This window comes from Orbicella faveolata, unplaced genomic scaffold (assembly GCF_042242905.1).
Source record: "Orbicella faveolata isolate gen_17 unplaced genomic scaffold, um_ofav_v1 contig_47, whole genome shotgun sequence".
Taxonomy (NCBI): Eukaryota; Metazoa; Cnidaria; class Anthozoa; order Scleractinia; family Merulinidae; genus Orbicella; species Orbicella faveolata.
Window position 1 is genome coordinate 2,484,922 of NW_028301577.1, and position 120,971 is coordinate 2,605,892.

The 120,971-nt window shown below is 40.6% G+C and overlaps 10 protein-coding genes and 2 non-coding genes across 15 annotated transcripts in view; 10 read left to right on the top strand and 2 right to left on the bottom strand.

Moving 5' to 3' along the window:
* Positions 1-2,174, top strand: part of LOC110059946 (uncharacterized) — a 9,238-nt gene extending 7,064 nt beyond the window's left edge. For all 3 annotated transcript variants that reach the window (XM_089279748.1, XM_020766662.2, XM_020766661.2), the window contains 2 exons: positions 591-756; positions 1,528-2,174. In XM_089279748.1, coding sequence (XP_089135874.1) covers positions 591-756; positions 1,528-1,928 — 567 coding nt within the window. In that variant the 3' untranslated portion in view covers positions 1,929-2,174. The remainder of the gene's footprint in view (positions 1-590; positions 757-1,527) is intronic.
* A 2,109-nt stretch (positions 2,175-4,283) lies between these two features.
* On the bottom strand, positions 4,284-16,574 carry LOC110059945 (DEP domain-containing mTOR-interacting protein-like). Its single transcript, XM_020766660.2, has 8 exons — positions 16,200-16,574; positions 14,854-14,974; positions 7,769-7,947; positions 7,186-7,407; positions 6,790-6,864; positions 6,599-6,669; positions 5,493-5,597; positions 4,284-4,745 (listed from the first exon to the last, which is right to left on the bottom strand). Exons 1-8 carry the CDS (start codon positions 16,444-16,446, stop codon positions 4,608-4,610), a joined length of 1,158 nt encoding a protein of 385 aa, XP_020622319.2. The 5' UTR covers positions 16,447-16,574; the 3' UTR covers positions 4,284-4,607.
* A 1,198-nt stretch (positions 16,575-17,772) lies between these two features.
* Positions 17,773-26,049, bottom strand: LOC110059944 (sphingomyelin phosphodiesterase-like). The gene is made up of 13 exons (XM_020766659.2): positions 25,496-26,049; positions 24,347-24,470; positions 24,142-24,242; positions 23,751-23,822; positions 22,581-22,681; positions 21,829-21,939; positions 21,087-21,167; positions 20,725-20,812; positions 20,121-20,299; positions 19,933-20,029; positions 19,532-19,618; positions 19,171-19,265; positions 17,773-18,773 (listed from the first exon to the last, which is right to left on the bottom strand). Exons 1-13 carry the CDS (start codon positions 25,958-25,960, stop codon positions 18,602-18,604), a joined length of 1,773 nt encoding a protein of 590 aa, XP_020622318.2. The 5' UTR covers positions 25,961-26,049; the 3' UTR covers positions 17,773-18,601.
* A 62-nt stretch (positions 26,050-26,111) lies between these two features.
* On the top strand, positions 26,112-34,378 carry LOC110059947 (uncharacterized). The gene is made up of 4 exons (XM_020766663.2): positions 26,112-27,356; positions 31,295-31,696; positions 32,100-32,231; positions 33,607-34,378. The coding sequence occupies exons 1-4, from the start codon at positions 27,281-27,283 to the stop codon at positions 33,897-33,899; spliced, it is 903 nt and encodes a 300-aa protein (XP_020622322.2). The 5' UTR covers positions 26,112-27,280; the 3' UTR covers positions 33,900-34,378.
* A 562-nt stretch (positions 34,379-34,940) lies between these two features.
* LOC110060055 (organic cation transporter protein-like) lies at positions 34,941-41,479 on the top strand. The gene is made up of 9 exons (XM_020766803.2): positions 34,941-35,413; positions 36,105-36,251; positions 38,196-38,476; positions 39,011-39,250; positions 39,365-39,499; positions 39,854-39,939; positions 40,190-40,298; positions 40,569-40,641; positions 40,902-41,479. The coding sequence occupies exons 1-9, from the start codon at positions 35,084-35,086 to the stop codon at positions 41,157-41,159; spliced, it is 1,659 nt and encodes a 552-aa protein (XP_020622462.2). The 5' UTR covers positions 34,941-35,083; the 3' UTR covers positions 41,160-41,479.
* A 3,083-nt stretch (positions 41,480-44,562) lies between these two features.
* On the top strand, positions 44,563-89,412 carry LOC110060046 (uncharacterized). Its single transcript, XM_089279870.1, has 60 exons — positions 44,563-45,769; positions 46,116-46,187; positions 46,407-47,159; positions 47,559-47,579; positions 47,837-48,032; positions 48,440-48,804; positions 49,183-49,263; positions 49,352-49,513; positions 49,619-49,879; positions 50,316-50,993; positions 51,955-52,317; positions 54,053-54,415; positions 54,961-55,302; positions 55,751-56,485; positions 57,569-58,213; positions 58,376-58,474; positions 59,326-59,856; positions 60,466-60,513; positions 60,766-61,395; positions 61,779-61,820; positions 62,379-63,008; positions 63,391-63,441; positions 63,615-64,253; positions 64,825-64,851; positions 64,931-65,406; positions 65,675-65,840; positions 67,970-68,002; positions 68,158-68,787; positions 69,391-69,453; positions 70,014-70,652; positions 70,970-71,026; positions 71,203-71,853; positions 72,416-72,460; positions 72,881-73,519; positions 73,865-73,924; positions 74,127-74,759; positions 75,159-75,200; positions 75,596-75,767; positions 76,442-76,797; positions 77,074-77,106; positions 77,262-77,291; positions 77,562-78,089; positions 78,603-78,647; positions 78,790-79,053; positions 79,317-79,433; positions 79,630-79,671; positions 79,766-80,020; positions 80,332-80,415; positions 81,056-81,316; positions 81,741-81,923; positions 81,998-82,258; positions 82,802-83,128; positions 83,221-83,520; positions 84,126-84,437; positions 84,750-84,776; positions 85,248-86,276; positions 86,584-86,667; positions 87,324-87,515; positions 87,734-88,213; positions 88,611-89,412. The coding sequence occupies exons 1-60, from the start codon at positions 44,563-44,565 to the stop codon at positions 88,649-88,651; spliced, it is 18,498 nt and encodes a 6,165-aa protein (XP_089135996.1). The 3' UTR covers positions 88,652-89,412.
* On the top strand, positions 69,812-69,884 carry Trnak-cuu (transfer RNA lysine (anticodon CUU)). The gene has a single exon. It is a non-coding gene; the product is annotated as a tRNA-Lys (tRNA).
* Positions 70,751-70,823, top strand: Trnak-cuu (transfer RNA lysine (anticodon CUU)). Its single transcript has one exon. It is a non-coding gene; the product is annotated as a tRNA-Lys (tRNA).
* A 774-nt stretch (positions 89,413-90,186) lies between the features above and the next one.
* LOC110059909 (protein eva-1 homolog C-like) lies at positions 90,187-92,818 on the top strand. The gene is made up of 4 exons (XM_020766624.2): positions 90,187-90,344; positions 90,488-90,574; positions 90,925-90,987; positions 91,514-92,818. The coding sequence occupies exons 2-4, from the start codon at positions 90,517-90,519 to the stop codon at positions 92,251-92,253; spliced, it is 861 nt and encodes a 286-aa protein (XP_020622283.2). The 5' UTR covers positions 90,187-90,344; positions 90,488-90,516; the 3' UTR covers positions 92,254-92,818.
* Positions 92,819-93,938: 1,120 nt separating this feature from the next.
* LOC149096766 (uncharacterized) lies at positions 93,939-98,386 on the top strand. Of its 2 annotated transcripts, none has more exons than XM_089280191.1 (5): positions 93,939-94,024; positions 94,675-94,760; positions 95,589-95,645; positions 95,734-96,342; positions 96,905-98,386. In XM_089280191.1, exons 2-5 carry the CDS (start codon positions 94,682-94,684, stop codon positions 97,684-97,686), a joined length of 1,527 nt encoding a protein of 508 aa, XP_089136317.1. In that variant the 5' UTR covers positions 93,939-94,024; positions 94,675-94,681; the 3' UTR covers positions 97,687-98,386. The 2 variants fall into 2 exon arrangements, with proteins under 2 accessions (XP_089136317.1, XP_089136318.1); XM_089280192.1 differs by having other exon boundaries at positions 93,940-94,024; positions 94,680-94,760.
* Positions 98,387-99,913: 1,527 nt separating this feature from the next.
* LOC110059899 (uncharacterized) lies at positions 99,914-107,841 on the top strand. Its single transcript, XM_020766615.2, has 4 exons — positions 99,914-100,308; positions 101,107-101,166; positions 101,268-101,882; positions 102,418-107,841. The coding sequence occupies exons 1-4, from the start codon at positions 100,218-100,220 to the stop codon at positions 107,232-107,234; spliced, it is 5,583 nt and encodes a 1,860-aa protein (XP_020622274.2). The 5' UTR covers positions 99,914-100,217; the 3' UTR covers positions 107,235-107,841.
* Positions 107,842-110,132: 2,291 nt separating this feature from the next.
* LOC110059958 (carboxypeptidase D-like) lies at positions 110,133-119,199 on the top strand. The gene is made up of 6 exons (XM_020766673.2): positions 110,133-112,932; positions 113,626-114,092; positions 115,139-115,251; positions 115,670-116,676; positions 116,824-117,284; positions 117,823-119,199. Exons 1-6 carry the CDS (start codon positions 110,172-110,174, stop codon positions 118,330-118,332), a joined length of 5,319 nt encoding a protein of 1,772 aa, XP_020622332.2. The 5' UTR covers positions 110,133-110,171; the 3' UTR covers positions 118,333-119,199.
* Positions 119,200-120,971: the final 1,772 nt, after the last annotated feature.

The window sequence follows — 120,971 nt, forward strand, 5'->3', positions numbered from 1 at the left end:
TCAAAGCAGGAGGTCTGAATGGGAGAATCTTGACCTCTTGACGAGGTCCTGAGTACAAACCAAGCGCAGTGAGGTCTGCACACATGCTTGGGGTCAAAAACAAAAATTTGATTTGTTTAATTTAACTGGTTTGTACTAGCTGACATTTTGCCAGCTTGTGAACGGCAAAAAGCTTGCACCTTAGGTGCTTGTTGTTTCGTAAATCAGTCACCATTTATCTGCTAGGGTGCATGCATTTGCATCCCATAACAGAAATATTCACAACAGTTCTAAGCCAAGAGCTGTAATCTGAACCAATTCCCACTGGTTTGTTTTGCCGCCTGACTGACTTGAATCCTTGAACTGCCAATTATTGAAGGATGTCAGTCTCAGAAGGTTGAATAAGTTAACATATCAAACTAAGTTGTGCAACAGCTTACACCAAACATCAGTGATTAGAATGTCACCAAGAAGGATCTTACCAGTGTGCCAACCAATGCAGTAGTTGAAATAGAATTTTGCAAGTTCACTTGTCCTAATTTGGTTAACTGACGCTAGTGGAATATATTAATTTGCCATAGTACTATTTTTTTTAATGTATTTTTCTCCAGCATCTTGCTCAGTTTATTCCTCCTGGTCATCAAGTAACTGGATCTACTATTGGCATTGTTGGTTTGGGAAACATTGGAAGAGCTGTTGCTGAACGGGCTAATGGTTTTAAAATGAACATCTTGTATCACAGTCAGACTCGAAAAGAAGAACAGGAAAAATATTTAGGTAGGAAATAACCAGCTGTTGCTTTCTCTTGTCTTTATGACCCCACTCCATTCATCCTCATCATCATGACGTAAAGATTGTTAATCATCATCATCAACCATAATCATCGTTAGTAACATCATAGCTGCTCAGAAGCCGAAGAATAAATGAAACAAGCACCATAACATAAGCCCTGCATGGTCAAGTGTAAAGGGCATTGAGCAGCATATCAAACGGAATAAAATATAGTCCCCTTTGACCCTTAATCATGTCTATAACAAAATTCTCGATCGTGATTGGTTCTCCGCATGCCTAATCGTCACGTAATTGGCACGCAATTACATGGGTGTCCAATTACAGGTATCCAATTTGAACTTTTTGTAATTGGATACCTGTAATTGGACACCCACAGGATTTGCACATCAATTATGCACGCTCTCATGGCTTCCTTCGCTCTGTTTCCTACAGTTTTCAAAGCTAATGAAAAGCGCTACAGACATTTTCGCTCAAATGAAGTTCTCAAAAGCCATTTATAATTCAGAAAATTTGTTACAGATACGATTAATTAGTAATTGGACCTCATGTCATACAATTCAAGGAGTAATCGTGCTCGTAATTTCAAGTCGGCCTTGCACTTCATGCTTGTCTGATTTTGAAACTACTTGCAGGATTACTCCCAGAATTGTACTCCACTCAGTCCAATTACTATTACTAATCAGAAGGTATTATAATTTTCCTTTTGAAATCCCACCCTTCAAGAATTTAGAATGGTGAATTTTGATTTTTTTGCAGGGGTTAAATTCTGTGCAGAACTGAAGGCGCTCTTGACAGAATCAGACTTTGTAGTCTTGTGTGTACCACTCACAGCACAAACCAAGAACTTAATTTCATCTAAGGAGTTCAGTTATATGAAGCCCACAGCAACCCTGATCAATGTAGGCCGTGGGGGAACTGTCAATCATGATGATCTCACTACAGCATTACAGAACGGAGTTATCAAAGCAGCTGCCCTGGATGTGACGGAACCAACATCACTTCCAAGGGATCACCCACTGTTAACCATGCCAAATGTGATTCTTAGTCCACATATTGCAATGTATACAGCAAGCGCTCTAGAAAAATCGTGGTTTACTGTACTCGAACATGTGAAGGCCGGAATCAAAGGCGAAGAACTACTTTACCCAGTGAACTGAGTCAGTCTACTGATAAAGCTTGGCAAATATATTTAATACCAATTAAGTTAAGAGAATATTCTTTTCAAAAAGGTAGTGGTTTGGAAGGTTATAGAACACATGCTTCTTGTAACATAATTTCTGTCAAGGGACCACTTAATATTTTTAAAAACAAAAACATTTTCAGTTCTTTGTCATGTTTTAAATGCTACTAGTGTCCCTGTTAAACTTTTTTACTGAAAAATAAACGCTGCCTATGAAGAAGAATCAGAAGATTTGTTCTCTCAAGACCCTTTGATGACTGCATTGTCCTATAAACCACACACCCTGAAGGTAATATTTTCACACCAGCATAATATCATAAATTCATAATAATAACACAAATTATAATCCATCTAATATTTTAATTCGCACATGATTGGTCTAAAAGTGCCACATGACTGAATATTCCCCAACTACAACTGGGGAATATCTGAGTAATATTCCCCAATTTTCAAAACTGCGCCATGTTGCAAAAAATATATGAAGGATAGTAAACACAAGCCTCCACTTGGTGCGAAAATATGCTCACATATTTGTCCTTGGACATTATCTGTTGCTCAAAGCTCACGATATTTTCCACAAGCTACGTTCTCGAAAAAATGTTTGCTTCTTGGAACAGATAATGTCCGCAGAAAAATATCTGAACATATTTCCGTGCCAAGAGACCATGATCTAAGAGAACACATCCCCCATACACGGGCCTCTTCCAATGATAATCTTTTTCAATCTAATTTTAGTGCTTGGTCAAACTGTGAGGCTATTTTAGTAAAGACACCCAGTTGGCCTATTTAATTGATGTAATAACACTGAAAGTTTAATTTTGACAGTTAATCAAATATGCAAAAACTTGCACCTGGATCTTTGGAGTGCAGTTCATAAAGACAGAGGGAGAAAAATTCTAACTGTCTGGCACTTTAAAAGAGCTTTCCAAAGATATCTTATTCACTTTAGGCCATTCAGTACTTTTTGAGAACGACTTTAGAGTGGGTTAGAATGGAATTCTTGTCAGCAACTATAGCGCCTAATGAGAATCAGTCATGGAGAGAAAGGACAAGATTAATAATTTTTGAAGTAAACTGAGGATAAACACATAGAAGATAATTTTCCTGCCCAGCACTTTGAAAATGCTTTTCAAAGAGGCCTCTTTCGATCCAAACAATGTGGTAGTTCCAGGGAAACTGTTTTTTCGCTTTGGACATCCAAACTCTGGTAAATATTACACAGCACTTTCGAAATTAATTATGTAAAAATTTGCATCCGTATTTTTGGAGCGAAAGTTCTAACAAACTGAAAACAAGTATTTTAGCTGTCCTGCGTTTTGAAAAACCTTTCAAAAGAGATGTTTTTCAATTTAATCCGTTCAGTACTTTTCGAGAAACGACTTTCAAACGTGTTTATTGGAATGCAATTCTTGTCAGCAGCCATGGCATGGTGCCTCATGTGAATCAGTCATGCAGAGAAATGACAAGACTTATTTTTGAAGTAGACTTAGGATAAACACATTGAAGATAATTTTCCTGCCCGGCACTTTGAAAAGGCTTTCTAAGGAGAACTCTCTTGATCCAAACGTTGAGGTAAGTCTGGAGAAGCAGCTTTTCTCGCTGGGGACATGCAAACCTGGTAAATATTACACAGCACTTCCGAAATCAAATATGCAAACATTTGCACCAGTTGTTTCAAAGCAAAAGTTCTAACAAATGCGAAACAAATATTTTAGCTGTCTGACTTTCGAAAGAGGTACTTTTCGCATCAATCCGTTAGGTACTTTCCAAGAAATGACTTTCAAGCAGGTTAGAAATTAGAGTCTTGGCGCTTTGTGTTAATCATTCATACAGGGGAATTAATTTTTTAACTTTGGAGAAGCATGTATAATTTTCCTGCCCTGTGAGCACTTTGAAAATATTTCCAATGCTAACAGTGTGGTATACATGTAGTTCAAAACAAACTTATTTTTTCTCTTAACCCGCCAGATTTTCAATTTGGTATTTACTATAGTAGTCGCGACCCGATGACACTTGGCCATTGCCTGCACGATCTTGGGACCGAGACTAAAAATAACTTTGACAACGTGATGTGAAGCTTAAAATAGATTGAAAAAGATTATCATAGGGCACGGGGATGTGTTCTCTCACCTCGTTTTCTCTTGTCCGCACCAAATGGAGGCTATTGTTTATATAATCTTAAAGACTGGTTTTTGACATGTTAAGGCTCAGACTGAAAAACACCAAGGTAAGGGATTTGAGAAGAAAGTTAACAAATTAGTGCACCAAAGAGTAGGATTAAAACCTGTCTAATAATACATTGTAACATTGTTATACACACAGTACACATACACTGGATTGTTATGATTTATTGATAATATATGTTCATTCATACATAAATACTTTGATATCAAGTCTCTAAAAATTGCTTTCCAAATAAAATAAAGGATCTCTTTCCTTCTTCAAAAAACATCTCATTCGTCTATCATAAATGAATTTAATCATCTATTCTGTTTATACAGACATACAATATAGTCATCATTTTTACAAAATTCTTGGTAAGATGAAACTCATTAATTTTACTTTGTTGTTTAATTTGAGCAGTTCAAATAAGGAAGCACTAAGTTAGTGTGAGTGGTGATTTCCCTACAATTTTTTCCAACAAAAGAGAGAAGAGCTACTGAGCGGCACCCTTGAAGTGAGTCATAACTACCAGGTGCACAATATTCTGCCCCCTCAAAATCTCCTGAGAGACCTGTCTGTGGTTCCAATAGAGCACATCTTTACCATTCACACTCTTTAGAAACATCCGTACCTGCATGGAAAGAATTCAAATATCCTAGTCAATCGTTGCACAGTGTATATCTCATGTTAGTATCACCCAAATAGTGGACTAATGCAAATCCTACATTTTTATTGGCTACGCTACCATAGGGCTATTAGTAATAGTCCTCGAGTAGTGAAATTGGCGCAATCAAGCATGACGCTTTCTTTCATTTTATTCCCAAATAAATATTTCTTCAACTTGCATTTACTAACTTTATTATTGCCCTTTCTGTCTGACTAGTTGGGTGATACTGAAACAAGTAGACCCTTCGCCCTCAAGGGCCATGGGTCTTATTGTTAATTATACATTCAGATTATGGGAAGAAAAGAAAAATGGTATTGCTAAGCAAAGGAAGGTGTGGTAAAGTCTGCATACGGGCAAAGCGGCCCATCTTATCTCTGGTTTTTATCTAGCATGAAGTGACTAACAGTATTTCTACTCCCCCCTGGATGAGATGGTATTTCATTGCAGGGTTACCCACTGCATTATATCCACTGATCTGGGTGGAGTCGAGAGGCACTGAGAGTAAAATGTCTTGCCTGGGAACACAACACTGTCCCTGGCCAGGCCTGGAGCTGGGACCACTTGATCTGGAGTCAAGCATGCTAATTGTGAGGCCACAGTGCCTCCCAAGCAAAAGGTAGTAGAAAAGAACAAAGTGAAGAGAGAGGGAGGGAGGGAGGCAGAATAACCTTACCAGCAGCTGCAAAGGACTGAGATGATCGCTCCACCCACCTTTAAACCAGCAGCAGCTGCTGGTCCTTTAGGATCTATTGTTTGTACGTAGACAGGACTGGAGCCCCGAACAACAAAACCAAAGCCTACTGCATCACTCTTTACCTACACAGAGACAGAACCAGAGTTAATAGCTTTAACAAATTGACGTCAGTTTTTTATGTGTCTGTCCTTGTACTGATGATGAATTGCGTCATAACATTGTTAAAGTGGCTGTGGAACCACGGGCCATCGGGAATAAATGAGGGGAGAAGATGCCATACAACTTGCCGTAAACAAAGATAAGTGAATTTTATTCAAAATGACATGAACATTGTCAATAGCTTTTCTCGCTTTTTGATTGACTATTTAGAAAGTCCATAAAATCTCTTTGGTTAAAAAGTTGACAGCTGAAAGTTGAACTTGAAAGTTTGCATAAATTAAAATTTTATCCATCTGCACTCTTACTGATAAAAAAGAGCCAATCAGCACACAAGAAATAGGACAGTTACTGTAAAAATGTTTGACTTTTATAGCACTCATTTGAAGCATGTAGATACAGCTGCCTTTTATCATTTGCCCTCAGCCTGATGGTAGCACGTTTGTTGTTGTTTATGATTAGAGACAATATAATAATTATTGTTCCTATAAAGAAAGAGAACTGGACATCTCCCTATAATATTTAGAAAATAGCTTAAAGAAAATATGTGTACTGACTGGTTAAAAATTGTGTTTATAACTTGATAGAAACACAGAACTAGCACAAACTGTTGATGTAATGATGGGGCAAGCAGAGAGAATTTATCTTTAAATGATCAAAGTAAACAAGTTGTTTACCTTTTTTGTCATGGAATTTTCTATAAAAAATGGAAAGCATGTTCTCTGTGTTTCTATCAAGTTATAGAAACACTCGCGAAAGTTGGGGAGAACTCAAAAGAGCTGTGGAAGCACCTGTATGTTGGCTCATGTTCCCACCACATTTCTCGTTCTCCCAAACTTCCACTTGTGTTTTGCAGTACAATTTTCTATTTCTTAAATGTATCTTATAATGCTTAAAATGTTCCAAAAAACAGCCATGGCAATAATAAATACAGAAGACAAATACAAGGAGGAAAATGACAACTTACAATGACATTCTTTGTGATATAAGGTCCATCTGGATCCAACAGTTCTGCTGTAGTGATTTCTCTTAAAATAACTTCAAACAACCAAATACAAAATTAAGTCACACTTACATATGTTATGGGTGAACAAAAGTTTCAGAATAGAACTATGAACAATGAGCATGAGATCAAATTATTCCATGCAATATTGATACCTGGTCTGGGTGACTGGTTGTTTGGGCTGCCACTTGATGGGAAGAAATCTGGACTATCAGGCGATCTTTGGTAATCTAAACAGTTACAAATTTACAATCACTTATATGCACCATAGTACAAGGAAATAATACATGGAACCAAGACTTGATTGGATTTGGTTTTGCTCAATTCTGATTGGTCACGCCAGGTGGTGAAAGTTCTTTAAACCAATCTCAGTTTGGTTCTACTGACTGTCAGCCAGTGAGGGTATTAGTTAATAAAATGTCTAATTCTTTAAGAACACATAATGACATTCATTTGATAATAGCTGGTCTCTGAACCCAATCTCAATTCATTTAGACATGCTTGAGAAAAAAAAGATAGTAATACTGTAAGCATTTTTTTTTTATCCTTACCAAATGGCTCTTCCAACTGAGGCCTTTCTTTTGCAAAAGGGACTGGACTGGATTTTTGTGTGTTCAGAGGCGCAGGGATATTCCTTCGTCTCAAACTCCTTGGGGAGCCTGGAAGCTTGTCATCAACAATCCCCAGTGCATCGATCATCTTTTTATTTACTTCCTTGTCAATCATAAATTGATAAAAGACATTTTCATCTCTGAAGTGAAACTCATCTGTAACTGCGTGATAAAAGAAAGTTCAGAAAACTTTAACAAATAATTTATAAGGAATCTGGCAATGATCCAAAGTCTTGGAAGGACCTCTTTAATGATCTATCAAAGTCCCTTGGCAGTTATTAGTAAGCATACTGACAAGTAATAGTAATAATAAAGATGACTTGCAATAAGATAGGTTATACCCATTTCTTCAGGCAGGAGTGCTCATTGCAATCTTCATACCATCAATTTTGTTAGTCTAGTACATGAGTTTATTCATTCAAATTGCACTTGAAATAATATTAAATAATTAACATATGATTAACCCAGCCTAAACTATGCATGTTTATACACTCTTAACTGTCAACTTCCCATCCCTGCTTACCATGCTTAATGATTCCCTGGTCTAGAAGTTCTCTTCCAAGTATCACCCCCTGCCCTCTGTCAGAAACTTCACCATTTTGTATTAGCCAGTCTACCAGCTCACGGCCTGTAAAACAGTTCCTGTACACAAAGTCATGACAAGGACGTGACTTAATCAGCTGACAATCCTCATTCTTTGCCCTGCACAAAAACAAATAATTACCAAATTATTATTCTTTGAAATCGAGAACTACTGGTTTTACCAGTAATTATGTTATCCAGCCAATAAAGTCATTATTATTATTATTATTATTATTATTATTATTATTATTACTAGTAGTAGCAGTAGCAGTGGCAGTAGCAGTAGCAGTAGTAGTAGTAGTAGTAGTAGTATCATTATTATTATTATAAATATTCTGCTGCACTGAAATTAAAAAGAATTATTGTTTTAGTATATACATACGAAGTGATGTCAAAAACAGACGAAAAGGAAACCATTAAAAGTCAATGTAATTGACCTCTCAATGTAATTGACCTATGCATGGAAAACATGCAAACAGCACTGAGCATGCGTGAAACTATTTACAGAATTTTCGAACATGGCAAATCTTGTTAACCTTTGATAAAATCCTCATCATACATACTCTAGTGAAATGGTCTTTTTACACCATTCAAATCAGCAATCTTACCAGTAATCAAAAGAACAAATTCACCATTCAATCAAAGTTATCTTTTTCACTTGAGATAAACATTGAAAGAGCAGTAGGGGAAGAATCGATCTGATTATATTTCGTATTTGCTGAAAACTGATTGTTTTCTTGCGCAACGATGTGAAGGTGCTTCATTAAAATATAGCACTTGATGCTTCTGCCGATGAACCCTGCCAGGGCTTGAAATTAACCTTTTCGTTTGGGAGCCAGCCGGCGAGTAACGGAAAAATTTTGGTCGCCAGATCGTAAATTTTGGTCGCCAACTTATCTTATATATTTTTTTTTTTTTTTTTTTTAATTTTTATTATTATTAATTATCTATTTTTTACAGCACGCATACTTACATTATTAATTACAAAAAATTACGTATAAAACTACAACAATACAGCTACTTACGCTAATTACAACTTGCTCTAATTACAATGCTTGACGAAACAACAGTATTATTTAAACCGCTTACGTTACACTACTTTTTAATCGCGGACAATTACTACAAACTTTTACTACGGTTACTAGAACTAGAGAAAACTGAAAAAAAAAAAAAAAAAAAAAAAGACAAAAAAGCGACAATTTACGGTATATTTAGCTATATTTACAGTTTAACTTGCACCTTTGCTCTGCTAGTTTCTATTTCTATTTTGTTTTTAAGGATAGCCAAGAAAGCGTCTAAGAAATAATCTTCCTCATTTTTTGAAGCGGTGTAAATATAATATTTTGCAATTATTGTACAGAGGTTTAAACCGAGACACAGAGGCACGGTGTCTGTGATGCCGTAAAGTATTTGTGCTTCAGAGAGCGTGATTACAGTATTGTTTTTTCTGTACCACCAATCAGTAAACTCTGTCCAAAACAGCTGGACGTTGGGGCAAGTTACGAAGAGATGTGTAATTGTTTGCTTTTCAGCACATAAATGACAGCGGTCGTGCTCTTTAATACCGAATTTATGTAATGCAGCATTGGTGGGTAAAATATGGTGTACAATCTTGAACTGAAACATTGAGAGTTGAATATCTTTAGTGGCCTTGAAAGGCATCATGTACGTTTGATAAATTTGCTGGTCGTTCAAATTAGCTCTTTTCAGTCTTTTTTCGGCGGTGGCAGAAACGAACTTCTTTTCAACAAGGTAGTTAGTAGCAAGTTTGCAAGAGAGCTTCTCAAGGGGAATTCTATCCATGTTTGTAGGTTCCTTCGAATGCGGCTGTAATTTGCCTTTCAAAGTTTTAATCCAGTTAGATGGAATTGCTTGGCATAAACCGTAATAGGTTAGAAAGTTAGTTTTAAGGGCAAAGTGAGAGCAGAAATCTTGGTAAGATGTAAATGTGTCACCGTTGAAGATATTTCTAATTTTTTCTACACCCGCTTCATGCCATTCTTTGTAGTACACTGAGTAGTTACCAATCCTGATGAATCTATTGTTCCAAAGAATTTCATCAAGTATTTCCTCTTCTGAGGACGGAGTAAACAAATTGATTGACTGCCAAGCCAACAAGGCTTTCTCGTAAAATTTGAGAGGAATTCTTACATTGAGATTTTTGAGATCAAAATTGCACTTAAGGAGAAATTTGCCACCACATTTTTCTAACATGGTAACAGGGATATGCGTCCAGCTCGCGGAAGGGTAACCGTTATCAAGTCTTCGGATCCAGGTCGCTTTGAGAGCGTTGTTTATTGCATCAAAATCAGGCATTCCAAGACCTCCTTTTGCTCTCGGTCCAATCATTGTGGTTTGCTTTATCTTTGGGGTTTTCTTGCGCCATACGAATTGGGATATAACTTTATTAACATTTTGAATGAAATTAGATGTAACAGGGAGGACAGCGGTGTTATAAGTAAGTTTGGAAAGGGCTAGTGCTTTTAGGATGACAATACGGCCATGTAGAGTTAAGTTCCTAGGGTACCACAGGTTAAGTAGGGAAGTCATTGAAGACAATTTCTGTTCAAAGTTCTTTTGAAAGGCAGCCTCTTCATCATAGGAGAAGTGTATACCGAGCGCAAGTATGGGATCTTTTGGCCATGTTATGTCTAGAGGTTCCTCCAAGTTGTTTTTGTTTGCGCCCAGCCACATGCCCTCTGTTTTACTTTTGTTTACTTCAAGACCTGAGCAGTTTTGAAAGGCATTGAGCAGTTGGAATAAATTTTGGGCAGATATACTATCGGAAACAAAAACAGTGGTATCGTCTGCGTATTGTGAAATTTTGAATTCTTTTCCGTAAATATTGATTCCTTGGATACCTGCATTAGACCTTATTGCGTTAGCAAGAATTTCGGCGCAGAGCACAAACAGGGAGCCAGAAAGTGGGCACCCTTGGCGAACACCTCTTTGTAGATTAAAGAAAGCGGAGGCGTAACCATTATTTGTTACACAGCTTGTACAGTCAGCGTAAAAGGTTCGAATCCACTGTTGTAACTGAGGGCCGAAATTTAAAGCCTCCAAGGTCTTAAAAAGGAAGTTCCAGTCAACGGTGTCGAAGGCTTTTTTAAAGTGAATAAAAATCGCCATGCCGGGAATGTTTTCCAGCTCAGTTATCTTCATGATGTCATTGATGAGTCTAATATTCTGTCCTATGTAGCGGCCCTTGACATAGCCAGTTTGGTCTTCATTTATTAATTTGGGAAGGACTTTAGCGATTCTGTGAGCTATTGATTTTGTTGCTATTTTATAATCAACATTAAGTAACGTTAATGATCTCCAATTTTCTAAATACAGCCGGTTCTTTCGTTTTTTTGGTATGACCTTTATTATACCTTGTCTTTGAGTGATATTTAGTTTTCCTAATTTATGGGCGTAATTAAAACTTTCTACCATTTCTTCGCCGAGTAGATGCCAGAAGTGCAAATAAAACTCAACCGAGAGGCCATCACTGCCTGGGCATTTGTTTTTGGCACACTGTTTGAGGACATTGAAACACTCGCTTTTTCGCTTATCTTATATATAACTCACACAAGAACATGATTTTATAGTTTACTTTGCATGCAAGAAAAGTCACAATTGAAGAGCGAAAACAATTAGAAACAACACCTGTAACACTTAGTTATAAAGCTACCGTTGTTCTCAAGTGATATGTCGATGACACAACACTTATATTAGACGGGTCACGTGAATCTCTCCTTTCATCCCTTGGAATGCTTGACGATTTCAGCAAAGTCTCTGGCCTCAGACTCAATGATAAGAAAACGGAAGCTCTATGGATTGGCGCAAGTATTGGAAGTGATAAAATTCTGTTATCAGGAAAAGAGCTTAAATGGCCAAAAGACAAAGTAAAATCCCTAGGTCTATGGATTTCAACAGATCCCGAACTATCTGCCTCTTTAAACTACAATGAGAAACTTGAAAAAGTGAAAGAAATCCTGAGATGCTGGAAATACCGCCGACTCACATTGTCAGGGAAAATCACTGTTATCAAATCACTAGTGGTCTCCCAATTGGTTTATCTACTCTCACCTCTTCGCTCAAACTACAGGGTTTTAAAAGAAATAAATGATTTACTCTACACTTTTTTATGGAATGGTAAAGGCGACAAGATAAAACGGAAGGTAATGATCAATGATTTCGGTGGTGGTGGCCTAAAAATGATTGATATTAGTTCCTTCAATAAATCCCTCAAAACCACATGGATTAAAAAATATTTAGATAACAACAATAAGGGAAAATGGAAAATCTTTTTTGATATAACCCTAAAAAAATATGGCTGTCAAAACTTTTTTTCCTACAACCTCAACGTTAGAGACACCTTATCGACAATAACAACTTCGGATGCCTTTTTAAAAGAACTATTAGGAATCTGGGCGGAAGTTAACTTTGAACCTGAAATAACATCGAAAGATCACTTTCTGGATCAACAACTTTGGCATAACTCCCTAATAAAGATAGCCAACAAAATTAGTTCACCAAGGGAATAACTCGGGTGAAACATCTTTTAGGACCGGACAACAACTTTCTCTCGTTAAATGATTTCCGCTGTAAGTATGAAATAGACCCTCGCCCTCTCAGCTTCTACGGATTAATATCGGCTGTAAAGTCTCTTCGGACTGATTCTAATTTTCAAGATTTACAGAACACTGACCACGAATATGAGCCACTTACAACAAGAATTTTGCAGGTCAAAAAAGCAACTACAATAATATATAAAAAACTGATTAGTAACAAGAGTTTAATCCCAGAGTCAAGTCAAAAGAAGTGGCTAGAGGATTGTGGCCTACCAATAAATGACAACATAAATTGGAATGCTGCCTATCTTTTAGCTAAAAAATGCACAAAGAGCACTAAGCTGATAGAGTTTCAGTTTAAATTCTTACATAGACGTGTACCAACCAATAACTTTTTATTTAGAATAGGTCTACAGGGCGATGAAAAGTGCAGTTTTTGTCACACCTCCTCTGAGTCAATAATTCATCTTTTTTGGTCATGCCGCCAAACATCTCACTTTTGGAATAAACTTACCGAATGGCTGAAAAACTTAAATTTACTTCCTAGAGATTATGCTTTGACAAATATTACTGCTTTGGGTCTGAGGCCAGATATCTCTCAATTTGCGCTTCTTATAAATTACTGCTTTCTCTTAGCACGATATCACATATGGCTCGCTAAAACAAAAAATGATCATCCAAATCTTACGTTTTTCATATGCACACTAAAATTACAATATGAGATAGAAACAAAAAGTGGAGACACGAAGAAATGGAAACCTCTTACAGGATATATGAGGATTTAATTAATATTTTAGATTATATTTTCTGTAGGGTTATCTATCTCCTACCCATTAATCTATTTCTAATCTCCTGTCAGATGCATAACCTACCCATTAATCTATTTCTAATCTCCTGTCAGATGCATAACTCATTTTACTTTTAATGTACCACATGTCTTTGGTCTGTTTTTTTATGTTTCTGTACTACAACCTCAAGCTGTAATGATAACTAGCTATTTTTCTTCTCAGTTTTTTTTTTTCTTTGCCCCTTGTCGTCACTGTATTTCTTAATTGTGTAAGTCGTGTAACTGTATTTGTTAGTAATGTAAGTCGTTTAGTTATTGTAATTTAAATAGTGTAAATAATTAGAGCAATATAATGTAAATAGAGTTAGTGTTGTAAGTAAAAAAAAAAAAAAAAAAACTTATCTTATATATAACTCACACAAGAACATGATTTTATAGTTTACTTTGCATGCAAGAAAAGTCACAATTGAAGAGCGAAAACAATTAGAAACAACACCTGTAACACTTAGTTATAAAGCTACCGTTGTTCTCAAGTGATATGTCTCTGGTCCGAAGGTGATGGTTGTCTCCATAGTCATTTTAAATGAAGCGAAGAATAAAATGTTTTAAGTCCGTGGTTTTCATTATGAGACAAACGTGGGTCCTTGCATATTTTCGTATTTTATTCAACAACTGATGAAGGATTTGAAGTTTGGATTAACATTTTGGCTGAATCTTCATTCCCCACGTAAAAACTCACGTAATTCCTTCAACTGATTGGTATCTGCCGCCATTTTCACGGCAAATGAAAAGCACATGGTGTTGAAGTGCGCCTGCGATCCCAGTTTCGGAAGAAGCCGCTGAAACAATATGGCGCGCCATGAACGCAGTGTCGTGAGGTAATACGTTCAAGTTTTTCGATTATCTTGTATTATTATATGGCTAGCTCCGTGAGTGGACAAGATGAATCAAATCCTGCGCTGTGATTGGCTACCTGAGCGGGCAAGATGGAGCAATCTTGCCCGCTCGGGACTACCAGCCGTGTCCCGCAAGAAAAACTTCCCAGTCTCGGTCCATAAACATGCAAAAAAAGAACTTGGTCAATATCCAGCCATCTTGACCTCACACTTGGTCAATAACCCATACATATTCAGACATTACTTTACTGGGGACGGAAAGGTGAATTGTATACCAGCTACCATATCCGCTTGATTTCCCAATATAAAGATTTAAAAACAAAAGTGGTGTCGTGGTTTTCTTTAGTTATCGGACAAAATGCGAGTCACCAACTGGCGACCAGTTCTGAAAATTTAGGATTTTGCCAAACTGTAGACTGTTTTCATGGAAACGGTCATATCCCGTGTAGTTTTTGTTTTTGAAAGCTGACAAATTCAATCAACAGGCACGGTCCAAGCACAATTTACTAACTAGCCTGCTCAAGCTGTACTGTTCCGGAATATTGTACAAAACAAATAAGGTAGCTCGTCTTGGGCCAACTGCACAAAGTTAACTCAGTCTGAAGTCAAAACCATTTGGTCGAATATTTACCGCTATTTACACAAGTAAGAGATAATAAAATACATGTATAGTTTTGAGTCCTAAATTCAGCTGTTAACTGATTACATCACTATTTAAATCAAATACACAACACTGTACTATTTGATTTAATATCATATTAAAAAAAATAACGATTAATATCATCACCTGTAGTAGATATCACAACCCCTATATATTATGGCAAGGTCAGGATTAGACACAACTGTATCATCATCTCTGCGGAACCTGTAAAACAGCATCTCATCTTTAAACTGATGATCATCACAGACTGGTAAAAAAAGGAGGAGAACAGAGGAGTCAACACCTTGGAGGAATTATGGTTTATCAGAGCAGTCAGTGTAAAATGCAGACTACAGACTGCAAACCAGGGGTAAAATGCAGAGTGAGGGTAGAATGCAGACTGCAGACTATTTGTTAATAATATTTTGTATATCATGTTGTTTCCAATATGAAGTGCGAACCATAAACAGACTAACCTAGGTATATATTCAGTCTAATCGGAGTGAAAGTCTGCACTCTGGTTAGCCTGAATAGCATTCTGGTTAGCATGAAAATCAGTGAAGTTTGCCTGAGTAATGCTCAGATTAGCCTGTTTATGGTTGCTCTTAATAATGGAAATGGTAACTTGATTCAAGTCAGCGTTGTACACTGACCGTTTATCAGACCTGGTTTTCATACAATAAAAAACTACAGGTTAACTTCAGCCTCATCATTGTTGTGAGATAAAATGACATAACAATATACTGGTTGCCTAGCCTGTAGCATCATGAAAATCAGAGGGATATCAGAAAGAAAAGATATGTCGAAGATGACGAAGATGTAAATTTTTGGAATTAGAAACCATGTTTGCCTCCATTGACTTAATTGAAACGGGAGTGGCTGTTTGGGGAAACGAAAGTTAAGCCATCAAAAACATGAGTCACATAACTGCACACAGTGCTCCCACAAATACGCTAGATAGTTTTGTGCTACCGTTGGATAGAAGCTATGTTTCTATGAATGTTTCGGTTTTCTTTTTTTCTCTAAAGTGAAAATCTTCCTAAGCTCAACAATAGCCTGACTGATCAAAGGCTAGTAAACAGAAATTAGGTTGGTAAATGTACCAGGCATAGAAATGAGGTTGTGGCACAACACTTCAAAATTTATTTTCCTCACCCGATAGCTATCGATTCACTTTATAATAATCAAGGAGCTATGTTTACCAGCACGCGTCTTTGTACCCATTCACGAACATGTACAGGTTGTAGATTGTAAAATATTTTAAAAGACCTCCTACAAGCTCCCACAATAAACTAATTAATTAACCAATTAAGAAATACTACCGTGACAAAAGAAATTATCTCAGAAGTCGATAGAATAAATTAGAGATTGTGTTTTGTAAACTAATATCAGCTCGGACTCTCAACCTGCAAGATATTACCAATTTGACACGGACTGATGCATTTGAACGGTGTAGAAGATAAGCAAAATGTCTCTGTCTTTTTTGTATTTACCGTGATGGAATATGCTGTTCTCCAAAAGAATATTCATGCACTGAATTGCTCCTCCACGGCTGTTGGCGTCGCCATTCTTAATCAACCAGTCCACAAGGTCACGGCCCACAAAACAGCAAGAGTACATACGGAGGTGATAGCGCCGGTCGCGGATCATGGCAGGATCTTGTTCAGCACGCAGTCGGTTTCTTAGGTGCTCTCCAACCAAGACAACTTGTAGCGCTTTTAAAGAGAGTTGATCTGTCATTCTCAACGAAGAAAAACCATCACTATGCGTTTCATAGCCAACCCGGCTGCGAACTGACGCGCTGTGCGCTACATTATCTAGTGTGGAGATCGGAAACCCTGCAAGTCGAAGATCTGAAAAGACAAGAGGACTGGGGAGTAGTTTGTTCATTATGTGTTCGTTTTCCCGCCAGCCGCGTGATTGATCAGATTGATTGATTGATTGATCGATCGATCGATCGATTGCTTAATTGATTGCTTGCTTAATGATTGATTATCTTATTTTGTGGAACAAAAACTATATTCCTTCGGTAGGTTCATATATCACTGAAACTGATCCAGAGTATTTCAGGCCGTGCCGAACAAATCTGGCACATGGAAACGAACTCTGTAAGGCCAAGGGAAAAGAAACACTTCCTTAAAATGTTTCGCCAAAGTTCCCGTTAATAGTAGTGAGTTCCATCGAAACAAGTGATTTTCCCTTGAATTTTCCTAGAAATAAGCTAAAAGTTATCTCGGCTAGGCTATCTTGGAGGGAGGGTTGTCTCGAGTAACCAAGACCATATAAATGGGGCCCTAACATCCTCGCAAAGCGCGAAAATACACTGGGTACGATGTGAGAAGGATCAAAGGGCGTGGCCGAGGTGCGAAAAGGTAAGGACCGGTAAGAAAAGGACCAAATTGTAATAATATAACAGTAAGAACAGATCAGCCAAATCAGCTAACAATAGCCGAACAAAACGTTCAGGAAGGTTGAGTTGCTCATATTTCCCGATTTTCGGTTTGAAAAACAAATCTATAGATACTGGATTTATCTCGCTGGAGAGAGAAAGATGAGAAGTAAATCTCCGTTTCCAAGGATATGCAAGGGTATGGCGTAAACTTCCTAGTCCAGCCTCTCGACTGGTCAGCGCTACCTCCATGTTTTTCCTGGTCAAAATGTGCCGACACCTGGGGTGGGGGGATGAGGCCGATAAAAAAACAAACTAAAATACATATCTTGTAATCATCTCTCTTTTTTTCTGACAACTGTAACAGAGTAACCATCCAAGACGACCCAACACCTCAGCGGATTTAGTTTCAGACCTGGCACGTGCACGCACACTACTGACAAACATCAGTTTTCACGGCGTTAAAGTTGAAATTGCTAAATTTGAGAGACGCTGATGGCCTAAGGTCCTCATAAACGGACCTTTTACATTTAATCTGTATGTTTTCTCGTCCGTTTTTGTATGTTATTTTGTTTATTTTTTTCGTAAGTGAAAGATTATCACACAACAAACCTCAGTTTCTCTATCTATGAAATTGGCTGTCTTACTCCAATAGCCCCTACGACTATCACAGCAGCCAGCACTCTGATTAATTTTATTCTTTTCTACATAAAATGAATGTTTTTATTGCAAGACTTAACTCTGTACACAGTAAGTAACTGGCATTTCACCTTTTATTAGCTATAAACTATTCCACTATTCTACAGGTATATACAAAGGTTTACAAAACCCGTCCACTGGCATACGTAGGGACAATAATGCCTTTTGGGAATTACAAAAAAATGATTGAAATTTTTTATCTGGATTTTGCTACAATTTCAGTCACATGCAAGAAATAGCGATGTCCATAGATATAACACTCGCTCCAAAGATCATCTTAGACTTCCAACAGTAAAACGGAACTGGGGTAAACAGAGAACTTGTTATCATGCCTTTAAAGACTGGAATGCCTTGGACAGTGACTTGAAGAACTCTGACACCATATGTCAGTTTAAAAGTAATTTTTTTAAATCTATTAGTCTATAATTTACTTTTGTATTTTTAATATATTTTTTAATTTGTGTATTTATTTTTTAATAATTTAATGTTATTTTGGATTGGGACCTTTCTGTAGATCACCTACGGGTGAGAAAGCTTCCCGTTAAAATATCATTATTATAAACAGACATTCTAGAAGAAATCCAGTGCACTAATTTCTCAATAAGTTACTAACTTAAGTAAATAATTCAAACACTTGGCAAAATAGATATTTCTAGCAATTTTTTATGCTGGACTTTGATAATGGGCACCGCATACTATTGCAAATTATTTTTTCAACATTCTACAGTACCCTCAAGTCAGTAACTCTTTTTCAATTTCAATGGGATTATTTGCATACAATTAAATATAAGTTAAACGAGATTGCTGCTAACAGACATCTAAAGACTGCTCAAACAATTGCCTCTTTTCTTCTGAAAACGTTTCTTGAACAAGGGTGCAGGCACTGTTGTCATGGGAGCGCCCAGTCATCACTCGACACAGCATATTCTCACGGCAGCTGGCATCACATGAATGATTAGGTGCAGATTTCCAGAAATATCTGCCACAGAGAAGATGGATATGAATAAATAAATAGTTATGTCATCTTTCACTAATTAATACCAATTATAATTCCCACACTGCAAATGTTGAAAAAAATAACTCAAGTTACACATTAGAACTTTAAAATTTGAAGTACAAATAAGAACATCAGTTTTCATGGCTTTAAAGTTGAAATTGCTAAATTTGAGAAAGAAAATGCACAGCAAAGTTCCAATCAACAGAAAGCACCCTCATTCCCTTCAGATTTTGTGTGTTTAGCTCACAGGTACTAATGCTGTGTGTTATGTTCAAAAGTACATAGATCTGGATCTCGTTTTAGTACTAATTATTGCTGCAGGACCTCATTTGTAGTCAAATGCACAAACATGACATGTTGTCTTTCCTGTCCAACTTACTTGTAGAATGTATTGAAGAGGGTGGTATTAGTTGCCATGCGATGAACCAAGTCATTCCAATCTTTAGGTAAAAGTGATGGCATATCATAAGCCTCCTACAGGTGACACAGAAAAACGTTAACTATTAACATATGAATAGAAATCTGGGCCTAAATAGTTAACAGGTGTAAATTAAGTGTACTAAGATATAGTTCAGGCAAGTTCAACCAGCAGTCAAGTTATTGCAGGTCCTATTTTTCGAAACTGTGTACATTAAAATATTTGGTTGTCCACAAGAGAAAAATAAAATTCTATCCACCTGTATCAACATCTGCTACTTGTACATGTATAGCCAAATCTAAGCGCACTGTTTATAAATTACCTTAGCTGAATACTCCAGTTTCCACTGTAAATTCCCCTTGTTTGCTTCATCAAGGTCCAGAATGTACGTTTCATGGTTCAATACAACCTTAACAAAAATACAAATTCTTTTAGAGAGGAAACAACTTTAAACCAAAGTTACAGATTATATGCATGTAAGCTACTACATGTAGTTTTAAAATCCATGTAATGCAACTTCAGAAAATCACTAACATTTTTAAGAGAAAGGTTACATTGTGGGAGCATCAGACTATTGCATATTTTGCAAAAGATCTACACCTGTAATAGGAGCTTTAAAGAGAGGAGGAAGACCTAATATACTTTTTACATTTTATCGCTGCTGATTTGCACACATTGTGATAACATCAATAGCATATTACTAATTGAAAAGACTCTCTATACCCTGGAGCTGTTTGCATAATCTCCATCAATGTCATAAATCCTGTAGCCTGGGTTGTGGCCTTGATAGGTTGTAACACTTGGTCCAATGAAGGCAATACTGTCAAGAAAACCCAGAGATTTATATAAATGTCATCATTAGTAATGAACAGATACAACAATTATTCAAAGGAATATTGTTGTATTCTTACTTTGTGGGTGTTTTCCTTGTCTTCTCATCATAAAAGATTTCAAACTCATCAGCATGAGTGTGAGCAAAAAACTGTGCTGTTACAGTGCTCTGGTAGCGGTTCACGATCTTGTAATAATTCCAACTCCAGGGTTTGAGGCAATCTGAGTTTCCCGGAAGAATATGACCGATAATATGAACCTGTAAATACATAATACAAAAATCTGTAGAAATATTTATTCATGCATGATTTGTAACTTCTTACTCAATGTACATAAATAATTATGATGCAACCTCAATTTTTTTAAAGTGTTTAACATGTTTTAATATTAATATAATTCACTTACGAGCAGAAGATAATACAATGTTTATTTATTTGGTTTTTTACTTAATCTCTTGGTCTTAACATTATATGACACTTCTAAGTACTAGTATAGTTGAACCTCCTGTAAGTGAACACCCTTGGGACCTGAAAATCTTGTTCAAAAGAACACATTTGTTGCACAAGTCATCTGACTAGGAGATGTGGCTGCTTTCAGTTGACTTACTGAGGTTAAAAATGCAGTGTTTACATGTTAATTAACACCTCTGCGGTGTTGACTTAGGACTCAACAGAAAACACAGACCTTTTCGCCATTATCTTCAGCTTCCTGTAATAAGTCTATCAACCACTGGAGTTCTTGAGCAGGGTCGACATTGTTGATTAAGAGCCACCTGGAAAACACTAACACATTACTACATACATCTACAAATAATTTTGAGATCCAAGCACTAATTACTTATATTCAAATGCATGGTTTTTAATACATGCACACATAACCCTTAAATGAAGAATTGTACCACTGAGTTTCTCAACTGTACAGAGGTACATACAAATTAATACATGTAGTATTAATAGTTATATTTGGATGTTGAAATAACCAAACATTTCATACAAATATTAATCCTATGAGTTACAATAACAACAACAACAACAAAATTAACAGACCAGTTCAAATTGTTACAGTAGTTCATGTTGAGTGACACTAATCTCAATCCTTTTGATAAATACACTGTATAGTAACCTCCCCTATAATGAAAAAATAAAAAAAAATACTTAGAAACATAGTGACTACATGTACATGTATAAACGTGCATTAAAGTTCACATACAGGCCAACATTACCCACACCACGGAAGCTTACATTATTTAATGTATTCTAGTTCCCAAGAAGCACAAAGTGATAAGAAGTAAAGCACTGTGTACTCATATTGTTACCCACAAGGGAGGCTGGCCCTTTGCAGCTCAACCCACCCCCACCCCCCCACCCCCCCCCCCCCCCCAGCATTTTAACTGATATCTGTAATAGTTGGCAGGCACCGTTGTATACCTCAGGGTGGAAACATAATACCGGGGTTCTGACCCTGAGCAAAAAATGAAATTTCCAAAATATAAATTACAATGGTGTCGAGTTGTAACTGTAAAAAGTATTAAAAAATGTAATTACCTAATTCCTGTTAAGACTTGTTGGAAAATTTGATAATTCATTTTAAGGAAAGCAAGTAAACTTTTTGAATAGCCAGGTCTGTAACCCTTAATTTGATAGCAGATTTGAGGGTTCTGTCAAAGTCAATGTAACTGCAAAGTGTTGCAGTGGACTAGAGATCCCCTGAAAGTACAATTAAAGGTAACCTTGAGATGTCAGTTACATAAGGCTGAAACATCTGCAATGATTACTGATATCAACTTACTTTTTCACTGTTTGTAAAGCATCATCTGGTAACCAGGTCTTCCAGTGGTCAACTAAAGAGTCCCTCAGCCACTGGTTTGAATTGGCACCAGTGATGAATGGAGGGGGAAAGCTGTGCATCAATTAATGGACAACACAAACAATTAGTAGTTTGTATAGTGTGATCGTCTGGGTGAGCATAGTGACAAAAAGAACTGTTGTTGGTGACTGACGTTTCAACAACCTGAACAGATCGAATTCAATCATCTTCAGAGGAAACTGAATCGTTAGCAACAATAGACAGATCGACACCAACCAATGACTAATGACAAACTTTACAAAAGTCTTTCAACCAATACCATCATGGCTAACCTGACCAATCACTTACAACGGACCAGACTTACATGTATAACACCATCGACTGACAAACACTATTCACTTGACTCTGAAGATGACTTCCGCTCAGGTTGTCGAAACATCAGTCACCAATGACAGTTCTTTTCATCCGGACGATCACACTATACGAACTACTGATACTCCTGGGTTCAAACCATGTACTATAAACAATTAGTTTTACTACCTACCCTGGGTCAAACATGTAAGTTAAAAAATAGTCTTTTCAAACAAGTGCATAATTAACTTCATTACAACACAACTAACTCAACACTGTAGAGATCGGACATTAAACTCCACTATAGCTGGGACATTTAAACTTGACAGGTGTTTTTGTTTCGGCTATTGTCACAGCAACAAAACTTGTTTCAAAACATGTACCTATTCACTGGAGCACTTTCATGATTGCCAACTGCAGGAAACACTTTCAGTCCAGGCAAATATTTTTCCAAAAGTTTGGTGGCATAGTCTAAGGCCTTTAACTGTAGGAGGAAAAATATAATACAATTTTAACAATTTTATTAACCCTCAGACATACAAGGGGGAGGGGGGGGGATGAATGCAACCCTCCCCTCCCCAATAAGGTTTTTTCAAAGTTTTGAAAAGATGATTTACTCTAAGGGGTTGAAACTTTCAGTAGCTGTTCCCCATTCTCTACGGAAATTTTGACATGTCAATTGTCTATCCATCATTTTTGACATTGCCATGGCAACCACCAAATTCCATGTACATCTGACCAAAAATCAGCTTTTTTGACATAATTCTGTAGTTTTTTCCAGTTTTCTTCATGAAATAGCAGAAATTCACGAATTTGTACATTTCGTAAGCATTCTGGCTTGAATTTGTCTTAATTTCCTTTATTTCTTGACTTTTTTTGAAAAAAGTGAAATCCAAGATGGCAGTCCAAGATGATGGGTCAAATGATGTCATTACCAACAAAAATGGTATCATCTTGTAGAGCAAGCTCGGGGCTATCTAATCAATGTAAATTTATTTCGCTCTGCCTTAACAGAATGAAAACCAAGAGGGGGGATTCTATCCACCCCTCCATCCCCCTTGTACCATGCTGGGGGTATGAGTTAGCTTGCACACCCAAAGGTTAATGTGTTGATTTAAAAATCTAGCAGAGGGGAATCGTCTTTGCTAATAGGGGACACTTGAGATAACTAAAAAAAAAAATCAACTTTCACACTAAATAATTGCCTAACAAAATTGATCACAAAACTTTACACAAGGTACATATACATGTAGAGGGATAAATTATATCTCTCTACCAGGCTTTCACATTATGGTTTTCACCATAAATGGTGACTACATGTAAACCAGTATTTTTGGTCGCTAAGAATGAAATGTTAGTCACATTGACAACAATACCACTGGTCGCAATCTCAAGCCCTGTTTCAGGAATACACCTGATGTTTTGGTTTTTTTAAAATTTATTCTATAAATCCACCAGATGAAGATTAAATTTATCTGGAGTGGTGGATAGCATTACCCATCATAATGTATATAATTTATATGACAATATTTATGACATGCTGTAAACTGCACCTGGTCTGAACGTGACTGGTTCCAAATATTATGTGCTGGAATATCTCCTGTCCATAGAGCATAATCAATATCCTGTAAACCAGCAGTCAAATTATCATTTCAATGTGGCCAAAGGATATACGAAATAAAAAAAATAAGATGAAGGAGAAAGCTTGTAATGAAGTCTGCACACTATGATGATCAATAGCTGAAATGTCTCCAATAAATACAATGCACATTGCTACCAGGACACTCACAGCACATTATCAACACAACACATCTATACAAGTTCAGTGTACTTGAACAGATGATGCACATGCACTCTCAAATTAAACTTTCTACCAAATGAGAATTATATTTGACCAAAATACTATACACTGTAAAAATAAGAGAGAGATATATTGATTATTACCTGATGAGTGTTGTTGATGTGCTGGAGCATATTCTCAAATGTTATTGGTGGAATATCACATGAATAGTCCCCATACTTGCCTGCTTTTCGTTTTCCAGGTGCTAAAGCAAAACAACATCACAATATTAAACAATGAGTTAATAAATGTTCCAATGAAATGGCCTGAAATTTTTAAGACTGATTTGGAAAATGGAAACATACATACCAGGGGGGCTATCATTACTGCGGCAACACAGTGGCTCACCACAGTCTGGGTTGCTTCCCTCTTTATACAGATGATCAAGATGGATGTCAGAGAACTGCAGGACACGGGAAACTGGTGAACCAGGCTGAAATGGGAAATAATTAAAGGTGTAAATGCATATGTGGATCTAGTGTTATTAAGACAAAATAACTGAAATAAAGTTGAACCTCGACTGAAAGTCACCTCTCCACAATGGCCACTTTTTATGTCCCTGTGGACAGTCCAGACATTCACTCTTATTTTAATTTTAACAATGGTCACCTCTCCACAGCAGCAATGACCACTAAAGCACCTCCCTTCTGATAAAATAACCTCTTACATATTTATATGCTGCAACAAGTATAAAAAAAAAAATGCTGCATCCCCCAAAACAAACAGGTGTCACATCCCTACCTCCCCATTATAACCACCTCTCTACAACAACCACTTTTCTCTGTCCCCAAGATGCTCGTTGTCAAGAGGTTCAACTGTATAGATATCATAACCACAAAGAGCATGAAGTTTATGTTTAAATTCTTCGCATATTGCATTCAAAAGTTGAAAAATAATTTGTACCAAATGTTTGTGTAGCTGGGTGGCAAGAGCTGCTTGTTTGTACAAGTGTGATGGTTTTCGACAGGAAATATGTTGTTTAGTATCCAATGTATTTCTCTCATGTATCTCTAAATTTGCTATTTAAATAATTTATGGCACTTTACCGGACAAAAAGTGTTTCAGTTGCCAGGAAGTGGAAAATTGTGGAATGGACTACACAATGAAATTAAAAAACTCTCCATATTTACATTTTTAAGACTTCCTTAGGCAGCTATTGTTAACTTTCATGTTGCTTTTCTTTCGTTTTTATTTTGATCTTTGATCTTTGATCACAGCAGTTGAAAGCAGCCTTTATTTGTAGAGTTGTATGACTGCGGTTCAATAAAGATGAGATTACATTTTGGAATGAACCACGCCAAGTCACCAGTCACCTGATTTGGATATCTCATGATCTATGTAACAAGAGCACAGCTAACTTTCAATGCAAACAGTGAGCTCTAATGTACCAAGGAAATCTTTCAGTATCATTACGTAACTGTTAAATATTGCATAAAAACTTAAATGCTTGATCCTTACCTTTGGGGGCGGGACAGGCTTCACAGGCGGCTTTTTACCAGGCACTGTTATATTCCAAAATTCGTCAGGATCCCTTCTGTGAGCGCAAGTTGGTCCAAACAAGCTGCCACAAACCTCTGAAGGGTTCAGGAAAACTTTGTCGGTAACTGTCAACACTTCAGTTCGAAATTCTAATATGACCTGGGTACATACTCGATCGTCCTCTATCTTCAACTCTTTACAGATCTTCTGTGACACAGAAACCACTTCATCCTCTATTTTGTTTGCCAGGAAAGTGGCTTGAGCCAGAAGAGATAGCAACTTACAAACTTCGCAACTGTCACTTGACAAGACTTTCGTCTTTATTTCGCTATCCAAACGCTTGAGCCAAGCTGTAAAAGCATTGGTTTCCTCTAATGGCTTCGAAAATGAACTCAGAGAGAAGGAAAGCACGACGAAACACACTAAAAAAGGTTTGGAAGCCATGCTGAGTCCAATGAGCGGCTCGAAAATGAGAGAGGACAGAAAACCGAAACTACCATAAAAGCCAAACTATGGATGCCATTGTGGGAGTTGTGGAGGTGTGTTGATCATACGATTTTCACGTGACTAAACAAAAGTGTGCCCGCACTCCTTATGGACTGAAGATCATATTTCACTGAGCACGGACATGGTGTAACATTCATATAGTGTTGCTGCATTATAACGTCATTGTGCAAATGATGTCTTTTGACTACTACCTGCTGACATTAAAACGACTTGTGAAACTTAAGCATCTCTGTAAATATCCAGTTCTGTGGGTGTACTTTGTATTGAAAGAGAAATTGACTTTTCGTGGTTTTCTTGAGTTTTTATAAACTTGCCTCACACAAAAAGTATTTTATCATCGGAAACTGCACCGCTTAGTGACAGATATTATAGACAAAGATTCCTCTATTGGCGGCGTAACACTACATATGGCTGCCATATGACTCGTGTGGCTACGGGATCTATTGCATCCGCAAACCATTCAGGATGTACCTACTGCAGCCAAACCTCATAACATGCCCGTGGAACAATGGGCAGAGGCGACCGCTCCCCACCCCTCCACCCACCCCCAAAAACATAATTAACGGTAATCAGAAGAAAATCAGAATAAATCTAGATTATTGAGAGATTCGTACGTTAATATTACAATCCCCGCTGTCGCCGTTATGGTCGCCAGGTCACCAAACGCAACTCGCTATCAGTGACGTCACCTATTGTCATTTATATGCAAGCCAGAGAACTATTGGCTGGTGAGACAACGAGTTCTATTGTTTAACCTTTTGTACATTTAAATAACAAAAACAAAGTTTGTAAACAGATATGTTCCCTGTAGGTAAACCAAATCAGGGTGTCCCTAAGGACTCTTTCCCAACTGACTAAGCAAAAGCCTAGCCTAATCGTAGTGATTTGTCGTTAAGTGTAATTGCAATTTTGAAATAATTGCAATATCTAAAGAGAAAAACAGCATCAAATTTATCGAGTTTTCTTATTCAACGACACCAACAACGCCCCACTACTAGTTTGAGGTGCGTCAGCTTCTGTGACACTACTCACGCTAAATAACCTGTCTTCATTTTAATTAGGTATTCAAAAGTTGCCAACACCTGCAATATCTTTTGTCAATATGCTCCAGTAAACTAGGAATTTATAATAAGCCCTGGGCATAATTTCAACCTTCTCATTGTGCCTCGGCTTCACCAAGAGCCCTAACTTTTGGGAAAATACAATAACGTGTCATCCCTCATTAGCTGTAATTCAAAGCTGAGGCGATAAAACGATATGGATCTTACTAAACTGGGAGGATTCATGATTCTTCTGAAGTCAGTTGGAACTTTATGGATAAACGAAAAGCTGGGTGAGTAAAAATAATTTAGACTACTGTGAGGTGAAACTCCTCAGCTCCAAGTCGGTGTGAGGACCCTGTAGGGTGCGAGATAATTGCATTACAATATGTAGGCAAAATTTGCTTTTATTTTAGATGAGGCTCAACAAATTACATGACTGTATCTCTTAACGAAAACACGATACGACAATAATGTTTGCCGGTCATGCTTTTCGCTCTTGAATAAATTTATTTATTTTATCACGTGATCTTAAAACTGAAGGCAACGTTTACTAGTTAAATATTAACTACCGCTGCATCCTTGGTATTTAAATTTCAGAGCCGTTATTTTCTTTACATTATGGTAATCGCCCTGAGGAGGACTAGTGTTGCTAGTTTTTGACCTTCTTCTTTAGTACCAGTCTTGCAATCAATTTCGTTTTATTCACCGTACAGTTGGTGCCTTCGTCTTCATTTTGGTGCATACGGCCAAGGATCATTACAGTAGTTTGGATAAACGATGTTTGTTTGCGTCCTTAGTTTGAAAGTTGAACTTGCGTTCAGCGTATACGGTGTTCTGAACATCTTAACACTGGACCCAACCTGTAAATCTACGTTTCCCCTTGTAAAACTGGAAGGGACTGGAAAACGAAACTCTGGCATCTGCGGCAAAAACCAAACAAACCTGACTGCGTTCTAGAAATACCTGGCTACACGCTCTTCAGGAAAGACCGGCAAGGAACCAAGAAGGGCGGCGGAATTCTCGCCTACGTCGCTGACAATCTAGAAGTCGAAAGAATTACAAGCCTGGAAGAAATGGATCTAGAAACCGTCTGGTTACAAGTCTATCCCTATAAATCAAATCGCCCGATACTCACAGGAGCTGTTTATCGCCCGCCTTCTTCAACGGCGGACACGGATGCCAAACTGGAGCTTAACATTGAAACAGCTTATTTAAGAAACCAAGAAATGTATGTGTTTGGAGACTTTAATATAAACTTCTTGGATACATATGTCTACAAACATCATCGATTAGCGAAGACACTAAAAAGCCTAAATTTAAGCCAACTCGTGCACAAAGTTACACGTCCCGTGAGCTCAACTTGTCTCGACCATGTCTACACAACGCATCCTGGTTTTGTTACTGAAATCAAGAAACCAAGAAATGTATGTGTTTCAGCTTGTAATTCTTTCGACTTTTAGATTGTCAGCAACGTAGGCGAGAATTCCGCCGCCCTTCTTGGTTCCTTGCTGGTCTTTCCTGAAGAGCGTGTAGCCAGGTATTTCTAGAACGCAGTCAGGTTTGTTTGGTTTTTGCCGCAGATGCCAGAGTTTCGTTTTCCAGTCCCTTCCAGTTTTACAAGGGGAAACGTAGATTTACAGGTTGGGTCCAGTGTTAAGATGTTCCTTTGTTTTTGATGATTTAAACGATGTTTTGATTACAATGGAAACAATGCTAAATGACGTTTTGGACAGGCACATTCCACTAAAATCTAAACGCGTCAAGAAACCGAACCAGCCAGCTTGGATGACTAAAGAGATCTTGTCGTCTATGAAAACAAGAGACAAGCTGTTGAAAACGGCGCGAATTTCAAATCTGCCTGCAGACTGGGAACGCTATACGCATGCAAAGGGTAAAACTACAAGTCTCATCAAAAAAACAAAGAGAAGTTTCTTCCGCTAGAAAATCGACGAAAACAAAGGAAATCCAAAAGGAGTTTGGCAAGCACTCAAAACATTAAGTGGGACTAGTAAACCTCGAGTTCGCATCGATGAATTAAACACAGGAAACAACATCATTAGTGACGAAGCTTCCATTGCAAATGAGCTTAATCAGTACTTCGTAAACATCCTAGATCAAATTGGCAAGGAAAACGACGCTGGCGTAGAGTTTGATGACACCAAGCTGAAAAATTTTGTCTCTTCGCGATTGAATGATAATGTGGCTTTCAACATCCCTCCAATAACGCCTAAGCAGATCATTGACACCATAGGGAAAATCGCTTGTAACAAGGCCTCTGAGCACGATGGCATAAGTATTCGTGTACTCAAAATTATTGCACCAGCGTTTGCAAGTCCATTATGCAAATTGCTGAACCTTTCAATATCGACAAACAGTTTTCCAGACCGTTGGAAAGTAGCAAAAGTTACACCATTGCACAAGGGTGGCGCACGAAACGATATCAACAATTACCGCCCGATATCAGTTTTACCTGTCTTTTCGAAGATTATCGAAAAACACGTAGCCAGCTGTCTTCTTAAGTTTTTACATGACAACATGTTATATGAGTATCAATCAGCCTTCAGGTCAGGTCACTCTACAGAAACAGCTCTAATCAGACTTACGGATCACATCCTGAAAAACATGGACAATGACGAAGTGACCGGTCTGGTATTTATAGATTTTCGTAAAGCTTTTGATGTTATAAATCACGAACTTCTTCTAAAAAAGCTGTCTATTTACGGTGCAAGCCCTCCGTCTGTTGCCTGGTTTCAATCGTACCTGTCTCAGAGAAAGCAATTTATTACATTAGGGAAAACCACATCTGAACAGCTGACTATCAGACAGGGCGTTCCCCAAGGATCAATATTGGGACCAGTGCTCTTCCTCCTGTGTGTCAATGATATGCCTCTAAACGTTCACAAGTCAACTATGGATATCTATGCAGACGATACCACCTTGTCTTTAAGCTCAGACTGGAAAGCTATTCCTGCACTAAACAAATCATTAACAAAGGACTTGACAGAAGTTGAGAAATGGGCTAGTGAAAACAAAATGTTTATAAATACCAAGAAAACCAAAGCGTTGTTGGCTACGGGAAAGCGTCTGCGCAGACGTATAACCCATGACGCAGGAAAATTTGAAGCTAGGATGCAAAATGCAGAAATTGAACAAGTTGGTAGCCATAAACTTCTTGGAGTGATAATCGACGAGAACCTAACTTACGAAGCACATGTTGACGAACTATGTAACAAACTTTCAAAACGAATTGGTCTTCTACGCCATATAAGCTGCTACTTGAAAAAGAATCAAAAATTGATCTACTATAACGCAGTAATCAAACCACTCTTCATGTATGCAAGCACAGTATGGACATCGTGTAACAAAGAGGCACTCGAGAGAGTTCTCCGTATGCAAAAACGGGCTGCGCGTATTATTCTTGCAGCACAACGTACTAGTCGAACTGTCACTTCATTTAATAAGCTAAACTGGATCCCCTTTTACAAAGAAGCTTATATAAATCGATGTGCACTGGCCTACAAAAGGATAAACAGAACTTTACCTGAATACATGAACACATCTTTAAGGAAAAACTCTGACGTCCATTCGAGAAGTACTAGAAATTGTAATTTAAATTTATTATGCCCCTCTCACAGAAACGCCTCTGAGGGAGGACGCACTGTCGCCGTCAGAACTATTAAAGATTGGAACAGTTTACCCCGGTCTTTAAAAACAGAGAAGTCCGTTAAATCGTTTAAGGCTAAATTATGTTATACTATTCTTAACTCTCAGAAAACTAATGGAATTTTTTAACTCTTATTATTCGTAGTATGTTTGAAATTGTAAGTCCAGTTTATTATTTGTAACCATTTTTAATAGTAACTTAATTAAGTATTTTATTGTACTGTAATTAATATCGTATTTTAGCATTTTATTGTAAATAATATATTTTTAGCATTCTAATTATTTTAAGCTGAGGGCCCCAAGTTTATCAGTAACTTAAGTTACTGTCACGGGTCACCCTCATTAAATAAAGTCTTTCACTTCACTTCACTTCACTGAAAATTGACCAGATTCTAAGTATTTAGAAGTACTAGGACCGCTATTCATTTAAAGGATAGCTATGACGTTAATAGGCATATTGAATACACAGCAGCTGTTACAATCGTTTTATTTTTAATCAATATCGACGGACCCCTCGTTTTTTTCCCTCTCAAACTGAGTCGTGTGAATTTCTTTCACTGCTTAGGTTGTCCAAAGGACTGGAAAAGATTTGAGAACTCATGCTACATGTCACCCAGAGTAGCGGCTGATTGGTTTGGTGCTCAAACAAACTGCAGCACTTACAATGCTCATCTGGTCACAGTTTCATCCCGAAGTGAAAATTCGTTTCTGATCCGAGAATTTATAACAAAACAACACAAAAGCAGGCATTTTTGGATCGGTTTACAGAGAGCTCCCTTCGATGACTCGATTTGGGTCTGGGTCGATGGATCCCGATTGACATTCAGGGACTGGTATTCTGGGCAACCCGACAATTATCGCCAGGAGGAGTACTGTGGGGAAATGTATGTTCTGTATGTACGTTCCGGGGTGGTGAAGTGGAACGATTTGAACTGCTCCCAGGCCTCGAGATTTATTTGTGAAAAAGGTAAGCCATGTTGTTCATTTTTTTTTTTAATAGTTTGAATCTCCCGCGACAAGCTCCGTAACAATGACGGGAGACAGGGCAGGAAGCAGGACCGGTTGGGAGCTGGTATTCTAAGAGGGTGGGAAAATGGTAGAATAGTAAAAAAAAAAAAATCGCTGTTTTGTGTTTTGTGGGGAGGAAGCAACTAACGGTGGCTGAAAAAAAAAAACCTCCCCCATATTAAAGCACTTCTCGTTTTTCTCCCCCGATAATGCTGTGTTCAAAAAAGTTTGAGCTCAGTCGACTCTTAAAATATCGATCCATCAAATTGCATTACGAATCTCAGAGGGTCCAAAGACATTTTGGCAGACCATGACTCTGTACTATCGACGCCTTAAATGATAGTATATATTTTTTCTAACAGAGCTTATTGGCCTGCCATCATGCTCCAAAGATAATGGAGGTTGTCAGCACTTATGTCTGTGGGCGTTTGATCGTCGTGTTTGTAAATGTAAAGATGGCTTTATCTCTGAAAAGGATGGATCTGTATGTTTAGGTGAGTGAAGATTCATTTTACACAATACAATTCTGAATCAGATCATCAACAAAAATTAAGGGTTCCGTGAACAAAAAATTAAAACGTAAGGTAGAGTAAAATTTACTCGAATACTCCATCTTAAGGGCAATTTATCTCTGTCTTTCGTGCTCAAAACGTTGGACAATCTGTACATAAGATCGTAGCGTTCCCAAGATAACGATCAATGGCTTAATTTGGAGAATGAGAATGCTGTCTCGGTGAAGAATTGGAACAACCTTTTTTTTTGTCTGCCCCGGTAGAGCCTTTGTTAAAAACCTGTTAACCCTATTACAAAGCGGTCTTATCTGGTGATGTAACACCTTATAGTGAGAACTATCTGTAGTCTTACTATTACGAACAAAATAACTGACTTTCCTGTGATGGAATCAGTGGCCTGGAACAACAATGAGTTCATTGGCAGTCAATGGCGGTTTAGGATTTGTAAACTAAAGATTAGATCATTTGTTTAGAGACTAGCATTAAAACAGGTGATTTGTAAAATGTCATTCGGTTACACCCCCGATGGTGGGACACCGGATAGCACTATCCCGTCTTGGGTTATGTTTTTAGTACGTTCTGGTTACGTGTTCTTGGATTGAACTCTACTCGGTTGAACCCAAGTTCTGTTATTTCTTGGTCTCCGAAGATTTTATCTGATGTAAAAGATCCTGGCCTCCCTAACTCCCCTCTGAAGCCAGAGAGTTTCTCCGGCCAAGTTTTAGAAAATTTGTTTTCCCAGACCAAAAACCTATTATCGCATTTCAACTGAGTTTCAGCTTTGAAAATATTTATATCTAACGGAAATCAGTTTTTGCCGCCAGTGAAAACTCTTCGATTAAAATCTTGCCAACGTATCAAAAGTGGAGTCGCGGTAGCCCCATGGTTAGCGCACTCAACTCCGGATCGAGCGGTCTGGGTTCAACTCCTGGCCGGGGACATTGTGTTGTGTTCTTAGTCAAGACACTTTTCTCTAGCTCTCACTGCGATTCCTCTCTCCGCCCGGTTGTTTAAATGGGTACTGGCGAATTTAATTCTGGGGAAGGGGGTAACCCTGCAATGGACTAGCATCCCATTCGCGGGCCTGATAGGCCAATTGGCTAGTGTGCAGACTTTAACCCCCACCCCTCCCCCTTCTTAACCAATCCAGCAAAGCTGTTCTTTCCCAGTTGAAGAGAAGGACGTGATGATTCTGGTCATTTCTCACCCCTTCGTGGATCGCCGTATTACTTTATCTATATCGTCGCCGGACTGATCTATACTGATATACTCAGCTCACTACTACCTGGGGTCGGGGGACCCATGGCAACCAGATCTGACCAATATGACAAATGTATAAATGATATTTCTCTTTCAGATCCGAAGACGTTCATGCCTCAAGAAGTTCAACAACAAACGACCTCCACCCTTGGTGTGGTCTTACTCGTCACCCAGTTAATTTCCCTCGTTCTTCTGATCCCAATGGCCTTCGTTCTTGTTTCGTTCTACAGAAAGGTTGCAAAGCAAAGGCGTCGTGATAACATGGAATCACACTCTATAATGATCAATGCCCCAGGAACTAACGAACACAGTTTAGACAATCAAACCTCTCCGCTTACTACCTCAACGTTTGACGATGCTGGCAATGGCCAGGACACTTGTCGGGCGTAAAGCAACTGTTTGACGCAACACTTTGTTTTCAGTGTTGGTTGCGGGTAGTTTATAAGGATTCTTTAATCAATCGCTCGCGCAAGAACGGGCCTGACTTGATGAACAGCCTCGAGTTTAACATTTTGATTCATATCTTTGTTTTGGGGAAATATGTTCAGTATCGTTATTTAAAAAAAGCACTATTGAAACGATCATCATCATCATCAAAAATATTCTGAATTATAAACATTAATGGTGGGATTTATTTTTAGAGTCTTGCACATTGTCATGTTTGAATGTTTTTATGGAACTGTCAACAATGAATTTTTTTTGCATCTGGCTATTAAACTGCAAATAAATTAAAGCCGCTCTGTGATCTAAACTAAATAATAGTGATCTTATAATGTTATTTCTTGACATGGACCAGTAAGAGTTATGACCATACAGATGTTGTCATCAAATGCTTTTATCTATGAATAAATTTTAACGAGTTAGCCCCCGATCGATCGAAACCGCTACCACAAATTAAAGCCTTTTTTTCCATTCTTCGTTTACAACTTTAAAAGAAACCTCAATGCGGATAAAACATTGGAATTCCTTCCTGTCAAATTTTGTAGCTATACACCTGAAATAGAGACTACGAGCATTCCCGATTGGGGTCACCCCCAACGGAAGTTCCCCTACCCTACCCCTTAACCCCGTGGAAGAGTTCCTTCATCTGTTTATATGAAACAGACCGAACAACTTGCGAAAAAAGCAGTCCGATTTTTCTCAATGAGAACCGGAAAAAACTAGTCCAATAAAATTCAGTATTACAATGGCTCTTTTCCAAGAGTTGCTCATCCGCGCACTAAGAATACTTTTCGGCATTTTCTAACCATCTTTGAAGTTCAGCCAAAATTACCAATTGCAAATACCCGCCACATTTCAGTTTCTATGTGTATGTCACAAGAACATCTTTTCTTTTCATCTCTTATCAAAATCAGCTGGTTCGCAATTATACTACTGCCACATGTCAATCATATTTGACGAGCCAGTGTTGAAATACTGTTAGTTCCGATTACTGACTGACGTAAAAGTATATTGCTTTAGTCTGAATGTGGCGGAGGCTCGCGGATAGTGAAAGTCAATCACTCACATTCAGCGTCTCAAGGAAAGACCTCATTAACTGATTATTTTGCCTGAAGTAATTGATTTTAATCAACATGGAAGGTACCCAAGACAGTAGCAAGCCAGATAATATAAATGATTTTAATACAAACGAATCGTCAAAGAAAACCTACGAATTCGACGACTTGCTTCGTTTAGTCGGCGGATTCGGTCGGTATCCGATGATGTTGTACGCTTTTATGTGTTTGATGACAGTGCCCATCGGTCTTCAACAACTTGTGCTGGTTTTTTACGGCGCTTCTCCGTCATTTCAATGTACTGCCTCGACTACAGCCATTAATACTTCGATATGCCCCAATAATCAGTGTTGTGGTAATTGCACCAAATATGAATTCAACGGTGAATTTACCAGTGCAGTGTCCGAGGTAAGATATCAGTTTTATTATGAATTAATTTCGTTGTAGGATTGCACGTGTGTAAGCCCTTTATAATATTGGGTTTTAGGCGCCGTCTCTTAAGATATAATACTGTGATCGCGGCCCTGGGGTCAGTGTTGGAACATACATCTGAACCTCGAAATGTAACCTAATATTCGCTTCAATGCGACTTAAAAGCCCGGCTTAAAAGCTCACACAGAAAGCCAAGAAACCTACCACATATTACTTTGGATGAAGAGTAAATTAGGTTTCTGTCATTTTCCTACCCAACCTTGGGGATAAGAAAGAAAAACTATTAAAAAATACCGAGGTTAGAACGACGCTAGGGGTTGACGAAGGGCTTTGGTCAGTTTAGAAAAATTGGGGGGAAAGACAATAGGAGTAATAGATTGGTTGGTAATTATTCGCTCTCTCACAAAGTGGATATGCTCGCACTGTTTATCAATTGCTGTATTCAGCCAGTTATTCAACATTCTTCTTATGTAAGCGCATACCGGGGTTTCCAAGGAACGTCTTTAATTAAGATGTCACGAGAGAGCAAACAAGAGTTGGCAATCAAACTAGAGGGAGAGTTATGGTTCTAAGCTCTCTTTCCTTTTCGTTAACTCTTCACTTTCTCGTTGATTAGCACCGGCCCTTTTCATTTTTGTTTCGTGGTTTTGTTGTTGTTGTTTTCCAGTGGGAACTGATCTGCGACAGAAATCATCTGAAGGCGTTGACTCAAGCTTCATACTTGGCGGGCCTGCTTATTGGCTCCTATTCCTTTAGCAGCATCTCCGATCACTTCGGTCGAAGAATCGCTGTTTTCCTTAGTATCGCCTTCCTGGTAAGTATAATTGCTGAAAAACAATTAATTCTTCCAGTGAGTCATCTGATGTCTCATGCAAAGCCTTTGAACGCGAGAAAATGGAACGCGAGATAAACAAAAACACAGCTCCCATTGCTAGTATTCGCCTTATTACGCACCTTACACGTGATACTTCTTCTGCGGCAATGATTCGCCGCCAGGTGTTTTGAACTCAAGAACCGCGTTCAATTTTAAAATAATTTCTATTAGTATAGAAGAAACTGAAAACCTCAAAGACCAGGGCTAGGGTAGATATGACACATAAATTTTATTTTGTCTTGAGGAACCTAAATTTTAACTGCTGATTAGTTTAATATCTGTATGAGACTGGTGTGAAAGCTGAATGGTACGTTTAAAACATCGCACTCTTATTCAGTTTCATGCTTGAACTCCGAATGAACGGTTCCTGTTATCGTTCCTTTTAATAAAACCCTATTGGGAATATATATATGTGCAAATTTGGATATCCTCCTTGGTCTCGTCACATGGTATTCACCTCCTAAGTTTTTAGCCTGTAAACAGGCTCCGGCTGGAAGGGTGTGACTGTGGCTGGAAGGGGGGAGAGGGGACTGGCTAAGATTGAAGTGGCCGAGGGGGGAGGGGGTTGGGTTGGGGTTGTTGGGTCTGTCCCGTCCTCTCTCTCCTCTCCTTTTTCTTTCCACTGTCTCTTCGCCCCATCCTCGACTAGAGAGCCTGTTCATAGGTTACTCCGTTTTCTAATGTCGCTACACACCCTGATCCCAAAGATTTGTCTTTCTTCTTTCTTCTCTTGACACGAAAACGCGGTTTCAAAGCAAGCTAGAGAAAATGGGTGTGAATTTGATCAGTTGAGACACAGCGGTTTTCAATTTAGGATGTAAAGTGATCAGGTTGTTACTTTAGTTTTGGTTTTGGTTTTGGGTTTACTACGGTTTGAGATTGGCTGAGTAGTCTAATTGGTAAGTAATCGGTTTAGTTTTGGTTTTGTTTTTACGACAGTCAATAGAAAACCCCTCCAATGAAAAGAGAAAACGTCTGGAACCAAAGTGGTCGCTACAAGACGATAACCTTCGGACAAACGAGGAAACGTTACCATGATTTGGTGGACAAACCCAAGCCGTTAAACAATTAGATTATGAGCTTGAGATTTCTATTTACAAGTCACCACTAAATTTTCTCCGATTCTTATTGGTTTAAATTGATCACGTGACGCGATAGTGTTCATCCGCCGAGAGACACTATCAGCCCATAGTGCTCGTCCGAGGAAAATTCCCGGATGGATAGCACTCATCCGTGGAAATATTTCTGTAAACAAGTGGGCTTATAGAAAATAAACAATTGAATTTGTATTAAGAGAGTTTTTGTTTTCTTTTTCAAATTTTACATTTGGCTTTCACGGCTTTCACCTAAAAAAGGTGAAAATTATTCAATATGATTTTTGAACTGGCGCACGGAAGAAAATTTGGTGGTGAACAATGAAGACAATAGAATGTTTATGTCTCGGAACTATCGGTCTGATAGTTGCCCCTTGGAAATTTGATGTTCTTAAAACTAGCATATTTGCCCTCGAAGCTTGGCTTCTCGGGCAAATATTTGTTTTAAGAACATCAAATTCCCGCGGGGCAACTATCAGCCGATAGCTCCTCAACAGAACACTCTATTGTTTAATTACGCGTGATAGTTAGTGAGGGCGTAGTTAGTGAGTCAACTATTGCGCGATAGAAATCAAGAGCGAATAGTATAAATCTACAAGTCGTTCAAAACTTAACCTAAATCCTCGTCACAGACACTCGTCACACGAAAACGCTAAGAAGCAGCAGAGAACGGCATTCGTGATAGAACGCTAGTAGATTTATACTAATAAATGATAGAGTGTACGATAGCTCAGCCAATCAGATTGCATTATTTGTATTAGTATACGGTATTCTATGGTTCTCTTTCCAGGTAGGGTGTGGCACTGTGTCTGCCGTGGCAGACTGTCTTTCTCTCTTCGCCTTGTTCCGTGTCGGCGCAGGAGCTGCAGCAGCCGGTTGCCTTCTTTGCCGTTTCGTGTACTGCCTAGAACTGTCAGTCACGTCCAACAGAACTGCTGCAGGGTTTGTTAGCAACATCTTTATGACGCTTGGTTACGCTATTCTAGCTTTACTAGCGTATCTCTTGCGGGATTGGAGGTATTTGATGCTGGCGGTGTCGTTACCAGGCACCCTGCTACTCGTTTTTTGGTGGTAAGTCATAATTTCTGCTTTCCTTGACTTAGAGGGTCACAGTCACGGTATTTTGTGTTATTTTAATTTCGCCACGTACAAAATTACCTTTAAATTAAAGGAAACCTGAAAATAATAGTTTACTACGATAGAAAAACACCAAAGAGATAATAATAATCCATAAGGGACAAGAATGGTTAAGGATGGAGAAGATTGACACGGATTACAAAAGATGCAAAAATCGCTGCGTAGCTACTTTGTCCACTTTAAGCCGTCAGTTTATAGAATTCCACCTTTTTCCTATTCAAGGCAGCGAAACACTTCATTTTAGTCACTGGAAAGTTCAATAATGCCATCAAGTGTGCCAAAATGTAGGCAACTATAGCCAAACCTGTATAAAGCGGACACCCTCGGGACCCTTGTTAGTGTCCGCTTAAAACAGGTCGTGTCCGCTTAACAGAATGTCTTCATTGTCTTCATTGTCGGCATATTTGCCAGGAGATGCACCCTCAAAGTAACCTCATTTAGTAACAGTTGTTTTTTGATTTCCCTAAGGTGGATACCAGAGTCTCCGCGGTGGCTTCTTGCCAACAATCGTCTGGACGAAGCCCACAGCCTGCTCATGAAGTATGCCGCCAAAAATGGCGTCGATGTTGACTCTAAACACCTGAAGCACGTGATCTCTGAAGTCAGGAAAGCTGACGTCAGGAGTGATGACACACGCAAATACGGGACATTTGATTTGATCAGGACTCCGAAACTGAGAAAGCGAATCATTATCTGTTGTTTGAATTGGTGAGTTGCTGGCAAACATGGAGCGATAATTCCTTTTGCTTCGCAGAGAACGCCATGCTTGTTGAATTACTTTCGTTGTACGTTGGTTTATTTCGTTGATTGTTTTCTGTCTAGGTTTGTTAACGCACTTGTGTACTTTGGACTGAGTTTGAACGTGAAAAATCTCGCTGGAAACATGTACGTGAACTTCTTTATCCTGATCATCATCGAGCTGCCCGCCGCCCTGTTGGCTTGGTACTGTCTTCAAAGGTAGAGAAAATATCTGCAACATTTAATACAACTAAACGAAATATCAGGATACTTTTAGAGTGACTTCTTGTCTTTGTTGGAAAACAAAAAGCAAGTTACTTCTAGTATTGGTCTGTTACTGACAAGCTTTTTTCTGTCACAGCAGTGTTGCTCACTTATCATAACAAACTTACCGAAATTCGCAGCTAAAACATTTGAAGAGGAATAAGCGCAGAAAGACGTCGCATGAACCTGGAATTAAAATTACAATTGTTTCCCAAAACAACATAATTTAAGTAGAAAAAAAATCATTTCCTTATGAGTACTGTTTTGAATTCGATGTGCAGTAAGTCACTCTCCTGTACATGTTTCCAGGTTTGGCCGCCGTATCCCGTATTGTACCTTCATGCTGATTGGTGGAGCGGCTGGTATGTTGGTGTTGGCTGTACCAAACAAAGTGGGTGAGTGAACTGGACAAACGCCTGACGCTCGAAATGTCACTTAACGAAGTGTAGAAGCCAAGTGGCTCGATAGAGCTCGTCTTGCTTCTTCCTCTGAACTTTCCATATCTGTTTTCATGTTAACTGTTGTTGTGAGCGCCAAAACAAGAACAGATCCAACAACACTCGCTGTTTCCTTTCATTATTCCGATGGGACTGCATTTTGTGTTTTGTGTGTCTGATTTGAACTTAAGGTTTTGTTGCTTTCTAGAATACCAACCAGTTATCACAACTCTGGCCATGATCGGCAAGTTTTGTATCATGTCCACTTTCCTTACAATCTACGTCTTCACTGCTGAGCTATTCCCAACCGTCATCAGGTGCGTGACAGGATAACACAACTTCTCTTGCCTATTTTGTGTGACTAACTGAGCGTGGGGGCGACAATGCCTGATCTAAAATGACCTTGTTTATATGGCGCCAAATAATTGTCCGCCAAAAGTAACTCCTGGAATGCTATATATTTATACCATGCAAAAATATGTTTCCGGTATTTGTTTTGATATAACGATCACTTACTTTGTTATTTAGTGTAACATCAAGAAAATAGCCTCGCCCTTTAATTTTTATTATTCCACCCATATCTTTAGAAACGTCGGTATTGGAGTATCATCCATGATGGCCCGTATTGGAGCAATACTCGCACCATATATTGTACTACTGGTAAGAAAATTGACATTGATCAGTTATGGAGCCTGTTTTGTAGCGCAGCACGGATAACGGCAATTCAGTTTGCAGCAGTCAGCATTCTGTTCACATCAAACTAAACCTTCCTTGAGACAATAGTTCAGTAGGGTAAAAAAAGTCATTAGAATGGAGCACGAGCGGTACGCAAAAGGGAGATAGTCTGTTACGTTAAGCTTGCCTTTTCTACTCTGTCTTCGACAACAGTTTAATAATTCGTGCTTTTTCTTACCCTCGAGGCTGATCTTCCCAACCTGAACAAAACTCTGCCGCTGGTTATCTTTGGAGTACTTGGGGTAACCGCTGGAATATTGTCATTGTGGCTCCCAGAGACACTATTCAGTCCCATGCCTCAGACCGTGGAGCAGGCTGAAGCCTGGGATGAGGATTACAAGATTTATTGCTGCAAGCGGTCTGGGATCAAGAAATCAGAAAGAAAGGACGGTACGGGAATAGACGAAGAACAAAAGCTATGCAAGATCGAAAGTCACGTGTAACTCTCAATCAAACTACATGGCAACTGATCGCAAAATCCTCTCATGTGGCGTTTAAACAAAGATTTAATTTTTAAATATGAAAGGCTGTATTCACATGTAAATATAATAGTAACTTGCGTGTCAATTAACAGATTCGTTTGATCACCCAATATAACGAGTTAACAAACAAAATTGTAAGGCCACTGACAACTGAGGTATTCTGGCCACGTGAAGTTTCATTGAAAACTAAAATGAGCCCACGACTCGAGAGGCGACGGAGATTCGGCGGTCAACAGGTGTTCTTTCACTTAAAACAGTCAATAAAGTACAATGTGAAACCATTCATTTTACCTGTTTTGGAGTCTTTCAGTCTCGTTTTGCACGGTGTAGCTAGTACTGCCGATAGCTAATCTAGAGATTCTCAAAATCAACAAAGACCTATGTTAATATACATGGTTTACATGGTTTAAGAGATCAGGAGAAATACCAAATTCCAATCCAGCAGCCATATCCACGGTAGCTCTACTTGTGATGGTCAACACTGAATAACAGCGTCTAAGATCGTTTGGGATCAACCGTTTCAACCGCAACAGGTTTGGGTTGATACGGTTGACGGTTCTCAATAGAACACTTTTCCAACCGTTTTCGGCTGAAACGCTACAACCACGCCACATAATCACGCAAATGCTTTTTCAACAGCGTCAACCCGGTTTGAGGCCGGTTGAAAAAGTTGATCAACCAGACCAACCGAAAACGGGTTTTCCCCAAAAGAACACGACAAAAACCCAACCAACCCAACCAACTAGAAACGGTTGATCCCAATAACACACGACCTAAGATACTACATGTAAAGGAACATGTTATAGTTGGTTTGTATTTCTTAGGATTACTTCGAATTACTCTTGTGTAAGAACTAATTTAAAAACTTGTAAAAGGTAATTACAGTTCTCTTTGTTTATTTTGTTTACAAAATTCATCCGCTCCAAAAAACCTTGAAAAATGAAAAACTTTCCGTAATCGTTTTTTCTAATGACTTATTTTAATACATCAGGTATAGCAAATATCCCTATTTTGCGAAAAAAAAACCTTTTGTAGGCTTTCTTATAGGACAACAAATGCGTTAAATTGAATGAACTTGGCTAGATGTTTACGTTATCGCGTATGGTGGCTTGAAGATCAAACATATAAGTCTGAAAAATGTATTTCAAGTTATAAAGGGTGTTGTATTTTACGCTTTACTGATCACGTTTGATTTGAATGTTCTCGTAAATGGTTCTCAGCCCCCCGAAAAAGAAGCGATTAACGCTTTCAAATATATTTCATTTCCTAAGGCTGGTGCTATATAAAGCAAGGAATCTAAACATTAACTCGTTATTTCCCACGCAAAGCAAAATGACCTGCTGAAACCTCCCGAGTACCTTTCACTAATGAAACATACACCGTAACACATATCGTGTACATTTTACTGTGACCAAAGTACCGCGAAAAAAATAAGCTAGAACATTTTATGACTTTTAGTAATCTTATATCTTTTATTAGACAAACAAAGAGATTGTGAGATATTTACCGTTTATTTAATACCAGAAAATAGTTTTTCAATATACCAGTTGTTGTTTAAAAAGAACATTCCATAACAGTGTTAGACAACAGCAGTTTTGATAAGCTTCTGACGTGACCATAACATACATGGCATGAATTTTTCAGTCGTTCTTTTGTAAAACCTCTAGCTTCATGGTACCTGAAAGAACTACAACCTAACAGTTTCTCGTCACAAGTACAATGATGTGAAGAAAAGTAAGGTAAGTTGTAATTAAGAACCGAAGAATTGCTGCTATGGGACATTTAATGGCAAAAAACGGAGCATAGTTTAAATACTGTACATAAGAGAGTTCGATCAAAAGTGAAAATTTCCCAATATCATTTCAAGAAAATTCGCCCTCTTTTGATTTTATCACACAGAAACGTACGATCTTATCGAATTAGATATCACTCTCAAGTTTCACTCTTAATTAGTTTTTTGTTTCATAAAGCAACATCTTAAACACCTTACTAGAACTTAAACACTCAACCGAATATATACTGCATAGTTCATTTCCCGATTTAGTGTTAGTTGTTCAATTACAAAAAATAAAGTTACGAAATAAACTAACAGCGAACTTTACGTCTCGAATAATCTCGATTGTATGACCTTGGACCTATGAGGGAACCATAAACAATTGTTTGATCGCGAGAAAAAAAAATCGATAAAATTAAAACAGGAAACGTCCTAAGCTCGTAAAATACTTATAAGCATCTGCATGAGAAGGCTAATTTAGAGCTCAGTGTAAATACACTCTTGATGTGATGGACTGACAATAGCATCTCAGTCCATATCTCCTGCATTGTCTGATGCTGTCTGTGATATTGTTCTGTGTTCAGCTCTTGTCAGTGGGTGGTCAGTGATTTCTAGCAAAGCTATTTTGGTTTTAAAACCTTTTATTAACCAGCTCAGCAAAAAGTCGAAAATTATAATATGTAAGGAATGTCAGATGAGTGATCAATACTTAGGATGATAAAATGATACTTCGCGAGCTAATAATGGAACTGACGCCCTAAACAGCTGGCAATTTTCAAGATTTCATCTCGCTCTGAGGGCCTCTCTTCTTGCCTGTCAAACATGTAGGAAACTATCGACATAGTTACATAAAAAAAAAATGGCATTTTCAGATAATTATTATGAGTTAAGGAGGAGAGATTGGACAATTAAGAAGATATACAAGACCGTTTACGAGGATAGAACAGAAGCGATAAGCAGTTTGGAGAGAAATGTCCCAGGGATAACCTGGTGGATAAGCGAAGGCAGCAGAGGTGGCGAAAAATGCCTTGGGCGCTAGTCGTGAGACACCATGATGTGATTGTTTAATTTTACACTTTTACGGTTAAAAACATTACAATGCACCCCACTAAGACATTTTAAATAAACCAGCAAAATCCACATTTCTGGATGCAGGCTTGAAGAGAGGTCGATTCTAGTAATACCTTACACCAAGCAGGTGGATTAAAAAAGTACTTTATGTATTCTGCTGATGTTTACATCTGACTCTAGTTTTGGGATAAACCTAGCACCCGAATCAACATGACTATCAAACAGAAAATCATAACTATTGTAGGTTCTTTTATCATTTCAGCGGCCGAGAACGTTCACTTTAAAAGCTGAGTTTAAAACTTGTTTCCCCCATCAACCCGACAATCACTTCATATTTCTTCGCATGTTGTATGTAGATTGCCATAGTATTTATAGCTTTAGCCTTCACAATGTAAACGTTACCAAGGGTAAATATGGCTTTTTCCCTAAAATTAAGGGTAATGTCATGGAATCTCTTGGAATCTCTGGGAGAAAGCCACTGGTCGATGCTAACTGCTACTGCTGTTTTTCAGGATTGAGATGATCCTATCGTTACTATTAAGAAGCACGCTGTTGCTTCTTGTAGTAAACCATTCTATTGCCCAAGAATGGTACACGCAAGACAATTATGGACCAGAGTTTTACTCGCCGAGTATGGTGAAAGATACACCTCCTTCATTTTTGGAGAAGAGAGAAGCTGAAATTTTAGCCAATGAGTCAAAATTAGTTTATCTGCCGGATTACGCGTCAAATATCCGTCAAAAACGAGACTTAAATGATGCTGACAACGAGCAGCAGAGTAGTGACGTCACTGAGTACACTCCAAATGACATTTCAGGTCCCGTGGATGAGCTGTCCGATAGTAATGTACAATCTGTTGACCTGAACACCTCCCCAGATACAAACGATCAAAGGGTCACCAACAACAGCTATGAATATGCTAACAGTGATACTAGTAACAGCTACGAATACCCGCAGAGTGACGACAACAGCGGTGTCAACAGTGATATTAACAGCGATGTCAACAGTGATACCAACAGTGATGTCAACAGTGAAGCCAACAGTGAGGTCAACAGTGAAGCCAACAGTGATGTCAACAGTGATGAAAGCATTGTTACAGGTAGTGTTACCAACAGTGATGTCAACAGTGAAGTAAACAGTGATGCCAACATTGTTACCGACAGTGAAGTCAACAGTGATGCAAACATTGATACCAACAATGTTACCAACAGTGATGTCAACAGCAATGTCAACAATGTTACCAATAGCGAAACCAACTTTTATGGCAATGAAACAACCGACCAAAGGTTGGAAGACCGTGCTAATGACTTCATGGAAGAGAAAGATGAGCCAGCAAATTATGCAGACACGTCTGATACAAAAGCGGCCGGTAACAACGAGGTGATACAAGAAGGCTCAGGGGAATCTTCTTTTCAAGCAGATGATAGCCATACGATAAACAAAGAGGAAAATGATAGCAAACCAGAAGGAGAACATGCAGTCGAGGCTGACCAAAGCAATCAAAGGAAAATTGTTGGAAAAGAACAAGAAAACAAAACAAGAACAGCAACATCATCATCAACAACAACAACAACAACAACAACAAGCCCGAATGAAAGTGGCAGTGGAAGCATCCGGAGAGATGAAGAAGAAGAAGATGATGATGATGATGATGATGATGATGAACGGGTGAAAGGTGACGAGGACGAAGACGAAGATGAGCAGCCCGTGAAAAGACAAAATTTGGGTACGAAGTTGATGTAGTTTCAGTTGCAGTGAATAAACATTTTGCCACACAATAAATATATTTACAAATACTTTGATGCTTGTATAAATATATAAGTTAAGGAAGTCCACCTTTACATAAAAAAAGTACTGTCAACAGCATGACAATTTATCTTAATATATAGAGAAGATGTCTTATATCTAGTTTAACATACAGATATCATCATTATTCATGATGTATTCAGGTATCAACAAGGAATAGTGCTTTTGGATATTTTTCTTTACAGAGTTCTTTGCTAGTGAATTGGTATAAAAATCGACTTCCTTTTACCTTTAATTGATTACTTATCATGTATATTATACTGTAGCTTGGGGATTTCCAGGACAGCAGTACGCTTATTCCAATCTACAGTGCTGTCCATCAAATATGATCTGCCCAGGTTAGTCCCACAGTAATACATGAAATGATGATATTTACTGTACTCCTCTACACAAAATCCACTCATTTGCGAAGTTTGATACTAAGTATCACAGAATGTAGTACTTTATTACTATGTATAAAAACTACTCACCCACAAGTATCCGTTCCAGGCACTTGCCTGTAGAACGAAATACCAGGTTTATGACATAAATACCATGATATTTCTGTTCCTTTCCAGGTAAACCACCGTGTGTTCCAAACAACAGTGGTTACAAGGATTACCAGGGTTACGTCAATTATCCCGGATATCCTAATTACCAGTCTCCAGCTGCACCAAGCTTTCAGCCTCAAGTAGTCCCCACTCCACCCCAGTACGTAATGACTGCACCACCTGCCAAAGACGGCAAGGCCATTCCAGTGAAAGCTCGACCAACAGCGGAGCATGCTTCCACAAGGAAGGTGTCCACTGGGAATCACACGGGAAACTCGGGTGCCTTGCCACAAACAAAGGATTTAATTTCAGATGCGGACGAGTTCGCGGAATATAATGGAACAGAACAAAGCTTTGCAGGGTACAGCTCTAAGCAAAATGAAGAAAAGTACTATAACAGTTCTACCAAACACGAAGACGACAAGGAAGATTCTTCTGAGGAGGATGACAACAAAGAATCACAAAAGAAAGAACAAACATCTTCTGATGAACCAGATTACAAGGACGAAATCGAGAAAGAAGCTGTTGAGCAAGAGAGAGAAGATGACCGGAAAGTCGAGGAAGAGGGAAACCATAACGACGACAATGATGAAGATGATGATGACGATGAAGAGGACGAAGATGATGAAGATGAACAGAATGATGACGATGAGGATGAATCGAAGGAGGAGGGACACTCTGAGAATGCTAACACCATGCTAAAGGATGACATTAATAACCCCTCTGAACAATCATTTGCCGTTTCACCCACAGTGCTTCCAGGGATGTGTCCCCCATGTCGTGAGTAACACGTGACCTGAGTATCATTAATGCATTTGATAATGTAACTTGCAGAGGCTAAGCTTGATCATGTATGATACAATTTCTTGAGTAAAATAGATAACAAATCTACAAGTCAATTTCTTGCTTTGTGAAGGCCTTCGTTGTCGGAGCCAAGTAACTGAGTTAATAAACGAAGCTTTAGGGTTTAACTTCCTAGTCAAGGAAACATATTAAAATAATTTTTTTAATTTGATTATTTTTTTTCGCACTGTTTCAGCGTCTTTGAACTGTAACATTTAGTAATGCTCACTTTAAAAGACACCATTTTTACAGCGTAAAGCAAAACAACAGGCTAACATTTGACTGGAGTTGCCACATCTTTCGAAACGCTAATATTTTTTTTCTTTTCTTCTACAGCCAAGCCAACAAAAGCACAAGGTAATAAATATGATTGATTCAGCATTAACATAAACCTTATTAAACGTGAAAGTGTGCTGAAATGCTTGTTACCTGTTATCTTACAACTTGCAAATAGTCAAAAAATTTGAAATAATGAGTAAGAGGAAATTTATTTATCTTAAGACAGAACATCGCATAGCTAACTTCAAAACCGGATTTAAAAACTGGAATCTCAAAAAGAAAGTGTACATTCTTACCTTTTTTCCTCCTTTTTTCGCATTCTCTTTTCTCGTCAGCTTGTAGTGCAAAAATCGACCTAGCTTTATTGATCGATGGCTCTTCAAGTGTTGAAAGATACGGCGTCGGAAACTTCCGAAGGATTATCGACTTTGTCCGAGGTCTCACGATGGGCTTCGCAATCTCACGAAGAAACACGCGAGTGTCCTTGATAGTCTACGGAACAAGACCGAAAATGATCTTCAATTTCCGCAGGTTAGTCCGGAGCAAAATTATTTTGTAGTGTATACTTTTGAATGAAGAGGGGCTTAGAACTAGCGGAAAGCAAAAAACTTTCAGCGCTTGTTTTTACTTCTCAGCAGAAACGTGGTCATTACGAAAAGCCCATATATTCCCAAAGAGGCCACAATCTCTGTCACCAGCGTAATAGGAACATGGACTTCGCATAATGAACCGATTCACTTAGCGATTAACGTCTATCATTATATTGGGCTTGTTTTAAAACTATACCACTGAAATACGTACTTCGTCCATACCCACTCGGTCTCCAGTGTTAACGAAGTTTATTTGTGTTTGACTTGCTGCCTGGTTCTGGAAATCTAAATTAGCTGTAAGCCACATTCAACAAGCAGCTCTTAAACAATTAATTTTGAACATTTCAGATACCGGAGTAACACGCGGTTGTTCACTGGGCTCAATCGAGCCATTTACTATCCTCGGACTGGTGCAAGAACAGGGCGCGCTCTTAGCTACGCTTATAGGAGGCTTTTCGTGAGAAGTCGACGCACCCGATCTAACAAAGTTGCGGTAGTTATCACTGATGGCCGCTCGCTTGATGACGTGCACACTATTTCCAAGCAACTGAGAGCCCGCGGAGTCACGATCTTCTCAGTAGGGGTGGGAAGGTACTTCAACGCAAGGGAACTTGATTCTATGGCAACTGATCCCGACAAGACTCATGTTTTCACGTCGGATTTTAAGCAGTTGCAGTACATCACCAACGATCTCAAGAAAGCAATATGCTTGAGTAAGTGTTCTGCCTGCAGAGATTCAGTTAAAGACTTTACACGTTTTTAGAACTTTTAGCTTGTGCTGTAACTTCTGAACTGTGTGCAGAAAAGCAAAGAAAATTTCATGGTCTGTGATGACTTCAACATTGTCACGTGAAAAAGTAGTTTTTGAGATATTTAGCTACTAAACTGCAAAGAGAAAATTCGGTGCAGATTAAAAGGCTTCAGGCACAGACATTTCTCTTCCAGGAAAATTATTTAGAAACAAAAGGATCACGATGACAACTAATTAGCAACATCATTCTGTGGAAGCCTTAAATGTAAAGCCACTGATTAAGATGAGTAAGGATGCTGTCGTTACTGTTTTTGTTTTTTTTTACATTGTTTCTTTTCAGGTGTGGGTGGCACTCTTTCAGTTTCTAAACTGCAGCCATGCGTGTGTGGACCAACCAAACCCGTGGGTCCAACAACTCCAGGTTTGTTCAACTAGTGTATTTCTTATTAAAGTATTCGATTTAAAAGTAGTCTCAGAAAGTGACATAATTTTCAAAAAATTATTTGCAGTGTCAAAGACAACAAAGAAGCCCGGAGTTCCAGGAGGCCCTGGAAGCCCCGGTGGACCCGGAGGTCCGGGTGGTCCAGGAGGCCCCGGTGGACCAGGTGGCCCAGGAGGACCCGGGGGATCTCGCCCTGGTCAAACAACAAAACCAACTAAAAATCCACCAGGTACGGAATAAATCATGTTAAAAAGTTTGAATTGCCTTAGTGTCCAGCTTTGGCAATACAATTGTACTATCGACATGACATCGAGCAATTTTTTTGCTTCAAAAGGAAACCCCGGCGGTCCAGGAGGGCCGGGAGGTCCTGGTGGGCCAGGAGGTCCGAGTGGACCTGGGGGACCTGGTGGACCGGGTGGACCGGGAGGTCCAGGAGGTCCAGGTGGCCCGGGTGGACCCGGGGGACCAAAAACAACTCCTAAACCGGGAACAAAAACAAAGCCCCCAGGCAAACCTGGAGGCCCCGGTGGTCCAGGAGGTCCAGGCGGTCCCGGTGGCCCGGGGGGACCAGGCGGACCAACAACCAAGAGGCCAGGTAAGCGTTAGAAGTAAACCTTTGAAATAAAAGAGGTCTGGCCAGTTTAGTTACATTGGTCATGAGGTAAGTCCTTATGCATTGTACTATTAATAAACTGTTTTAGATACATATTAAAATTTTGTTTGGTAGCGAAACCTAGAGGACACAAACAAAGGAAATTGAATGAGCGTGTTTGTTCTTTTTTCTTGTTTGTTCCTCTAAGCCTCGCTACTTAGCTGAACTCTAATAAGAGCTTTTAAACTTTTAACTTAAGTGTGCTCCCTTTTGAAATATTATTATTATTATTATTATTACTATTATTATTAGCCTATTTGCACAATACAGCGTGAAATTTACTACTTCAGTAGATGCTTAATTGTCACAGTTGAATGTCGCGCCTGTAGCTTATGAAGAGAAGAATTGTATTCACTCCACTCAACATTTTTTCTTGCAGGTAAATCTACACGACCTACGACACCAACTAAACATGCTCCGGGAACACCCGGTGGGCCTGGGGGACCTGGTGGCCCCGGAGGACCCGGCGGCCCGGGTGGCCCTGGGGGTCCTGGAGGTCCAGGAGGCCCTGGTGGACCCGGTGGAAAGACCACACCTGTTCCAGGAAAAACTACCAAACCAACTAAACCCACAAAGAAACCAGGAACTCCCGGAGGTCCAAGTGGGCCAGGCGGTCCCGGTGGGCCAGGAGGACCCGGTGGTCCGGGAGGTCCGGGAGGTCCGGGTGGTCCGGGGGGACCGGGAGGGCCTTCGACATCTCGTCCTGGAAAAACGACAAAACCAACCAAGCCAACGAAGAAACCGGGTTCACCGGGTGGTCCGGGAGGTCCCAGTGGACCCGGTGGACCAGGGGGCCCAGGGGGACCAGGCGGTCCTGGAGGTCCCGGAGGACCGGGGGGACCAGGAGGACCTGGAGGACCGGGTGGTCCAGGAGGACCCGGGGGTCCGGGAGGCCCCACGACAAAACCTTCAAGAGTGCCAACCAAGAAGACCAAGCCAACCAAAAACCCGCCTGGTAAGCCGGGTGGACCCGGTGGACCGAATGGTCCTGGAGGACCTGGAGGACCCGGTGGTCCGGGCGGCCCAGGAGGTCCCGGGGGACCAGGAGGACCTGGAGGTAACGTATCAGAACACTTTACATTTGCTTAACATCCTGGATTTCCTTGTCAATGGTATTTGACGCTTTTTCTTGATTTATCCAATTTCTCTATGCAATTTTCTCGTTTTCTTTCTTCTACCCACCTTGCATACGGAGGCTGCGCCCGCAATACGAGTGGCAGTCAAAACTAAGCTGTCCTATTGAAACGACACTCTAATAGTCTTCTTCCTGGAAGCTAACAAAAATAAAGACAATGCTTAAGTTGTTTTAGCCTCTTCTAATAATTAACTTGAGAATTCCGGATTTAATTTGACGGGGCATGCGAGGTGTGGCATCACATTTTGCTAGTTCTCGTTGTTGCTGTTTTGCCATTTGGATACGACTTAGACATATTTTGACTGAATTAAGCATCAGCACCATTGTAGGAGGCGACGTGGCCGAATGGTTTGCCCGCCGAACTCCGGATCGGGTCCGGGTTCGAGCCCTGGCGGGAGCCATCAGGTTGTGTTCTTCAGTAAGACACTGAACTCTCACAGTGCCTCTTTCTACCCGGGTGTGTAAATGGGTACCAACGAACATGCTGGGGGGTGACCCCCTGAGTGTGCTAGCTCCGGGGGTAGTAAAACACTGCTAGTCACTTCATGCTACTGAAACCAGGAAAAGCTCAGGCGATATGGACCACTTGGCCTGACGTCGACTTTACCTTACGCTGTAATAGTTTTCGAGTCGGAAGATTTCCCCACGAACGATCCTGGGTTATCGACTGAGTTAAGCTAAGTAAACACCCTCCGTGTTCCCGTTAAATAATAAAAAGGGATTCCTAATGCTGTCGTTTTTGTACACAAAAATAAGGACGGCCTTTGTCTGTAAAAAATATTGAATTATGTTTGAATTCTTTGACACGTAAAATTACGCGACAGTGGAAACCCACATGAACAGAACTTCCAGTAACGAGAGAAGCGTTGTTATTATGTTTCAGGACCCGGAGGTCCGGGTGGCCCAGGAGGTCCCGGTGGTCCTTACGGTCCTACAACAAAGAAGCCAGGTACACCAGGAGGACCCGGGGGCCCTGGAGGGCCAGGAGGGCCCGGTGGACCCACAACCAAGCGTCCCGGAAAACCAGGTGGGCCCGGAAAACCGGGTGGTCCTGGAGGACCCGGAGGACCCGGTGGTCCGGGCGGCCCAGGAGGTCCCGGGGGACCAGGCGGTCCAAATGGTCCTAAAACAACAACACCAAGACCAGGTGTACCGACGAAAAAACCGACAACAAGAAACCCGGGAACCCCAGGGGGACCAGGAGGCCCCGACGGCCCCGGTGGACCCGGTGGTCCGGGAGGACCAGGTACGTCATGTCTCTCCCAGCAATGTTGTTTAGACACGTTTCCACCTGTTATCAGCTCGATTATTTTTTAGAAATTTAGGGAAAAGGAGATCGTATAAACTAGGCAATTGGGAAATACCTTAAAGACCAAATTTCTCCTTAACAAACAAAGTACATTTCAAGCACAATACATCTTTACTCATAACCTCAAAAATAACAAAATGTAGTTCCTAAACAGGCAATAAATTATTCTGAGTGCATTTGCTTACCCATGTTCAATGTTCTTTTTTCAAATAAGGCTATTGTCACATCTCTAGGGTTTGTTTAAACTAAACTTACGTTTCTGATAGAACCTTTGGATAGAATTGTTTGTACAATAACAGGCTGACGTTTCACGGCCTTTGTTTGCAGAGAAAATGGCACTCAGAGGTCAACTTGCGTTGACCTCTGTTTAGTCCAGGAGCCTGTTTTAATCCTCGGAACACAAAGTAATGTTCATATAGAAAATTTTAAGATTCAAGAAATACTAAAGTTGTTGTACATTAGGCTGATTACCGATCTTTGAACTATTTATCAGCAGTACTTGCTTTCTTTTGATAATTGTATATTTAATATCTACAAGAAGATAAACAACCAGTATAACGTAATCATGGCTTAGATTTCGTAATTTAATTTCTAGAGACACGTTCTTAAGATTGTATAAAGCTTTCATCTTGCCACACTTTAAATTACTGTTCGTCCATATAGCATTTTGGGGGTGCTCCTAATGCTGAAAAATGGACATTCTTAACAAGCGTATTCTTAGATTCATACGTAAGGACTATAACTCGCCCTATGGTAATTTACTGGATAAAATTAACAAGCGCATTCTTAACAAGCGCATTCTTAGATTCATACTTAAGGACAGTAATTCGCCTTATGGTAATATACTGGATAAAATTAATTCAAAACCTCTGTATATTAGACGCCTTCAAAATTTTTTAGTTATACTATAGCTATCCAAGATATTTAAGTAATATGTTTGCTCTGCACTCAACAACCTACAGTTTACGCGGTAATTATATTGTCTCTTCCTGATGCGAAAACAACAACTTACGGCCTGCATTCCTTTTCATATTTAGCTGCTAAATTACGAAACTTTCCGGATTCGCTTTGAACTTCTACTTTTGCGGACTTTAACTCTTTTCAGTAGCATTGCAACTTGTCCCTAATTTTATTATGTACATAGTTCAGCTCATTCATAATTTTTAGCATATTTATTGTATAAGTATTGTATTTTGTTATATTTATGTTCTCGAAGATATTAGCTAATTTTAGCTACTTAAAAATTCGAGAGGAAACAAAGTATATGATGATGATGGTGTCATGTCGACAAGTTGTGAGTTATATAAACAATAGCCTCCATTTGGCGCGAAAATATGCTCGGATATGGGTATTTGTCCGCGCACATTATCTGTTCCGAGAAGCGAACAGTTTTCCGAGAGCATAACTCCAGGAAAACTGTGAGCTTCCAGGGACGGATAATGTCCAAGGACAAATATCCGAGCATATTTTCCTGCCAAATGGAGGCTATTGTGTTTATTATCCTTCACATATTTTTCGCAACACGCGCGGTTTTGAAATTGAGGAATATCCTCGGATATTCCCCAGTTTTACCTGGGGAATATTCGGTCACGTGACGTGCTTAGACCAATCGCGCGAACGAAAATATTTGATGGATTATAAACGTTATTGTCATTTCATTTCTGTACATCAGGGGGACCAAACGGTCCGGGGGGTCCAGGTGGACCGGGCGGACCTACGACTGCAAAGCCGGGTGTACCAACCAAACCAACAACTCCAACAAAACGTCGACCACCATACCCAGGAGGACCTGGAGGACCCGGCGGGCCCGGAGGCCCAGGTGGCCCTGGGGGTCCAGGAGGACCCGGTGGACCCGGTGGACCCAAAACTCCTAAGCCTGGTGTACCAACTAAACCAACCAAGCCAACAAAGCGACCAGGCAGACCAGGAGGCCCAGGAGGTCCGGGAGGTCCTGGGGGACCTGCAGGTCCCGGAGGGCCCGGTGGGCCCGGTGGTCCGGGCGGGCCTGGAGGTCCCGGTGGACCAGGAGGGCCAGGTATGGTTCATATTTGTTTTAAGATTTGATGAGAACTATGGAACATTAACTTCAGTCCATGAGCTGGGAGTCCTACACATGACTCCGAGATAATTACAATAGAGTTCGCCAAAGTCGAAGAAATGTACTATTCTTGCGACATTGTTTCTGGTTGTTTATAATGAACATAATGGTTTTACTGTCCTAGCGAGACTTACCTCTAACAAGTACATTAGCCTTGCAAAATAATGTGATGTGAGGGAATACGGCTCGTTCAACATGTGCATCCATCAACAGAAACCCAGTGATTTCATATCATTAATATAATCTCTGTTTGTAGCTCTTAACTCGATGTTTGTACCAGGAAAAATGACTCTGAGAAAGTTAAGAAACGTAATAGGAATTTGCTTCACTTAATTTATTCTTACATCAAGGCTAGGGGTGACAGCACTTGAGGCAATACTCTATAATCAGTTAGGGCTTTGATGTGGGGTTGAGGGGATTGCACGGTAACCGGCATTTGGAGCTTGAGAATGGCAGAGCGACTGTTGATTCATTTATTTAAGGTGGACCTGGCGGACCACCAGCGGGGCAACCAACATCGCCAGCGACAAAGAAACCGGGTAAGCCAGAAGGTCCGGGAGGTCCGGGTGGACCTGGCGGACCCGGGGGCCCGGGGGGACCAGGAGGACCAGGAGGACCGACTGGACCAACCACGCCGACTAAACATCCTGGGAAACCCGGAGGACCTGGGGGACCGGGGGGACCTGGCGGGCCGGGAGGTCCAGGTGGACCAACAACTGGACTACCAGGAAAACCAGGGGGACCAGGTGGACCCGGTGGACCGGGAGGACCGGGAGGTCCTAACGGCCCTGGAGGACCGACAACAAAAACACCAGGAACTCCAGGTAAGAAAGGAATGAGAAAGATCTGATAATCATGTGGGTGACAAAAGACGTCAAAGGCATACATTATGGCATGCAAGAACAAGAGGTCTCTGAGACCGTGGGAGTGAAGAGTATTAGGAATAAGTCTTCAGTTCAGGCAGTTGTTGCATGACCCATACCAGAAAAAAAAGTTCGAAAATGATCCTGAAATCTACCCAAAAAGATTTTTTAATAATGCTGTCTCTAAACTTTAGTTCGCTGTGTGTTGCACTCTGGATTCAATGGTCAGAGTTCGCGTCTCGGCCGTTTAAGATAATTATCTTGTCTTTACTCTTTTAGTATTGTTAAGCTATTAACACAAACTTACGATTTGCTAGGTAGCTTCACGCTACGATTTTTGTGTTATATTGGCTCAGAAAAGGCCACACTTTATCTGCAGAAAGTATTCATAGGAATGTTCATTATTTAGGCGGCCCCGGAGGTCCGGGGGGTCCGGGAGGGCCTGGAGGACCGGGAGGTCCAGGAGGTCCAGGAGGACCCGGTGGTCCCACCACAAAAAAACCGGGATCACCAGGAGGCCCCGGTGGCCCGGGAGGACCTACTACAAAACCACCACCCGGTAAACCGGGTGGCCCAGGAGGACCTGGGGGACCAGGAGGCCCCGGAGGCCCTGGAGGACCCGGCGGACCTGGAGGGCCTGGAGGTCCGACTACAAAAAGACCAAAACCAGGAAGAACTACACCCACGACGAAGCCAACTAAAAAGCCTGGACGACCAGGAGGTCCGGGGGGACCTGGAGGTCCAGGGGGACCTGGAGGTCCAGGGGGACCCGGAGGTCCAGGAGGCCCAGGTGGCCCAGGAGGACCGGGTGGACCAGGAGGACCAGGTGGGCCCAAGACAACAAAACGACCTCCAGGGAAACCAACCAAACCTACCAAGACTCCAGGATCACCGGGAGGGCCAGGAGGTCCCGGAGGGCCCGGAGGACCTGGTGGGCCGGGAGGACCCGGTGGCCCCGGTGGACCTGGAGGACCAAAGACAAAACCTCCCGGTACTATTACAAAACCGACCAAGTATGCGCCTGGAAATCCCGGCGGGCCTGGAGGTCCGGGCGGACCGGGAGGACCGGGCGGGCCAGGAGGACCTGGTGGACCAGGAGGGCCAGCTAAGACTACTCCTAAAACACCCAAGACACCAAAACCAGGTTAGAAAGAATAATAAGGCATTATAGCCGAGAAATGTGTCAAAATACTAACTGTAAATTTTTCATTATTCTTTCCCCTCTGCCTTGATGGTAATTCAAGTAATGTGACTGCATCTGCATTTTATCACATAGAACAGATTTAAGTTGAGTGTGGAAAGTAACTCACATTTGCTTTGGTTTGTGTGCCACTGTCTACGTGAATGTTTTATAAAAATCTCGTTTTTTTTTATTTGGCTTATACAAATCTTACGTTGTCATCCAGTCAGAAATAAAACCAAAACCAAACGTATCTCTCTCACACGTTTCCCAGTGGTTCAAGTCAACTACATATGTTTGCTTAGAGTTTCATTGGCTCAGTTGATAACCGTGTCTTTGTGATTGGCCAGAATGCATGATTAATTTGGTTTTACCCTTAAGATATTTCTAACGAGTGTTTTTACTTGTCTTCGAAATACAAACGTTTTTAAACTGACACGTTTTGGCAAACAAAGTCATACCGTTTAAATGAAAATACTTTTTTTCCAAATGTTCCGGATAATCTTAACAAACTAACCTAATTTTTAAGCGAAAGCAGTCGACACTGGTCGATGACCGCAAACTGAAAAAGTATTCCCATGCATGGCCAATTTTGTTCCAAAGGAAACGACGAAAATAATCTTTTCTGCGTCTCAGAATGAGAACTCACCTGATATGATAAGTCACGTGCAAAGACTTGTAGTCACGTGCATTTACGCGGTAGGCTCTGTATAGTTTCCAGAAAACCTAGAAAAACATCAATTGGCAGCACTCAGCGCAAACTTCCTCAAGTAGCTATAATAGACTCAAAATAGTTTTGCTCTGTATTTGGGGATCTGAGAAAACATTTCTCGGGTATATTATAACAAAATTACATAATTTCACAAAATTTCACAAATTAACTAAAAAAGTTGTTTATCAATACAAGTAGAAAAGAACAATTATTCTACATACAGAAACACAGAAACTAACACAGCCGGGCAGGTACAAATTAAACTAACTATTGTCAGGAGCCCGATATAGCCTCTAGTATTGCTGATGTGTGATTTTCTCTCTCAGGGAAACCAGGCGGACCCGGAGGACCTGGTGGGCCCGGAGGACCAGGAGGACCAGGAGGACCAACAACAAAGCGACCAGGAAAACCCGGCAGTCCAGGAGGACCCGGAGGACCCGGAGGACCCGGTGGTCCAGGTGGACCCGGAGGTCCAGGTGGGCCGGGAGGTCCGGGAGGACCCGGAGGTCCAGGCGGTCCAACCAAGAAACCAGGAAAACCCGGGAAACCAGGCAAAACTACTACTAAACCCCCAGGAACACCCGGTGGTCCAGGTGGGCCTGGGGGACCCGGAGGTCCAGGAGGCCCCGGAGGTCCAGGAGGTCCCGGCGGATCCGGTGGGCCAGGGGGACCAAATGGCCCTACAACTGCTCCCCCAGGAAAACCAGGGGGACCCGGTGGTCCTGGAGGCCCTGGAGGTCCTGGAGGTCCTGGTGGTCCCGGAGGTCCCAAAACATCTCCACCCGGTAAGCCGGGTGGTCCAGGAGGACCCGGTGGACCTGGTGGGCCCGGAGGTCCCGGCGGACCTGGCGGACCCGGAGGGCCGGGATGTGTTATGCGCCCAGGAGTGCCAGGAGCAACCACAACACCGAAAAGTGGTCCGACAAAACCTGGAGCTGTCACACCAACAACTGGAAAACCGTGCGTCACGATTCCACCAGGTAATCTAACGCTCAATAGTCTGTTCCTTTACCAAGTGCTGTCATTACAGATTTCAACAAAGCATTGGTCAGATCTTGTATCCTTTTGTCCTGTAAAACTGAACTCAATTTAACCGCATTTAATAGATTCTATTGTAATAAGGCACTTTCTTTATGATTAAGGTTTTACCGTTGTACGAAAACCAACAACTGTCCCCACGAAGCCAGTCGGACCATCAGGTCCCACTACAAACCCCGCTGCTACAACATCACCCAGTAAAGGTATGTGACGCTATAAGCACTTTTAAGTGTTCTAACACTTTTTTTTGTTTTAGATAACTAACATTACATGTGGCTGACCCCTGAAATTGCTGTTTGTTAAGTTCCTACCAACGTAACAGTTGCACGTTTAACTATAATGGCAACTCGGTTACCGACTTTGAGAATAAACGCACTAAAAATTATCTGCGACAATAGCGATGAATTATACATGATGTGTATTATAGTTCTAGAGAAATGCACTCTGGATGTGTGACCGCACGACCCGCCTAGATTAGCTCAGCTACCCAAGGGCATGTTATAATTGTACTTATAATTTCAAAACACAATAAAATGTATGTATGTATATATGTTCTCCAACTGTTGGGTTTATACGTAGTGCATGCTTGGAAATTACGTTTGTTCTTGAGATTTTTGAAGGTCGGATAATGTATGTCACTATCTGGTATGCATTTATTTAAACATTCTGTAAATAAAGATCTCTTCTTCTATACCCAAGGTAACATATGGTTAAAAGTAACTTTCCGTGATCTGGGAGTAAGGCCCTGGTCAAACGTGGAACTTCACTTGAGACGAACTAAACATGATAAGTTCTACGTTTGACTCAACTAAGTTCGTTGACTGAATTTAGATCGACTTGCACGTTCTATCCGTCTGAAGTTCAAATCGACTCAAATTGCAATTTGGTTCGTCTCATGGGAAGTCTGACGTTTCTACCTGGGCCTAAACTTTTTTTTAGCAGCGGGATAGAAGTTGAGTCTTTCTATGTTTTGCCAAGGCGATGGTCTTTCACCTGCTGCACATACTATAATAAGCCTACAATAACCCTTTGACAATGTTATTCTGTTATACAGTGTGCAAAGCAAAGGTGGATATTGCTTTCGTGATCGACATCGCCGGTGGTGTCAAAAGAAATTTCAACAGTATTAAGAAATTCTTCTTAGAACTGGTGGATTCCTTTACCATCTCTAGTCAAGATGTCCGGATTGGTTTAGTTGTAAACTCGTACAGTCCAGGAGTGAAGTTAAGCTTTGGTCAGTACAACAGCCCAAGAAAGATAAAAAGCGTTATTCAACTGTTACAACCAGTTGGTGGAGCTAGGAAGACTGGGAAGGCATTAGAACTTGCACTAAAACGCCTCTTTATTGCCAGCAAGGGCAAGAAAACGTTAATACTCCTTACGGTGGGGAAGTCTTTAGACAAAGTGCTTGGTCCAGTACAACAGCTCGTTGCTATGGGAGTGAATATCTTCAGTATTGGCGTGATGCCCGGTGCTATTCGCAGTGAAGTCCTTACCATAGCTAAAGATCCACAACACGCGTACGAGACCAACTTTAGAAGCCTGGGGACTATTGTCAAACGAGTGAAGGTCAAGGCATGCGCAGGTATGTTTTAAGATCTACAATAGCTGTGTGTTCAACGGAAAAATTAGGCCTATAGTCAGTATTCTTTACCCCAACATGAAATGCTTTTATTGAACATTCTAGTTTAATTAGCATGGGTCATCGTATGAATGCCAGTGCAATTAACTGTTTACACTACGAGTGATATCTGAAAATTAAGGAAGTGCAATTTGAACGAATTTTCAAATATCATGAGTAGTATCTTAATTGCTCGAGTTTTCATACCATTAATCATTTATTTGATGACTGAGAAAATTATGAAAACCCGCGCGTTAATTTGCACTAAATTAACAATAAATTGGCCAGCTTTCAGCCAGTCACGATGAAGTAATTTTCTCGGTCATATAATAAATAAGAATAACAGTATTACTCTCCCTGTATTGTTTCTAGACTTAATACAGTGTACAATAAAACCGATAACATAAAGATATATTCCAAAGAACTTAAGATTTAAAAGCTAAAAATTTTCAGAAAACATCAGCAGTGCTTGATTGTAAAATTGATTTTTATCAGGTTCCGAAAGCATTAAACTGGGTGAAGATCTGACTTTACATCTAACTAACTCATTTCTTTTACTCGCTCTTAACACAGAGGCAGGAGGCAGTCCACAGAGACCGAAAAAGCCTACTACCAGACCAAGTGAGTAATCATTTAATGTCATTTATTACAAGCTACTGCAGGCTTCGAAATCAACTTTACTTACTTAACAGACTGGTTATTAATTCAGCATGATCAAGTTATAAAGACCATGACATCTCAGGAAAAATAAATGAGACGTACAAATTTTTGACGCCGCATTTCCTTACGTTTTTAAATCCCCTGACTCTGAAAACTTTACCTTCACCAACTACATTCCATTTCTAATCACAAAAGTGTCTCTTTTCTAACCAGAGCCTCCAAAGGCTGTTGCTATTTTCCCACTCAACAAAAAGACTCGCGGAAAAGACATTGGTCCATTAGGGAATAGCCCAGGAATTCTGTACAATGTTCGACCCACTCCGGGCCCGAACGGCCAACCTGGTGGAGCTATAAAGTTCCCAAAATACAGGACTGGATACGTGGAGTTTCCTAACAGCGGGAAACTGGACACCAAGAATTCCATAACCGTGACAGTCTGGGTCAAGCCTGACGGACCAGGAACGATCTTCGAGTACAAGCCAAGAGGAGTGACATTTGGCATTCGTTCGCCGGATACTCTGTATGTTCGTTTTATACGCCGAAACGGACGACCAACCAAAACTGTCAAAACAAAGCGGCGAGGAGTAATTCTTCGAAAATGGAACTACATCGCGGTCACTTATGATCAGCGGACGGGCACTGGGACCATCTGGCGGAATTCTCGCCCCATTGCCTTCCAGAAACTCGGTTGGATCAGACTTGCCACGAAGAATCCGTTCAGACTGGGCGGGACCACTCGCACTCGGCGTCGTTTCCGAGGCAGTATGACGTGTCTTCAGATTTACAGCGATGCTTTGACTGGGCCACAAATAAAGAACGTACAGAATGTTTGCATCAGACCAGGTAATAATCTTCATGTCTTTCAAGAATTCTTGACAGAGAGTCTCATTCAATCGGCAATCCCAGAGTCTGGACAATAACGTCTGAATCTATAATTCACAAGACCGTTAGATGTTCGTTGCTTGTAGGATTGTATCACATGATACCAGTAGTGACAGGCTGAAGATCTTGCACTCTAAATGCAAAACCATCTTCCAGTTGAAAGGCCTACACCGAATCTGCCAATGTTCAGGTGTCTCTGCTTAATTAACCAGATTCGGTTGGACTTTCCATGACATCTTACGAAATGGTTTACAAAAAAAAAATTGATTTGACTGTCTCATTCGTAGAGAAATATCCCAATGTAATAACCTTTTACTGATCGGACATGGTTCTTTTATTCTCAGGTCAACCTACTCCCACACGTTCTCCTACGGCTCCTGCTCCAGGTAAGAAAAAAGTACCTAGCAGTTCCTTGGAATAGATATGTTTTACCTCCAAAATGTATTTATATTTTGCATATATCCCGTTTTTGTTAAACTTTTAGCTAGATACACGACCCCACAAGCAAACCTATTGCTTTAAACCAAATCGAGTTTAAATAAAGGATTGTTGTTACTGTTGTTGTTGTTAATTGAGCCTGTTTAAAGAAAAGCTACTTGCCAGTGCCGTCGAAAATGTTGCCGTCAGACCCCGCTTTTGAAGGGTAGAATAAATCTCAACTGCATCCTTAACGTAAGCTGCGGTCAGATTTCCTCAGACTTAAACAACAATACAGCACATTGGCGTGCATGGCTTAAACTCAGATTTTTGGCTATATTAATACTACTCCTCTTTGCACGCAATGTATGGAAATGTTTTGAAAAGAAGATAACAAACGCAAAAAGGCAAAAACTCACTACTTAGTATTTGGCATTTCTAATACACTTATTGACGGACCAGGGTGAGATTAACTGGGTGAGGGTGTTTTTGATCTAAATCAGCTTCTTTCTGCCATATTTTTTCAGCATTACCACCTGCAATGGCATTCTTCCCGCTAACATCCAAATATGGTCCCCGAGACGTAAGTCCATCAAGAAACCTTCCTGGGAAAATCGTAGGTGCATTGCCTACCCGAGGACCCGACGGCCAACCAGGAGGTGCTTTCAAGTTCCGAGGTCGTCCCGACAGCTACATCGAGTTTCCGAACAACGGCCGACTGGATACGAAGGATTCTATGACGATTCTTGCGTATGTTAATCCCGAATCGGCTGGACCCATCTTTAACTACAACCCAAAGGGGTTTGGAATGCATTTCTGGATGGTTCGACCGAATGTGTTATTTGCTCGCTTTGTGAAAAGGTCCAAAAAGTTCACAAGACCTGTAGCTACCAACAGAGTCAAGCCCCGAACATGGAATTGGGTTGCAGCTTCATACGATAAGAACACTGGATACGCAAGGTTATACGTGGATTCAAGAATATCAGCTGAAAGGAACCTTGGCAGAATAAAACTTGCTACTAACTATCCTGTGAGAATGGGCGCGCGCATTAGAGATAGGAGATTTTTCCGCGGGAAAATCACATGTTTACAGTTGTTCAACGTGGCTTTGACAAGTCGACAAATCCGTGCTGCGAGAAAGAACTGTTTTAAGCCAGGTTGGTCAAGTTCGAACTGGAATTATTTACTTTAAGCACGGTAATATATTATGAATACTAATTACAAGAGAGTTTTACAGCTTATCATGACAATGGGCGTGTTTTAAACGCTGCGTGAACTCTTGCTTTTCCAGCTTAACAGGTTTTGGTATCCAGTCACATCTTAAGCCTCCACAGCTCTCACTATGGATGAAAAAAATACAAGTGTTTCACAGAATGTTTTGTTTCACATTCCTTTTATTTCAAATGGGTAAAAAGTTCGTTAAACAATTTTACTTCGCGTAAACTTCAAACGAAAAAGTTTGGATATTCTTTAATAGAAAATACGCGACTGCAACTCTTGTTCCTTCTCATATGAAAATTGCTGCTTTATCTGTTTTAGGAAGAATCACACCAACCAAGCCAGTGCCGGTAATTACGAAACCCACCCCCGGTAAGTCTTTTGTCCTGTGCGCTTATTGCTTGTTCAAATATATAGAATACACTACATCCAATATCAAAACAATATTCGCATTGCGCTAGAATGTGCAAGTCTAAGCTTTCAAGATAGAATGATTTCATCTTTAATAAAGTGATCGAAAATGTTTTTTTTTCCATTTCGAACAGCTATTCGCAACTTGGTGGCTGTGTACCCACTAGACGCCACTAACGGTGCACGTGACCTCAGCCCTACCAAAAACCTCCCAGGAAAACTTTCGGGAGTAAGTATCGTCCCAGGCCCCGACAGGCAGCCGGACACTGCGTTGCGGTTCTCTGGTAGTCCTGTCAGTTACATCGAGTTTCCAAACAATGGGAGACTGGACACCAGACGTTCTATCACCTGCTCGGTGTGGGTTTTTAACGAAGGGAGGGGAGGCACTGTATTCCAGTACAACCCCAACGGACAAGGAGTTGGGTTGAAGATTATCGGAGCCAATCAAATTGAAGCGCGCATTGTCAGTCGAAGAGGAGCTAAAAATATCCCAGTGAGAACTCTAAAGAAGGTCTTCAAGCCCAGAACTTGGACATACATTGGTTTCAGTTATGATTACACATTAGGTATTGTGAAAATTTATGTCAATGACAAGCTAGTCATAACAAGAGTCATTGGTCGAATGGAGCTTCTTACAAACAGACCAGCGCGAGCAGGATCAACAAGGCGTGGAAGGAGATTCTTCCGCGGTCGCATGTCCTGTATACAGATTTACAGCAGAGCTTTGAGTGATTATGAGATCAGCACAGTCAAGACAAGGTGCTTCAAAGGAGGTATGATGCTTGGAACAGTTGTCAATCACACTCGTGTTGTAGTCTTACCTCTCCAGTGTAGTTAATATGTTGTGAGTTAATTTCTTAGCCTTAGTTATAGCACATTTCGCGTTTTGGTTGTAAAAATAGACCTGGCATGAAAGACTTTTACATTCATAGGTTTGAAACAAAGACAATTTGAAATGAAAAAGTTCATGTTGACATTGAAATCTCATGTTGTTCAGTTTAAAGCAGCGCAATTTGCATCAGAGTGCGAAATGTCCTATTCTTTCTCGATGTTTGAACGAAGGTCGGTATCTCTCTTTCTTCCTATACGGAAAGTTCAACAGAACAGCTCCTTAGTAAAATCGACATCAGTCAAGCATCTCCATTTGTTAATAGACAGGAAATCGTCTTAGTCTCACGGGTTCTTATAGAATATTTACAGTTGTGAGCAAAAAACAGCCTACGAGTACATGAAGTTATAAAAGTGGATCGAAGTAAAGGATAAAAGTGGAATGAATAGCTGAAAAATATCATTGCCGCTAATTTTGACGTTACAAGTACAACTTTTTCTTTTTTCTAGACGAAGGAAAACCACCGGGCAAACCTTCGACAGGTAAGGAGCAAGATTATTATCGTTTTGTCGTTGCTTTCTGCATAATATTTAGCTAAGTTATGCGTTCCTATTTTTTTAGCTGCCCCGACGCCGGTGGCAACCTACCCGCTCAGCGGAGTACTCGGAGGACGTGACATCTCGCCAAATAAAAACCCGCGAGCCAGACTGCGAAATGTGAAGCCAGGTAACGGACCCGATGGTCTTCCTTCAGGCGCCATAAAGCTCAATGGTAGCCCTAACAGCTATGTTTTGTTTCCAAACAATGGAAAACTCGACACTGTGGGCGAAATAACGATCATACTGTGGGTGAAGCCGAAAAGCGCTGGACCAATCTTTCATTATAAGCCTCGGACATGGGGAGGGGTGCATGTCTGGGTGGTGGGACGGCCAGGCCAACGAAAGTTTTTCGTCAGATTCTCCGCGCGGTCTGGGAAGACTGTGCGAGCAATAAGGAGCAGCCATGTTAAGATGGGACGGTGGAATTATCTGGCGGTTACTTATGACAAAAAGAAGGGAGTTGGAACCATCTGGAGAAATGGCATCCCTGTGGCTCAGGTACTCATGAAACATAGCAATTATAGACATATTTCCCCCTCTATAACACGATTTAACTCAGTTCAAATAAGAAGTCTCGTATGTAAGCTTACTGATTCAGAGCAAGAGAATATCGCACGGTCAGCAGAACCTAAAAAACAAGCCGTTTCAAAACTTGTTGAATTTGATAAAAGGAAACTCCTTGTCTTTCGCTGGTCAACTTGAACAAGGTTAGTAAGCACGAAGTATAAGTACCGATAACAAATATGTTAATTGTTTATTCAAATAGCGGAGTGTCGGGATTTATAAACTCGCAACTAACTATCCCGCTGTCATGGGACGCAAGCCAGGTGACCGACGGATCTTCAAGGGAAGTATTTCTTGCTTGCAAATCTTCAACAAAGCCTTGATCGGACCACAGATCCGAGTACAGAAGAGAAAATGCTTCAGACGAAGTAAGGATTGTTTCGTTACCCTTTTCTGACAACAAAAAAACACATAGACAAACGGAGAGACAGTCAGACAGACAGACAGAGAGACAGACAGACAATAACAGAATGACACAATTAGGTCTAACCAGGAGCCATAATCGGGGACGGAGACCGTAAGCGCGCGCCATTTCAAGTATTGGGGTTGTCCCCATGATATGGGACAATAATTCTATTTTTAGAACAAATTGCGCCATCACCTGCGGCACACGCGCGTGCATGCTGCGAGGATTTTTGCGGATGTCGCGCGGGGGAAATGGCGTCCGAAATTCCCGAAATGTTTCATGTTTTTGCCCCACAACTCAACGCGTTTACGTCTGTTGGAGTTTTGCTTAAGTATTTCCGTCGTAAGCTGCTCCAGTTTGAGTGAAGTAAGACAGTGTCGAATTTAGGTATGTTCCGCTGTAAGCTTATATATATCGCTGACCAAGTTGTGTTCCGACTGATGCTTCTTTTACATGAGCTGTACATGACTCCACTTTAAATTTCACATATGTTGAAGATTAACAGCTTTTCCATTACACAGCAAAAAACTAGCTGGATATATTTAAATATAGCAGAGCTTCAGGACTTCATAGTTTCATAGCTCCTCTTGCCACACGCTTGTCAGTCTATCGCGACCGAAAAGTAAAACAAAATAATTGCTAGTTTGAGTTCCGCTTGAATTGTAAGCAACGCTTGATGTTTCATCGAGGCTTAATAACTTTACGTCCGTAGATACTGCTCAGTTTTATTCGTGTAAAAATCCAGTAAATTCTCTGTTGTCGATGAATGAGAACGCACGCCGATGCGTGTTTTGTACAGTCAGTAAACATGACAAATTGTACTTCCGCCGCACTTTCGTGTGAAAGCGTACATCGAACTCAAACAATAGCTCTATAGTTTTTAAATATGTTTAAGATTGATAAATGTTTGAGAACATATTAAAACTAAGCTGAAAATATGTGAATAAAGCAGAAACAATCAGCAAAGTTACGATGACGCTTTCTTTAATCAACTTGGAATAACGATTTCGATTTTGTTGATCGAGTTATAAAAACTACTTATCTATTTTCATTTTCGCAGTGTAAAACTTCACTATGCTTATGTTGAAGAAACACACATGATGTTAGTAGCCTTTTTTGCATTCGTGAAATTTGTTGCAGTATCTCAACACAAAAGATAACGAGAGAAATCTTTGTCAAGATTTGTTGACAATTGAAAACACCGACTCGGACTTGAAAGTGCACGAGCTGCACTATGCAAATGAGCTAATTGTACGCGTCAGACTTTCCTTTCAAAAACCTTTGCAAACTCACCAAACAAGCAGAGACAATAAGAAACCACCAAAACAGGTTTTGGTTATGACTAAACATTGTCTGAGAAACTCACAAATTAACTCGATACCAGAGTAGAGAGTTTTCTTGCTATATTCTTAAGCATACGCGTGAGCTTACAACTAGCGTGAGCAGATCTTATTATTCATTCCCAGCGCGAGATTGAAGTCTTGTTTTCGACCTTAAAAAACCCACCTTTTCCGTTAGCTCAGAGCATTAAACTACATATAAGCGCCCTGGTTCGTATTCCCTGCCTTATTCCCTGCCATCGCTGTGAAAAATACGCAAGAGAATCTCTAACTCTCACCATTTGATCACGCAACGTGACAACATCCACGCGAGAGCCCCTGACATGTGCGTGAATCCGCGTGGATATATGACTTCAGGATGGCGCAATTTGTTCTAAAAATAGAAAAATTGTCCCATATCATAGGTGCGCGCGAATCCCGAGACTTACGGTCTCCGTCCCCGATTATGGCTCCTGGTCTAACTAGAGAAATCAAACAGACAGTCAGCCGGATAGGTAGATGGAAAAACCAACAAACAGTTCTAACACGTTACTTTGTAACAAAGTAATAATCCTCAATCCGGTCCATCAATTTACTAAGACTAGTTCTCCCTGTCCCCAGGGGAACACTAGCCAGCTGCAGACAAATGTCTCTACGACACTCACGAAGCACTCTCCTTTCCCTTCTACACCTCATTTTATGGTATTTTTCTTGAGTATAACTACTTAAGTCAGTACATAACAACTGTAACGTTCTCACTTTCTCTTCGTAGAACCAAACCCGAAACCTCCAAAACCCAAACCAGGTACGTTTTTGTATAATATGCAACATTGAAATTACTCGATAATAACTTGTTAGTACGTTAGGATATTTTTTCTACGGACCTTTGAACCCAGAGTTCTGATTTTTTCTCCATAGCCGGTGGACCCTTCACCATATACTTTTGCTCCTATTTCACAGCTCAGCCAATGCTCATGGGACTTTACCCGTTTGATCCAATCAGTAAGGGCCGAGATAGAAGCCCTAATAAGGCGCCTAAAGCTGTGTTCAATAACGTGCGCTTGACGCGAGGGCCGGATGGTCGACCAAACGCTGCGGTCTATCTACTTGGCAGTCCAAACAGCTACGTTGAAATTCCGAATAACGGCAAGTTACGCACATCAAACGCGATCTCCATGTTTGCTTGGATCAAGCCCAAAGGAGGAAATCCTGGTCCCATTATTAACTACAACAGAGGACCTGCCTGGGAGACTCATCTGTGGGTCACAGCCCCCAAAACGCTGTTTGTTCGTTACGTGAAGGTTGGCGGTATCGTTACTTCTTCATTGTCCAAAGCAAAGCTGAGACAAAATGTTTGGAACTTTGTCGGCTCAACGTATGATGGAACTTATGCCACGCTGTGGGTGAATGCCAAAAAGGTGGCGTCGCGCAAAATCGGAAGTATTAAATTGTCGACAAGTGGACCGATTAGGATCGGAGCTAAGGTCGGCGATCCTCGTTATTTTAAAGGAGCTGTCGCGTGTGTGCAACTTTATCGCGTGGCTTTACAGAAGAAGCAAGTGATAAGGGCAATGAAAAGATGTCTCAGACGTGAGTATTTCTTTAAATAACTGAAATGAAGTCAAGTTTAGAAATAAAGTAGACTGTTAGTAGGAATGAACTTCCTTGTTCGCAATTCCAAAAACCGGAGTTGGTCGGCACCCTCCCGATTGCTGCATTTGATTTAAAGAGACTTTCCTTGCATACGGCTGGCGCGCCTCAAATTTAAATTGACCAATTACGTACTGTCCTGACGTCAATATATAATAACAGGAAAGGCATTACATTCACGGTCAGGCGACGGCATTGAATATCAGTTCACGAAAAAGTGAAAACGCGGCATGAAACGTTTTGCGTCTCCAAGCTTTTAAAATGGGTCACCCGTGTACGGCGTTTCGTTCGTAGTTGAGTGTCGTCAGGTTGGATAATAGCTGTGTTATTTTCAACAAAATATGTTATTCCTCGTCAAATTAAACTCAGAAAAGAGGCCAAAGCAACTTGTCTTTCTTTCTTTCAGATGCGAAGACCATTCCTTTCGTTTCGGTAGGACAGCTTGGTTTTGATTGCCGTTCGTACGGTGGACGCATTCGCCTTATGCAAAGCCTTTAACGTAACACGTTTTAAATTGCTGATCAATTTTTATTCTCTATTCAGGCCGTCCAGCTGTTACTCCTCGTCCCACTCTCCGGCCGCCTCCACCAACTCAGGCTCCTGCATGTAAGTAGAAAACGAGGTGTCCCTTCCTTTCTTGCTCAAGAAGAAGCAGTAACCCGTAGGGTTGACTGTCTGCGTTAAGCCCACAAAGTAATGTTTGTCATCGATCACCTAGCCATTGAACTTGTATTGCGATAAGATAGGTTAACTGACATGATGCTACAAGATGAAAAATGTAAAACAAACGAGGTCAACCGATTGGATGACTATAATCTATGCGAAAATTTTAATACTGAGTGAGCAGCCTGGATATGTGGACGTGATTCTGCTGTTTCAGAATTGATTAATCCAGTTAACGTATACCGTCACGTGGTTGTAATTTTAGTTAAAAACAATTATAGAACACTGAGGCACATGTGTTGCCCGGCTAGCTCAGTCGGTAGAGCATGAGACTCTTAATCTCAGGGTCGTGGGTTCGAGCCCCACGTTGGGCGCACAAGTTTTTACTTGAATTGAATGAGAAATTTTGTCGTTCTCCTTTTGATTATGTAGAGATCAGCGAGAAATAACTCAGTTTTTTATCACTTCATTCTTATCTAGTTTTATTTCGTTATTTTATCAAGTGCCTCCTACACCCGTGGTTCTGTATCCATTAAACAAGCGATATAGAGGAATCGAAAACCTGGGAAGGAATCCCCCCGCCATTCTCAACAGAGTACGACTTGTGCCTGGGCCCGACAAACGACCCGGAAGTGCATACGAATTGAAAGGAAAACCCGACAGCTACATTAAGATCCGGAACAGAGGTCGGCTGGACACTAGTAAAGCCATGACAGTCCTTATATGGGCATTACCAAAAAACCGCATGGGACCCATCGTTCAGTTTGCAGATAAGGGCGTGGCCGTGCGGTTATGGATGATGCGACGTAACATGGTGTTTGCCGAGTTTGTTACGAGACAATCACGCCGGAAACTACCATATTTGGCCAGCGTCGACGGAGTGTTACCATGGAAATGGAACCACTTTGGAATGTCCTACGACAAGGCTAGTGGTAAAGCTACTCTGTTCGTTAACAGTAAACCTGTCGTGCGCAAAAAGATTGGTTATTTTGATCTCTCCACCAATCATGATGTGTACTTGGGGGCGAGGCCCGGTGACAAACAGTACTTCCGTGGTCGAGTTTCTTGTTTACAGTTTTTCGACAAAGCCCTCAGCAGCCATCAGGTCAAGAAAATGGAAAAGAAATGTTTCCGAGCTCCAGGTGGGTTTTTAAGCAAAATCCTCGTCAAACCTTATTGCTTTACGAGTGAAATAGCAAAGAAAATAAGACCTATGCAAATACATTAATTATGAACCTGTGCCCGGCTAGCTCAGTCGGTAGAACATGAGACTCTTAATCTCAGGGTCGTGGGTTCGAGCCCCACGTTGGGCGAAAATTTTTTTTTTAATTGTTGTTTTTTTCTTTTTTCTTAACTTCTCCGGTATTTTCCTGGTATACTGTAAGTAAGACTCATGGTAGAGGAACACAAAGCTTATTGTTAATTGTGTGAACTCAAATGTAAATGAAATTATCCACAGGTGGTCAACCGTCCATTCAACTAACAGTAAAGCCTCCATACAGGCCAAGCACAAAGCGTAAGTAACTATCCCTGACTTCGATTCCTAAACTCTTTGAAAATTAGAAACTGACATTGCATCTCAGAGAAATGTGTGCTTTTCATGGAGTGTCAACTTAACAGTTCACCTCAAAATTACTTTATATGTTAGTCGTTGCTGCAAAGGCATACCAGTAATGTTTGTTTGACCAACAGCTTGTAACAAGGTGGTAGCAGTGTATCCGCTTAGTGCCCGCGATGGAGGACGGGATATCACCCAGAATGCTAACCGACCCGCAAGATTACGCGGCGTTTATCCCGCTCCAGGTCCCGACGGTCAACCAAGGACTGCATATCGCTTCACCGGCAAGCATAACAGTTTCATTGAGATCCCTAACAGAGGTCCTTTGGATACTAAATACTCCATCACATTATTGGCCTGGATTTTCCCACAAGGAAAGCCTGGACCCATTGCAAACTACCACCCTAACGGTTGGGGAGTGCATTTCTGGCTAGAGACGCCAAAAACGCTGATGGTGCGTTTCACCCGACGTGGTAAACGCGGCGGGAGAAGACGACGCTACACGATGGCTCTGCGAAGCGAGCGGATAAGACTGAATCGTTGGCAGTTCGTGAGTTGCAGCTACGACAGAAAAACAGGGATGGCAAGATTGTGGATTAATAATTATCAAGTTGCGCGGAAGAACATTGGAAGAATCCGATTGGCTACCAACTATCCCATCAGAATGGGAGAAAAGATTGGAGACAGACGCCGATACTACGGCAGAATCTCCTGTTTCCAAGTGTTTAACTACGCCTTAACTCGAAGAGAAATACAAGGGAGACAAAGAACGTGCTTTAAACAGCGTAAGTGATATATGAGGACGTCTGGATTACGGCATTTAGCGCATAAACACAAATATACTTATCTCTGTGACTAACACCATGCGAAGTAAAATTGTGGCAGAAACATTAATTCAGCAGTAAATATATGATTTCAGACACTTAATTTTATATTCAATGACCTGAATGTATTTTGTTTTTGCTAATTGTTACCTACTTAAAGAATTATGCCCTAGTCTTAGAAATGTCTTGCCTGACAAGTGAAGTTTCACGCTAAAGATTTCGTTTCAAACTAAAATTCAGCGTGAAGTGTAGCGTAGACTCCACAAGACAGGCCAGTCGTTTTTTTAAACATCATTACATTTTGAAAGGAAATTTTCGTGTTTCTTTATCAATGCTCTCTTCATCCGTAAACCGTGTCAGCAACTCCTAATACCATGCATGATAGACATATTACTATCCACTAATGACTTGCACAATAAAACGATTGAGGATTTAGTACTTGGCGTATCCTTGTAAAAAAAATGTTACCAAAGGAGAATTTATAATCTATTTTAACTTTTTCTTTTAATCCTTAAACATACAGCAAAAGGTCCTCTTCGACCACGCCCACTTCCCCGAAGGCCAGTATGTAAGTATTTTATTGTTATATAGGCTGCTCGTAAGAAAAATAGAACACGGTCTATCACCATACCATATGTGAAGAAAATTTATTTCATTTTCGGCTTGATATCTTTTCTTCTTGGCTTAGTCGTAAGACGGATAGGTGAAGAACATTCATCCTACTCGGCTAGCTTTAAGGATTCATACATAGGGCTCGACCATTTCTCTATTTCTTAAGTCAGCTTTACTTAGTATTTAGTCATTAATCATATTATTTATTAGATTTTATGTATAGTGTAACGAGGGCTACTAGTTTGTCAGTGCTAACTGTAAAGTGTTTTACCCTCGTTAAATAAAGTTAATCTTCTTCTTCTTTATACTTTAAAAAATTGATTCCAAAAGAATATTTTTAAAAAATGATATCTTATTTATATTATGAAACTTTCAGATCTTCCCCGACCAGCGGCGTTCTTCCCACTTAACAAAGGTGCTAGAGGAAGGGACCTCGGAAACAGGAACCCGCCAGGAAGACTCAGGAATGTTCGTGCAGCGCCAGGCCCACTCGGTCGGCCAGGCGGATCCATTAAGTTACTGGGGACACGAACCAGTTACATTCATTTTCCTAACAGGCGAGGTGGTGCCCTCGATACTCCCTACTCCATGACGGTGTTGTTATGGGTTTATCCAGAAGGAACCGCAGGTCCTTTATTTAATTACCACCCTAGTGCCCACGGAGTCCACTTCTGGTTAAGCACTCCAAGAACGTTATACGCCAGATTTATGCGCCGGAAGGGAAGAAAATACACTACGCCTGTAAAGAGTAGAGCCATACAGCTTAGAAAATGGCAGTTTATCGGAGCAAGTTACGACAGGAATACTGGTACAGCGGCACTGTGGAGGAATGGCAAAAAGATTGCTAGAAAGTTCATTGGTCGAATTCGTCTCGCCACCAATTATCCCGTGCGCTTAGGAGCGAGGTTTGGGGATAGGCGCTACTTTAAGGGCCGTGTGACCTGTCTCCAGGTGTATTCCAGGGCGTTGACGAAAGCGCAAGTGCGACGTGCTGCTAAGAAATGTTTCAAAGCGGGTAAGCTGTGATGCGTCAATGACAAGTATTGCTTTGTTTATTGTTACTGCTATTGAAATATTTGATTCCGTTCTTGGATTTCAGTTTCTTAAAGGGGGGAGAGATCGTGTGTTTTATGTTTGTTTTGCTGTGTGCAACACAGCGACTTTACAAAAGTAAAAAGTTGGATAAAACCTAAGTCCATGTAAAGAGTGTTGGTTCTTCAACATTGATTGATTCCTTGCAAAACGAACCCTGAACTAACATGGCATTGTACGGCTTTCTGATTATTACCCATACGTTAGTACTGATTAACAATTTTGCAAAACACAACTCTTGCTGATTTGTTTCCGTTTTGCTTCCCAGCACCTCGACCCGTTCGTCCGCGGCCAACTTTCAGACCAACCCGGCCAACTGCTCCTCGGCGTAAGTAATTTTTGGACAAAATATTTTTTGACAAAACGTAACTACCCCGAGATGCTTACATTACATTTTGACAAAACTATCCTAAGAGGTGTATATCAAAATTAATTTATGCCCCTTATACTAAGTGTAATGCGCTCGACATGGTAAATTAATTTGTGTTCCTTAATAATCTCTTGTAAATCGCTTTTCTCCATATTGACAGCATCCTACAATCCTGTCGCTGTCTACCCGCTAAACGTCCTCACTAAAGGCAGAGATATGAGTGCTCGTAAAAACCCTCCGGCCACCCTCGGCAGCGTTAGACCAGCTCGGGGACCCAACGGGAAACCAGGATCCTCCTATCAATTCTTCGGCCGCCCAAACAGCTATATACAACTCCCGAACAACGGTGCATTGGACACAGTGAAATCCATTACAATATCTCTGTGGGTGTACCCCCAGAAGCCTGGACCACTTGTTAATTATAACCCCAAGGGACAGGGAGTGCAGATCTGGATGGTTAGCCGAACTCAGTTGTTCGTGCGATTTGTCCGACGCCGAGGTCGTCGGCTGACTTCGCCGCTTATTTACAGAATATACCCCCGAAGCTGGAGCTACATCACAGCGACATACAAGCAGAGCACAGGCGTGGCGAGACTCTATGTGAACAATCGACTGGTTAAAAGAAAAGTTATCGGAAAAATCCAATTGGCAACTAACTATCCAGTCCGAATTGGAGCCAAAATCAAGGGCACCAGGTTTTTCAAGGGACGTTTGGCCTGCCTTCAATTCTATAACACCGCTCTGACCGGAAGACAGATTGCCGTGAGAAAGAAGATGTGCTTTAAAACACGCGGTAAGATGGTTTAACAGATGGCTTACAATCTTACATGTCTAAAAGGGAGGTTATGGGGGATTCTTCTATGTTTAGGGTTGAGAGTTATTAGAGGGAAAAATATACACCACCAAACGCGCCTAGCCTTTTTTGGCGTTATGCACTTAATATTCTGATTTTAGAAATTTATTGAAAGTTCATTGTTCTCTTTTATTCAAAAGTCCACTTAAATTAAATCCATGAAGTCAAACATGTATGATGGCCACCCCAAAGCCAGATAAATTTAAGTTAAATGGTTTTGGTAAAAATATAACAAAGAAACCCAGATTTGCGCTCTAAAGAAGCTACAGAAAGGCTAAGCTTTTCTTGATGTTTACTGTTAATTCTCCTTAGTTTTCATTTCATTTTCTTTCCTTTCAGTCCCACTACCAGTAAGTTACAAGCCAAAACCAATCAGACCAGGTCAGTTTTGATTACTTTGAAATGTCCTTACAATTTATCCTCAACCCGTCTGCTGAGAAATGAGAGGAAAAAGAAATTACTGGAGGCGATACAACGTTGCTGCAAAGGAACAAGAAATTCTCGCATCTGACTTTTAAGAAAAGTGCCACAATAAGAAGGAAGAATTGTTTTTTCGAGCTTGGGATTAGAAAGGAAATGCCAACCCAAGGGAAAAAGTCTAACTTTATAACAATATATCATTATTTTTATAAAATTAACTGTCCTCGCTAGTTCCACCCCTAGCACCGGTTATTTGGGTCGTCACGCAACATGACGATTCAAGTAATGGCTGCGAAGGGGACTGCGCCTGCGCCAGTTCGCGTTATTAATTTCATTCATTTGCTTGTTTTCTAAAGTATGCCGAAAGAGACTGGACATAGGTTTCCTAGTAGAGAGCGGCAGAATAAGCTCTGGTAATTTCCAGCGCACTCTTCGTTTCATCAAGAAACTTGTAGTGTCGTTCCCACGTGCAAGGATTGGTCTCGTGTCTTATTCCAAGCGCGCCTCGAAAGTCTTTGGATTTTATAGGTAAGATCGTCTTCTCGCATTAACCTTTTTTGCAGCAACTGGAAATGACGGTCGCAGGTACAATGGCTAATTTCCTCTATGGGACTGAATATTTATTTTGATGAATACAACTACCATGATTCCCTGCAGTCGCGTCTCATAGAGGGAAATGACCATAAAAGTGATGTCGATAAGTTTCTGTTTGATTGAGATGCTACACAGTAGTATGGTAGCGTTTTTAGCTCCACAACAGGGAGTTTAAGAAAACGACGACAGTAATGAGAACGCCGCTAAACAAAAAGTTTAATGAGCAGAACAATGACGGTCCATGTGCGTTAGAAAACTTGGTACATTTCTTTGCCATAGAAAACAACAACGTGAAATGACCAAATTTGGCGTTGACTGCAGAACGTGAATCATTTCAAATTTATCGCTATATCCCAGATTCAGTTTCGTGATAGTTTTGACAGTGGTAAACAAAGTAAATGACTTAAGAGTACCGCGAAATTCGTAGGTAAAATATCAAAACATTTTAATCGACGTTTTCCTCGGCGTCGCCGTCGTGATTACTTTAACTCCCTATGACTGGAATAACTACCAGTTACCCATACCCAGCCACACATACAAATAAAACATATTACAATGACAGATCGCCATTCAGTCTTAAATTTCAAACTATTTCTTCTTCCTTTCAGCTTCCGAGGAAGAAGAAGAAGTCTACTGCGAGCCATCGGCGCTACTCCATCGTTTGGAGGCGGGCCTCGAACTGGTGCTGCTCTCAAATACGTGAAACAAACTTTGTTCAGCGGCCGATCACGTAAAAGAAAAGTACTTTTTGTAATAACACACGACAGGTCCTATGATAATGTTGCTATCCCAGCTGCCACTTTGCGCCGCGCGGGAATCGAGATTATTTCTATTGGGGCTGGAAAAGCTCCTAGCACCTCACAGCTTCGTCAAATGGCGGGAAAACGAACTGGAGCCATGTTCACATCTAGCTTCAGAACACTGCTCTCTATTGCAAAGATCGTTGAGCAAAAGGCGTGTAAAGGTGAGATTTTTACCTGTGAACAACAAATTTTAGATTCTTTAGCAGGTCACTGTTTTGCAGTTATCCAGGATAAAAAATATTAGATCCCACAGCGTCTAATGTCGTTAAAGTAACCCATTCTATCTTGCTACTTTTATTCACGGGATTCATTTACCTTAACTGCGATAAATTTGATGGTGCATTAATAACCCCTGCATTTTAATTGCATACCAGTATAAAATATTGCGTGTTCTATCTACCTAGATTAAATTATTTTCTGTCGTTGACTTATTTTAGGTCCCAGGCCTTTCGTAAAGCCACCACCAGGAGGTATGTGACTGACCATTGCATTGCACACATCATGCGGGCTTATCTTTGTAGATGTTGGACCGAGCGAAAATAACTACCAATCATCTTTTCCGACTTTTTTCATGCGATGAGTCTTCTTTGTTGTTGCTGATGGATTTCGTTTCTGTTATTTACAGTTCTACCAAGACCAAAGCCTCATGGGAAAGGTATGTAGATGACTATGATCAGTTTCTATAACACCTTTAAAAAAAGAAAGATTTAGTATCATAGAAATTTTTCTTTCTTTGTTTTCATGGCGCCAAACAACAAACGACGACTACAAGCGGTCAAAGCAACTCTTAGCCTGGAACAAACGTTTACTTTTGTTTTTTTAACTTGTAAAAATACCTCAAAAAATTGACCAAGAGATAAGGGGATTGCATTTGAATGTGTTCGAAGCATAATATTCATCATATTTTGATATTTTTTGTTTACAGTTGTTTCCCGTGCCCTTGATATTGGGTTAATCGTGGACGCATCTGCGAATGTCGCCGGGAAAAGACTTATTCGAATTCGTAACTTTTTGAAACAAATCGTGGCGTCCTTCACAGTGTCTACATCATTCACTCGCTTTGGAATGGTCGAGTTCAGCAATTATCCAAGAAAATTGTTTGATTTCAACCGATTCCCAAATCAAGCTACCTTAATCAATGCGCTTGGTCATGTACCGTACATGGGGGGCCAAGCAATGCTGGGAAAAGCCTTGAAGTATTCCGCAGTGAAATTGTTCTCACGGAGCCCCAGAAAGAAGGTTGCCATAGTGGTAACAGGCAAGTCACTTGACTCGGTTGCAGGCCCCGCGCGTGATTTGAGGCGCGCTGGCGTGAAAGTGGTCTCGGTGGGTATTGGAGTTTATAGCGTCCCACAGCTGCAACAGATGGCTACTAACAAACGAAGTGTGTTTGCGACAAAGTTCAAGACTTTGAACAACATTGTCAGAGCGATCAAACAGAAAGCTTCCAAAGGTATGTTTAGTACTTCTGTACTCCTGCATTAAACTGTAATGAAAATGTAATCAAGACTATACTGAGAACTTTTTAAAAAACCACTGCATCGTAAAACAATTTGATTTTCACAGTTTTTTGTAATCACAGAAAAAGTGAGGAGACGTCTACGTTTTAAAATTTGTGTATACTGGGTTTAATTTTCACACTTTGCTATGTAGCTTGTCAAGTAATCTGATACAAATTGCGGGTATCATTTTTTCAAGATACATTTGAGATACTTTTTAAAGATACAGTACAACCCCTGTTAAACGGCCACCCTCGGGGAAATGGATAGTGGCCGCTTAATAGAGGTAAAAACAATAGAAAAGCCCTCATTGGGACTTTGATTTCTGGCCGCCAAATACAGGTGGCCGTTAAATAGGTGACCACTTAATAGGGGATCAACTGTATCTCTAAAAAGCAGATAAGAATCCGAGCATGTATTGTCACTTATTAACTGACACTGGTATTTTGTTACATTGTATTCTTTAGCTCTCCGTCCTGTCCCTCGTCCCTTGCCGGTGAGACCTCGACCAGGTGCGTACGAATTATGGGTAATCTGTGCAACAACTATTTCTTGACGTCTTTTATAGATACATGTCAAGATTATCATCAGAGTCTTAAACCAAAGAGTGAAATGCATATCACTCACTAACTCTACTTGTCCTTGCCAACTTAGGAGGAAGACGTCCGTACAGATTCATTGGCACCTACAAAGTTCCACCCAGGAAATATCTCGGTCGGGCAATCCCGATTAAAAACCCTACATACGGACGTATAATATGTGAGCGCATAGCCCGTCGGGGTCGCTACCGAGCCTTTGCAGTCCGCGGGGGTCGTCAGTGCTTTGTTTCTCGCTCCTCCCCACGTAAGTTCATGGTCTACGGCCGAACAAGGTCGAGGAAACTTGGGCGCAGTATCAGGGTCTACATTAGATCCAGAGGTTGGTGTTATAAGTATTGTTTCTCTAGATTTTTCTATCCTTATAAGCGACCTTCACTGCTGGAAACAAGTGACAGGCATCCAGCAAATTCGAGTTTCACGTAATTATTTTGGATCGTGCGATCTTTTTCTATACAAGAAGAGTCCAACTATATGGTGTAATCAGATCAAAAATGGCTTCACACGACAAAAATTATGCTCCGCGCAATATCAAATAGGGACGGTTAATCCCTTAATCCTTTACCATGACTTATATTTATTCAGCAGCTCCCATTAGACCCAAAGCCCGACCCAGAATTCGGCCTCGAATTCGTCCCAGGCTTCCGCTTCATCCCAGGCCCCGGCCAGTAAAACTACCTTTACCAAGGCCAAGAAAACCAGGTTTGTTAAAAATTTCATTTCAGATTTAAAAAATGTCGTATCCTTGATGAAAGAAGGTGGAGACTTTTTTAACGATCATGTATGGATGTTATCAAGACTGTGAGCTCTATGAATCAGCCATCCATCTTGTTTTCAATTTTTTCTAGCATAGTCCAGTAAACGTTTAACAAATTATTTTGAATTCACTTATTTTTAGGTGTACGAATAAGACCCAGGCTTCGACCAAAGCCGCGACCAGGTATAACAGTGTTGGTTTTTTTGGGTTTATTTTACCTTATTACCGGACTCTTGTGTTGACTACTGTAGTGAAAGTGCATACTCTGTTTCTTTAGGAGCAAAATACAGATTCTTTGGACGCTATCGTGCTCCACCCAAAAAGATACTTGGCAGCCCAACAGTGACGTTCAGAAGTCTGAAGTTTGCAAGAAAGAACTGCCAGCGAGTAGCGCGCATGCGCCGTGCCTGGGCCTTCGCTTTGCGATTTGGTCGCCAGTGTTACATCGCTCAAAAAAGTCCGCGCAAGTTTACAAAGTTCGGTTTTCCTCGAACGAAAATGCCTGGAGCACTGAAGGTTTATATCGCTAAAGGTAAATAGGAGACTGGTGTGATGGGCGTCTTAAAGCATAATAAGAACTTCATAGAAACTATTGAATTATTTGTTTTACTTACTGTATGGCGTTATATTAACCCGCACCTAACCCCATTCATTTCATTGGAGTTATGAATTTCCTTGTCCCTGGGAGTTATATCAGCAGTGATTTGAGGTCCGTCACTTGATTTGAAAAAGCATTTCATTTGTGGGGTACAATAACTGGTTTTATTTGTAAATTCTCCGTGGCTTTGTTTTTGTTGCCATTGTTATGTGCAGATATAAGGTGATATCTGTGTTGTTTTCCAGGAGGTCGTTCCATACCAATAATAAGACCCAGGCCTCGACCCAGACCAAGGCCTTTCCCCCGTCCGAGGCCCCGACCGAGACCAGGTAGAGAAACAGTTTCTTGTTAGTTATATCTGCGCTTGTAAAAATTATGCTCTCAAAACAATACAGGTAACCTTTAGAAGTACTTGCGATGGAGTGTAATGGATAATGTTTTGAAAGACAGACCAAAACTCCCCAAGTGCTGGTACAGGCTGCAAACAGTGACATATTTCAGGAAGTTGAGCGAGCAAGAAGCATGAGATTTCAAGAGCTGGCTCTATTATTTGATATGGAAAAACTTCTTACGGTCCAAAGATATTCTGTGTTTTGAATCATACACTCATTTTGCACTTATAATGTTTTCAACTATTCTCTGTTTAAATGCTGTAGTCAATTTACTTAGAGGTAATTAATTTAAATTCATTTTAACATTGTACCTTTTTATAATCTTACTGTATATTATTTTTAGAGTGTTTATTGTAGCAAGGGTATTTTGTAAATAATGTTATCCCAATAATTAATTCATTTGTAATTAATTTTCACGACCCCACAAGCTTTGAGCTTTAAATCTTATCGTGTTTAAATAAAGAATATGTACGTATGTATGTATACTTCATACTGTTCCTTCTCTCACTACACTAAGCGATCCATTTACAATGCGAGCAAAACTAAACAGTAGTTTGTTTATGCTTGTTTGTCTCAGGACGCAAAACGTACAGGTACAGCGGACTCTACCGACCACCACCAAGGAGAATGCTGGGAAGTCCTATTAGGAAATTTAGAAGCCGACTTTTCGCACGCAGACGGTGTGAAAAAATAGCAAGATCAGGCAGATATCGAGCATACGCCTTACAATATGGCCGTTACTGTTATGTTGCTCGGTTAACAAGTAGAAAGTTTACCAGATATGGACGCAGCGTATCCAGGAGACCCAGTGCTCTTAAAGTCTTCATAGGGACCAGTGGTACGTTTTCCAACAAATACTATGTGGGGCTTACTTTGTAACTAGAAGGTTAAGGATTGTCAGAGAGATTTAATAAAATAAGATTTTATCAAAAGAGACGATCGAGCAAAATTGGTGTACAGCTTTACAGACCACTATGGAAGCTAACATTGTTTACAAAATCCATTTGCTCAACTGAGCAATTTTGCAACAAGGCCAACCTTTAAAACTAAGCTGTCACAGATTAAGACCCCATGAGCAGCTTAAAACGAGGAAAATATCACTTTTTACATTCTAAGTGTTATAGTTTATCTCCTGGCTGATTCAATACTACCGCAAACTTGAGCAACGTCTTACACTGACCGTTTTCAGTTAGCAACTAGTAGCTATTTTGCTGGTTCTAATGCTGTACATTAACTTGTGCATCTGTTATCTTTGTATTTAGGAGGCATTCTCAGACCTAGACCTCGAATAAGACCTCGACCTCGAATAAGGCCTCGACCCAGAATTCGACCCAGACCTCGAATCAGACCTCGACCTCGAATAAGACCTCGACCTCGAATCAGACCTCGACCCAGAATTCGACCCAGACCTCGAATCAGACCTCGTCCAAGGCCTCGGTTACCAGGTATTTTTTGTCTTCTGCAACCTTGGCAGGTCAAACATGGAAACCTAAACAGATTCGTTTTTTCCTTCTCTTAGGAAGAAGAAGAGTTGTCCGCAAATATCTTGGAAGCTTCCGAGCTCCACCGAGACTGGGACGACCAGTGCGCACCTTCAGACGTCGAACATACGTTGTGCGCTCCTGTTTCCGTTTAGCCCGAGCGCAAAGGGCAAGAGCTTTTGCCATCCGAACAGGACGACGAGGAGTCAAGTGTTACTTGTCGAAAATGACTTCGGTTAAATTTACAAGACTCGGCAAAACTCGATTTGGAGGCCTTAAGGTTTACGTTTTGAGAAGAGGTAATTTACCAACATTTAATGTGTCAGCTAAAACAGTTTCTACGTTAAAACAAATAACGTTTCCATCAAGTTTACACGCCCCTTACTGACTGTTCGACTTCTTTAGCCGGGTACACTCGGACTGAATGAAAATTATTCACAGATTGCAGCGAAAATAAAAAAATTGAACTTTATTTCAATATCAAATGCTCCATTGCACTAAGACAATTGAAGTTGAAATTTTCCACGATTTCTACAACGAAATACGTTTTCGTTTTCGTTGTATAATGGTCTCGGTTATCTTCTTTAAGGTTTTTTAAAGTTTACATCACTCGTCTTGCTAGCATGGCCATATCTACTAAGCCTGTGGAACTGGGTCCCCTATTGTAACCTAGCTCACTAAGCCAAAGTAAGAAATAAAGACTTCTGTTGTAGGCAGGAGCCCGTGACCCGGAGCCTCCATATGTATTACACCCTTGAGTCAACATGGGCTCCTGTTATAGGTAATGAATAAGCTATGAAGTGCGTAGTTAACAGACTATCCCTCAATACCTCCTAATTCAGGCTCACCAAGACCAAGAATAACACCCCGAGTGAGACCACGAATCAGGCCTCGCCCCAGACCTTCACGTCGCGTATGGAACTATCGTCGCCTGGGTACTTATAGAGTTCCACGTGGCCGTTCTTCCCCAGGGCGCAGATACTTAGGTACGGTCAAACCAAGAATAAATCCCACCAAACAGTGCGCTCTCATGGCGCGGAAGAGACGCTACCGCTTCTTTGGTGTACGAAGTAGACGTTACTGTTACGGAGCAAGAACTCGGATACCGCTGACCAGATTTGGCCGAACAACTGGTCTTAGTGGAATGGCTGTTTACAAGATCGGAAGAGGTAAGTCTAAAATACTGGAGTTCCACGTGTAGATTTTTGACGTGACGAGACGTGGTCGTAATTTGTTTCAATTGAATTTTCATGCTTCCCAGGTCCCCTTAGACCAAGACCGAGAGTGGCAGTCTGGCACTACCGCTATGTAGGCCGCTTCAAATCACTCGCCCCCAAGCGCTTGGGCCGGTTTGTTGGGCGGATAACGGGAACTAAGAAAGTGTTTAAATGTGCGCGCACTGCTAGGAAGATGGGTTTCCGCGCGTTTGCTTTGCGTAACCGAGGAGATTGTTACGTGTCGAGATATTCATCAACTTACTCCACTAAAAAGCGTTTGTTTGGACGCTTCAGAGGAAGTTCTGGTACACCACGTGCCATAGATGCTTATGTGATCGGAAAAGGTAAGACAGATATAGTGTGGTTAAGATATTTCTAGTAAAGAGCACGGATAAGTGTCATTCTGGCAAAACTTCGTTTGGTCTTCCACGAGTTTCTAATTTGTTTTTGATAACAAAAAAAAAACTGCGGACACTAAAGAATACTCTAATTAGACATGGCACCGTGACAGCTCGTCCTGCTGCTTAGCAACTCTGGTGACAAAACAAACACGGGTCCTGTCGTGCCTGCTGTCGTCCATTCTCCAAAATGAGATTTTGTTTTTCACTAGTAGAAACTGGCTCCACCGACTGCAACGCGTACAGTCTGTTCAGAAATAGACCGAAGACAATACGTAGCGACCAATATTTTCACAGAACATGTCAGAAAACATAGTCTACAACGCTTTTTCAGAAAGTTGTAAGAACTGTTCAGCCTTGTTATATTTGTTAAGTGTTTTTCAAAGCGTGCCATTCAACTCAATTGTTAGTCAATCAACTTAAAATTATCCCAGTCGTGGCCCAAGGCAAAGTGAAGCGAATATCCCTAATTAATACATTTTGAACGTAGTGGAATCGCTTTAGTTGACTATCACTCTTGAAAATAAAACTGTTATTTGTTTCTTTCCAAGGTCGTTTTAAGCCTCCCCCCAGACCTCGTAAAGGAGGTTCTGTTTGGCATTACCGCTGGCTTGGACGTTTCCGGTCACTAAAAGCACGAGGTCTGGGAAGGAGATTAGGCAGAGTGACAGGGCGAAAGAAAGTGTTCAGCTGTGCTATGCTGGCAAAACGCAATGGTTATAAAGCATTCGCTTTGCGCCGACGCGGTATCTGTTATGGGACTCGTTCATCTAGAGCTTACACATCCAAGCCAGTTATCAAGGGCCGCTTTAGAGCTGGTGCAGGAGGAGGACGATTCATTGATGCTTACATAATAGGGCGAGGTATGTCATGCTAGTATTTTAGCTGATGTAAAAATTTCACAGGAACGAACAGTTCAAAAAACAGTTGTGGAGCGCAGTCAATACCAACTTAGAAATTTGCAGTGTGTAAGAGAGAGAGAGAACGGATAAATGTCAACAAGACGACTTTTTCGTTTCTTGGTTTTCTGTCAAGCTATTTACTGTTAGAATACAGTTTAGGCTGGATATTTGTACACTGAGATGTGTTAGTCTTATTTCAATGCTTCGTTAATTATCAGAACACGTTCACTTGATGTTGTCGTCAATTTATTCCGTACATACGTTTTCTTCTAGGTCATTACAGACGGCCATTAGGAAAAGGCAAGTACTATATTTGAAGGTTCATTTTCAATCAGGTTTTGTATTTGTATCAAAAGATTCCAAAGATTTGTCAATCTTTGGCTTTTTAGGCTTTTGTGCATATAGAAAGAAAACAAACCAAAAACTTCAAATTGCTACAATCCCGGTTGATAAATCGAAAATTTAATTGTTATATGAAGTGTCAACTAAATGGACACTGAATTTTTACCATAGGTGCGGACGTGTGGTATATGTTCAACTGAAACTAAAATCAGTAGTGACACATAACGTATATGAAATAAGTCAACATGTGAACTGCAGGCGACATAGAAACGGGTTAGGAAAAGAGTTCAATTCCCGACGGGATTCGAGCCTACGACCTTTGAAATTTCTGGTGCAAAAGCTCTACATAGCTATGAAACTGCGGAGGCTCAATCACCACTACAAAACCAAGACATCCTTATTTGATCTAATTTAATTTTCTTTCTAAAGGAGTTAGAGGTCGCTCTAGAAAAACAAGGCAACGAAGAAGAAAGATGATAAGAGCAGTTAGAAGAAAGGTCAGAAGAATTAAACGAAAGAGGGCACGGATAGCAAAAACTAGAACACTTGAAAGAAGGATAAAAACACGTGTTAGACGACTAAGAGGTCTGAGGAGGAAGGCTGTGCGAACTGCGCAACGGGTAAGGAGTTTGAGACGATTAAGGAAACTTAGACTACTGCGACTGGCAAGAAAAGCGAAACTTGCTTTGACCAGGAGAATACGGCAGATGAAGAGGAGAATCCGTGCACGGAAATTACGGCTAAGGCGACAGTTACAACGCGTGCGAGCAGCAAGACGTCGGGCGAGAATACGACGAGCAAGAAGAAGAGCTATGCAGTTGTTGAAATTGCGAATGAGAAGGCGTTTGCAAAGACTGCGACTGTTGGCTCAACAGAGGAGGGCGCGTGCACTCAGAATGGCCAGGTTACAACGTTTGAGACGGTATCGAATGTTGGCCAGGTTACAAGCGAGGCAGAGAGCACAGAGGAGACGAATGATGTCGCACATCAGACGAAGAATGCTTCTTATGCGACGGAAATTAGCTCTGAAGCAAAGAGCTCTTAGAGCTCGATTCCAAAGTAGACGACAGAGGGCTGCGCGGTTACGACTCCTGTCATATAGAATAAGGATTCGTCAAAGAAGAATGAGCAGTCAGCTGTCACAAATCAGGAGAGGGCTGATAGCCTTATCAAAAAGAATGGTGTATTACAGGCGTTTGAGGCGTTACAAATTCCTGGCAAGACTGCGAGTTTACAGGCAACGGCAGATGAAAAGAGCGAGCATGGTTCGAGTCAGGTGGTTCAGATATCAAAAGCAGTTAGCGGCCATCAGAACCAAACAAAGAATGTTAGCGCTGAGGCAACGACGTGTTCTTCAGAAGTTTCAGGCATTTCAAAGAAACAGAAGATTGATGTTCATGCAACAACAGCAGAAACTCAGAAAATTATTGCAGACGATGAATTCACGTCGAGTTCGAGGTGAGTGAGTTTAATTGAAATTCTTTGATTGAGATTACGCTGCTTATAATGCTTTGTGGGTGGGGATGTGGTGGGGTTGCTTATTGGAATGAGGACCGAGTTGGAATAGAATCGAGCCTTGCTAAACGCGAATCTATCCGCGAGTGCTTTAAGTATTTCCACAAAAAAGACGAAATTCGTCAAAAAAAAAAATTGTGAATCACGTTTGAACCATTCTACGACGGCCACATGGAAATGAACAAGTCATTGTACAGAGACGCTATCCAGTGAACTGTTAACTAAAATTGTGCTTTACATTTCAATGCAGCTGGGAAGAAGCGAGGAGATATTCTAAACAAGGAGCTAAAGAGGAAGAATTCATCCAAACAGATAAAAAGAGGACCTAACACTGGTAAGAAGGTGGTTAAAAAATTTTTGAGAAGTAAATTTCTGTGATCAGTTATTAAACAGACGCACGGTAACATGGAATCTATCTGTTTCATATAATTAAAAAAACAATACAAAATATAAATGACGTCATCTAGATATATACGTTTGTCCTCTGATTGCTCATAAGTAAGAACCAATCAAAATGCGAGAATAATTTGACTTATCGTGTATATTATATAAAACTCGTTTGACCGGTATGACCACGACATCTGATTGGTTCACAGCCAAGCAAATCTTCTTTCGACAGATAAGCCCGACACCACCCTGAAGGTTGGGCGGTCAGTTAATCCCGCTACAATATACACATCTCTTTTTAACACTTATGTAATATTCGATGGTAAAAATCTTTAAACAATACCACGCATGCATAACCAATTATTCTCCCACAAAATCTCTCGTTTACCAAAATGACATGCATCTCATTAAACTAGTTTTGGATTGACAAGTCATTATTTCAGTGCTTATCACTTCATGTAAAACCAAGTGATCTAGTTATCCGAGATGTGCTGCTATTGTGGATTAAATTAAAGTTCTATGTGGCTCGATTTTCGGTTTACCCTTCAAAGCACGTTATTATGGAAGACTATAAATGGAATTTTCCCAACATTTCGTTTTCAGTTCCAAAAGAGTTCCATTCAGCAGATTACTTCTGGTCGTTTGAAGATTCTGAGGGTAATCAATCCGATGATGCTGTTCGGAAGCGTGCAGCGCAACTTATGGGAGGATCGCTTGTTGTTGCGACAAGTGATCGAGGTCACGTGGCAGACACTGGTAAACCCAGAGGTTGGATCTCCCTTGGAGACTTTAAAGGTGATAAGAGCCAAATATTTTCGTTCGCGCGCGATTGGTCTAAAACGCGACACGTAACTGACTATTACCCGACTAAAACTTGGGGATGTCCGAGTGATATTCCCCAGTTGTCAAAACTGCGTGTGTTGCGAAAAATATTTGAAAGATGAATAAGGAAATCTTGGTGGTGAAAACACGATGAGGTTCTCACCGTCTTGACTGATGTTTTTTCTCAACAGGAAAGTGCTTCAGCGACCCGGATCAGTGTAGAGATCAAGGAATGACAGTAATGGCTTCCCTGAAACTGGATAAGGAATATTTCCATAAGAAATCTAGCACGTACTTCCTATCAAGCGGAGGTCAAACTACCAAGGCTCGAGGATTTGCTTTCCTGCATCTTCTCGGCCGCTACATCGTAATACTCAGCACAAAAGACAAACAATGGACACTGGAAGCTCGAGATCTTCCAGAAGGATGGGCCAACGTAGCCATTACTTGGAAAAAGGCCGGTTTACTGAAGATGTATGTAAATGGAAAGGAAGTGGCCAGTGGAGAAGCTATGAGTGTTTCAAGGCCAAAGGATCAGTACTCGAGCTTTGAAGTTGGGCGGCCGAATAATTCTCACTCACCAAACTTTAGAGTGCCTTTAGAAATAGACAACATTGCTCTCTGGGAAAAAGCTCTCGCAAGCAAGGAAATTAGCGCATTGGCCAAGAAAGGTATTGAAAATTTAAGTGGACTATAGCTTTCCTTTTTTTCTAAATTACCTTTGACAAAAATTGAAAACAAGCAGTGAAAGGAGCTGATTACCGAAAAAAGGCAATGACTAAGCATAATTAAATACGCATTTTATGAATGGTCTGGGATGAAAAATGAAAACTGGATTCCATTCTTAGCCATGTTCGATCAGCTTTAAGGTTACCACTTATGTAACTTAGAAATTGTCTGAAGTCTTTCATAATCGACACTTACTCATATATTCATATTTTACAATAGCTTTATGTTTTTTTCATTTCTTTGCTTCTTTTTATTTTCAAAATATCACTCATCTTTTCTATATCTGTTATACATAAATAGCTTGACTTTGCTAATAAACTCACTCTATCTTCCATTTAGATTTAACGAGAGCGTCCAAACAAGAGGCAATTAAAGAATAAACATCAGCCCAAGAGGAAATACGCAAGACAATTTTTAGACACAAAGGAACGAACATTTTTGTTGGTTAGAACTTTGTAGTTATACCAGTCTGCCTTCACATCAAGTCCAGCCACCATTAAAGGGGAATGGTGTTTCTTTTGGATGTGACTTCATTTGACTGTTGGCCCGGTTTGTTCGAAAGGTGGATAACGCTATCCACCGGATCAGATCAATCACTATCCAGCGGATAGCGTGGTTTGTTTTGTTAACACTTATCCATTGGATAGCGGTTTACCCTGTGAATAGCGTTATCCAGCCTTCGAGCAACTGGGGCCAAGTCTCTACCTTCACTGCTAGTTGTATTTTTTTGTAACCCTGTGTCAAAACCGTGTAGGCGGGTTTGGCGATTTTCGTCCAGTGCAGGAAGGTGTGAAGGGTTGAGATTTTGACACGTTTTCTAATGCGCTCAACTCAAGAATTTGCTTGGTTTAGCATTATCAAAGTTTTGATAAATCACTCGAGAGGCAAGAGGATAATTGTGAGTCTTTTATAGGATATAAGAATATGAAAGTGTGATGACTGTTCTCTTCATAAATATGTGGTTTCCATTATTACCGCCAGCAAACCCTCAGGGCTTAGTAATCGCCGTTAAATGTCTCAATTTTGAGTAAAATTAGGTAGTCTTTTAGTTCTTGAGCTTACAGGGGTCCATAACCAAAATACAACTAGTATTTGTAGTCTTGTGCATCAAAAATTCAATAAAAAAATCATACTTCTAAAACAGACGTATTGTTCAATTTAATATGTAGCACAAAGGAGAAAAGCAATTGATTTGGAAAGTTCCGTTGTTATTAAAAAGTATTCATTGCAATGCATAAATCATGAAAAGACTCTCTTAATTTTGCCAAGTTCCTTTCAGCAACCTCGTTGAATCAGTCAGCTGGTTTGCGATTCTCGTTATCCAATCAGCGATAAAAATAGCTCGAAGACTTAGGACTGAATCTATGACGTCATGCTGCTTAGCAACCTTTGTTGACGAAGACCGCTGGCTCAGTCAATTCCATAGACATGGTGGCATTTTGTCCTTAACTGGTACTTATTCTCCCAAATGTGTTCCCAGCGTTAGACAAATTGAGAGCAAACGGAGAGAGGACTGAGGACTTGATTAGTCTTCCTCTGCTTTGTCCAAACCTTTCGCTCCTTTTTCCCTCTAAAAAACTGAAGATCTGAAACGAGCTACATTTTATAGAGTTATACAGTGTGTTTCTTAATCGTTGTCTCATGTGATAAAGGATTAGTGTGCGCCCGCGATCATTATCTCTGATCATTGCCATGCGGTTCATAACAATGTATTTAATCTACGGTGAACTATGAGTGGCAAGAGTGTCGAGTATTTTTCGAGTCCATAGCAGTTTCTAGAGGACATGACTGTTAAATTCTGTTATATCGCCTCCCAGTCTTTCTTTTTAACATGTACCCGCACGAAAACACCCAAACACAATGACTTGGAGACAAGCTCAATTTTTACTCATAAATTATTACTACTGCGTGTTCATACCTCCGAGCGAACGTAATTTTCTGAAATTTATCGACGGAAGATTGTTTTCTAAACAACAGTTTATGTTAATGGATTGAGAAATTATTTTCTTTAAATACCAAATTGGTGTTGCGCAGAGGTTATGTTCTTATCGTGTAATCTGCTCCGCTAGCAAGGTTTGTGTTCATAGTTTTCCCCATTGTTTCACTGTGTTGAAAGCCCAGCAATTGAGGCGTTATTGGCGTGATATTCCGACGCCTTGTTCACTTGAAGAAAGAGCTAATCAATTCCAATGTCTTGCCTTAAAAACAATTTCCAGCTTGAAAGAGACGATCGCGAGCCGTATCGATGGAGACGAAGTTGGTTCTTTATCTTGTGGCTCTTGTGGCTCTTGTGTTTATGTGTGGTAAGTGAACCGATCTCCGATACCTTGTGTTTACGTTATTTGTCCTGCTTGGTTGTCAAAGCGAACTTTAACCTTGGAAGGTAAGAAAGTCGAAGATAGTTTTAGAATTAATATGTGGAAGACCAGCGACGATGAAGGAATCGCTAGCTTGAAGTTTTGTATGTTTTGTAGAACATGAGACATTGCTGTACCTAAATGATAAGAGACGAGTCTTACATTCAGTCCCCCGCACCTACAGTTTGTCCTGTTTTCAACCATGCAAACCAAGAATTGAAGCAAAGCTCAAGTTTGAACATTAATAGTAGAGAGACGACAGTAGTAAGAAGTTATTGCCAATTTGTTATTCTTAGGAATCGGTTGCGGTACAGCTCACGAGAAGAAGAGACGTTTGACCTCACTGGACTTAGCCGCAGGTAAATAAAGAGAATCGAAAGAACTTATGAAAATTGTTATGTAGTGTGTATTAGCTTGAGAGAAAATCCTGTGACGCTCATAGCGTGATGCATTATGGGCATGATATTTGACACCTACTTTCATTACTCAACCCCAGAGGTACTCATGAGTATCTTCTAGTTGCATTGTGGGAAGCTTCCTCTGTTCGGTGGGTAGAAAGTGGTAGAGATACGTCTAATCATTGCGCAGCACAACTTTGCAAGTGGGTTAACCATAATATATGGTTACATCAGACCAAGTTCTACATGGAACGAAATTTCCTGCTACTTGGAACACGTTACGGGTGGTTGTTGAGGACATCTTATAACGACACTTTTAACTAGTCAGTAAAGGAAAGTAGATACAAGAGGATTGCAAGAGGGTAAGCCATACTGTAAAGGTCATAAGTGAATATTGTAAATAACGATTAAAAGAGTGTATGAAGGATTTACTCGTCTGACTAAACAGCGAAGTATTTTTAACGTCAAGTTTCTTTCGATGTTACAGAGAAGAGAGTGACGGTTTGTTCAAAAGGAAAGAGTCCACTTACATGCGTGTCCCCTGGGTCAGCTATCGCTATTACCGGAGTGTTTTGGGGTCGAGAATCTTCAGACATTTGCCCCTCGGAGGACGGGGATCCGGTAACAAATTGTCCCACAGCTCCCGAGGCCGAACACATTGTCAAGGAGATGTGCGAAGGAATGGGAAGTTGCGTTTTGGAAGGAAAGGCCGACAAGTTACAACATGGAAAACACTGTTATGGCGTCCAGAAATATCTCCTCGTAAATTACACATGTGTGCCTCAGAAAAAGGAAGCCATTTTGTGTGACTCGGAGAGATCGATAATCTCCTGTCCATCTGATTGGATACTTAAAGTCAACTCGGCGTTCTGGGGCCGTCAAGCAACGGACGTTTGTCCATCGGTAAGAGGACAAGAAGTCTGCCCCGGGGCATCAGAGACTGTCTCCAAACTGAGAAGCAGATGCAACAATATTCCTTTCTGTCCTGTTAAGGCATTTTACAAGGAGTTACAAAATGGAGGTGAAAACTGCCCTCATGTAAACAAGTATCTTGTTATTAACTACAGCTGTCGGCCCAGTCCCGATATAGGACGGCGCGGCCAGCTCGGGCTTATTCCTCTCTCGGTTTACCGCGGACTCAGAAGCAGATCACGTATTTGGAAACCTAGTGATCTCAAACTGAAAGCTTCACAGATAACAAAGATAAAACAGAAGGATAAACAATGACCTAAGGAAAAATGTGGATTCTAGTTTACTGATGTTTATTAAAACGATTCGTTTCATACGTGGGATAAACTGTTTCCATAAAAGCAAAATTATTTATAAATAGCCTTTCCTGATCACGCTTAAATACAAGCATTATATGTACACGACAAGTTTTAATTTAAAAGACGATTTTAGAAAACCTTTGTTGCTTGTAAAATACAAAACTGTTTTTGTAAGTATTAAAGTAGGTAAACCATTCATAGTTTCTTTTTGTTGTGGTACGGTGATTTAATTTCTAGTTTGTAACCTAGTAAAGGCAAAAGTTCATTCTCGTCTTGACAATTGATTGATTCTCGTCGGTGCCGGCCGGGCTTGGACACAAGGAAAGAGAGCGGTAAAACAACTTATGATCGCTAATATTATTCCCGTTCTCACACCGCATTATCCGCGTAGAATTTCAGCTGTTTACCAGCGTTCATAGACGCTCTTAAAATGTCTCCGTGAGAGTTGTGTAAACATTCAAGTTCGTACTGGTTTATTTCAGTGGAAGTGAACGTAATTTGAATAAAAACGCAACTTGGCAATCTGTTAGTGTGGGTGCCATGTTTACATCTGCTGTCTTCCCTCAAGAATAAACGACAAGGGAGGGGAAGATATACACAGACTATGTAACAGGGTCCCCATTTCCAAGAAAACATAAAATCAATCTAATTTAACTTTGGCATCTGACCTAACCTCTTGAGGAAAGGGCTCAAAACTTTGAAACACACGTAAGTTACCGAGGAAAAGACTTCTTTTTTCGGGAAAGCTGACACAGAATAATCTCACAGGTAACTCAGAGTAACATCAGTCAATTCCAACATAGCCAGGCGTAGTCAATCGATAAAAACTAATATCGGAAATCAATCGATTCAATCGATATCAATTGCTGATTGCTATCGATTGACAACTTTTTGACTCACAACTTTTTCTTTTTATCGATTTTCATCAATTGCTATCGACAATCGATATCAATCTTCGATTAATATCGATTGTCGGTTTATCGATTGACTACGCCTGGAACACACATGCAAGGCAGGTTGGGAACAAGTTCCAAAACATACTCATTTCACCGACCCCATGAAACTATAGTATTACAAATAGATCAATACTCTGATAAAGCAGCTCCACAACTTGAAAGAGCTGCCTCAGTTTCTCAAGACAAGCCGAGCACAAAACACAGCCTGAGAGAGTATATTGTAATTTCGTTACATCTTCAAGAATATACGAACACGGTTTTAGTGCAATGGCACCTCGGTTTAACCTGCTTAGTCCGAACATTCACTTTGTTCATGATTTCCGACGAATTTTCGCAAGCTAATATCCGAATTAGTTTACTACGATTGCACCGCATCTTAAAATCTGTTAAAGCCGGCATTTTCAGGTTAAAGGAATTGAAATACCGGCATCGTGGTGATACAAATTGTTCGTAACAGCCGTCAGCAGAAATATTGTAAGCACAATTCGTGATACACTGTGCTGACCCATTAATCGATAGCCTGTAGATGTTCGATGAGTAGAATTGATGATGCATATGGAAAATCAAACTACTGTCTCCTTAACCTTGTAAGAGAAGCAAGGTTCTGTTTCTTGGACGAGGAAGACTCATTAGATCACCAAGATCGTATATCCTTCACTGTCTCGGATTCATCAGTGACGTCATGCATTTCTTTCATTATTAACATCTGGGCGTAAAGTCATAAGTCGAACAAGAAGAGAGAAAAAGTGGAACGAGAAAGGGCCCTGGAAAAAGGTAACTTGAATTGTTTTGGTTAACTACTTTTGTTTTTGTTTTAGTTGTTACACCTTATTGTGGAAATTAGAATCGTTATCACCTCGCCAAAGTAAATCAAGCAAACCAAAATGTGTTAGCTGTAACCTGCCGTTTTACTGGGCGTGAAGAGTGATCGAAGAAAGATTGTCGAGGCCTTGTTTGCCTGCATTTGTGCTTGGATTCTCTGGGCATATAATGCAGTAAAACCATGTTTTGGTAATTTTTGTTATGTCTGGTCTGTCGGAGAAAAGAAGAAAAACATAAATGTTTAGTCTGAGATTAATCGCGTTTAATTTCTCACCGGTGTGTGTTCTTCAACGCCAAAGTTTAACGAAATCCGTTTCTGTTTGGGACTGAAACCCATTAGGCGTATATGTCATGATTATACTGACTTTGGTTGCGAATTAGTTGTGAAATACCTGGAGAACGTTCTTACCTGATTCAGGTGATAGAAGACAAATTTTTACCTGCTCTTAATTTCCAGCCACCCGTTGTGTAAATTGTGTTCAGGTTTCTTCTTGTGGTGAGTTAAAAACATAACGACCCACACTTTGGCGCCCCTCTTAAGTTGTTACCATTGGAAGTGTTTTTCTCCTGTTCTTAACATAGTGTTCTTGTTCATGTATAAGGGCAGCGATGGCAACAAGCCGTTTTATTTACCGTGTATTTGCTGTTTTTGCTGTTCTGGATGTAGTGACGCTCGCGTATGTACAAGGTAGGCAAGCTGTATTTAGGACTCAAATTCCTCAACACGCCAAAAGTGGCGTGCTACATAGATACAAGCCTTTTTTACTTCATGTCAAACATTGTCGGCTAATTTACCCTCCAACATTCGATGCTAATGTTTGTTTTAGGCAGCCTGCCGTTAACTTGGCCAGAGACCAGAAATCTCGAGCTTCACTGATCTTGGTGATGATGACACTTACATACAGTGCAACCACTGTGATACGGTTAACGCCATTTTGTGACAACTTATGTTGCCATAAAACAAAAGCTCAGTCGATGTTATTTTTCTCCATTAATACCGTCAACGCATTATATAATTATAGCGCCTAAATTTTGGTGGCCCCTTGATTTTTTCAGTTTTTATTAATTTATTTATTGGTTGTCAGATTAACCGGTTTCCACTGTACATACAAAATCAACAATGCTTACAATCACTGGAAGGTTTTTTTCGCTGTAAACCACTTACAAACTCGCAGTAGTATTTATATGGATGTCGTGTCTTAACCGTCTCACTCATTCTCATAAGCTAATCAGATTAGCAACTCATCAGGTGGCGTACATTAAACATCTTCTACAAGATATCTATTGCTAGACAGTGATGCAGTGTGTTGGTGTTATTCTGTGTTATTTAAAATACTGCCCTGGATATGATGTAGTTGATGGAGCAAGGTTACAGTGCAATGGTGTGGAACACGATCTAAAAAACTAGGTCCGCAATGCCCACAAATTGTAAAGGGCGAGCTAGACGCCTGAGTGATACATTAGCCTTGTAGAGACAAAAGCGCATAAAATTATCTATTTCAATTTGGGATTTTAGGTGGAGTTCACAGTCAGGAAGCGGGAGCTGGTTTGAGTCAGATTGATCTAGAAGCCTGTGAGTAGCGAGTTACTCTTAACAACCTTCTGCTTCTCACTCTTTCATTTATTTATTTTCCATTCGTAACGGAATCTTTTATTTTTAGCAAAAGAGATCACCGTATGCACGACACAGAGGAAACCACTGAGCTGCTCCTACCCGGGCTCAAACATCGCGGTGACTGGTGTATTCTGGGGTCGCAAGTCTGGTGCAATTTGTCCTTCAGATGATGGTGATACACAACTCGACTGTTTCACTGCGCCGGAATCAGAAGGCATTGTGAAAGGAAAGTGCGAAGGAAAGGAATCCTGTGAACTTGAAGCTAGACATGCCTTATTGCAAAATCCAGGAACTCAGCATTGTCCAGGAGTAAACAAATACCTGACTGTTAATTACACGTGTGTGCCCGATGCTAAAGAAGTCGTGATCTGCGATTCCGAGAACTCCAGTTTGACCTGCCCAGCCTCCTGGAAGATTGGTGTGAACTCTGTATTCTTTGGACGGCAGTCAACTACCGTTTGTCCAGCGGAAAATGGACAGACCATGTGCACTGGAGCACCAGAGAGTCTTGGGATTGTTAAGAAGTCATGTGACGGGCTCACAAAGTGTGACGTGCATGCGTCTTACGACCAAGTGCAGAATGGCGCGGAAAACTGTCCCGGGGTTCAGAAGTATTTGATTATTAACTACAGCTGCAAACCGCATCCAAATATAGGTAAGATGGTGAAGAAATAGAGAAAAGCATTATAAAGCACCAACTGACATAAGAATAAATCTTGTGAAATTGACCTTTTTCAAGGACTGACTGCTCTCTTTCACTTACATAAAGAACACCGATAATAAGACTTTCCACTAACAGCGAACGGCCTCTACAGTCCCAATCGGTCGCAGTCTTGTTTTGTTCTTTCACATAACAAATCTTAGTAAGTATTTGTGTTGATCATGCACTTACAAAGGGAACAAATATTTCTCATTGTAACTTTCTACCTGAGGTATATTAAATGGAACTTCGAAGAATCTTGTTGGAGTTAAGCTTTATGGAGATAGGGAAGAAAGAATCGGGGAGGGGAGGGAGGGGTGGAGAGTCGGAGGACAGAAAGAAGGAAGAGTACAATGAGGGGCCGTGGCTGACCGGATCCCATTGAGTTGTGAACGTCTATCCTCTTAAAATCTCTTCATTCTGCTGAAAAGATAACTGCGATAACCACGACTGTGGACTTTCTGTTTAGGTTGTGAAGGTACTCTAAGCATTACGTTGTTTTTTTTCCATTCCTTAGGAACCGAGGACGATGCCATTCAGAACGACCAAGAACCAGCCCCCGTGAAGGCTCCTGCTCCCAACAAACCTAACCCAGGCCTTGCACCAAACGTTGTGAGTGATTTAAAGCAGTTGGACGGCGGACAACAGATTGAGAAGGTACCGGCCGAGGAGGGAAACAGTATTGTTGGAGAAAACTTGAACATTGGACGGCTAGGCATGGGAGGCTTGAAGGCCTTGGAGAAAATCAATAACCTTATCAAGGCTTCCGCCGAGACTCAAGATGGCGACGATCCTGGACCAGATAATAGTTTGACGGACGAGCAAGCACAGGCAATTGAGCGAATGATTATTGAAGGAATCCATCACATTAAGAAAAAACCTTCACCTCCGGCTGGTACACAGAGGGCCTCAATTCCACGTCAGAAGAACGATCAGAAACCTTTTCCCAAGTTACCTCAACCAGAGAAACGAAAGGGACTCCCGATTCCGTTCCCGCCAAAACTTGGAGCTCAAAGAAAGGATCCCAGAGCGGTCCCAACACCAGTTCAAGTGGGAGTTCCCAGGCTTCAGAAGGAAGGACCGAACGGGAAAGGGGGAACGTCAAGCAATCAGAATGAGGAAAAGAAAACGGTAAATGAGAGTAAAGGATCTTCATTGAACGGACCAGGCCAAGGTCCTGCCAAGATGAGGCCCATTCCTGTTCTTAAAAGTCAGCCTGCAGACGAAAGAAAGAAATCACAGCCTGGAAAACTTCGTGGTTTAGGTCTGGGGAATGCTGGTGCTGGAAATTCGCCTTAGCATGGGAAAACGTATGACAAGAAAAGACTTGAAATGCGAACATTGGAAACCAGACGAATTCTTGTACATTACTAGCGTTATTCGAACTGCTCAAAAAACTGTTTTTATGAAACATCTGCGCGCTCTTTCGCATTAAGCTTAGATTCCTCAAGGAATTCTTTTGACTTACCTAAAAGTTCCCCGTACGAATCTTACCAGACTTTATATCGGTAGTGAAAGAAATCGATGTCTGGTTGCCATCGTTAATTTAAAAAAAAAAACACTAAAGATCAGATTCTGATCTAAAATAGTACTTCAGACTCTCAGCCTGTAAAATGTTTCAATATGTACCGCAATTTTCGTCAAACCAGCTGTGATCCTCGTTAATTATTAAATATATGTTACCGATTGCAGTTAAATGCCGCTAACACAGATATAGCGAGACTACATAATAGGTACTCAGTATTTAAAATCAGATGTCCGTAATGTGGGAGTTGACTTTCTCAACTAGTTCTCCAGGAAAAACAGTTAAGCAAAACCAGGAGAGAAGTTATCATTGTATTTTGTGTTAGCTGCGCCCCAGTACTCTATTGTACTTTCTACAAAGGGAAATGTCCAAAAGGTACGATGTCATTTTTTATTGACCTGGTTAGCGATAAACATAAGGGTAAAGGACAAACAGCTCTTGATGATTTTAATAAAGAAAACAGTTAAAATATGATTTATCATTCCGGTGTGAATTATTCAATGGTCCTTGTGTCAAATTGCTCGCTGTTCTTTCAGGAGTAAAACTGACCAGCAATTGAGTCAGAATCTGTTAGGGCTAAGGAGGTTTAAATTTCACCAGACTCCACTTTCACCAGGTCTGATATTTCCCAGTGATTGTGCTTATCATGTGCTTTGTAGTTGCGTCGTGAGTACGTCATCCATTGGCTCAGCACCTCAAACACGCATGTCTTATTTCCGCCCGCCTCCGCTAGCCTCACTCAATTTCCTAAGCCATGGGCTATGGACCTGTAGACTCACAGTCATACCGTAAATTATTGCCCAAGAAACAGAGCTGAAAAATCGCAGCATCAACACGGCAGCACTAGTAGCAGTTGTGCTGTAATACCCAAGGCATTTTTTTTTTTTTTTTTGCGGAAGCCGATAAACGCGGGTTTTCTAAAGTATTCAGGTCATCTTATTTTTAGAAAAGAAATTGAGAGTTGTAAAAGCAACAAAGCAGTCCTTTTGTTTTTCAGTTTTTGGAAACACACATTAAACTAGTTTTATGTGAGTTCTTTTCCGCTTAAATCCTTTTGTTTACTAAAACAGATTTTAAGTTGTTGTTTTTAATAGGCAACGTTGATATCTGCGTTATCCCTGTAAATTAATAAAAGGCTGTTTACTGTTTCAAGCTTTTCCCGCGAAATGTTCTTTTGAAGATACCGAAGCGTCGCTTTTCACGTTATAGGACACAGCTCAAGGCATTGTTGCCTCGCTTTGGAACAATACTGCTAAGTAAAAATTATGGACTCCTAACAAAACAAAGTAACATTGTTACTCTACAAACCGAGAAGGTTTTTAGACAATTGCACACTGTTTTTCGATTGGCTATTATCATGCCATTCTGTAAGGCTTCGTGCTAAGTTCAGAGCAGAAAAACATATTGCGCAGCTTTCTGCGCATCCCTAGCCCTACTTGCAGGCTCAGGTAATAATGAGATTTGCAATGGTGGAAAGAGCGGTGGACTGTAATAAGGTACGCGAGGATGCCGTTCGGTTGATGTATTTATACTTTGGTAGGGGTGAATTTTTTCGTCTTTTCACTGTTAAGAAAACGAGGCTCCCCCTACCTGCTGAGAGGCTCTCTTGCTTATATATTCAGTGGTTTGCTTATATGGATGCAATATGTAAAGTGGGTTTGTGGAAAAATGTGTCTTCGCACCCGGGCATTTCTTGTGTACCGCGGGGAAATAAAGGATCGATTCGGAAACCTTTAGGTTAATACACCAGCCTTCCATTAGTGACGTTAAAATGTTGCTGCTTATAACTGAAGCATATAATTCGCGCATGCTTAGTACGTTTATCCGCTCTGAACGCGCAAAGTAGCAAGGGAAGGCAGCTTAAGGGAACGTCTTCAACAGTTACCGTCAGATAAATGTCTCCGGAGACGCCTGAGTAAACTTGACGTAAGAATTAAAAATTTAAATACAAAACACAAACTCAAACAATCTTCTTTTCTCGACAAATAAATATGACACTATACTGATATGTCATTGAATTCTCACTGAAAAGTGTCCATACGGCTAAAAGCGTTTCTGAGGTTGATCAGGGGCGAGATTTCTTTCCCATTCATGAATATTTAAAACAAAAATTCGAGGTTTTGACTTTTTTCAGTTTGTGAGCAAGATGACCTCTAACTGGTGCCGAGGTCAGTAAAAATGTGTTGTCTACGGTTCACTTAAATCCACTGAAAATGGATGTCAGCATCTTAGAATAGGATTGGAATACAAGCCATATTTTGTGAAGAAAAGCCAAGCGAAGGATGTGAGAGAATGTTGTCTGGCGATGAAGGAACATTTGGTAATCGTTGTGTGGCTATTGTCTGCTGTGTTGATAAACAGGGCGGACTCAACTGGTACTCTTGATCAGTTATCAGGTAGGAGGTGTAAACACCTTGTTCTGTTGTGGTTAAAACTAGGTTACACTACAAGATAACAAAAACACAGCTGAATTTAAATTATCAGTCGTAAACAGAACATACCACATTTCGCACAACTGTTGCTTAGAATAAAGTTGAGCGTTTAAAAATAGCTTGCGAGTAAGCTCTCCACTCGAGGAGTAAATAGAGAGAAGGGCAAAGCAAAACATCAAACGTTTTCATCTAACACCCATGGTTGGATGGGCCATCTGAACGAACCGAAACTGTACGTCACGTAAATGATGGTTGAAAATATTCAATCGAGTTCAAACATTTCATCCAACATTTTTCAGGCGAACAGTAACGTTGAAAATTTGATTGTTTAGCTAAGACCATAGCATTTAGCTTTCTTGTCAATTTTGGACAGATAGTCATGACAGAAATTGTTCTTCTTTGACGGATTTCTGCACAAGTCACCAGTAGATGTTACCCCTGCCATATGCACATGGCAGGGGTATTTAAACGGCGAAACAGAGGATGCAACTAGATTCCGTAAATACGAATCGGCGGTGGAAATGGTCGAGTTCTTAGAGTATAGGAAACATCTTAGAGTCACAATTGTGCAAGCACTTTACTCGACGGGTTACGAAGACAGTGGTAAATGAAACAATTACATGTAACCGAAGAAGATTTTGATTGAAATTGTTAGTATTGTGGTGAATGGCATTGCCATATGTAATTGTGGGCATCACGAAGAACTTTAAACACTACGATGAGGCTCAGTTTAAGAAGAGTTTATCTCATTTTCTCCCGCAGTTCGAACCGCAACACCAGGTGCAGTTGGGAGACCAAGAAGCGAAATTGACCTAGAAACAGGTTTGTTGAGTCAACTGACATAAATATGAAGTGTATATTAAAATGTTAGTAACAACTGCACCATGTATTTAACAACAGCAAATATCAATTGCTTATCTCAGATAAATCTGTCATCATTTGCGCTGGTGAGAACAAATCCCTGGAATGCTTTTCTCCTGGGTCAAGCATTGCTATCGAGGAAGCTTTCTGGGGCCGCTTGTCATCTGAAATCTGTCCCTCGGAGGACGGAGATCCGGTCACTAACTGCCTCAGCGATCCTACAACAACCCCTATTGTACGGAGTCTGTGCGATGATAAAGAATATTGCGAGATCCCCGCCCGGCACAACGTTTTACAGCCCCCAGGGGTTAAGCACTGCCCCGGTGTGAACAAATACTTGGCTGTCAAATATACGTGTATGCCGGAGAAACGTAAATTTGTGCTGTGTAATGGCGAGACAACAGAGCTTCAATGCGGTCAGGGATGGAAAATACACATTATGTCAACCTACTGGGGTCGGGATTCACCGTCCACCTGTCCTACACCCCTTGGGAAGTTTTTCACCTGTGCAAACTCAGTAGACAGTGTGTTAGCTTTGAGGGAGAGGTGTGCTGGAAGAGAAAGCTGTATTGTCACTGCAGATGATACGCATCTTACTAAAGGAGGAAGTCATTGCCCAGGAATTGATAAGTATGCTCTTATCAGTTACAGATGCCAGCCTCCCAAAGATGCCACAAGTGAGTAAATTAAACAGAAGTTAATTACAACTAGGCAAACAAGTGGGGTGGATAACATGGTTCTCAGTCATGCATCTCCACCCAAAATCCCCTTTTTCCTTTGAGCCTCCCCCCCCCCCCCCCAGATCTGCTATAGTGGACCGATTCAAATATGACTGATATGACAAAAATAAGCGCACTATTCAAAGGAAGCGCTTGCTTTCATATAAAGTTATAGCAAATGTTGTATACGTAGAGGAGGATCCGATGATGTGTCACGAAAAATATTCACGTTGAATTTCACCCAAGAAAATACCAGGCCTACTCTGGGGCCTTAAGTCGCCGTAACTTCAGGCGACTTTGGGCGATTTAAGGCGACCTTAAGCGACTTAAGCAAAATTGGCAGAAAAAAAAAATAGCGATTTAAGGCGATTTGAGAAGATTTAAAGCCCCAGAGTAGGCCTAATACCACTTAACGGCTTATGAAAATACTCTTTCAGACGCTCAAGTGAGTTAAGATTTGTTTAACCTTTTTTAATTCCCTTACATTTCAAAGGTTCGTTCGCGGACAGTGGAAAGATGCTCCTTGATTTACCACAACAAGACCCAGGAAACTTACATCACTCCTCACTGGACCTGACCAAGATCCCTACTCCTCAGCAAGCAGTGGGTGAGCTGAACCTGAGCATGCTACTTCCGGTTCCTCAGTACCATCGTGCAGATAAGCTGAAACCAATTATCGATTTTCTTGGAGAAGAAAGTGGAGGGAAGAATCAGACATCGCTTGGTGGAGAAAATCTTCCTGTTCCTAAAGATTCCAATCCGGTCATGTCAAACAAAAAAGACAGCTCCACCCCAGCACTTCAAGATGGAATTAAACCTTCTAGACTCGCAGTGCAAAATGGTATATCATCATTAACATCATCGTCACAAAGCACCCAGGCAAATGTAGCTTCCACGCTGGGTTTGCCAAGAGGAAATGACGGTGAAATCCAAGCCGTCAACCATGATGTTACTGTGAATTTACCACCATCCAAAACGGTTGCTTTACAAACACCCTCCCAGTCGGCAGCAAATCCAATGAAACAACCGCCAGCTTCTACTGTAATAGAGCCACTTCAGAGTGTTACAGAAGGTCTAGTAAAGAGCTTTTTGACAAGTAAATTTGGCCAGGCACTTGGTAAAGGTCTTCTCGACTTTGACAAAAATGGAGACTCTTCGTACAAAAACATATTGGCGCAACATTTTGGTTCAAGTGTCAAAACAACCGCATCACCAACTAATAAAACTCCCCCCAACCAAGATTTGATTGCCAACCTAGTTTCAGGACTAACACAACGACCCTCAGAACATGATTCAACAGCCAACCCAGTCTCAAACAAAAACAATGAGAAGATCTTCCAGCCTGTCAAACAAGACTTTGGAGCAACTGACAACTTGTCCAGCCCAACTGTTTCTATAGGTAATAAAGTGTTTTCACTCACTGATTTCGCGAATTCTTTGCTTAACGAAAACCAAGATCCAAACGAATCAAAAAGCGTAAATACAGATATTGAATGGAAAAAAGGCAGCAGGAGACATCAAGGTAAGCAGCGAAACAAGGACAAAATCAGAAAACTGGATGAAAAGATTGCCACCTTGGAAACTTTAAGTGATGCTTTAGATGCTTTAACTACGAAGCTGTCTCCAGATGAAAACTCAGAAGACCAGAATCAGAAAGAACCTTCGTTCAGTTCCGACAGACCAACTATCCAGGAGCCGCGGCATAAAAAGCACCATACACATCATCACAAGAACGATCAGTTTTCTGAAGATTTGGACATGCTGGGTGCTCTTCTCGCTAGGGGTCCAACCTCCGCTCGTGCGGAAAAGAAAAAGCCTTTTGTCTCTAAAGATGATAAGGACTCTAACTACATTATGGGTATAAAAGGGAAAAAAGCCTTGAGCTCAGCAGACTTACAAGTATTGCAAAACAAAATCAATCAAGCTATAGAAATGGCGGAAGCTGAGGGACGGCAGCATGATCCTACCAAGCAATCCAAGCCAACATACACCCTCCTTTCGGCGGGGAAAGTAGGTGAAGACGTCGTAGCACAAACAAGGGAAGAAGTGGCAACAATTCACCCCAATCAAGCAGCTTCGAAAAGGATGCCTCCGTCCAAGAACGGCGAACTACAGAGCTTGCAAGATATTCTCACAGGACTGATTAACAACGCCATGCGAAAGGGCACGTTAAACCAGTTAGTCCAAAGATGGAATCGTAATGGAAGTCCATTTGCAGACATAGCGAAAAACATTTCACTATATTTACAAGGCAGTAAGAAATTAAAGACGCAAGTTTCGACACTAGAAAGCAAACAAACGTTTCCCACTCAAGCTACGACCAAAACAGGGATAGACGCAACAGCTCAAACTAATGTGACCGCTCAAATGGCTGAAGGCCTTGCGGGTTTGACAGCGGAATTTAATAATACGCTGTTTACCAAGGCTGTAAATAACATTCTGGGCGCGCTTTCAAAGCGCCAAGGATTACACAAAAGCAATTCCACGAACCGTTCATCATTCGTCACAACAAATACTTTAACCAACTTCAAAGGAGTACTTTTGGGAGGGCGCATCAACAAGCTAAAGCATATACCTCAAACAGCGGAATTGGAAAGTAAACTTATGGCTGAGGTTTGGAAAGGACACGGAAATAAAACGTTTCTGAAGAACTCTTCTAAACTTGCAAACTTGACGGTAGGAAATAACGCAGAATATAAAAGTGATAACAAGATAGACATGCTGCGTGATAATCACACACTGCCGATACCTCTCAGTAGTGGTCATGGAAAAGAAAAGCTCACGTACTCCACTTACGAAACCAAAAATGTGTCAAAAACAGTACGAAATGACACGTTGATGGATTTCATGAAAAGTATGGAAGAACCTAAGGGTCCCGAACATCTTACAGAAAATAATAAATCTAGGAATGATGTAGGCGATAAATACTCACAAGTGAAACCTCACATCAATGATCTGATGAGCGTAATCGTATCAAGCCTGTTAAATTTAAACGATATCGAGCAGGACAGCCTTCCAAAAGGCAAGCCAAAAATAACGTATGAAGAAAGCGGAAATGAAAAACTTCTACATGGACTTCCAAACGACCATAAGACGAGTGACTTTTCTAGAGATGATGCGGTATTAGAAGCTCCAACCGATCATGCCGTTGAAACTAACAGCAGTAATAAACGTCCCCAAGAACAGCATAACGCTACACAGTCATCTACTAATGTTATTTTGCTACGAAATAATACCAAAGACTACATCCAAAATGAAAAACCCAAAGACCCAGATGAACAAAGCCAAAAACTTGACTTAGGTGACCAGACAGTGACTCTTACGTTAGAGACCGTGGATGAGGCCCCTACTCCCGCACCACAAACCAACCAAGGGTCCAAAACACTGACCGGCTTACGAAATAATAAGGTTCCCCATAACTTAAACGTTCAATCAGCGTTAACGATGGGTAAAATCAACGCGACGGATTCTAGGAACATGGCGCAGTCATTCACCCAAACTCAAATACAAGAGGTGCCAACAACGTTTTCTGACTTTGCAACCGAGAAAAAGGAGCCGACGGAGATTGCGCTACCGTCTGATGGCGATGGCAAATTAACTTCCATTTCCCCTTCTCCTGAAGTTAATCCTAAAATTGGAGGCGATTTCCAGGCAAAGTCAAAGCCAGAACTGCCTTTGGGACTGCAGATGAATGCAATTGGAAGAATAGCGGAAACAGATGATAAGACATCTCCCACACCCGCTGATCTGTCTGCTGCTTTGACCAACCCTTCAGGTTTTTCTTCTCTGCTGGCTTCCAAAAATGGAGAGACAAAATCTTTTGAAGATAAAATTCTACCAATGGCGTCAGATTTAACCTCTTTAACCGATGCTAAGAGCGGAGAAACGGAGAGCATTGTATCCAAAGCTTCACCCGTCACTTTACAAAATCCTGCCACGATTAAGAAACCAAGTAACATTGCAATCACTCCGGAAAAAGAATCAAGGCCAACGGCGTCTGAAGTACGAGAAATAGCCACCTCCATAAAAGCCTTGTTGAAAATTCTAAACAGCTATTCAAAGAAGCTAAGAATTGAAGACCAGGCAGATGACTCGACGGGTGGAATGCTTCCAACCCGAAGCCGCACTGCAAATCGAGTGAGCATTAATGAGGGGGAGAACACGAGCAAAGAAGACTCGGTAAAGCCTACGAACAGAGGGCTTCCCGCAGCAAGATACAACAATAATGTGTATGCTAACTTTCCTCAGTCAGCTATAACGATACCGAAGTACGTTGACAGTGGTGTCTTTGAAAACATCCGGGAACAGCCCAGTGTAGAAGAAAATAGTTATGACTGGAACATCGCATCAGTGCGCGCGCATCCGCAAATGCCATTTGATATCAACCCAACAAAGACTAGCATAGAACCTCAACTTGGTGCTGATCAGTGGAGGCCCGGGAACGAAATGGGGCGCGTAACAGACGAGCTTAAAGATTTGAATTTACCTTCGATTGAAGATGATCCGACGGTTCGCGCCGTCCAAAACATAGTGGCTGAAGAAAATTCCTTTTTGAACGAAAAACGAAAAGCAATTCAAAAGCACAAACAGCAGGATTCAAGAGTGAAAAGTCAACTGCCAGGAAGACCCAGAGTTGTTGGTCGAAATGTCATACCAAAGCACAAAGGACATCATCGAAACCAATCTCGTATGGAACATAAAAAGAGGAAAATGAAAGTCGGTAATTTCCGAAATAAAAGTAACGATGAAAAGAAACAGAACGTGAGAGGTAGAGACGTAATCCCACGAATAAACAACGACAAACTTTCCCGCCAAAATGCGTCAGCCTTTGGTAAGAGAAAACTTGCCATAATAGGAAATACAACTCACCATGGCAGCAAACTTTCTTCCAGTCCGCCAAGGATGATGGGAAACAGCAGCAAAAAGACTTCGTTAGTGAGCAGTAGAGACAAAGTAGCTGGCGGAAATGGAAATCGAAAGACATCCAATGATTCTGTGCCTGCAACAAATAATAAGAAAACGACTTTTAAAACCAAACACAACTTAAAGGGAAGTCTTCCGACTGTTCATCCAAATGCAACTTCAATGGGAGCGGTCAACGCGCTGAAAATTAATGTCCAGCGAAACCCAGAAGCAAAACAATCCAGGGGAGAGATACTTCCTCACAGATTAAACAACACTCAAGTTACTGGTGTCAAGAGGAAATCAGGAAAAACGTATGCCACGCCCAAAGAAATTGTCACAAACAATGGAACTTTATCAAAACCTGAACATGTTAAAGCATTTAAAGCTAAAAACAGAACCAGCTAAAACAGACAGTTGAGGTGTCGTTTCACACTTCACATACAATTGTGTAAACCAAACAAAACCACGTTGCAATCCACCGTAGGAAAAAAGATGGCGACTGGTACATTTACCCATAACTCTCAGCGCACGAAAACTTTAACAACGCTCATAGAAACGTACAGAAAAGTTCTGAAATCTTCAAACCTAGCATACACAATGCTGTTAGCACAGAGACAAATATTCCAAAAATAAGGTTTTCCTTGTACTTTCTGGGCTGTGTAAGGTTCGCATGGTATTGGGGTAAAATGTACAGCCGCCATCTTTTTTCCTACGGAGAATTATTTAAGACCTTTGAAAGTTAACATCAAAGAATTAAATTGCTTTCGCAGTCGGCATTTAAGTCTCAAACAAATAGCGGTAACAACACATTTGTCAGTATCTAAATTAAACGGTGTCAGCCGAATTAATTCTTTGATGCAAGAGTTTTTGTGTGTCCACTTAATGGACTTTTCGCTTCAAATGTAACGTCTTTCTTGAAGACATCGTAGGAAATGATGCTGAACTGTCGTTTTAACTTTAAATATGTTGATCACGGTCATAGAGAGGCAATTTAATAAAAATGTATACGAAACTTAACGTTCAGAAGTGCTCAGAAAGGGGGTTTCGGAAGTAATGATGGGACCTTTGTCCACTTAAAGGGAGGGGTTGTAGGGACGAAGCGAAGGTACGGAGTGGCATCTCTTGTTAGACGATTAAGGCGGGGTACACCTAAAAATTCTGTAACGATCGAATTAAGCTGAAATTTTCAAGATTTGTTGTTCTAAGTAAGTTTTGTGTATTAAGCACAGAACTTTTCTATCCAGTGCATTTTGTCGAAGTTATGCATTGAATCGTGTGCTGGTCTATGCTGAATTTTCTGTATTAGATATAACTGGTCACCATTTCATGTGTTTTAACTTTTCAAAAATCTGTATAGCTGGTTTTCACACGACGTCACCAAAATTCGAACTATAAAACTGTTGATTTTCCTGACATTTTACTTAAATGATGTTTAAGAGCAGCTGAAAACTAATATTCATACAAATTTTCGCTCCGAATGGTTTCTTGGTTTTGTGATACACTACGCTTGAATTTCTAAGCTTTTGCGTGACGTGGCATTTACATGACGGCCTGGAGAGCTGTCATGATGGTTAAAAAAGTGACTTATTTCAAGAAACTTGGCTATCTGAACAGTTCATGTCTTAGAAAAAGTATTATTTTAACGTTTTAGAGTTCCTCGAGGGATAAATGCACGCTTTTGTAGCAAAACTCAGTGACAGATGTTCCTGTTGGTTTCCGGCCGCCATGTTGGTGCCCATACGGATGGGCACCAGCATGGCGTCTCCATACAAATCTCTATAAATTTGGGTAAAAAATTTCTCCGCATATATCGCATAAGAAAAATTGCTGTGACCAGAATTTTGGCGAGAGTCTTTGCATATTTACCTTCTTTCATTTCCCAGATTCTGGACTTTATCTATTGACCGGTTTTGATTTTTATTATGATCTATTTTGAATTACGCGACACTGAAAACCAGCAATTCTTAAAACAGTAAGCTATTTGTCTTCTTTCAAAAAATGTAAAAATTATTCATTTTGATCAGTTCTTGTGGGAGTTATCTTTTCTCAAGTAAGCCCTGGTATTCCTCAGCAGGTGGCAGATTTAATTAGCCGCTGTCAGGTTACAACAAGTTCTTGAGTACAATTTATTTTCATAATCTTTGGTCTTTAACCTTACTAGAAATGTATACTTTTTGCCATGGTTTGGAATTAAATCGTATAGCGATGCAAAAAGTTTGAAAAGATGGTGTGTTTTCATGTGTAGCCCCGCCTTAAGGTGGACATTGGTATTCCAATAACGGGGCGGGAAAAATTCAGACCTTTCGCGGGAGGACCCGTTTGAATGGGGAATTCCAGACTTAATGAGGAAGTACTGAATCAGAAAAAAAACTAAATAAAGTTGTAATCTGTAATGATTCAGGCAGCGAGATGTCATATATAAATGAAAGTACTAATTTAATATAAATCACAGAGACTGAGAGGCACAAAAAAGCTGTACCAGGTGGCGGGAGTAATGTTGGAAATACAAAATACCCTTTACCTCACGATTTCCCAAGCTGCTTTAATTTTGCTTCGTGAAGTAGCTGTCAATTAAGTCGTGCCGAGAGCCAATCAGATTCGAGGATTTCATTATTGAAATTATAGCCGAGAAAACGAAGGAGTGAAACTTTGTAACAATGTATTTACCTTGATATCACGAATGAATAATACATAATCCTAGAATTTATATGTGAATTTCTGTCAAACCTGAGGAAAAATCACGGCAGTTATCCAATTCAACTCTAAACACGGAAAAAATTATGTGTGTATTTTCTACAGTACACTTTACAGGGGAAAACACATGTATATGCCTCTTTCGTGGCTCGGTCGGCTAATTCTCAATAGTGGCATTCTGTTGTTTTTTTTTTACAAGCGTTTGAAAAACGTTAGCGCTTTTACATTTCACTCAAAGGTTAAAAATGTGGTTCAAATATTACAAAGATACTTTCTCTATTCTTGAATTCCTGAAAGTAATTCGATGTAATACTAGTGACTAGAGAGTCTTAAAAATTCCAATATCTGAATTGGTAAATAACTTTTGTTGTGTACATAGGTGTATTTGCAGATCTACAGATAAAAAAAGTGATTTTTGACGTGGCAATGAAACCGAAAAAATTGTATGAAAAATTGACAGTGTTTTGCATAAAAGCAAATCCATATTTTTGTGAGTTTTCAGATTACAAAAAGTGAGCAGATGCATGAATTTTAGCATGCATCAATTCCAGGGGGTGGGGGCGTGAGTGTCTATCAGTCCCCTGTCACGTGTCTCGTAAAAAGACAATAGACCTTCAACAATAGACCACCCATTCAAGGAAATAAATCATGAAAAACATGGCGGCCGTTAAGTACGTCATCTTCTCTTTGCTAATATTCCTCATCCTCGCTTTCATCGCCGGTACAGACTCTTATAGGTATTGCGATGTTACTCAAGAAAGGAAACTTCGGTCATTAGTACACCAAGGCTATATAAACAGCGAAAATTTAGAATGTTTGCTTCGTACGTTCGCACATCAACACAGAAATATTGCTCGACTCCATCCAGTTGGAACGTCAGCATTGAAGCGTGAGTTACTGGCTATGCAGATCACCGACAATCCATACGTTAGGAAGCCAGGAAAACCTATGTTTAAATACGTTGGAAACATGCACGGTAATGAAGTGGTAGGAAGGCAAGTTTTGATCTATCTCATCGCTTATTTACTCGAGAATTATGGAATAAATCACCGTGTCACGAGATTGGTTAACACCACAGATATATTCATTATGCCGTCTATGAACCCAGATGGATTTGAGAAGGCAAAAAAAGGATGTTCCGGAATAATTGGACGATATAATCACAATGGCGTCGATCTTAATCGTGATTTCCCCGATCAATTTAATAGCTGGGACAAGTACGACATAAATTCAGCACAGCCAGAAACTCGAGTTATGTTGCGGTGGATTCGTGAACATCCTTTCGTACTGTCGGCGAATTTACACGGCGGGGCACTGGTAGCTAGCTATCCTTTTGATAGCAATGAGAACCATACAGAGACTGGTGAATACAGTGCAACGCCAGATGATGAAATCTTTAGACATTTAGCTAGCACATACGCGACAAATCACAAGACAATGAGTAAACAGGGAGGGCACAGGGATGAGTTTAAAGGCGGCATCACCAATGGTGCCTACTGGTATGATGTCCCAGGGGGCATGCAAGATGTGAATTACTTGATAAGTAATTGTTTTGAAATCACGCTTGAATTGTCTCGGTGCAAATACCCACCCAGATCGCATTTGCTGACAGAGTGGTATAACAACAGAAAGGCTCTTTTGACATATATGGAGCAAGTGCATCGGGGTATTAAAGGATTTGTCAAAAACCAACATGGAGGTGGTATTCACGGAGCCGTTGTTCATGTTCAAGGACTTGACAAAAATGTAACAACAGCATTCCATGGTGACTTTTGGCGAATTTTGTTACCGAGAAATAATTACACAGTCACGGCTTGTGCTTCAGGTCACAGGTGCAAAACAGTGCGTAATGTTAGAGTCAGCTCTGGGGATGCTACTGAGTTAGAATTTGTCTTAGAAAGAGATAAACATAGCCACAGAAATAACTTCAGAATGTCTACACGTGATATTCCATGGTTGAGGAAAAGGACTTTCAGAACCAAGCGAGACTTGTCGTCTAGCCTTCAAGCATTGGACCCAAATGTTGAAGTTCCATTCACAAGTATTCCAACTACAAGTAAAGGATTTACTCAACTTGTTAATGACTGGGAGAAACCAAGAATCTTTAAAAATCATAACTACAATGACATGACAACATTTCTTCAGACTATAGCAAAGTTATACCCAAACATTACTAGACTGTACACCATTGGAAAATCAGTTCAAAACAGGGAGCTCTGGGTAATAGAAATTACTGACAACCCAGGAATGCATGAAGTAGGAGAGCCGGAGTTTAAATATGTAGGAAACATGCATGGTGATGAAGTAGTTGGAAGAGAGACTCTTTTACTCTTAATTCAAGCTCTTTGTGAGAACTATCACAAAATCCCTGTTGTAACAGCACTTGTGGATTACACTCGCATTCATATCATGCCGTCAATGAATCCTGATGGGTACGAAGTGGCCAACCGTGAAAATGCCCATAATGTTGACTTGAACAGGAACTTTCCAGATCAGTTCTTTCCTTACCTGAACAGAAATCATGAGCCTGAAACATCTGCTGTTATGAGATGGATCACTTCTATTCCATTTGTGCTGTCAGCCAACCTTCATGGGGGTTCCATTGTTGCAAATTACCCATTTGATGATACACCGTCAGGACGACAAGGCTATAGCAAGAGTCCAGATGACCTTGTGTTTCGACAATTAGCACTCTCATACTCTAAAGCACATCCAATAATGAGTGCAGGACGTCCCTGCCCTGGCTATGATGATGAGTATTTTAAAGATGGCATTACTAATGGTGCAGAATGGTACATTGTTAAAGGTGGCATGCAAGACTACAATTACGTCCACTCAAACTGCCTTGAACTTACCATAGAGATGAGTTGTGTGAAGTTTCCTGCCCAGTCTAAGCTGAAGTCATACTGGGATGCCCACAAAGTTTCTCTTTTAACATTTATGTCTCAAGTTCACACTGGCATCAAAGGAGTCGTAAAGAATGACCAGGGGACAGGAATCAGTCACGCAACCATTTCTGTCTCAGAAATAAGGCATAACATCACTTCTGCACATGATGGAGATTACTGGAGACTTGTTGTCCCTGGTAAATATTTTATTACTGCCTCTGCTCCAGACTACATTTCTGAGACAAAAAATGTTGTTGTATCTGCTGGTCTTGCTACAGAATTGAATTTTGTACTGAAACAAGTTGTTCAGCCTACAATTTCCACAACCACCATCGCTGCTCAGACCTCCATGGCCCAAACACTCTTTCCAGTTGAGACAAAACTTTCTTCTGAGGAAACCCAGTATTCTCAGAAAAGCTCTGTCCTACTGCCAACTTCAAGTGCTGCTGTTCTGTCAAGTTCTGCAACATTAAAATCAACTGTTACAAATACGCAAGTTCCATCTCAAGTTCCATCACAAGGTAAGTTTAACAAGATTTAGATCAATACATGTAGCTTATTCTCCTTGTACGATCAAACCTCCTGTAACAGGACACTCCTACTGGACGAGAAAAAGTGTCTGCCTACAAAAGGTATCAGCTCATGAGAGGTATTTACCTATAAAGCAGGGCTCGAAAAAAGTGCTGTCCAGTTGTCCGGCGCCAGTAGATTTTCCTTCTGGGCAAGTAACTTTCATTCACACTCGCCCAATGGGCAAGGAATCAGGCAAGTTGTCTTTCATCTAATGCATTAAAAGAGCAAACTAAGACTTGCCCAGGGCAAGCAAAATTTGAGAGCTACTTGTCCCAAGGGCAAGCTTGAATTCAAATTTTTTTTTCGAGCCCTAATAAAGCCAAAGGAGATGTCCATTTAATTTAGTGACAATTTGATTACTATGTATATATAATGTACACCTCATGAAGTGATTTTCTATTTTAAAATAACAGCAGTATATTGTTCAAGTTAGGGTGTGTGTTCTGAGAGACATTTCATAAACCATTTAATAATAATAATAATAATATTTTTTTTTGAGTTTGGACTAATAAGGCATTAGGATTGCACAAATCATGGGAACCATGCATGAAATAGCATATAATTTCTATAGCAGTGGAGTTTATTACACTGGAGATCAAACACTGCACACGAATTTATAACCTTCCTTTTGCCTTTGGCAGACTCTTCTGTACATTATTCTCAGCACAACTACAATCAGATGACCTCCTTTCTTCAAGAGCAAGCCAGCAAGTGTGCAAACATTACCAAGCTGACAACAATTGGAGCAAGTCAGGGAGGAAAGCTGATTTATTCCTTAGAAATCACTGAGGATGTGGGACTTACTCAGAGAAAGCCTCGTGTTGGCCTAGTTGGAAGTTTACAAGGAACTGACATAGTTGGAAAAGAGCTCCTTCTTAAATTAGTGGAACACCTGTGCAATGCTTATCAACAAAAGGAAGCAAGCATCATAAAGCTTGTTCAAACAACAGTGCTGCACATTGTACCTGCTGTGGATGTGGATGGAAATGAAAAGGCAACTGAAGGAGACTGCAATGGAACCTTGGAACCTAAGGATGACTTATCCAGGAGCTTTTATTACAACTTAACCCAGAGCGAAAAGAGTTCATTACCTAAGAATATTGAGGAGGTAAGTGTATCTGAATGAGTAATGATAATAAATAGAGGATATTACATGCCCACGAGTGGATACAAATTTTATCTTCAAGTGTTCAACTCGTATCCACACGCAGGCATGTAATATTGTTTATTTTATAAACATGCTAATGACGATGTTTTTGACGATTTTCTGAAGATTTCCAACCACTTTCCGAAGATTTTCCAAAATTGTTCCGAAGGCCAGACAAACACTTCCACACATTTTCCAAACATTTCTGAAGATTACCGAAGATTTCCAAAGATTGCCAAAGATGACCAAAGAAGATCCCAAGATGTTTTGATCATACATCAACAAATTTAAGCGTAGTTAAAGGGACAAAAGAAAAATGTTACCAAAAAGGAATGATATCTTCACAGTCTGAAAGATAAAAATATTATCCTCACTGCACGTGATGAAGATATGTTTTTTTAGTAAAATGAAAAATCCTGGTATTTCACTGGTGTTTATATAAAAAGAGATTTTCTATAACATGGTATTATTTTTTATCCCCTTTGCCAGTTAGCGTGGAGGTGCGGTGGCCTTACGGTTAGTGTGCTCAACTCTGGATCAAGCGGTCCGGGTTTGAGCCCTGGCCGGGGACATTGCGTTGTGTTCTTGGGCAAGACACTTTACTCTCACAGTGCCTCTCTCCACCCAGGTGTATAAATGGGTACCAGCAAATTTAATGCTGGGGGTAACCCTGTGATGGACTAGCAGCCCATCCAGTGGGGAGTAGAAATACTCCTAGTCACTTTATGCTACATCGGCATCCATGGCATTGTCACTTGAATGGGATGGTAGAGATCCATATCAAGTTATGGTAGATCAGGTTTTCTCAATAGTTTGCCTTTTTTTGCTAGTACATCTGCTGAACCAAAGCACTCTCAGCTGGCATTGTAAATCAGGATAGCTTTAGAGCACTCTTATTCAGTGATCTCAGAAACATTACCTGCTGGTTACTCATAATATACCAGGCTCTACTTAAAATGATAAATTATGTTTATTTTAATTCATTTATTTAATCTGTTTCCAATCAGTTTCTCAAATCAGCTGCTGATGAACCTCAAGAGGTTAAACATGTGAAGTCTTGGATGAAAGATAACAACTTTGCTCTTGTGGCAGACTTCAGTGGAGGAGAAATGCTAGCAAGGTGATGCTAATTATGTTGCTCTTGACTGCAAAGTTGTCTCCCCATTCCTTTCCTCTTTCTTTCTGTCCTTGCATGCATCCATGTCAGTCTGTTGCTGGCCAGTTGGTGATGGTCGGTCATTTGATCAGTACATCTGTCCATCCATCTGTCAGTCTGTCTGTCTGTCTGTCTGTCTGTCAGTCTGTCTGTCTGTCTGTAAGAGCAATCAGTAACTCAGTGTCATTCAGTCTGTCCATCAGTCAGTCAGTCCATCTGTTTGCTGTCCCTCCGTCAGTCAGTCAGTCAGTCATTTCATGTTTATCATGTTTATTTAGACCTCAATTTTTCAAGAAAATTAAACTTACTGGATGATCACTGTCATAAACTAAGGACCTTTGTTCTGGTGTTATTATGTTCATGCTTCAATCTTGTTTGTCAGGTATCCCTTGAGTGTTCACATGACTAACAGCGATTCTGTGAAAGGTTCTGTGACGTCAGATGACAGCTTGTTTAGAGAGCTTGCTCTTGGCTATTCCAAGAAACATCCCACAATGCACCTTGGAAAAGGCTGCAGTGAACTGGCGGCAGGGTTTCCGAATGGAATTATGAGTGGAGCACAGTGGAAAGAAATTCATTATACAATGCAAGATTATGCGTACTTGAGTCTTGGCACTCCACAGCTCTCTTTCTTCATTTCCTGTTGCAAGTACCCACCAACTAGAGAACTAGTCAAGATTTGGAAGGCAAATCGTGAACCACTTTTAGGATTCTTGAGTAAATCACATCAAGCTGTACAGGGGGTTATTCACACCTTACATCACCGTCCACTGAACAGCACAACAGTGACCATTAAGGGCTCAAATTCAGTCATTACTCTCAAACAAAATGGTCCTAACTTCTACAGACTGCTAGCAAAGGGGCAGTACAAGATCACTGCGCAAGCTCTGAGCTATTCAAGTGTCACTAAAGAGGTGACAATCAACGACAAAGCAGTGACTGATGTCATGTTCAATTTACACGAAAAACCACGATTTACTCATCATAAATATGCGGCCACGGAAGCCTTTCTGCGAGGTGTCTCCTCAAAGTGTCCAAGCATCACAAGGCTATACAGTATTGGTCAGACTGTACAGTACCGCAACATCTGGGTCATGGAGATCTCTGATAACCCAGGGGTGCATGAGGCGGGCGAGCCAGAGTTCAGCTATGTGGGTGGAATCCATGGTAATGAAGCGGTTGGGAAAGAGATGCTTTTACTGATGATTCAGCATCTGTGCTTGAGTTATGGTAAAGATGACTTGGTGACTCGCCTGGTCAACAGTACTCGTATACACATCCTGCCTGTCCTGAATTCAGATGGAGCCGAAGTGGCTTCTGAGGGGGACTGCTTGTCCAATAAGGGAAGAAATAATGCAAGGGACGTGGATATTAACTCGAATTTCCCAGGTATATATACAGTAAGACTGCAAATGCAAAATTGCTTGTGTCTGTGAATTGACTTGGTTTTTGAATAGCCTGAATAGCTCAAACCTCCTTTGGGTCCATAGCAAATCCCTGATTTTCACTCATTTACTTCTTCAACTTGTGTTACAGGACTCTACGACACCACACGGAAGATTCATGAAGCTGAAACTAATGCCATGATGAAGTGGATCAAGAAATACCCGTTTGTTCTGTCAGCCAGTTTACACGGAGGCTCGCTTGTAGCAAACTATCCCTTTGACGCACACCCTGAAGGTCGCACTCTCTCTAACCCCACCCCAGACGATGATGTCTTCCGTTACTTAGCAACAACGTATGCGAACTCACATCCATCAATGCATTATGGGAAACCATTGTGCCCAGGCCCTTCCGTAAGGGAGGAGTTTCCTAAAGGAATCACAAATGGAGCGGCGTGGCGAGGCAGTGAGGGTGGAATGAAAGATTATGTGTATCAAAATACAAACTGTCTTGAGATTGGTATACACATGGGCTGTTGTAAATTCCCGTACGCACAAGAGCTGGAGCATCACTGGAAGGAACATAAGGATCCACTCTTCTTTTTTGTGTTTCAGGTAAATCACATTTTAACTTGGGTAGGACACTTTACTCTTGCAGCACTTCTCTCCACCAAGGGATACCAATGAAAATATTGGGGAAACCTAAACGATGATAGGGATTTCTCCCCTGCCCCCTCCCCCCCTCCCCCCCTCCCCCCCCCTCCCCCATGGTCGCTTCATGCCACAAAAGCCGGGTTTAAGCACCAGGGGCCCGTTTCTCGAAGGTACCGAAAAACGGAGGTTCCATTCCGTAGAAGACGTTTTAGACTAATACACCTCTCTGTCTTTAAATACCGATTAACTAAAAATGGCTTTTCGGGCCCGAAAAGCTTCCGGGGCTTTCGAGAAACAGGCCCCAGGAGTGATAATCCATCTCGATCCTCCAATGCATAGACTGTAATGGACTTAACCCTCTGTCATTCGCTAATATTCCAGCAATCTCCTTTTCTGGATTTGTTTTCCAAGTGTAAAGAGGGTGGAAACAAATCGCTGGTGAATGATTGAAGAGTTAGTATTGAGTTCAAATACATGAACTTTTGTTTTTTCTCTTCAGGTGCATCGCGGTGTAAAAGGCTTCGTGTATGACGACACAGGTTCTCCTATACAGAACGCAGTGATCTCAGTAAGAGGTCGCGATCACGACGTCACAACAGCCAAAGACGGCGACTTTTGGCGTATTCTTACACCAGGAACCTATCAGGTTACCGCGTCGGCTCCAGGGCGGGAAAAAGTGACGCAAGACGTCCAAGTTCATCCAAATGAGCCCGCGACACAAGTGAAATTTACACTGTCCAATCAAAACCTTGTGTTTGGTCTGCCAATGGCTGTCATGGTGGGAATCAGTGGTCTGGTGACGGTAGTGTTGATTCTTATTGTGATAGGATTATGGCGTCTCGTGCGATACCGAAAACACCTGCAAGTGCGAAGAAATGGCTACGTGATGGATTACGAACAAGAACGATCGCTCAATTCGTTTAATTCCAAGGCGCTGCTAAACAATGAGTATTCTGATGATACAGACGACGATGAAGAAGATATAATATTAGAAAACGTCAGACGATGATAGTGGGTCTGTAAATAACTTAATTACTAAACAATTTTCGCGATAATCTCCGTTGCTGTTGAACAGCGATACGAGGTTAAAACATTTTCCTATCGAAAGTAACTTAGTGTTGTGCTATTAGGTGGAAAATGTTGATATGCTCCGCGAAATCTAGATTCTTGCAACGTAAACTTTAAATACTGTCTATTTTTTGACAAAAATACAATATAACTCATCTCAACTGGAGTATTGACACAATTTGATGATAAAATTTCCAGTTTCCAATGTAATAAGAGGTGTCTTTCTACAAATAAATTTGCAAATATATGTTTTAGAGGTGGGATGGGGTGGGAGAGAAATGATGTGAAGAATTAGGGGTGCTCTTTTATCGAACTCCTGTTCTCATTTGAGGTACTCACTTTATAGCTAACATGCATGGAAGCTTTGGAAAAGCAACATTTTGAAATAGATACATTTTAGTTTGTTGATATCAAAACAAATACTCATAATCGAGGTTTATCACAGACAGTCAGGAAAAGACAATTATTGTATTATTTCAGAGCTGATTGAAGGAGTTCTTTTTTCTAAATTATCGACCTCCTAATTTTGAGTGTCTTTATACCTACTCTACACTCTTTTTTTTTATAAGAATGTGTACTCGGCTTGTCATTCCCAGGCTGGCCATTCCTATTATTCGGCCGACTTCTGGCTGAAACTATCCTTGTGTACATTCTTTGATTACAGAGTAAAGTGCATGTATTTTAGTTAAATAAAACGGGTGTGATCCGGAACTGAACTATCGAACAGAATTGTATGGTGTTTGCATAGTTTTACAATGCGCACTATACTTTTTCAGTGGTGAAATAAAGTTCATTTTAAAAAAGGTGATTTTATTGTTGGTATTTTATTTTTCATAAACATTCAAAAATTGCAGCAAAAAAATGTGCCAAGAGGCTCTTCCATTCTAACCGGTCTTTTGTGCCCTTTTCGATCGTGCTACAACACTGATGATGTTGTTGTATCTCTTCCTCTACTGTTTTGCACCATGTTTTTAGTCAGGTTAATTTCCTTCTGGTGTCCAATGTACAGCAGTTAGAAGTTCCATCCTTCCGTAATACGTGCCCAATCCACCTCAAACGCCGCTCCTTCAGGATTGTTCTCATTTCCTCCTGTTCGGTCTGTTGTAGAAGATCCTTATTTGAGATAGTTCTGGGCCAGAAATAGCCTATGTACAGCCGCCCCCTGTTCACAGGCTAGGCCAGAAAATACGAAGGATTCTACGTAGGGAAGTTGTGAGGAAGCTGGGATCTTGCTTAAGCATCCTCCAGTACTCTGAGCCATAAAGTGGTGTTAACAGTACACAGCTTTGGTAGATCTTAAGTTTAGTTTTTGTGCTACTGACCTGCCTCAGACTCGTAAAGGTTGATTTTGCCTTGCTGAGCCTATTGCGGATGTAGTTGCTAACGCCTCCATGGTCCTCCATCATAGCAAATGGTGCTTCCAAGATAGTTGAAATCTCTAAGTTGTGCTCCTCAATTCTTACAGGTTCCGCCACTCTGTTCCCACATAACACTGTTGCCGGACTGGAAGTTAACTGTGATAAAGAGCTGTTGTACTAATCATTAAACCCTTTGGTTACCGTTACTGGTTACTGGTTTACTGGGTACTGGTTTGCTTCTAAGTTCCTATTGACCTGGGCGTTCTCTCTTGTGCCGATGATTCAATTTCGTCCCAAGAACACAAGGAATTCCTGGTTCCTGTTTGATTGTGCGCATGCGTTCAAGTACAATATGCGTAGAGAGAGTATTATCCACTTCTGATTTCTCTCAGAGGTCTCGATTTCTTGTTGATAACCAAAAGGATCGCTGCTTTTGGGAACGAATTGAGCATGCGCAGCCAGACTCCTCTGGCGTCCTCTGAACCGACTTCATCTCCGACTCGATATTTTTCTTTTACGGTCCTGAACTCGATTATCGCAAAATGAAAAAAGGCAGAAAAAACCCGAGAAAAACAAACGCGAAAATCTAATTAATCACGTGACGTGCCTCGAAGGCCCTCCCCACTCTCCGTCCGGATGTAAACCTTGTCCCAGGACCCGGAAATCACGGTCATCGATACTTCTAGACTGAGCTGAGTAAGTTTTTGATAATCTAAATCCAAACAAGTATTTCCAGTATGGAGAAATGATTTGCTTGTTCTTTATAATTTAGTGGATTTGAAACCGGAGCTGGGGATTCTGGCGCCAGTGATCATGTTGCACGCGAAACGGACCCGACACCCCGGGAAAAAGACTACAACAAATTGTATTTGTAAAATACCATCTAAAAGTTCAAACGGTTCTTATTTCATTATGGTCATCAATTAGTAGTGATGAAGAATACAAGTGGAAATGCTTTATACAACGAATGCGTAGTCCATTATAAACAAAACAAACCACATACCTCCTATATAATGAAAGAACTTGAATTGTCCGATCTTGTTTGACAACAACAGTTCAGGCCAAAAAAATAAAAAAAATATGCGAAACCTATGGCAATAATCTTAATCCCAGGGAAGATCAATATGTTAGAAGATGCATAATACCGTAGTTTCGGGAGTCATTGATTTCGACCTTGCAAATGATATCAGAAAATAATTTTATTTACCCTTGTACTTTGATC

What these genes read in the sequence shown, in the direction of transcription:
- LOC110059945 (XM_020766660.2), bottom strand. Translation starts at nt 16,446, where the DNA reads ATGACAGATCAACTCTCTTTAAAAGCGCTACAAGTTGTCTTGGTTGGA. An exon ending in GGTTGTGATATCTACTACAG is followed by an intron (nt 7,948 to 14,853) that starts GTGATGATATTA and finishes GTTTTTGTGCAG; the next exon opens with GGCAAAGAATGAGGATTGTC. An exon ending in CAACCAGTCACCCAGACCAG is followed by an intron (nt 6,670 to 6,789) that starts GTATCAATATTG and finishes GGTTGTTTGAAG; the next exon opens with TTATTTTAAGAGAAATCACT.
- LOC110059944 (XM_020766659.2), bottom strand. Translation starts at nt 25,960, where the DNA reads ATGGCTTCCAAACCTTTTTTAGTGTGTTTCGTCGTGCTTTCCTTCTCT. An exon ending in GCTTTACAAACAGTGAAAAA is followed by an intron (nt 21,168 to 21,828) that starts GTAAGTTGATAT and finishes TTTTCATTATAG; the next exon opens with GGGAGGTTACTATACAGTGT. An exon ending in AACTGGAGTATTCAGCTAAG is followed by an intron (nt 19,266 to 19,531) that starts GTAATTTATAAA and finishes TGTCACCTGTAG; the next exon opens with GAGGCTTATGATATGCCATC.
- LOC110059947 (XM_020766663.2), top strand. Translation starts at nt 27,281, where the DNA reads ATGGATCTTACTAAACTGGGAGGATTCATGATTCTTCTGAAGTCAGTT. An exon ending in GAGATTTATTTGTGAAAAAG is followed by an intron (nt 31,697 to 32,099) that starts GTAAGCCATGTT and finishes TTTTTCTAACAG; the next exon opens with AGCTTATTGGCCTGCCATCA. An exon ending in GGATGGATCTGTATGTTTAG is followed by an intron (nt 32,232 to 33,606) that starts GTGAGTGAAGAT and finishes TTTCTCTTTCAG; the next exon opens with ATCCGAAGACGTTCATGCCT.
- LOC110060055 (XM_020766803.2), top strand. Translation starts at nt 35,084, where the DNA reads ATGGAAGGTACCCAAGACAGTAGCAAGCCAGATAATATAAATGATTTT. An exon ending in CTATTCCCAACCGTCATCAG is followed by an intron (nt 40,299 to 40,568) that starts GTGCGTGACAGG and finishes CCATATCTTTAG; the next exon opens with AAACGTCGGTATTGGAGTAT. An exon ending in CACCATATATTGTACTACTG is followed by an intron (nt 40,642 to 40,901) that starts GTAAGAAAATTG and finishes CTTACCCTCGAG; the next exon opens with GCTGATCTTCCCAACCTGAA.
- LOC110060046 (XM_089279870.1), top strand. Translation starts at nt 44,563, where the DNA reads ATGATCCTATCGTTACTATTAAGAAGCACGCTGTTGCTTCTTGTAGTA. An exon ending in GATGTGCTTTAAAACACGCG is followed by an intron (nt 74,760 to 75,158) that starts GTAAGATGGTTT and finishes CTTTCCTTTCAG; the next exon opens with TCCCACTACCAGTAAGTTAC. An exon ending in TGCTTATGTGATCGGAAAAG is followed by an intron (nt 83,521 to 84,125) that starts GTAAGACAGATA and finishes TTTCTTTCCAAG; the next exon opens with GTCGTTTTAAGCCTCCCCCC.
- LOC110059909 (XM_020766624.2), top strand. Translation starts at nt 90,517, where the DNA reads ATGGAGACGAAGTTGGTTCTTTATCTTGTGGCTCTTGTGGCTCTTGTG. An exon ending in GGCTCTTGTGTTTATGTGTG is followed by an intron (nt 90,575 to 90,924) that starts GTAAGTGAACCG and finishes TGTTATTCTTAG; the next exon opens with GAATCGGTTGCGGTACAGCT. An exon ending in CTCACTGGACTTAGCCGCAG is followed by an intron (nt 90,988 to 91,513) that starts GTAAATAAAGAG and finishes TCGATGTTACAG; the next exon opens with AGAAGAGAGTGACGGTTTGT.
- LOC149096766 (XM_089280191.1), top strand. Translation starts at nt 94,682, where the DNA reads ATGGCAACAAGCCGTTTTATTTACCGTGTATTTGCTGTTTTTGCTGTT. An exon ending in TCAGATTGATCTAGAAGCCT is followed by an intron (nt 95,646 to 95,733) that starts GTGAGTAGCGAG and finishes TTTTATTTTTAG; the next exon opens with CAAAAGAGATCACCGTATGC. An exon ending in CAAACCGCATCCAAATATAG is followed by an intron (nt 96,343 to 96,904) that starts GTAAGATGGTGA and finishes TCCATTCCTTAG; the next exon opens with GAACCGAGGACGATGCCATT.
- LOC110059899 (XM_020766615.2), top strand. Translation starts at nt 100,218, where the DNA reads ATGAAGGAACATTTGGTAATCGTTGTGTGGCTATTGTCTGCTGTGTTG. An exon ending in TACTCTTGATCAGTTATCAG is followed by an intron (nt 100,309 to 101,106) that starts GTAGGAGGTGTA and finishes TTTCTCCCGCAG; the next exon opens with TTCGAACCGCAACACCAGGT. An exon ending in CGAAATTGACCTAGAAACAG is followed by an intron (nt 101,167 to 101,267) that starts GTTTGTTGAGTC and finishes TGCTTATCTCAG; the next exon opens with ATAAATCTGTCATCATTTGC.
- LOC110059958 (XM_020766673.2), top strand. Translation starts at nt 110,172, where the DNA reads ATGAAAAACATGGCGGCCGTTAAGTACGTCATCTTCTCTTTGCTAATA. An exon ending in ATCTCAAGTTCCATCACAAG is followed by an intron (nt 112,933 to 113,625) that starts GTAAGTTTAACA and finishes TGCCTTTGGCAG; the next exon opens with ACTCTTCTGTACATTATTCT. An exon ending in GGAGGAGAAATGCTAGCAAG is followed by an intron (nt 115,252 to 115,669) that starts GTGATGCTAATT and finishes CTTGTTTGTCAG; the next exon opens with GTATCCCTTGAGTGTTCACA.